This window comes from Chlorocebus sabaeus, chromosome 1 (genome assembly GCF_047675955.1).
Source record: "Chlorocebus sabaeus isolate Y175 chromosome 1, mChlSab1.0.hap1, whole genome shotgun sequence".
NCBI classification, from domain to species: domain Eukaryota; kingdom Metazoa; phylum Chordata; class Mammalia; order Primates; family Cercopithecidae; genus Chlorocebus; species Chlorocebus sabaeus.
The window spans coordinates 67,424,569-67,568,747 of NC_132904.1; the positions used below are offsets into that span (position 1 = coordinate 67,424,569).

Here is a 144,179-nt window from a genome sequence, read left to right on the forward strand (position 1 = left end):
TTCATTTGAGGGCATATTAGTTAATGTCTGCATATTACTGGAAGAGTTAATAATACAGACCAAGGGCTAAGAACAATGGAAAGCAATGAAAAAGCCTACACAGCACAAATAAGTGTCTTTCTACTGACAGGTGTCCTGTCAATGTCCTTCTATCTGCTCAGATTGAAGAGCTCACATCTCTCCAGAGCCCTCAGCTGCCTCCCTAGGATGCTCCCTTCCCAGTCCTATGTCAACATCTCCTTCTTCCAACCACCTGCTTTTCTCATGATTGGCATCCCAGGGCTGGAGGCCATTCATGGCTGGCTCACCATCCCCTTCTCCTCCATGTACACTGTGGCCCCCCTGGGAACTGCCTGATTCTCCGGGCTGTGAAGAGGACCCCCAGCCTGCACCAGCCCATGTACTACTTCCTGTCCATGCTGGTGCTCACCGATGTGGCCACACCTTGTCCACAATGCCTACCGCCTTGGCTGTGCTCTTGTTTGACTACTGGCTCATTGGTTTCAATGCCTGCCTGGTCCAGATGTTCTTCCTGCACTCCATCTCTGTGGTGGAGTCCTCAGTGCTCCTGGCCATGTCCTTTGACTGCTTTGTGGCCATCTCCACCCCCCTGCGCTATGCAGCTGTCCTCACAAACAATATCCTCATCAGGATTTGGCTGGCCATTGTGGCTCGAGCTACCTTGTGCCTCTTCCCTGTGCCATTTCTGGTTAAGCATCTAAATTTCTGCCCTGGTGGTAACATCTTATCCAACTCGTTCTGTTTCTACTCTGATGTAATGAGGTGGGCCTGTGCTGACATCAGGATCAATATATGCTATGAGCTGTATGTGGTTGTATCTATAGGGGGCATAGACTCCCTGCTCATCATCCTGTCCTATACCTTCATCCTGCACACAGTCATGGGTCTGGCCACTCCCAGGGAGTGCATCAGGGCCCTCAGCACCTGTGTTTTCCACATTCTGGCTGTCTTTGTCTTCTTCTTCCAGGTATCACCATGTCCATGATCCACCATTTTGGGAGGCACCTGCCCCACATTGTACATGCTCTTGTTGCCTATGTGTACCTAGGTTGCTCAATCCCATCATTTACAGTATGAAGCCCAAGCCCATCAGGGAGGCCATGCTCAGGATGCTGAGGGGGAGAAGCCAAGGTTGATGAAATTACAAAATATTATAGGGCCTGGATAGCATTAAAGAGACTGCTATAGCCTTACAGAAACCTGTTAGACCCAGCAAGCACTGAAAATCCCTAATCTGTGCTAAGACTGTGGGAAATCCATAAGGTTTGTTTATGTTACAAATTTGTGTTCAGCATTTACTCTGTAAGAAAGTAGTGATGAGAATGAAAGACTGATAAATAGATGAAATGTGTTCCCTTGTCTCCGAAAGCTCACAGCCTTGTGCCAGGAAAAAGGCTAGTAAAGACACAACCAGAGTATAAACCAATAAGTGCCATAATAAAGTTCCTTTCAAAAGATTACTAGAGATTACAAATTGGTCATTGACAGAACATGCCTGGGAAAGTGTGGCAAGCTTCCACAAAGAAGATAGTAATTTTTATTTCACCTTGAAAAATTTAGAATTTTTCTATGCAAAGTAGGAATTAAATAAGGAAGAGAAAAATCTAGAAAAAAAAGAGCAACATGAAAAGGACTCCATGTTTTGAACAAAGAAGAGTGTTTGTGAAAAGGTTTGCATTCCTGTACTTCTTTATGTCTCTACCGCTTATGTCTTTATAGACATGGCTATGGCACAGGGTAAGAAAAGGGAGTGGTAGGGGATGAAGAAGTAGGTGACCAAATTATATAGGACTGTACATATTATGTTAAGTTGTTTGGTTTGTATCTAGTACCTAAAAATCATTATTTTTTTACTATAAGTTAGTAGTATAAATTGCAGATTAGAAGTGCATTGGACATATGAACAAAACTGGAGCCAGAAGACTCATCAGTTTAACCTCTTACCTGACCTCAGAGATTTCCCAGATACCTTTTATGCTGCCTGGAACATTCTCATTCCCCCCATGCCTGTGTCTCATTTCAAATAAAGTATAAACCTAATTTCTCAGAAAATCCTGTCTTATTAATTCTCCTTTCCAGATTATTCAAGGTACTGTGTTTGCTTCCTGCATGTATACAATAGTCTGTCATTCAACTAGATAGATGGTAAGCCCCAAGGGGGCCAACATATACTCAGTGCCTAGTGCTGTTGGTAGAACAGCAGATGCTCAATAATTATTTTGAATAATTATCTTGAAGATTTAATGATAAATTATTTTGAACAGGAGATGAAGCAATGGGTTGTTTAATTTAAGATGTAATTTGGAGATGTCTTCCTCTAGGGAGCGTTTGATCCTTCAAAGAAAAGAATACATAAAAGTAACTGTAAACATTGTGAGAAGGTTTTCAGCTATGTTGGGTAGATGAACTGAAGGTATGAGAGATGCAATACTACTGACTGGCTAAATTAAGTATTCTCTCTTAGTAAAGAAAAGTTCCCTAATTTCTCACCCTAGGGGGGGTCTCCTGGGCCTTTTTGCTGGAAGTGATGACCTTCACACCTCAGTGATATAAGTACTTTGACTCCATAAAGGGTTCTTGTTGAAAAAACGAAATGAAAAAGGGATTTAGGGGATACAATACTAAGATTTGTTTATGTGTGTCTGCTGGAATGCACCTTCTTACAAGGTGAAGTTGTAAGGATATGTGTGTCTTTCTCTTCACCTATGCCACTACCCCTCCTACTGCTGAAAAAGGAATTCATGAATTTTACAAGCACAAAGACAACCAAGAAATTTTTACGTTTTCCTTCAAAAGCTAAGTGCAGTGTAGCCCCCCCGTAGTCTAAGTTAGAGAAGAATACTAACTTCCTGTTTTTCCTTCTGTGCTCAGCGAGCCTTATCTGTACTCACCAGTTTCACTTTCCTTGAGGCTCAGCGAGTTCCTCCTTCACCTCCTCAGCGCAGCTGCAAAGTTACAAGGTTGATACAGAAACATGGTTTCCCAAGGATGTAGAACATGTACTATAGACAAATGTAAAAAACTGATCAACTGGCTTTGTTCTCGCTTCTGTAAGTATGCTTCCTGCATCACGTAGCTCCTGGCCACTGACTGCTTAGAAGGTAGCTGCTTTCTTTGTCCAGGGCTCAGACTTTCCTGGACACTAGTCCTACTGAGCCAGGTGATCACCTTTTAATAAATACCTTTCCTGAACTCACTCTGTTTGGTCTCTCCTATCTCTGATTGTCCCACAACACTATGTGTGAAGTCGATTTCACAAGATCTCAGTATGTAGTGCCTGCATTGGATAAGTAGGATTTTATGTTACAGTGTTTAAGAACACAAGCTTAAGAATCAGGAAAACAAAACTTACTCAAACTCTGTCACAACTGTCTCATTCATATCAGCAATCTGACTTGGAGCATTTTATTCTTCATGCATTAACAAATAGTTCTTTCATTTTTTCTTGAGTGACTCCTGTGAGCCAGACACTCTGTTACATGATGGACAGGAACACAACGCTACCAAAACCAGACTTGATCCTTGTGGAAGGAATACACATTAATTAAATGTTTACAAAGAAATATAAATTTGCAATAGCATTAAGCACTATCCATTTAGGCTTCTCTTCCCCCAGGGGACTGTACACTCCATGAGAGAAGTGTTTAAACCACCTTTGTTCTCCATTGCATTCTGAGTGCTGGGTTCACACTTATTTTAATAGCACTAAGAATGTATTTGATGACTGCATTAGTTTCCTATTGCTGCAGAGAAAAAAAAAAGAAGCAGCTTAAAACAATACCCATTTATTAGTTCATATTCTGAAGGTCAGAAGTATGGGTGAGCTTCTTAGCCTTATGAAAAGTATGGCTGGGTTCTCATAAGGCTAAAATAAAAGTTTCAGCAAACTGGGTTCTAATTTGGGAGCCTTGGGGAAGAAACTGCTTCCACCTTCATTTTGGTTATTAACAGAATCTAGTTCCTTGAAGCCATGCCACTGGGATCACTTTTCCATTGCTCTCCGTTGGCGTCCCTCAGCTCCCTAGGCTGCCTACATTCCTTCTCACGTGCTCCTCCATCATCAAGCCAGCAACAGCACATCACATCCTTCCCATGCTTTGAATATCTCTGACTTCTTCTGTCACCAGCTAGAGAAATGTCTTGTTATTAAGGTCTCACGTGATTAGACCAGGCCCACTGGGCTCTAATATCCCTATATGAAGATCCAGCTGTGCAATACAGCATATAACACAATCCCAGGAGTGACATCTCATAATATTCAAAGGTTCTGGAAACCAGAGCAGGATATTTCTGTAGGGCCATTTTAGAATTCTGCCTATGAAAATGACTAAATAAGTGAATTAAGAATAGATGGTTCTGGCCTGATGTGGTGGCTCACACCTGTAATCCCAGCACTTTGGGAAACTAAGGCAGATGGATCATGTGAGGTCAGGAGTTCAAGACTAGCCTGGCAAACATGGTGAAACCCTGTCTCTACTAAAAATAGTAAAAATTAGCTGGGCGTGGTGGTGGGCGCCCGTAATCCCAGCTACTGGGGAGCCTGAGGCAGGAGAATTGCTTGAATCCAGGAGGCGGAGGTTACAGTGAGCCGAGATCACACCATTGCACTCCAGATTGGGCGACAGAACAAGACTCCACCTCAAACAAACAAACAAACGAAAAAGAATAGATGGTTCTATAAACGTATACAATAAGGGTATCTGACCTGCCCTAAGGTGTAAGGAATGATTTTTCTCAAGAAACAGTAATTAAGGGGAGGTCCGAATGTTAAAAAATAATAATAATAACTGGGAAAGAATGTTTAGGAGAAGGAGTATTAGGCATAAAAAACCATGTCTCCAAAGAGCTTGTAGAAGGAGGTAGTATGGTGAAATCAAGGAATGAAATAAAAGACAGTGGGACTGGAAGTCAGTAAGCAAGGAGCCTGTGGTTGAAGAGAAGACTAAAAATAGAAATGGGTTCAACCAAAAAGATGGGAAATATTAACAGTATTTTAGACAGAGGAGAGAGTGGTTTTGACATGAGCACATTTGCCTTTGGAAAGATGGTTTTACACTGTGTTGCAGAGAATAGATTGAATTACAGCTATAATGCATGCAAATTTACCACTTACAAGGCTATCGAAATAGTCCAGATGAATTTATTGTGGCTTGAACTAGGGAAGTAGTGGTACAAATAAAGAAAAATATGGGATCAAAGTTATAAAAGCAGTAGAAATTATGTAACTTTATTTGGAATTAAATATGAAGGTTAAGAGAAGAAAAAGAAAAAGCCAAGATTCACTCCTAGGTTTGAGGTTTGCACATCAGAATAAGTGGTGGTGAGATTAACTGATATATGAAACATGAATGATGAATATAATTGCATAAAAATCATGAGTTTGATTTTTGGACACTGTGAGCTGGAAGCATCCAAACGTCTGGGTTACACAGGCCATTGGACCTATGTGCCTAGAGCTCTAGACTAGCCCAATAGTCTACTCTAAAGATACAAATTAAGTCACTGATATACAAATGGCAAAGTAAGTGGTGTGTGTGTGTGTGTGTGTGTGTGTGTGTGTGTGTGTATGTGTGATTGCATAGGAATTAGAGGTCACTAACTCAAATTTTATAGACCAGCAGCAAATACAAGTATTAATTGTGTAGGAATTAGAGGCCTGATTTGAGGCCTTTTTGCACCATATTCTCTCACCAGGCAGAGTAGAATGTATGTGCAAAGGAAACTGAGAAGTAAGCAGAGATATAAGAAGAAAACCATAAGTGTGATGCCACAAAGGGCAAAGGAAGAAAATGTATCAAGAAAGAGAGTGGTCAACTGTATTAAATGTTGTTGAGAAATGAGGGAAGATAAAAACTAAAACCTCAGACACAGAGAGGTTCCTGATGATGTATAGTAAAAGTTATTTGGTAGTTTCACCAAGGCCAAAACTAAACTGGAATAATGGAAGAGTTATATGAGAGATGTGTAAGCGAAAGTAAGTTATAGATAACTTCTCTAAGAAATTTGACTATTAATGGAAAGAGACAGAAGGAATATGAGTTTAGACAGATTTATACTGGTTGTTATCATTGTTGCTTTTAGTATGGAAAGGGACTTGAACATGATAAATGCTTGGAATGATTCATTTGAGAGAGCGAGGTTGAATATCCATGAGGGAGAAGAGACAATAATGTAAGTTTCCTAAGAAGTTGGGATGGAAGTGATCCAACAAATTAATAGAAACCTATATGAGACACAGCTTGATGTCATAATGATTAATAAGGACTTCGTGATACGCTAGTGTGAGGAAATACTTCCTTCTTTCATGAATTTATATGTCTTATGTAGGCATAATGGAAGAAGAGCAGTCTTTCCTGAGCCCTTCAGTTTTCAGTTATTATTTCCTTTAGTTTTTAATCTATTTATTCAACAACTATTAAATTCATGTTTTATTTACAAGGCTAGAATGTTTTAAGAACAACAAAATCATTTTCAGAGACTTGACACACTAATACTTTATTTTTCACTTATCCGACTGCCTGGAACAAATACAAGTGGGAGCTGCGAATGACAGGTTTGACTCTGCACAGTTTTTTCAGGAATCCAGGCTTCTGGTGATTTACTCTGTGTAACACATAGCTTCCCAAGTCACATTTAATGTCAACATGAAAGGCTGCACATGGGAGGGTTTTATGATCCAGGTATAGAAGTGGCACATGTCACTTCCACTCACATTGGAAGTAATGGCTAGAATTTAATAATACCCAACTCAAAGAAGTCTGAAAAATTGCCTGGCTATGTGTTCAGGATGGAAGGGATCAGGTTTGGTGAAAAGTAACCAGTACTGAATATAAGCACTATTATGTTCTAGGCACTCTGCTTGGGGATTCAATGATGACCAAAGAGCAGTCAATGATGAACAGAGATGATATTCAATAATAAACAGTGCCCTCATGGGCTTACAGTCCATCAGCAAATACAAGTATTAAATAGGCATTTCCAAACATGATATCCATTACAAAAGGGGATGAAAGCGTGTTATACGAATCCATATCAGGGAACCTGAGGCTTGAAAAAGAAAATGACTCTTACCACATATATGATCACATGTTTTAGTATTGGTTATTTGAGTTTCTTGGTTAAGAATCATATTGTTGTCATATCCTGTTGAAGATGAAACCTATTAACCCTTGGTAATAGCCCCTCAGAAGCAAAAATGCCCGATTCCCATGCCTAAATCAGATTGCTTTCCTGGTCTCAAAGTCCCTGTTCCCTACTACACAAAGCCCCAAATAAAGCATAGTCCTGAAGATTCCCTCACTTTCCAGCTACCAGTCACACTCAAAAGGCCAGTGTTATCTTCAACACCTGCCATTCCATACCTCCCATTGTAACTGCTGGCTCCCTAATCTCACTGCCTATCAGAATCACCTGTGGAACTTTTAAAAATAAATAGCTTGCTATAAGCCCTATGCCAGACTTTCTGAATAAGAATCTTCCATAATGGTGAACCTAGAAATTACTTCTCCTTCCAAGACACAGGTAAAGTGGCAATTGGACCAGGACAATAAGCTATAGCTAGTGGGATTAAAGCCATGAGTTCTGTTACCAGGAAATTCCTAAATACAACAATGGATGAGTGAGAAGAAATTAAATACCTCCTCTAGAAAATGTAAGACTCTGTAAGACATCTCTAACCCACTATCCTATTGGTCTCTCTAACAGTTCTTCCTCATAATATGAGATTGGGCATGAAGTCTTTTTTTTTTTTTTTAATTTTTATACCTGTATGACCCAATTTAATTCACTGATCCCTACTGAACATCAATTTTCCCATGGCTACAATGAGGGTACTAATATAGCTTTGCCTAATTAAAAGGTTGATAAGAAAATTAAATAGGAAAAACAGTGTCCATATGCTGTGAAAACTCTCAGAACAGAGTGTGTCAACTTTCATTAATGTCGGTAAATGTACTCTTTTCAAGGCTTTACTTCCAATCTTCCCCTTAAGTGTTAGTGTCCAGAGGAAAAATTATTTCTTCTCTATAGAAGTCATTTTGAAGACAGTCTTTTTCTGAGATCCAGTGCGGTTGGGAGTTCTGAAGAGGAAGTTACAGTTTCAAGCTAGATTATCTCATTTTATTATATTCTTGTGTTTATTTTCCTTTTGCCATGCTTAGACCTTTGGCAAATGTTCTCTAGATGTACCATTCTTACCTCAGAATGCTGTAAACCATCAGTAGAAGCAGTTTAGATTTGGACTGCATGGTAAAATGGAAAGTAATAACCCTCCAATCACAACCAAGTCAGGGTATTAATAATTATATACAGCGAGAAAACAAAGAAGAAAATAATATCGAAAAAATGGGATTCCCCAACCAGTTTCATATTTGAAGGATCTGAGTTATATTTTTATTAAGGAAATTTTTTTTTTCTGAATACTGTCTTCCAAAATGTTGACATTAAAATCTGAATCAGAGGACTTCGAATGGAAAAGAAGTTTGATCACTGACACCTAGGGCTCTGAAGCATGCGTGGCCATATGAAAAAGTCGAAGGATGCGCTGCCGAATCTCCTTTGTCTTCACTCCGTAGACAATTGGGTTGAGCACAGGAGGAACCAGCAGATAGATATTGGCCAAGATGACCGGCAGGAGAGAGTCACGCCGCTTGCTAAAGCGATGCACCATAGACAATCCAATGAAAGGTACATAGAATATGAACACAGCACACACGTGAGAGACACAAGTGCCAAACGCCTTGGCCTGGGCTTCACGTGTCAAGCCCAACACAGTCTTAAGAATAAGCAGATATGAGAAGGAGATGAGAAGTGAGTCCAGGCCAATGGCAGAGATGATGACAATAAGGCCATAGATGACATTGACCCGGATATCATCACAGGCCAGCTTCATGACATCTTGGTGTAGGCAGTAGGAATGGGAAAGGATATTGGAGCGGCAGAAGGGCAGCTGCTTGATGAAGACAGGAAGGGGTGCCATCAGTGCAGCCCCCCGCACCACAGCAGCCACACCAATTTTGGTGACACGAGGCAATGTAAGTACTGTGGCATGGCGCAGTGGGTGACAGATGGCCACATAGCGGTCAAAGGCCATGGCCAGCAGCACTGTGGATTCCATGCCAGACAAGGAGTGAATGGCAAACATCTGTAGCAGACAAGCATCAAACTGGATGGTAGTGGAATTGAACCAGAAGATGGCCAGCATTTTGGGCATGGATGAGGTGGAGATGAGGATGTCAATGCCTGAAAGCATGCAAAGAAATATATACATGGGCTCATGCAGGCTGTGCTCGGCCCGCACAACGTAGATGATTGTCAAGTTACCTAGCACAGCAATAAGGTAGAGGGAGCACAATGGGAAGGCCAACCAGAACTGAGCCTCTTCCAAACCAGGGAGGCCTATTAGGATGAAGTATGTGGCACTGGATTCATTGCCATTGGGACCCACCATCATGAAGAAGCTGAACTGTGACCAGCACCAGGCAGGTAGAGGCTGGAATGCAAACATAAGCCATTGTCAGATCCATAAGAATCCCAATACCACACCTCACTCTATCCTGACATCCTGTTCTCTAACTCAAACTCTAATTCCATTTCTTATGCAAATTCTAATCATATTCTAAATGCAGTCTCACATAATCTAACATAATTCAAGAACCAGACACAAATTCATCCAGTCCTACTTACTAACCCCATCTGTATTGTTAATCCTGGCAGCAAGTGAAAGACTAAGACAAAAAATTTAAGCATATTCCAAATCATTTAGTTCTCCAAAGAAAGGCTACTGGCTGAATATAAAAGAACCTTAGGTGATAAAAATATCTAATCATTTCCTCTATCCCAGCTTACTTTTATGCTTCCCTATGCTTAATACTAACTGCAATTCTAAGCGTATCATTAGACTATCTTTAAGAAAAAATTCCAGTCCAAGTGTAACAACACTAGTAGTAACAGGTTAATATTGAAACCTAATCCCATCATAAATCTAATGATCTCCCAAATTCTAGACTTAACCCTAACTTTAACATTAACTTAATATTTGACCTTTTAATAACCATTTCAATCTTAAAGATTGAATTGATGATATTCAACTCACAATTCATATTCTATTTTATTATGATAAACAGTAATCCAATAAAAAACTCACACTAAATTAACCCTGAACTCTAACTCTACATTACCTTCTTGTCCAAATGACCACCCAAAGTTTTACACTTGTCCAGACTACTCAGTTTATTTCAAAAAAAGAATGATGGCTATAGTGGATATCATTGGTGTCCCAGCCAGATCCCATTCACAAAGCCAGTGCAACCATCTCCCATCTACAATGAGCACTGAGTGCTAAGGGCTCACAGCTCCCCTTCTTTCCAGAGGATTGTCCTTGGTCAAATGGGAGGCACCTCACCCAGGAGGTTACACTGTGCCCCCATGATGCACATCTAGAGGCCAGTGGCTACCTGACATAAGGGGTACCAAAGGCCAGCCCCATTGCCTCTGGGTGCAGCAAACACTTTGATGCAATTTGTACCTCAGAGCTTCTCAAGGAACCAGCCAGAGGCTTGTCTCCAGTTGAGATGACAGCCCTGCTTAGCTTTCTTCCCCTGCCCTACCAGGATTCCCTCCTTCTTCTTCTCATGGCAACGTACTCCCTCAATATGTCATCTGGACAAGAACCCCCACCTCAGGTTCTGCTTCTAGAAGACCCACCCAATCCAAGAGAGTGAGAGTGATACAACTAGAATACAAACCCTGAGGGGTGATGGCATTAGAAGCACTGGAGGCATAATCAATCCTATAGCAGAATTCAGTCTGCAAACGAACTGAAACTGACTATAAAAATGATTTGATATTACTGAGGTGGGAAATGTGAGACTTGGGTCATCTCAGATTGTATGTCTCTGTTAAGAGTGAACTGATTCCCTCCCTCCCTCCCTTTCTTTCCTGCATCTACAAATATCCATGTGCTCCTACTCTACAGTAGCCCTTATCTGAAATGCTTGAAACCAGAAGTGTTTCCGATTTGGGATTTTTTTTTCTTTTTATTTTGGAATATTTGCATTATACATACCCAGATCAGCATCCCTAATGCAAAAATTGGAAATTTGAAATGCTACAGTGAGCATTCTCTTTGAGCATCATGTTGGTGCTCAAAAAGTTTCAGATTTTGGAGCATTTCAGATTTTGGATGTTTGGATTAGTGATATTCAACCTGTATTTATTAGATCATGTATATTGTAGTTTTTAAATTGATTTGGCCCTTGAAAGTTTGAGAGCTGGGGTAGGGTTTTCTGCATGGGTTACCAGAAAGCAGCTGAGTATAAGTCAGAGTTCATGGCCAGCATCAGGAGAGGTTCCGTGGGCTCAGGCTGTGTCACGAATCTTTGTACCAGCATCAAGCGGTCACCCAGAGGTTTCCTCAGACCAGACAGAAATTAGTGGGAAAACAATGGGAGCATGAATAGTAGAATAGAGGGTGACAGAGTTTAATTCAATCTGCTGGGAAGGGAAGGTTTAAGGCAGACAAACCATATTTAACCTAGAACTTCAGGCAAAGAGGTCAAAGTCATCAACGTCCCTTCTCACTACTGCAGCTTCTCTGCAGCATGTGGCACCGGGAGCAGTTTCCTCCTTCTTAGAGATTCTCCCCCTCCTTCCTGCTGCTCCTCGGCTTTCTCTAATCACTAATTATTGGTTTCATTTCTGGATCTTCACTCTCCTCTCCAAAATTGTATCTTCAGTGCTCTTCTTGTTCTATACTCTCTTCCTGGGCCATCTCATCCCCTTCAGTAAATCCATTTTTTTTTGTACAAACAATTGATCCCCAAACCTATTTAATGAATTCTGAATTCTCTTTGGTAATCCAGGTTCATAATTCTGAAGACTTACTAAAAGGGTTCACCTGATCGTCTTTCAAGCACATCAAACTCTCCATGTTCAAAAAAACAAACTCTCTCAGAGGCAGTATTATATAGCCATTGAGACTATGAGCTTTGAAATCAATCTTGCATTCTAAAACTAGTCGAAAACCTCTAAAGCTGTGTGATCTGGGGTAAATCATTTAACCTTTCTAAGCCTCAGCATCCTCATCATTAAAATGATTATAAGAGTCCCTGCCTAATAGGGGGTCAATGTGAACATTAAATCAGATGATAAATGTAAAGCACTTAACACAATACCTCACATATAGTAAGTATGCAAAAAATAATATTTGTTGCTGTTAACCATTTTCCTCCAGTGTTTCTTTTTTTCTGTTATGGGGGCCTGAACCATCATACAAACCAGGTTCTCTGATCCTGACTGCCACACCTCTAGGGTAACCTTCCTCATCCACAAAATCCCAACAATCTAACCAGATGAAACCAGTTCACTCCCTATTATTTTTAAAAATATCCTTGAAACTCCAAGTTGATTCTAGAATAAAGACTAAACTTCTTATGACATGGCTAAAGGTCTGTCTTTCATCACCCAGTCCTGGGTTCCTCCCTCACCACTCCTCACCATGATCCCTATGATCCAGCCACACTGGAGTTCATGCTATTTCACAAACATAGGGCCTTGATTCCCATGACTCTGTGTCTTTCTGTCTTTTTTACTTCTCATCCCTTTGTCAAGAAACACTGTTCCTCACAGATCTTCTCCCTGACTTCCCGCACTCATTTTTCACATCCTGGCTTACTGTCTCTCTCCTATACTACTTTTCCTAAGCCTCTTTTACCTAGGCATAATTAAATGTTTACTGTTCTGTGCTCAAAAAGAACATTATTTAGGTCTTTTGAAATATATACATGGGCTCTTGATTTACCTTCTTCATAATAGTAACTATAATTATTGCTATATTTTCCCCTGAACTATGAGCTCCTGAACACCAGGAACCTTATTATATTTATTAATTGTTTAGTTAATGTTTGTGGAAGATGAAAATGAGTTTTATCAACAGGAGAGTATCTTAGTATACATCTAGTGAGGGTAACACAGCCAAGGGCATAGATAAGACTGCCTGTTATCTGTACTAGAGAGACTTTTGAGAAGGATGAGATAATGTTTGGAAAGTCAGTGCAGAGTAATTTTAATTTTATAAAAATAATCTTTAGGGTCAAACAGAAAAGTCCTTTCTTACCCAAGGAGCCAGATGGCCAGAGAAATAAATATATATATATATATATATAATATATAATATAATAAATGTTTTACATATATATGTATGTGTATACACACACACACACACACACACACACGAGCAGCTGCAAGGTCCTGGTCCTAATAAATGCAAAGTGGACATGCAGCACAATTTGTCCTAAGAGCAGGATAGACCTAAGATCCCTCACCTGGAGACATTGGCAAGGCGGCTCTGGTACTCCAGAGGGTCAGATATCAATACCATCCATCAGTTTCACATCAACAGACATGGCAGAGCAGGTTGATACTCAGGATTTTAAAAACGTGCTGTCTTAGAAAACACACTGGGAAAGCATTCTGGCTGGGCATATGCAACACTATTGCCTCTGAAGGTAGAGTGATGTGGTGAGCACAATCCTGGGGCTTAGAACACAAGTCTTGGCGCTAAATGTAGTGAATAACAATAACTGCACAGTGCTGCCATGAAATTGTATGAGATAAGGCATGTCTAAAGGAATTATAAAAACTAAATCGGAGTACACGTAGTGCATTGTTTTCCACAGAAATGAGTGCCAAATTTGTCCCTTAATCACCACTCAGCCTCTATGTACACACTCATATATACATATATTTACTAGCAGTCAATTTCTCACAATAGCAAGACTGGGCACTGATATAAAGATACCAGAAACCAAAAAAAGGAAGATTCAGCTGTCCTGGGAGGGAGGTGCCTAGGCAGTATAAAATGGGCAGCTATCGCTGAGGCTGAAATATCAGGCTGGACCCCAGAAGACTACAGCAGGAGAGAAATGAAGCGATGGAGAAGGAGCCAGCCAGAGAGCTCAAGTGCCACCCTTCAGACTGACCAGCCCTGAAGCGTCCCAGTGTTCAACAGTCCCTCCACGAGACAGGCAGAGGGACCAGATGACTTCCAGATGGCCTTCCAGCTTGAGCAGCTGTTAGTAAATAAAACTCAGTGAGATGGTTTTGAGCTCTGGAGGAAGTTGGAACTAAATTATTTTGAAAGTAAGGCACAATCAAGAAAAAATAAAATAACAAAGCACTTTTTTTTTTTTTTTTTTTTTTTTAGAAAGCCCACACACTGCTCTAATCCCCAAGGAAATAGCCCTGTGCTGAGATTTTCTGTGAATAAGTTGAACTGTTTTAGTAAGTTCCAGGAATGCTTCCTGGGGAACTATGAAGGACATCTTAGCCTTTTCTCAGGAATAGGGGAACAGGAGCTCCCAGCTGTAAAGACTGGAAATCCACATGGAGGCCTTCAGTCCTCTTCCTTCCTTCCCCCCGGGCTTCAGAACTCTGTCTCCTAATGCCAGCCCAGTCCCCCTCACCAGCCCATCCTCACATTCTTCCCTAGAACTCCTTCTCATAGACCCATGGAAAAGCAGTCAGAGTGGTAGACCAGACAGCAGGAGAGAAATGAAGGGATGGAGAGGGAGCCAGCCAGAGAGCCCAAGTGCCACCCTTCAGACTGGCCAGCCCTGAAGCGTCCCAATGTTCCACAGTCCCTCCACGAGACAGGCAGAGGGACCAGCTGACTTCCAGATGGCCTTCCAGCTTGAGCAGCTGTTAGTAGTCAGAACTCAGTAAGATGGTTTTCCAGAGGGGCACCATTAGCCTATTAGCCCTATCTCTTCTGACCCAAGAGAACAATGAGGTCACCTTTAAACCTGATTTTTTTGTTTTTATAATATGAACATGGATTATTGAACACCTACAAAATGACAGAAATTATACAGTGTCATCTGTATAAATATTATCTCTAAGCTTGGGACAGCTCTGCAGAAGGTGAGGGTATTTAATTCAATCTGCTAGGAAGGGAAGGTTTAAGACAGAGAAACCATAATTAACCTAGAACTTCAGGCAAAGGGGCCAAAGTCATCAACATCCCTTCTCGCTGCACCATGGATCCTCTCTGTATTATGGGTGAGTACTGTGGATCCTTTCTATATTACGGGTGAGAAAACTGAGGCTCCAAGACATTATATAACATAACCAAAGTTTAACAGGTGACTGGCAATGCAGAAACTTAACGTAGATAGTCTCATACCAAGGCCTATCCACTTTCCCTCATTCTAGGCTGCCTTTAATTTTGCTACACCTTCTGAAAGCTAATAAAATCCACCCAAAGGGCGAGATATAAGAAGGGCTTGGTAAGTAGCACAGCTGCCCTGGGTATACTCTTAGAAGGGAAACCAAGAGGGCTGCAATGAGGACTCTTCTGCACTGGAACTTGGGGCACTCACCTCCTCTTTCAGTCCTAACTCCAAAGGCTGTGACATGGGTAGGCCCCACACTGGAGATTAAAAGGCTTGTCCTCTACCAAGTATTTCCTTGTTGTCTAATTAGAGCCTCTCATCAACCTGTCAAGCAGATATCATTAATCCCATTCGACAGATAAGGATGTTGAGGGTCAGTTAGAGCCCTTAGTGCTAAATTTATTGCTTTACAATATGCCAAGTACTGCCCTACCTCTCTCCATGTCTCCTTAAGAAGGGACTTTGCTTTGTAAGCACTATTTCAATATTAATCTCCCAGGAATCCAACACAGGACCCATGAGTTCAGGGCCCCCTCTTGGTCTCAGGACACATGACCAGCTCTCCCCACTAAGGTTCAGTGTGGAAGGAGAACAAGGAGGAGATTCATTGTCACTGTCATTATCTGAGCTAAACACACAGAATGTTTCATGCCCAGAGCAATGGAGTGGGGGCCTCTGGTGCTGCTGTCTGCCTCTGGGAATATTTAGAAAAGAATGTCCTTGGAGAGAAGCCCAGACATACCTGGGAGCCTCTGGCTCCTATTCCCAGGCACAGAGAGGGAAGGCAGACGTCAGGGGCAATGCTGTGGCTGGCAAGGACTGGAGGAGCTTGTCAATTGATACTTAAATAGAGTCCTTTCCCTAACATTTTGGAAGGTAGTAGCCCCAAAATTACTTCCACTCAAATTATCTGCATCCACTGCGCCCCACACCTTGCTTGTATTTAATAAAGCTTGCAAGGTGTGGGCTACTCTTCTTAAAATGGCCAAGATGAAAATGGAAAGATGAGAGAGAGCAATCTCTAACTCCCAGAAAGCAAAGTGAGCCCTTACCCCACCCTGCTCACTCAAGTCAGCCTGACCACCTAAATCACGTCTAGGCAGAGTTCCTAGGGTTCAGGTCTCTGCTCCTCCACTTCCTGAGTAGGACCAGGTAAGTGTTCTAAAGATCTACAAAGCTGCGCCTAGTTGCCAGTTCCCTTTAGAGCTACTCTGGCTGCAAGCAAATGTAAGGCAAGGGAAATGCCCAAAGTGGGATTTTGATCAGTGCACTCATTTTTTCAACAATCACTGATGGACTTCTGTGCCAGACTCCACTGAGTACTAGAGATATAGTTCCAGCCTTCCAAGGGTGGGGAGGAATTGAGACAAATATGCAGCCATCACAGCACATTATGATAAATTCTGGGAAAAGGGTAAGCAAAAGGGCCTCAGAAGCAAAGACAACAATAGTTCAGCGAGCTTTTTAGCCTCCAAGGGCTTCCCTGAGGAGGTGACATCTGATCCATGACTGCAGGACCTGCTGCAGGCAGGTAATGGGGCAACAGCACAGGCAGTTAATGGGGTGGGGGCACAGCAGCATTCAGTTAGACAACAAAAACATATTGAGTGTCAAAAACTGGAGAGAAACAGTCGACAAATCAGACAAGATGATGGCTTTTATGGAGCTCATATAACAAGAGGCCAATAACGAGAAGTAAACAAATAAAATTTCGGATGAAGATAAGGGCACGAAAGATAAGACAGACTAATAGGACAGAGAAAGATGGGTGCAGGACACTTATACTGGAGACAGGGGTCAGAAAAAACCTCTCTTAAGGATGTGACATGTGATGAGAAAACACCAGCCATTCTAAGATCCAGGGAAAGTGCATTCCAACCAGGGGAGACAGCAAGAGAAAAGGGTCCCCCAGTAAGAATGATATTGGAAAATTCATGGAACGAAAAGAAGGTCAAGGTGGCCAGAGCATCAAGAGCACAAGAGAGTTTGAGAAGGTGAGGTGAAAGGAGGGCAAGGACCTCATCAGGTAACAGGGTCTTGCAGGATATGGCAAGGAGCTTTGGTTTCATTCTGAGTGACGGGGGGAATTGCAGCAACAGACCTGATCTAGTTTGTTTTTAAAAGTACATCCTGGCTAATACAAAGAGTCAGAGAGAAAGAGAACAGATCTTGTTTGGAAAGCTGAAAGTGACTTAGTGTAGCTGGGGTAAAGAGTACAAGACAAGGAGTGCTGCCGTGTGGACAATAATCTACTTTTTAAATGGGCTGAAGACTGAATCCTGATCCTAGACACAGACCAAGCTGAGATCGGAGCCCCAGGAAGATTACTAAGTCCCAGTCTCAGCCACAGCCTGACTCCTGATGTACAGCATAGAATGAGCCCAGCCTCACTCAGAGCCCCACCTCCACCCCAGCTGCAGCCTGATCCCCAGTCATAGACTGAGCTTCAACCACATTCACCCTGTTCACACACCAAACCCCAACCCAACCCCAATGCAGCCCTAGTCTAATCCCAGCCCAGCCTGTCCTCTGTCCTCATTCACATCAGTCCCTGCCAGCCTCTAGATGGGCATACTAGTAAACTAATTGCTGAAAAACTGTTTGAAAACTACCCTTAGGCTACCTCCAACACCCACATGCTTCTGTTCATCGCACAAACATAGAGATTGCTAAGGCTGCCCATTCTTTGAGTCAGGGGCTTCCTACACATCTCCCACTTCTGGTTCTTCACAGCCTGGCTTCTCATGCACTCAGCAGGTCTAACAGGATACCCCTAGCTGCAAGTAACCCATGCACCTGGACATGCCCCTGGCCTCCTGCACTCACCTCAAGTGTATGGAAGGAACGTAGGACCCCCTTTGTCCAGTCTTCCTCCAGAAGAGGTCTGGCAGGCTGCACTGAAATACAGCCTCTCTGTCTCCGCCTACTTCCTTGGACCTCCCTGGTCAGGGTTATTTATTCTCTGCCTTACCTCCTCCTTCCTTCTGCTTCTTCCTGCAGGGTAGGACAGAATGCTGTCCAAACGGTACATCAGCAGGTACCCCTCACTAGCCCACTGTGGTTCTGGACTGCTTCTCAGCTTCTGTGCCCTGGGAGGATATGCCTGGGGGTATGGGGAGGAGGGGCAATGGGGAAAGGGATCTCTAGAGTCCTCCCCAATGGGCCGCTGGGATCCTCATGCCAACTCCCAATGTGAAGTTAGATAGGGAAAGTGAGTAGAAAAAAGCTAGAAGAAACTCATTAGTAGCCAGCGTCTTCGTGAGCGTCTTTCTCCAAGTCTCTTCTCAGATTTATCAAACTCAAACAGGAGAATGGCAAAGGAAGTTTGCAGAGACACTCCACGGTTAAGTGTCAGTCCATTTCCATCCTGAAGTGTTCTTTCTGTCCTGCCTTCTCTCCTTTGGTGGACCCTGTTTAGGTCCTTGCTGAGCGTGGAATCCACTGGGTCCATCCTCCTTTCCCCAAAGCCCTAGGGCCACATCTTTTTTTGTCTCCCAGGCTCTGATCCCTGGGTCTGGCTAACTTATAACCAAGGCCCCCAGGGACAGTGCCTCTGCCATCCACTCTCTGGCCTTGGATTACTGAACTTCTGGCTGAGGACAGAGGACATGGTTTCTTTAACCCTCCCTACCCCCAACACCAGGCATGAGGGACCAATGACATCTGGTTTCTCTCTTAAGGGCAAAAATAGTCAGAGAACATTTTAGAGAGTTAGAGAACAATTTGAATGTAAAACTAAATACTTCATATTTTGAAATAAGTAAAAACTACATCTATAAGTAGAACAACATGATTTTTAGTTGCTCTCTCATTTTTTACTGATTAGTTTCACAACTGTAAGTTTTAAATTCAGAACACAGGACATGCTAACTTAAGCTATGCTAAAATAGATAATGGCAAACCAGACCATGCTAACTCAGACCACATCAAAATTACTGGTGACAAGAGCTTCTGGTGCCTACAGAGCCTGTAGCCTGACACTTGCTATCAGAACTCCGGAGCCATCTCTGCTGCCTCCATTAACCTCATTAACTTAGACCTGGCGAAGACTTTAAAAAATACCAAAGGGACTTCTACTTCCATTCAATATGGAGTAACAGTGAGACATGTGGAAGGGCAGTGAGACATGAGACAAGATGAATAATGAGGTGAACGCTACAGTTTTTCAGCTTCCTGCCTTAAGGGAGTTTCCATGTGGCAACAGAAGGGAGACTGACTGGCTTCCCCTCCACCCTTGCTTTCGCAGAGGGATTAGGAGAAACTCCCTACAACCAAGGCTTTTTTTTTTTTTTCCTGAGACAGAGTCTCGCTCTGTCACCAGGCTGGAGTGCAGTGGCACGATCTCGGCTCACTGCAAACTCCGCCTCCCGGGTTCAAGTGATTCTCCTGCCTCAGCCTCCCAGCTAGCCGGGACTACAGGCACCTGCCACCACACCCAGCTAATTGTTGTATTTTTAGTACAGATGGGGAACCGAGGCCTTTTATACATGCTTGGCAGACCAGCCAAAACGGCAAGGGAGAGGTGAGGATACCACGACCTACTATTGAGGCAGGAGGGCAGGGTTTAGGGAGGCCAGTGCCTCAGATAGCAGAGGCAGGAAAGGTGGGAAGAGGTAACAAAAGCCCTTGAAATCTTTGTGTTCAGGATGAAGAAGGTGTGGTCTGGCCTGTGAAAACGTGGAGCGAGGAAGCACCATGTTTCCTTTCATTCCCACAAACTGAGCTATCACCCAGGCTGACCCCAGGCCGAGAAACTGGGCATCTTAGAGTCGTATCTCTCAACTTTGGAAATTATTTCTGCTGCTCACAGTCAGACTTCTTCAGTCTCCCTCTTCCATTCCAAGATACATACAGACACCACACATCAATCAATGCTCAGAAATACAGATGCTGTTCCCACTCTTGTATCACACAATACACACCCAACACACAAAGAAAGTTTGCCTTAAAACATATATACCAGACATATGCACTAAAATGCCATCAGTACCAACAATATGCGCACAGAATTCAGACACACATTTCACCAACTTACAACTAATAACACAGATACCGCACAAAATGGTTTTACATCACAAATATTATGCACAGTAGACATATGCCCAAACACTCTGAAAGATACATGCATCCCAATACTACACATTCCACACGCTCATGCAGTACATTCACATATTACAAATACGAAGAAAAGGTAGTGGCAGCATTTTTACCAGATACACATAAAGGTACTGCCCACCATACAGATACAGACACCAGCATTCTCACATAGACACATATATATACCAACTAACAGATACCACAGAAATACAAATGTTCAGTCAGAGACATGACTCATGAAACATACATGTGCCAGGACATAGCTACCACACTCACCAGGACACAGCCGGTATGTATTCCATGTGTGCACTCTCTCTCACATACACACACACTGAAAAGCACATGTATCCACAGAAACACACCCACAGATTCACACCCACAACCAGAATTCATGGCACCCTTATGGACAAATAGTCGTATAGAGTCACACAGATGCAAATTTGAGAAATCTGCCAACACACCCTCCTGCAGACAGAAACTTAAACATTGCATGTGAGCTGCCTCTTGTCTTGTTGCTGTCTCTCCAGTTACTATTCCCCAAACGCCTTCATTAACCCCTGATTATGGCTGGGTAACCACTTTAGGGTATTGGCAATAACTTTTATAGTCCATGCAAATTCACCAACACGGGCACATGGGGGCAAGAATATTAAAATCATACTTCAAGACTAGAATGAATCATGAGGTGTGATCTTTATAGCCTCCCCATGTCAAAACTAGATGTATTTTCTAGCTGAGAGAGAAGGAGAAGGCAAGACCACCATAGCAGAGGGACTAGGGCGATCATTCTCCAGGATGTCCAGACAGGGTCATAAGTTCAGTACTGACACATTCCTGGAGACAGAATACATGACCTACTTAAATTGCTGGAAGAAGACAGCACAATAGGTTTGATGCTTTATCACCAAGGCATTTGACAGGATCCTAATATTCCCATCTTCCGTAGTAGTAGTAGTAGAAGTGAAACACTAGGGTGTCTCACTTGCCACCTTGTGAGAACATACGGAGGACCCTTGAACGGATCTCTTTGGTCTTGGCTCCATAGACAAGGGGGTTGACTACAGGTGGTAGCAGCAAGTAGGTATTAGCCATAATTACATGGAGCAGGGAGGTGGGACCACCCAGCCTATGCACCACTGAGAGTCCAATCAGGGGTACATAGAAGACCAGAACAGCACAGAGGTGGGAGATGCAGGTGTTGAAAGCCTTGAGTGCCACCCTCCGAGGGGACAGCTCCAAAACAGCCCGCAGGATGAGGATGTATGAGAAGCCAATGAAGAGGGAGTCCACACCCATGACTGAAAGGATGATGAAGAGTCCATAAACTACATTGACCCTGGTGTCAGTACAGGACAGCTTCATAATATCTTGGTGCAGACAGAAGGAGTGTGTGACAGTATGTGTTCGGCAGTAGGGCAACCGCTTCAGGATGAAGGGCAGAGGGAAGAAGAATACAAACCCTCTGGTCAGGGCCGCTAGTCCAATCTTGGCCACAGTACAACCCGTCAGCACAGAAGCATGGCGCAATGGGTGGCAAATGGCCACAAAGCGGTCAAAAGCCATGGCCAGCAGGACAGCTGACTCCATGGCTGACAGAGCATGGATAAGGAACATCTGGGCCAGGCAAATGTTGAACTCGATCTCCTGGATGCCCATCAGGAAAAGGCTGGCCATCTTGGGCATGGTGATAGAGGAGAGGACTAGGTCAATGGTGGAAAGCATGGCCAGGAAGAGGTACATGGGCTCATGCAGACGCCTCTCCACGCGAATGATGAGGACAATGGTCAGGTTACCAAAGGTGGCCAAGGCATACATAAAACACAGTGGGAAAGCCAGCCAAAAGTGTATGGTAGGCCCCAGGCCAGGGATACCCACCAGAAGGAAGTATGCAGGGTGGACCAGAGTTCCATTTGAAGTGGCTATGACAGGGACCAAGAGCTGGGGCTTCTGCATCCCAAATCCAGGGTCTAGGAAAAGGAAAAGTAGAAACATCATTCAATTGTGGCTCAGAGGAGAGAAAGGACTGATGAGGAAAAAGCACTGGAGCGGTGACAGTAGCAAACAGGACTAAGTCATCCTAGTAATTCTGAACCCTAGTCTCTCTCTGCTCTGATTCTCCTTATGTACAACTTCCTTGACACCTTGAGCCTTACCCTGACCCTCCAAGGCCCCAGTGCTGCACAAGCAGATTCTATTACTGTCCAATGAATCTCAGTGTGTAAAACATGTAAGATAGTCCTACATCTTCAGAGCTGATGTTGCTGCCCAGGCCACTGCTCTTAGCCTCTTCCCATCAGAGTAGACTTGTAGGATTGCTTAGAATGGTCCACACTGACCAGCTCTTCTGATGTAGGCTGGGGTTAGGGTGGGTCTGGGGTCAGATTTAGAGGCTCAGTCTATAGCTGCCTTTAAGATCTATTATAATCTAATTTAAGATAGGGAGCAGAGGCTCAGTCTGGGATGAGATTTCAAGAGAGGTTTGTGTTTAGGCCTGAATACCATTTCTCAAACTTTCCTGATAGAATCATCTAAAGTAATTAAAAACACCAGCCCTCTAGGTCCTGCTCCAGGCCCAGAAAAGCAGAATTGCCAGGGCAGGGTTTTGGAAATCTTTTTAAAAAACAATAAGCCCCGCCAGATACAGTGGCTCACACCTGTAATCCCAGTACTTTGGGAGGCCGAGGCGGGCGGATCACGAGGTCAGGGGTTCGAGACCAGCCAGGCCAACATGGTGAAATCCCACCTCTACTAAAAATACAAAAGTTAGCTGGGCGTGGTGGAGCGTGCCTGTAATCCCAGCTACTCAGGAGGCTGAGGCAGGAGAATTGTTTGAACCTGGGCAGCAGAGGTTGCAGTGAGCCGAGATCACCCCACTGCATTCCAGCTTGGGTGACAGAGCAAGACTCTGAGTGACAGAGCAAGACTCTGACTCAAAAAAACAAAACAAATCAAACAAACAAAAAAATAAATAAATAAGCCCTTTCCCCTAGGAAATTTGTGCTTTAAATCAGAGAATTTTGGGGAAAGTTGTTCTGGTGTTCTTCGGGGCAGGGAGGTGAATGAAGAGGGACTATCATTTCCATTTCCAGCTCCCAAACGAACAGTAAACAGCATCTACCATCAGGATCTCTCAAGCCCCAGGTGACAGTCAGTCCCAACTTGTGCTCAGCAAGAAGAGCATGTCATGGAAATCAGATGCAGCTGAGACATGAAAAGAAACTCAGCCAGTGCTGCTGCTGTTACTCCAGTGTTCACATGCACACCCCTCCCTCCACCTACTCTCCCTGGTGATCACACAACGTCCCAGGCTCAACTTCTTTCTCTCCATAGACCACACTGTTCTAAGCCTGTGTCCTGAGATTCAGCCATATAACCTACCGCCTCCTTGATATTTCTACCTGGATAGCCTATGGGCCTCCCACTCTTCTTGCCTCTAACAGAGACCCCTTTCAAACCTGTTCCTGATCTTAGAGAATGCTACTGCCCAGGACCCAGGTCACCCAAGTCAGGGCAGCTGGTCTCATCTTGACCCCTCTCCTCTTTTGCCCCACACACAATTCAGCTTTTCCAATTAATCTCTTAGGGCCATTCCTCTTACTTAATACACCTCCTCCCAACTTCATTATATTATCCACTCTGCCCTGATTATAAAAAGAGCCTTCCAACTTACCTCCCTGCTTCAAAACCTAGTCTATTCCAAACCACCTTCCACACCACTGCCATCTAAACAGTAACACTGGACACATCGGGCTCCTGCTGAGCAAGTTACAAGTGATTCCCATAGCCTTCCAGAAAAGTGAGAACTAGAACTCCACAGTGTGCAGACAAGGCCCTTCACAGTGTTCCTCTAACTCAACTCTCCAGCCCAGCTTCAGTTTCCTTGTTCATTATCAATCACCACCAACGCCCCCACCACCACAACACACACGTGCACATACACACACAAATACACACTCACACATTTTTTTTCCCTGGTAAGGTAATTCCCCTTGGCTTGCTTAAGTGAAGAGTAGGAGGTAGGAACTGAGGAGTCCTGTCCTGGGACAAAGGATAGGCAAAGCTTGGAATGGGTCTCACAGGCTTGAAGAAATTCCTCTGTGTAGGAACAAGGTCCAGGAACCCGGCTACTGTAAGCTGGAAAAGGTGTACGCTGGAAGTCCTGGCCAAGCAGCCAAGCTGACTGATCAAGGCCCGGCTTCCTTACGCAATGAGCCCTCTGTGGCTGTGTCTGCGGACCTTCCCGTTGCGTCCACTCCCTGGGCGCACTCACCATTAATGCTTCCCCAGCGCATGGAGGCCGCCCAAATATAGCTTCCCTGGGGCCCCTCGGGAGTGTGAGGAGTGCTGGAGAGTGAACGAGTAGTGTCTCCCTGGCACTGACGCTCCGCTCAGACGCCCAAGGAAAGCTGAGCCTTGACTCCTGCCCAAAGGGACTGAGCTCCGTCACTATCCCTCTGAGCCCAGCTCAGGAGACTAGAGGGAGGCTGTGTCGCGGGGCGGAAAGGAGAAGAGGAATAACGGGGCTGGAAGAGAGCTGCTGCTGGAATGGAGGGGTGGGCACTCAGCAGAAAGCACACAGACGGGGATACCAGCGCTCTGAACACACTAACTACCCCAGGGGATGGGAGCTGTGTCAGGGACTCTCGCTTCTTCATGCTGCCACCTTGTGATCGCATAGGGGATCTGCAGCCTCGTGGCCGTCCCTGGGCAATGGCTCTGAGGATGATGCCTTTAAGGACCAAGGACCCAACTGACTCTAGCATCTGAGCTCCTTCCAGTCACTACTCGACGCTGCCCCTTAGTTCTCCCTCTCACCCTCTCAAGCCCACCCTTTCTTCCCCTTGGGTCACTAATCATAGATGTCCCTCCAGAAATGAGTCTGTGTGGCATATTTGTTTGAACGTGGGGCTCTAGAAGGAAACAGACATGGGTCCACCCATTTATTACTAGTATGACTACTATAAGCATTTAACATGAAAGTATTTAATGTGAAAAGCAAAATGAGATACTAGCAAGTCTCCAGTGAATGTTTGTGCTCATTATTATTAGTCAAAACAAATGGAAGAGCCAATGATGTAGGAAATCCAGTAGACAGTGCCACAAAAGACAGAGGAAAAATATATTGAGAAGGAAGATTGGTCAGCAGTTCAGAAAGCTGCTGAGAGATCAAGTAGTGAAAAGACTGAAATCAAAGGTCACTGGCTACCTGGATAACAGGGTGGAGGGTGGAATCTTGAATGCAGCAGTGTCAGGAATGTGTTAGGAAGATATGAAGAGAGTAGATGTAGACAACCCTTTTAAGATATTTGTATGTGAACAGAGGAGTGAAATGAACCATACTGGGAGGATTTATAGCTCCATAGAGATTTTAAAATGTGTATTTTGGAACTAGAAGAGACTAAATGTCAGCAGGATGGAGTTGGTAGAGAGGCTCCTTGTCCTTTACTCCTCACATTACTGGTAGCTATGGCCCAAGAAGACAATCTGTCTTCCTCCTCTATATAGTAACCATGAGTAATCTTACTTTGTCCAATAGCTTTCATCACCCAAGCAGGCCGGACCAATCTCCTAAACTCCAAATATGGTGAAGTCTATTGGACATAGGTGTCCTTCAGACACCTCAAACTCAACACCTAACTCATTATTTCTAAGCTCATTGATTTCATTATCAACTAAGCTCATCATCTCTGGTCTTCAGTCTGGACCCCGCTCCCTGTCTGTTTTATGTTCCCTGTCATATAAATCACTCCTTTGGCCATGTCAAAAATTTAGAAGTCATCATCCCTGCCTTCTCCCCATCTCTCTCTCACCTTCCTCCCCAACCACATCCAGTCGCCAAGTTCTCTTTATTTTATCTATTAGATATCTATTTTGTGAATCTGATTATCTTTCTCCATCTTTTTCGCCTTTTCTTCATTCCAAGCCAAGACAATCTTTTGCCTAGATCATCAGAATAACTTGTTCACTGGTCAGACTCACTGAAGAACTTTCCTACCAATCTGTTGTCTGTGCTGTGGCCAGTGTGATCTTCCAAACACAAATCAGTTCATGGCGAGTCTCCATTGCCTTTAGAATGAACAGTTGAATTCCCCATTGCCTGTAGAATGAACACACTCCTGAACCCAGCTAATAGGAACTCCATAAACCATCTCAGTGCAATTCTCCATCCCCATCTCCAACCATTTTACCTCCCTTTTTGCATACATAAGTCCTATTGGACCCAAAATATTTCCACATCTTCAATGTGCCATGCTCTCTCTCACCCTTCAGCCTTCACATATATTTTTCCCCTGGTAAAAACATTCATCCCATTCCCAGTTTTAATTCTTAGCCTTTTCTGTTTAAACACCCTTGCTTAGAAAGACTTTTCTTGACCCCTAATCTTGGCAGGACCTCTTTACTCTTTTTTTCTTTGTTTTACTGATAGCATTTAATGTTGTGATAATATTTTTCATACTTATGAACGTATCTTCATATCTTTGTAGGGATGGTGGACAGTAATGTGTATGTATAAAAGGGAACATGTACAGAGTCCTCTTCTATCCACTCTTAAGGCAAAAATTATTGGTCTTGTCGATCTGCACTTATACCTCACAACTCTATTACTTCAATTGAGGCATTTTTAATGGGCAGTCCCCTTAAATTATTAGTAATATTAATAATATTATGTACCTAGTTGGCATAATATCCACAGGCACTTTTCAAGCATTCATTTTTTTTCTCTTTTTATGATATTAAGAATAGATCTTATTAGGGTGGCCCACGGTATGACTTTAAAAATAATAATTTTTCCTGTACTTATGTTTTAATATTTTTTGAAGGAAAGAAGGGAGGAAAAATCACTCAATGTAAATGGAATGCTAAAAGGGCCAATGGATAATGGAGAGCTTTGGCCAAACATATACTCACGGCTTAGGAGATCCTAAAAGATATGAACTTGCCTAATTCGACAGCCCCATCTCATAACACCTCAACTCTCCCTCAATATGGCCCCATGTTGGCATCCTCCTAGTTCCTTAAATAAAGTTCTCTATCTGTACACCTCCTTCCAAGCATTTGCTCAAATGCTTGTTTTATCTGGAACGGTCAACCTCTTTGTTTCCCTCCTCTGAAACCTAACATTTCTTTAGTTTCTGTTTTAGGTGCTATTTCTATAAGAAAGTCTTTCCTGTAAGATGTTTTCTTGTTTCTGTAGTATCCAAATTTCATTTTCAGATGACCAATGCCATCGTTTTTTGTTACGAGATAATGATATGTGTGTCACACACAAAGCCTTACTACCTCCCATGAATAAAAGAGTGTAATTGTACCTAAAGATAAAATGATTCCTTGTGTTAATAACCTGTTATAAGGCAAGAAAAAGAAACATGGTATGAGAGTTAGAAAATGAAATTAGTGGTTATTTGTAGATTAGTGATTGTATATGTAGAAAATCCAAAAGACTCTATTGATGTATAGAGTCTTTTATACATGAGTATGTAAAGATTGCTGAATACGTCAACTTACAAAATTCCACCATATTTGTTTATAAAATTTTTTAAGCATTTACAATAACAGAAAAATCAGATGTCTAAGAGTAAATCTAACAAAGAATGTAGAGGAATCTCTGCACAGTAAACCACAAAACATCCTTAAAAGAAACTGAAGAAGACCTAAATAAATGGAAGAAAACACTATTCTTTTTAATTGGAAAACTCGATAATGTGAAGAATTAGACCCCAAATTTTTCTATTGAATCAATACAATCCCAATAATATCCTAATTGGTGATTGTGTAAAATTTGGTAAGCTCGATTAAAATATACATAAAAATGTAAATTGCCAAAATTAGCCACAAAACTCTAGAAGAATGGGACAAAGGGAGATTTTATATACCAAATATCAAAAATTTAAAAACTATAGTAATTATGCATATGTGGTATTTGTTCAGGGATAGATAATTGAGCCAATGAATGGAAATAAAATTTCAGAAGCATACCCACTCATACACAGCCAGTTGTTAAATGACAAAGGTAATTCTGTGAGGCAATCAGAAAAGGAGAAATTTTTTTATTAAATGATACTACAATAACTGAATAGCCATATGGAAAAAATAAAATTTGAACTGTAAATTCACACTACTTATAAGAATTAATTCTTCATGGTTTGCATATATAAGTACAAGAGGCAAACCAAGTAGCCTTCCTGAAGTAATATAAAAGAATATTTTCATGACCTCAAGGAAAGATTGACTTCTTAATGCCGTTAATTCATCCATGAATATTTATTGAGTGCCTAATATATGACAGGTACTCTTCTAAGTGATGGAAACACTTTAATGAACAGAACAGAAAAAACTCCTGCTTTTGTAGAGCTTACATGCCAGCCAGTATGATTTAGTTTCCTGTGTAGGTATATCTGTCTAGATGCATGCCAGATAGTTTTTTCTACTTGCAGTTTATAAATTTCACCAGGAATTATCTAGAAATAGATATTTTATTTTATAAATAAGTAAGCATGGCATATCTTAAGTCTTAAGACTTGGGTCTTTAGCTTATTAACCTTTTCTCTCCTTTTTTTTTTTTTTTTTTTTTTTTTTGAGACAGGGTCTCGCTCTGTCCCCCAGGCTGGGGTACAGTAGCGTGATCATACTCCACTGCAGCCTCAAACTCCTGGACTCAAACTTATGGACCTTTTCTGCCAGTTATTTTCTTGACTGTTGATTTTATTCCATCTTCCCCATCCCCGCTTTCCTTCCTTCTAGAATATGTGTATTTGCCCTCTGTGTCTTTTATCTATTCTCTCCGTTCTATATATTTGTTGAAAAACAAAGAACTAAGCATGATCAATTTGAGAGATTCTTTCAGAATGTTGTGCAGAAAGACAATGCCCACTTGGCTTCTATTCAGCTTCTATTCAGTGGTTTTTGTTGTTGTTGTTGTTGTTGTTTTTAATGTACACATTGAAGTTTTAGATATTCAAGAAGATATTTTACCTCTTCCCTCTTTTGGCCCAGAATCAATTGACACAGGAGTCAGACAGATAAAGATAAAAATGTAGGTGTGATAACTGAAAAAAAATACTGATTTGGAGGGTTAGAGTTTTCATATGTGACCCATTGACTTTCAGTTCTTCATATCCAAATTAACCTACCCAGCTAGTCATAATCAGAGTACAACATCACAAGGACTCCCCCACCCTCACAGAGGTGAGTTCCTCCTGAAATGGCAGGGAACAGACCTGAATGTATACCGTCTATAACCAGGTAGATTCAACAGAAGGACCTGGAGGGGGCTGAGCCACAATGGCTATTTCCTTCTCCAAAACTCACTTATATATGTCACTCAGTGCCAGAGGGAATGGAAAGAAGCCAAGAGCTCTACTCTAATGGAAATTCTTCTACATGGGAAAGAGGCCAGGGAGAAAGTTTTCCCCATATAATTTGCACACTCTGTTTTATTGTTATCGTCACATTCGCCACCCTCCATCCCATATCCACGGGTTTCATATCAGCAGATTCAACTGATTGCAGATCAAAAACATTTCTAAAAAATAAGAAAAACAACTTCCATCAATTTACTTCCCAATTTATTATAATTCATATGTATTAGCATGAATTATGAAACTTATATCTCCAAAAATTTTGCCTAATCTTTCTTTTTCTCTGTATCTTTCCCTCTTCCCCTGCTTAGTCCTCCCTCTCACATTCTTTTTCAAACACATACTCATTGCCAGCAGCACTGTGCTAGTTCATGGCAAACTTAAACCATCCCTGTCTTACTGGTGTTGGGATTCCATGGAAATTGAATTCAAAAGAAATGGCAATTCAGTGGAGGAAAGACAGTCCATTCCTCCATTGAATTGCCATTTCCATTGAATTTCCCATGGACTTTGGAACAGAAATGGGAAATTTCAGCTAATAGTGCTGGAGGATTGGGCATCTTAGACAAAACAAACAAACAAAAACAAGCTCCACCTGAATCTCACACGTTAAGTAAGAATTAACTCAAATGGATTACGATTTAAATATAAAATGTAAAAGTGTGTAATTGTTACAAGAAAACAGAAAATCTTTGAGATATAAGACTAGGTGAAGAGTTTCTTAGACTTAACACCAAAAATATAATCCAGAAAAGAAAAAACCTGATGAATTTGACTTCCTCAAAATTAAACACTTTTGTTCTGTGACAGACCCTGTTAATAGGATGAAAAGATAAGCCACAGACTGGGAGAAAGAGTTTGCAAATTTTATATCTGGCAAAGAACTTGTACCTAGAATAAAGAATTCTCAAAAATTAACAATGAAAACTTGGAATTAGAAAATAGACGAAAGACATAAAGAGTTTTTTTTATCAAAGAGGATATATGGATGGCATATAAACATATGAAAAGGCCGGGTTTGGTGGCTCAGTGCTGTAATCTCAGCACTTTGGGAGGCTGAGGTGGGCGGATCACTTGAGGTCAGGAGTTCAAGACCAGCCTGGCCAACATGATGAAACCCCGTCTCTACTAAAAATACAAAAATTAGCCAGGCGTGGTGGCGGGCGCATGTAATCACAGCTATTTGGGAGACTGAGGCAGGAGAATCGTTTGAAACTGGGAGGTGGATGTTGCAGTGAGCCAAGATCATGCCACTGCCCTCCGACCTGGATGACACAGCAAGGTTCCATCACAAAAAAAAAAAAAAAAAAAAAAAAAAAAAAAAAAGAAGAAAAAACAGGCAGCATTTCTAGCCATTAGATAAATGCAAATTAAGACCATGATAACTGGCCAGATGTGGTGGCTCACGCCTGTAATCCCAGCACTTCCGCAGGCTGAGACGGGTGGATCACCTGAGGTCCAGAGTTTGAGACCAGCCTGACTAACATGATGAAACCCCGTCTCTACTAAAAATTCAAAATTAGCCGGGCATGGTGGCACATGCCTGTAATCCCAGCTACTCTGGAGGCTGAGGCAGGAGAATGGCTTGAACCAGGGAGGCGGAGGTTGCTGTGAGCCCAGATTGAGCCATTGCGCTCCAGCCTAGGCAACAAGAGTGAAACTCAGTCTCAAAAAAAAAGAAGACTATAGCTATGCACCAATTAGTACAGCTAAAGTAAGAAATAGAGACACCTCCAAATGCTAGTGAAGATGCAGATAAACAACCTCTAATGCATTGCTGGCAAGATTGTAAAATGGCACACCTATTCTGGAAAATAGTTTGGTAGTTTTTTGCTTTATTAAACTTTAAGTTCTGGGATACACGTGCAGAACATGCAGGTTTGTTACATACGTATACATGTGCCATGGTGGCTTGCTGCATCCATCAAGCATCATCTAGATTTTAAGCTCCACATGTATTAGGTATTACTAATGTTTTCCTTCTCCTTGCCCCGCGCACACTGACACACCCGGGTAAGTGATGTTCTACTCCCTGTGTCCATGTGTTCCCATTGTCCAACTCCCACTTATGAGTGAGAATATGCAGTGTTTGGTTTTCTGTTCCTGTGCAAGTTTAATGAGAATGATGGTTTCTACCTTCATCCATGTCCCTGCAAAGGACATGAACTCATTCTTTCTTAGGGCTGCATAGTATTCCATGGTGTACATGTGCCACATTTTCTTTATCCAGTCTATCATTGATGGGCATTTGGGTTGGTTCCAAGTGTTTACTATTGTGAACAGCACTGCAATAAACATACAGGTGCATGTGTCTTTATAGTAGAATGATGTATAATCCTTTGGGTATATACCCAGTAATGAGATTGCTGGGTCAAATAGTATTTCTGGTTCTAGATCCCTAAGGAATTGCTCACTGTCTTCCACAATGGTTAAACTAATTTTCCACAATGGTTAAACCATTACACAATGGTTAAACTACCATCAACAATGTAAAAGTGTTCCACATCCTCTCCAGTATCTGTTGTTTCCTGACTTTTTCATGATCACCCTTCTAACTGGTGTGAGATGGTATCTCATTGTGGTTTTGATTTGCATTTCTCTAATGACCAGAGATGATGAGCTTTTTTCCATATGTCTATTGGCCACATAAATGCCTTCTTTTGAAACGTGTCTGTTCATATCCTTTGTCCACTTTGTGGTGGGGTTGTTTTTTCTTATAAATTTGTTTAAGTTCCTTGTAGATTCTGGATATTAGACTTTGTCAAATTGATAGATTGCAAAAATTTTCTCTTATTCTGCAGGTTGCCTGTTCACTCTAATAATAGTTTCTTTTGCTGTGCAGAAGTTCTTTAGTTTAATTAGATGCCATTTGTCAATGTTGGCTTTTGTTGCAATTGCCTTTGGTGTTTTAGTTATGAAGTCTTTGCCCATGCCTATGTCTGGAATGGTATTGCCTAGGTTTTCTTCTAGGGTTTTTATGGTTTGGGGCTTTACATTTAAGTCTTTAATCCATCTTGAGTTAATGTTTGTATAAGGTGTAAGAAAGGGGTACAGTTTCAGTTTTCTGCATATGGCTAGCCAATTTTCCCAGCACCATTTACTAAGTAGGGAGTCATTTCCCCGTTGCTTGTTTTCATCAAGTTTGTCGACATTCAGTTGGTTGTAGATGTGTGGTGTTATTTCTATGGCCTCTATTCAGTTCCATTGGTCTAAATACCTGTTTTGGTACCAGTGCCATGCTGTTTTGGTTACTGTAGCCTTATAATATAGTTTGAAGTCAGGTAGCATGATACCTCCAGCTTTGTTCTTTTTGCTTAGGATTGCCTTGGCTATCCAGGCTCTTTTTTGGTTCCATATGAAATTTAAAGTCTTTTTTCTAGTTCTGTGAAGAAAGCCAAAGGTAGCTTGATGGGAATAGCATTGAATCTATAAATTCCTTTGGGCAGTATGACCATTTTCATGATATTGATTCTTCCTATCCATGAGCCTAGAATTTTTTTCCATTTGTTTCTATCCTCTCGTATTTCCTTGAGCAGTGGTTTGTAGCTCTCCTTGAATCAGTCCTTCAGGTTCCTTGTAAGTTGTATTCCTAGGTATTTTATTCTCCTTGTAGCAATCGTGAATGGGAGTTCACTCATGATTTGGCTCTCTGTTTGTCTATTATTGCTGCATAGGAATGCTAGTGATTTTTGCACATTGATTTTGTATCCTGAGACTTTGCTGAAGTTGCTTATTAGCTTAAGGAGTTTTGGGGCTGAGACGATGGGGTTTTCTAAATATACAATCGTGTCATCTGCAAACAGAGACAATTTGACTTCTTCTCTTCCTATTTGTATATCTTTTATTTCTTTTTCTTGCCTGATTGCCCCAGCCAGGACTTCCAATACGATGTTGCATATGAGTGGCGAGAGAGGGTATCCTTCTCGTGTACCAGTTTTCAAAGGGAATGCTTCCACCATTTGCCCATTCCATATGATATTGGCTATTGGTTTGTCATAAATAGCTCTTACTATTTTGAGATATGTCCCATCAATACCTAGTTTATTGAGAGATTTTAGCATGAAGGGATGTTGAATTTTATCAAAGGCCTTTTCTGCATCTATTGAGATCTATTTCTGCATCTATTGTTTTTGTCACTGGTTCTGTTTATGTGCTGGATTGCATTTATTGATTTGTGTATGTTGAGCCAGCCATTCTTTTTTTTTTTTTTTTTTTTTGAGACGGAGTCTTGCTCTGTAGCCCGGGCTGGACTGCAGTGGCCGGATCTCAGCTCACTGCAAGCTCCGCCTCCCGGGTTTACGCCATTCTCCTGCCTCAGCCTCCGGAGTAGCTGGGACTACAGGCGCCCGCCACCTCGCCCGGCTAGTTTTTTGTATTTTTAGTAGAGACGGGGTTTCACCGTGTTAGCCAGGATGGTCTCGATCTCCTGACCTCGTGATCCGCCCGTCTCGGCCTCCCAAAGTGCTGGGATTACAGGCTTGAGCCACCGCGCCCGGCCAAGCCAGCCATTCTTTTGCATTTGCTGAGGAGTGTTTTACTTCCACTTACGTGGTCGATTTTAGAATAAGTGCTATGTGGTGCTGAGAAGAATGTATATTCTGATTTGGGGTGGAGAGTTGTGTAGATGTCTATTAGGTCTGCTTGGTCCAGAGCTGAGTTAAAGTCCTGAATATCCTTGTTAATTTTCTGTCTCATTGATTTGTCCAATATTGACAGTGGGGTATTAAAGTTTCCCACTATTATTGTGCGGGAGTCTAAGTCTCTTTGTAGGTCTCTAAGAACTTGCTTTATGAATCTGGGTGCTCCTGTATTGGGTTCATATACATTTAGGATAGTTAGCTCTTCTTGTTGCATTGATCCCTTTACCATTATGTAATTCCTTTCTTTTTTTTTTTTTTTTTAATCTTTGTTGGTTTAAAGTCTGTTTTATCAGAGACTAGGATTGCAATCCCTGTTTGTTTGTTTGTTTTTTCTTTCCCTTTGCTTGGTAATATTCCTCCATCCCTTTATTTTGAACCTATGTGTGTCTTTGCACAGGAAACAGGTCTCCTGAATACAGCACACTGATGGGTTTATCCAATTTGCCAGTCTGTGTCATTTAATTGGGGCATTTAGCCCATTTACATTTAAGGTTCATATTGTTATGTGTGAATTTGATCCTGGCATCATGATGCTAGCTGCTTATCTTGCACATTAGTTGATGCAGTTTCTTCATAGTGTCATTGGTCTTTACATTTTGGTATTTTTTGCAGCTGGTACCAGTTTTTCCTTTCCATATTTGATGCTTCCTTCAGAAACTCTTTTAAGGCAGGCCAGGTTGTGACAAAACCCCTCAGCATTTGGTTGTCTGTAAAGCACAATGGAACAAAATAGAGATTCCAGAAATAAAACTGTAAAGCTACAACCATCAGATCTTTGACAAACCTGACAAAAACAAGAAATGCGGAAATGATTCCCTTTTTAATAAATGATGCTGGGACAACTAGCTAGCCATATGCACAAAATTGAAACTGGACCCCTTTGTTATTACTATGTACAAAAATCAACTCAAGGTGAATTAAAGACTTAAATGTGAAACTCAAAACTATAAAAACCTCAGAAGAAAACCAAGGTAATACCATTCATGAGACAGGCATGGGCAACGATTTCATGTAAATGCCAAAAGCATTGCAACAGCAAAAATTGACAAATGGGATCTAATTAAACTAAAGAGCTTCTGCACAGCAAAACAAATCATCAACAGAGTAAACAAATGACTTACAGAATGGGAGAAAACTTTTGCAAGCTATCCATCTGACAAAGGTCTAATATTGAGCATCCATAAGAAACTTAAACAAATTTACAAGAAAAAAACAAACAACCCCATCAAAACGTGGGCAAAGGACATGAACAGATACTTCTCAAAAGAAAACATACATGTGGCCAACAACATATGAAAAAAAGCTCAACATCACTGATCATTAGAGAAATGCAAATCAAAACCACAGTGAGATACTATCTCACACCAGTCAGAATGGCTATCAATAAAATATTAAAAAACAACAGATGCTGGCGAGGTTGTGAAGAAAAGGAACACTTTCATGCTGTTAGTGGGAGTGTAAATTAGTTCAACTATTGTGGAAGACAGTGTGGCAATTTCTCAAAGACCTACAGGCAGAAATGTCATTCAACCCAGCAATCTCATTACTGGGCATATACCCAAATACCCAAAAGAATAGAAATCATTCTATTATAAAGACACATGCACGCATATGTTCATTGCAGCACTATTCACAATAATAAAGACATGGATTCAACCTAAATGTCCATCAACAGTGGGTTGGATAAAGTAAATGTGGTACGTAGACACCATGGAATATGATATAGCCATAAAAAGGAATGAGATCATGTCCTTTGCAGGGACATGGATGGAACTGGAGGCCACTATCCTTAGCAAACTAATGCAGGAGTAGAAAACCTAATACCACATATTCTATCTTATAAGTAGGAGCTAAACGATGAGAACACATGGATATATGGGGGAAACAACACACACTGGGGCCTGTTGGAGGGTTTGGGGTGTGAGAAGGGAGAGGATCAGCATAAGCCTATCTGACTAGTAAACCTAAGCAAAGTTGTCTCAATTACTTTTAATACTGACAATTCTGAAGACATTCCTAAATAGGAATTTTAACAAAATTTAACAATAATTTTAAAACTAGCTTTATTTACTGTATGTTATCTTAAATCACATAGAAATATCATATAAACAGACAGAGGCACATTTTATAGCTTTCATTAAGATTTTTCATTTGTCAACTTCCAAACAGTTTTTATTTTCCCCATTCAGACTATCAGTCTTCCAGTGGCCTGTTTCGTTGCCCTAAGCAACTGTTACCTAGGCAGTCCTAAATCTGCACTTCTAAAGGGATAACTTATAGGTGAAACAAGGTGGGAAATTTTTATCTTAAAAGTATGGAGCTGAGACTTCAGACCTAAATATCCTACCATCATTTCCTCAAACCAAAGAAAAAGCATGTAGGCAAAAGCCCACTTAAGACAAGATAGCCAGGAAAAGCACCTTAAACAAAAGTAAGACTTGTTATGTAAATGAAAAACAATGGTAAGAATTTCTAGTGACTCAGTCCTTCCTCTCTTTGGTGTACAGAGGCAGACACCCTCACAAATGGACAGTTCCTTTAGAGATGTAAATTTCTTTTCAAAAGCATTTCAAAATAGCCACCCAAATGCCATAAAGGTATATTTTGGAGACTCATTTTGTTCCATAGGTGGTCATCTTAACTCAGCTTCTGTTTTTTACCTAAAATTACTGCATTTAGGGTGACGCCCATTAAGGAATAGAGAAAACCAAGCATTCTCTATGTGTAGACTCATGGATAGCTCTGAAAAGAAAAACAGGAAGCCTACTTTACCAGAGGGTCTACCTTTTACAAACACTTTATCCAGTTTTCTCTTCACCTTCAGGGCAGTGTAGTAACTAGACTAAAAGGTTAGAAGACTTAATTTTTCTTATCAATTAGTTGCTTAAACTTTTTGTCTTTTATAAAGAGCTTTCTTAAAGATAATAAAAACAATGAAATATTTTTAGAAGCATCAGCACATCAATAGGCATCCCTATACTATAGGTAGGTGTTGCTAGAAGATGGACTACTCAGTTCTTCAGTAATTAAGCAACCCATTTTTACATTTAATCTTCGCTTAATTCTCAGATCCCCTTGATCAACTTAGCCAATGATTTTTCCCTACCTAAGAGCACAAAAGAAACAGAAGATACAAATCCCTGCAAATTTTAGAAAGCCAGAGTTCACATCCCCTGCAGTACTGATGCAGGAGTTACGAAGGAATTACTTAGGCAGATAGCAAGGGCACCCCCAAATCATTTTCTAACAAAGAGCAGCCTGCAAGCTGGGAGCTTGCATGGGTGAATACCGCAGAAGCTGAGGACTAGACATTTTCAAACTGGTGGCTCCACTTTCCCTTCTCTGCCAGCCACGTGTATTGTAAGGAGCAGACAAGAGGAGGCCAATCAACTGAAAAGCCCATTTGCATAAGATTAGGGTAAGGTAACCGGCCTTCCCCTTGTGCCATGTAAATGTCATACCTAATTGAACCAATCTGTGAGCCCTACAAAAATCAGACACCTCCTTCTCATACGAGACTAAAACAATGGATGCGTTCGCTGCCAGCCAGTGTTTTTTTCTGCGCATCCTTTCCGCATGTTCTTTTCTGCTCAGAGAACCTTTCCCCTATGGAGGAAGCTGTTTCTCTTTCTCTTCTCTTCTACTTATTAAGCCTCTGCTCCTAAACTCCACGTGTGTCTGTGTCCTAAATTTTCTTGGCCTGCGACAAGGAACCATTGGCATTATTCAAAGGCTTCTGGACTGAACCCAGGCTCCGACAGTCCGTCCAGGTGTTGGTAAAGGATTTCCAGCTATCCCATCACAAAATTTTCCTTTCTTTTCTATCCATGGCCATTGTCTCCTATCCTCTCTGTATATGCAATGTGCAGGAATTTTTATAATTCAGGGAAACAGTTCTGTTAGGAAAGATCCGCAAACATGCAGTAACTCAATAAACGTCTTTGCCATTTGTCTGCTGAGTACATGGTATTTCTAGGCCAACAGCGCCACCTAGTGGAAACAGCAATCCTTTTCATGAGGCACATTGTGAGTCCTTTGCCATCAACTGCGGTTTCCCAATTCTTGCTTTTCGCACTGCTAGAAAAGTTTCGTCTGTGAATGGGAAAGCTCTGCCCTCAACGATTAGGAGTAAAATGTCCTCTGTAGCCAAATTTTAGTCTCAATACTGTCCCATCAGCAGACAAATGGCCATTCAGTCCCTATGTTCTCTTACGGCACATATTCTGCCTCCGATTAGAGTGGTACCTTACTAGTAAGGGGATTTTAAGTTCGAAAGTTAGCCAAAACCATTCTATAAAGGTAAATGCTTCAGCACCGGCCATAATAGCAAGATACAGACTTTAATCTAGCACGCCCCTCACCACCACCGCCCCCCCGCCCATTAAAGGTGCCTTGCCCAACTATTACATAGTTTTTCTTGAGATCCATTTTTCAGGGAGCCAGGTAGGTCACACAAGTCTAGGAAGTCAAAAGGAAATCGAAGGCAGAGGACTAGAGCCACTTGGGTGAGCATGACTAGCCCCAACCACTTAGTTCCTCTGGAGTGCATTCTGAAGCACAAGGACTCCTGTGACTCTGAAACTTTAACAAAAATGTGACTCATTTTATTTTGCACAAGGGCATGGCCTTTTTACTAGACCTCTGCAAGCATTGCAAAATCAACCCAGCTCTTTTAGCAATCATATCAGGCAGGCCCAAGGAGACTAAGTCCCCAAAATTAGAGAAGCAACTTCCAGGGGAACTATCTGAGGATCCCCTTTATTTGGGGTCACTTCAAGTTCCCTTCTCATTACAAGATCTTAGACAAATAAAGGGAGACTTAGGTCAATTTTCTAACAACGCTGACAGGTACATAGAATCTTTCCAAAATGTAACTTAGGTATTTGACCTCTCATGGAGGGACGTTATGCTGCTCCTAAGCCAAACCCTAACCACAGCTGAGAAGCAGGCAATTCTGTAGGCAGCAGAGAAACTTTGAGATGAGCAATATGTCTCCGATAGCAGGCCTAAAAGGAAAAGAGAAAATAGGAAAGGTGAAGAAATAGGGGAAATACCGTTCCCAATAGGAAGAGAGACAGTACCTCTTGACAACCCTCATCAGAACTCCTTGACTTTTCTATGGTGTTTTTCCTTCTTTCACAGTTTAAAATGGCTCTTTTATAATGTTCTTCCTACCTGGGAAAAGTTAATTTCCCCAAATCTTAAAATGCTTGGCTTAGAGTTGAGCTAGGAGGAAGGGAGCCTAGAAGCCTGACATGCCAGCAAAAGGGTAAAATATTTTTTATCCTTTGGCTTCTCTCCCCCTATGAAAACTGGCAAAAGGGATAATTGTTGTTTATATTCTCTGTAAAGTTTTAATTAATGAAAAAGAATTTGTGAGGTTAGTCTTAAGCTATAGCCAATCTGGTATGCTTTGTGTGTCCTTCTGTATGGTTCTGTCAAAAGAAAGGTACCTTAAATTAGAATGCAGGCCCAGGACCCCACAAGCCTGCTGTTCAAGCCAGCCCAACATAATAGTAACAAACTTGACTACAGACCTCCATCTTGTTTCATGTCCTTGGGAACATGACCTGTAACCACGTGGCAATACTTTGTTTTGGTCTCCACCATTTTACAATGGTGGCTGTCTTCTTGTGTTAAGTCAGTTCCTGGGTGAGGCCACATAATCAGATAAGCCAGTGTGTCGATCTAGGTGGTGCCAGCTGGTCCATTAAGAGCAGGGTTTACAAAATATCTTAAGAACTAATCTTGAGAGCAGTTAAGGGAGGGTCAGAATCTTGTAGCCTCAGCTCCTTGACCCCTAGGCCATGGTTTCTAATCTTATGGCTAGTTTCTTGGTCTGTTCCCCAGGCAAGAGGTAAGCATTTCTTAAGAAGGGGCTGTTACCATCTTTGTTTTAGACTGTAAACTATAAACCCAGCTCCTCCCAAAGTTGGTTTGGCCTATGCCCAAGGATGGGCAAGGACAGCTTGGGGGCTGGAAACAAAATGGAGTTGGTTGGGTCAGATCTCTTTCACTGTCTCAGTCACAATTTTGCAATGATAGTTTCAAAAGCTGCTGATCACCCCTTTGAAAACACCATGTACACTTGAGTTAAGTCATAACCTAATTAAGGTTTGTAAGTTTCACCTATGAGATTATCTGTTATAAAGTTCACAACCTGAAAATCTTAATTGCTTGGCATGGCTAAAGTCTAGTAACAAGAGATTTAAAAGGATTTTCTTAAAAAGCTCTCAGCTTAATTAAAAATGGATATTCAAGTTATAGGTATAGTTAAAAGGCCTTTATGTGTTTCCCTTCTTGGATCTTGTCTCTCTAGAAAAAGGTTTTTTTCCTTCTCAGTCGACTGAATTATCTTTCTCCACTTTTTGTCTTGCCACTTTTAATGCATGCATGAGAGGCCCTAAGATAATTTCTGGTAGCATGGGATGCTGAGGCACCACAGACTCCGTTTTGGGAAAAAACCTCTGTTTTCCTCATGAAACCCCAGGAATTAAAAGCAGATAGTTTAATATTTAACAGTAAAAATAGTCTTAAGGATTATTGGTAAAATGCAAGTATCATCAAAATGCAAATAGGTGGTCTAAATCATTCAACTACTAGGTTTGCTAAATAGTTCAAGGTTGTGTAACATCTGCTTTACAGTTAGGTAAGGCCCGTGGCGTTAGAAGCTGGAAAGAGACAAGCCTTATCTGCACTTCTGTCTGGATCCTAAGCTACACACATGGTACATAATTAAAATCACTTACTAACGAGGTTTTTCACCAAAAGTAAAAGTTGCTAAGAGTTAACAGTGCAACACGTATTGAGATCACTAAATCATTTTATATTAAAGGCATATAAAAACAGTAAAATGTGTTTTTAGTAAAAGATTATAGGAAAGCATGGAAATGTTAATTTTGCCCAGGGATGAAGGATTGTATTAAATTTGATAAGCTAGAGCTAGAGGTTTAAGCCAGTTATAGAAAGATTATAAAAATTAACCTTGCAAAAGTGTGTAAACATTAATTCAAAATGATCTTTTGAATATATGGTCTTTTCATAAACTGAGCATCGAAATAAAAGCACAGCAAGGTTGTCTTAAGATGCTTATCTGGCCTTTAGCAAAAGGGTTATAAAAAGTTTGTAAAGATTTCACCTCATAGTCAAATTGGTTAAGATTAGTTGGAATCATCTATAAGGTTTCATTTAAACAAATTGGGGCCGGTCACAGTGGCTCATGTCTGTGATCCCAGCACTTTGGTAGGCCAACACAGACAGATCACTTGAGGTCAGGAGTTCAAGGCCAGCCTGGCCAACATGGTGAAACCCCATCTCTACTAAAAATACAAAAATTAGCTGGGCGTGGTGGTGCACACCTGTACTCCCAGATACTCAGGAGGCTGAGGCAGGAGAATCATTTGAACCCAGGAGACAGAGGTTGCAGTGAGTTGAGATTGTGCCTCTGCACTTCAGCCTGGGTGACAGAGTGAGACTCTGCCTCAAAAAAATAAAAAATAAATAAAATTGGGTTAACATTAATAAACTAATGCAAGGGTAAAATATGGCTTTAAACAGAATTTTCATGTAATAGTAATGCTACTAAAAGGTTTTTGCCTTTTGAGTTATTGTTTTGGCAAAATAAACAATTTATAGCATTCTGGAATTCTACTTCATAACATCCAGTGTTTTAAACCTCTAACATTTAACAGACATCCCAAAATCAAACCTCAAGTTTCAAAATTGTCTTTCCTGCTGCCTGGCTTTCTGGATGGTTCCGAGGACCCCTGAAACATCCAGAGGAGAGGTAAACAAGATTATTTGACATGTTTAGTCACATGAGATTTCCAAAATGATGACCAATCTTCTTTAAGTCATATTTTGGTGAATAATACTAATGTATGTTCCAAAATTGTATGAGATTTCTAAAATTCTATCAGTCATAATTAAGGGTAAAGTTATCATAAGCCGTGGAGATAACTAAACTTCTTTGTCAGTCATGTTTTAACTGTAACTACCATGAAAATGTTGTCATTTGCAGACAATTGTTGTCTTGCTTTGTTCCTTCTGAAAAGGTGGGCTATAGTAAAGCTATAAGACTTTAACAGTTGTTCTCAAACCAGGTTTTTAATAGCTTTGAAGATTGTAACATTGGAATAGAGAAAGAATGTATCGGACTCATGAAGAACTGAAATGTTCATGAATGTCAAGCAAAACAAGAACTAAATGGACTGCACTCAGAAAGTTAAAGCAACCTTTTGAAATTTTGCTTGGAATATTTCTGGTCTTTTCTTCTGCTCAGTCCTTTCCACTTGCTTGTTTCTGCTCAGAGAACCCTTCCTCTATGGAGGAAGCTATTTCTCTTTTTCTTTTCTTCTACCTATTAAACCTCTGCTTTTAAACTCCTCATGAATGTCTCTGTTCTATATTTTCCTGGTGCGTGACAACGAACCCCAGGGTATATACGCCAGACGATATAGCCGCTTCAGTACTGCCATTTACTGCCAGTTTCTGTCTGATCCAGTCAGCTATTCGAGGCTTCTAACTAGATCCAATCCAGTTGATTATCAGACCCAGTCTGATCCTTCACCCAGTCCAGTTTCTGTCACAACTTCTGAGCCCAATTCAGATAAAAAATGTGCTCAAACTCATATAACTCAAAACACAAATTCATGGAGCTTTAGAATTGAAGCAAGAACATACCCATGACCCCCGCTTCCCCACTTACTGTGAGGGAGCAATGGACACGCGGGTCTGACGGGTACCTCGCTGGGTCAATCGATGCTTCTGGGGATCACCGAAAGCTCTAATTTTAATCCCACTTCTAACACCATCTGTTAGAAGATAAACTTAAGACAAATTTAATAGAGTTTAACTGGTGAAAGAATGATTTGTGAATTGTGCAGCTCTCAAAACCAGAACAGGTTCAGAGCAACTCCAGGGCTGCTACATGATCTAATATTTATGTAGAGGAAAAGGAAAGTGACATAGAAAAAAATGGAAGTGAGGTGCAGAAACAGCTAGATTAGTTACAGTTGAGCATTTCTTACTTGAACATGGTTTGAACAGTTGACTGCCTGATATTTGTAGAAAATAACATACATGTGGTGGTCCATTTTCAATTCTAAAGGCCTTAAAATAGGTTTAAGCAGGCCACAAAGAAACAAAGAAGCAGGATGTACTAAGCCATCCCCTCTTGCTTTCCCCTTTCACCCAACAGCTAGGCGCCTGTCGGTCGGGCCCCCCCCCCTTAACTCCCCTCTCCCACCCCACCAAAGAATTTGGTTTAGGCTAGTTTACAACCTAGATAACTATACCCTTTCTTATCACCTAAGCACAGCCACTAGGGCCATAAGTCAAATGTTTAAAGAGTCCTGAAATAGTCACAATGCGTTGTGGGCTGCAATAAAAAGCAGCAGGAAAATCCTAAAGAACACACTTGAAGCCTTAACCCAACTACCAATAGGGGACGTTTGGGAAGATTGTAACCTCATAGTATTCAGCCAGTGAGGAACTGGGGAGGGACTTAGTCACTAGGAAATAAATTGCTTGTTGTAACCATCCCAGGTGTGCCTGCATGCCAGACACCAATCTTGCAAGACTGCCATTAAAAGTCTTGCTTCTGCTATTCTCCGGGTCCCTGAGTCCATTCTTTGGGTTTGGATGGGTAAGGGTATTTTTCACAGATTGGCTACAACTTTCCTTGATACAAGAGTAGGTTATAGTCTTTACACATTTCTTTAGGTTACAGTTCACTACTAAAGAGAAACTTTTAGACTGAAAAAATATGGAAGGAGGCAGCTTTAGGCTAAACTTAACAGAAGTTAGCACGTTGAACCCTGAACGACTTTAATGGAAATGGGATGTTAATGCCTGACCACAGTGTCTTCATAAAAAGCTTTGCTATCACTGCAGAGACAAATGGCACAGTGAGGTAAGGAGCAGCATTTGTTGTTGTTGTTGTAGTTTATTTTGTTTTTATTTTTCCATAGGTTATTGGAGTACAGGTAATATTTGGTTACATGAATAAGTTCTTTGGTGGTGATTTGTGAGATCTTTGTGCACCCATCACCTCAGCAGTATACACTGCACCCTATTTGCAGTCTTTTTATCCCTTGGTCCCCTCCCACAAGTCCCCAAAGTCCATTGTATCAATCTTATGCCTTCACATCCTCGTAGCTTAGCTCCCATATATCAGTGAGAACGTATGATGTTCGGAGCAGCATTTTTAATGGAAAAAGAAAAAGAATTATAAGCTGAACTGAACAGGTAAAAATATTTTCTTGCTTTCATGCTCTACAAGCCACACTGGATCACACATGCTTATTATCAGATGAGTGATCATCTTATAATAAAGTTTGTGGCCAATAAATTTGTTAAAATTTGCAAGTACCTATTGTCTAGTACACATTCAGATCCCATCATGTCATTTCCTATCTTAAACATTCAAATGGCTTTTTCCTTTGGATAAAGTTCATACTCATACTGCTTAGCAGTGGGAATAGCCCTGCATGATCTAGTACCTGCTGTCTTCTCCAGGGACCTTCCTGTTGTGTGATGTTCTATTGTGCCTCTGTGTCTTTGCATTTGATGTACATTCTACCAGGAATGGTTTTTTGTTTTGTTTTGTTTTTTTAAAAAAAAAAAATCAAATCTGACTATGGCTATCTCTCCATAGAATTAGGACTGCATTAGTATTGTTTACACGGTGTGTCAATTGTACCCTTCATCTCACATCTTTGCAGACTGGGCAAGGTGGCGTAGGATAGAGTAGCCCACGTGCAACTCCAAAGATCATGTGTAGGCAGAGGGAAGCTTTAGAGAACATTTAATACCCACTTCTTTTTGGCTGTCGCTTTCCAGGAAGCCAAGGAGATTGCAGGAAAAACTCAGCCTCAGAAGGAAACTGCCCCCTGCCCCCTCCTTCTTTTCTCAGTACAGAGGGCCTACAAGAGTCTCTGCTCATCTCCAAATGGCTGGGATGGTCCTTGTTCCTGTTTTCGACTGACTACTCAAAAAGACATTTTCCCAGGGATAGGCAGAAAAGTCCTCAAAGCACATTTGGGTGCCAGGGTCTGGCCCCCAACAATTACTTATGGTTGGGCTGGCTTCTGTGAAGATTCAAAGTGGAAGCAAACACTTCTCTTCCCTTCCCTATGGCAGCATTTCCATTTTCTGTTGCTGTGAGATCAGATTGTAGGATGAGGTCCAGGCATTGAGTCCTTTCCTAGCAGGTCTTTTTAATACTCCACTCAGTTTCCACAGCAATTTGTTCTAGTCACTCAGCAGAAATGTATTCAGCATCTAATACATGTCAGGCACAATCCTGGTGCTGATGACACGGTGATGATCACTACCTGCCATCAAGTTTAAACTGAACAGGCGTAGTCATCACAAACTTTGAACCACTGCCAAATTTCCAGTGTGGGGAGGTGTTTTCAATCCTGTACCACAGAGCATCAAGTAGTTTTTCCTTCCTTTATAGTTGCCATGTGTAACTGCGAAACACTGTTAGACATGGTAGATACATTAGTAGGTGTGGTAGATACATCATTATTTAGTGGAAACACTAATTTTATGAAATAAGTATTATTAAACCTAGTTTAAAGACAGGAAACAGGCCTAAAGGGAGAAATTGGGTAACTTGCGTACAATCTGAAGCATGGCTGGTGATCTCTCCACTACTCAGGGTTGCCCAGTCTATGAACTTATGAATAAGCAAAGGATTGATAAAGACAAATTGGATGAAGTTGTTGTAAATAATAGCATGGTATATTTTAAATGTATACTTATATACATATATTTATGCATATGCAATATACTATGTGTATATGTACATATGCACACACAATATACTGTACCTGCATGAGTATGTGTATGTAAGAGTATGTGTGAGTGTGCATATGTATGTGTCTTCTCAACCAAAATATCACTACCCATATTATATGGTGTGATATGATTTGGATTTCTGTCCCCACCCAAATCTCATGTTGAATTGTCATCTCCAATCCAGTGTTGGACTTGGGGCCTGGTAGAAGTTGATTGGATCATGGAGTCAGATTTCCCCATTGGTGCTGCTCCCATGATAGTGAGTAAGTTCTCACATGAGATCTGGTTGTTTAAAAGTATGTAAAACCTTCCCCCCACATCCTCCTGTTTCAGCCATGTAAGATGCCTGCTCCCACCATGAGTCAAAGTTTCCTGAGGCTTCTCCAGAAGCCTCTTTTCTTTATAAATTACCCAGTCTCAGGTATTTCTTTATAGCAATGCGAGAATGGACTAATATGCCATGCCAAAGGTTCATAGTTCTGTGGGAGGGACACTCAGCCACAATATTCAAAAATAAAATGTTCCCAAAACTCAGGGATGCTACATCAATAGAGCTGAAGGAAAAAAGGATTTTCATGCACACCAGGGTTCAGATCTCAGCTTGGGCTCTTGGGTAGATAAATTAGAATCTTCATCTGTATGATGAATATGACAAATCCTCATAGAGATGTTACAAAAATTGAAATGCATATAAATTTACTAGCACAAAATCAATAATAATAGTGATCTTTCGAGTGTTGTTTACATATAATTCAAGGATTAGATATTCTATATGTTTTTAAAAAATCAAATTATGTTCCTGGATATATGTGATAATTATCCATGTCCAGAGGTGCATTGGTCATCTGGGTCTGTGTTTCATAACCATCCTTAATCCCAAATTACAGTTATAGTGTCAGGGAACAGGGAAGTACCAATTTAAGCTATTTATTAAGCTATTGGCAAAGGCCTCAAAACAAGTAACCCTCAATTACCAAAAAAAAAAAAAAAAAAGTAGACCTTCTGGTGTCTAAAAACTCAATAGTATGAAAGAGAGTAAAGTGGATGGAGAAGTTGTTTGAGAATTGACTTAGCAGGTAATCTGAGTTATCATAGGTTGGGAGCCCAGAAATACAACTGAAATGTTGATTTTAGTTCAAGTAGTTTATTTGGGGGATGATTGCAAGATGAAATAGATGGGGAATTAGGAAGAAGGAAAAGAAAGAAGGGGAAGGGAGGGGAAGGGAGGAGAGGGGAGGGGAGGGGAACAGAAGGGAAGGGAACCAATAAAGGGATCAGTTTATCCCCATGGGCAACTGGATCTCAATTCCTTTAAAGATCTCTTGGAGGAAGTAAAACACACCTGAGAGTTGTACTACATGAGGAGTAAGAATGCGAACATCTTCAAGTAGGTTACCACTATGGGCAACTAAAACTCAGTTCCATTAGAGATTTCTGGGAGGGAGTAGAACCACTCAGGGAGTAGAACCACCACTCAATTATACCACCCAAAGAGTAAGGAAGTTGGGTAATGATCCTCCAACTTCCATTTTCACTGGCTAAGAGATGCTCCAGGACAATTAACTCCCTGGCATTCCTGGTTTGCCACACAAGGGAAAACTTTCAGAGAAGAGACACAGGCTTGCAGTAAGACATGGCACCAACAACATCTGGTATACATCTTATTTATGGAGAAATCATCTAGAATCTTAGGTTTATAGATGATCCTTCCATCTATGAACATATCTACGCCCATTCTTGTCTCTTTTTCTGTATATAGAGTCAGGTATCTCTCCTGTCTAAGACAACTTCACTACCTGTTCTCTGAATACCACTCCCTCCCCTATCTTCTAGGACCCATCCTATCAATATACATCTCATTTGTATCTTTAGCCTCTTGTTCTTCACTAAATCTGTCCCCTTAGCAAAATCAGAGTACCTGTCTATCTGCTGCCTTTATCTCTATGACCTTTTACAACCACTCTGAACCAAATAATATACTTCCATTTTCTCAAGTTATTCTTGTTAAGATGACTAATGGTATGTTGCATAGTTAGCATATGAGGGAGAAACAAGACCAGGTTCAGTCATTGGCAAAGTACCGTGAGGAGCAGCTGAAGATGCTGAATTGGGGAAGGATCCCCTCTTATTTAGGCATCCAAGTACAAATGGCATTTCATACAAAATAACACGATCTTGACTTGTAGAGCCAGGGATTCACCTTACAGGGCAGGAAAGTTTTCTTCCTTCAGTCAAATGGTAAAAGTGGAATAATTCTACCTGGGCTAGAGTAAATTAAATTCAAAGTAAGTACAGATCTATAAAGAATATTTTAGGCCTTTGGGTTGTTACAGCCATGAATTAGTAAACTGTATTACATATGTTTCTCTGGATTTTTAAAATTCTGTTTTAAGTTGTGTCATAATAGAGAGATGACTAACTTTCAGGAAACTCCATGTCCCATCTATAGTCTTTCCCTGGGCACCAACTACATTTCACAAATTACCTCTGGTTCATTTATTGGTTAAACCTTGATCAACGTTGTAGATTGCAGAGCTCTGGGACATGGGTCCAAGCACAGCAAATAACATCATAAGCAGATAAAGAAGTAGTTTCATTTTCAACCATTGTGGGAGGCAGGGGGGCAGGAGGCGGGAATAAAATAATCACAAATCCTAAGGCCAATAAATAATGAAAGGAAACCTGTAACAAGAATGGCATTGCTTTCTTAATCAGATTGGCATGGAAATAGCAGCGTCAGATGCATCATTTTAGTCATCAGATAAAAGAATGACAGAGTGCCTTGATGAAGAGATACAGAGGTATCTATAAGACAGTTTTAGCTTTAGAAGTGGAAACAAAGTAAGAGTGTATCAGCAATCGAAGGAAAAAAATCCTTAGGAGTTGAGTAGAAAAAGAAAATGAGGGCGCATGGCAAGACATTCTGATCTAGGAAATATGTGACTCCTGTAAGTGGTAGAGAAAAATGGAGATAATACGTTTTTTAAAAAAAATGATGGACCTACTTGTACTGACAGGAAAAAAAGAGGGAAATAGAGTATTAAAGGAAATTAAAGTCATAGCTTACTACTTAGTAAAAGAGGTAACAACATTTATAGAAATTCTGGAGAATGTAAAGTCTAAGTGAGGAGAAGAAATAATCTCAGATGATGTATATATCCAAGAATAAGTCTCTGGTCTCTGAAGGCTTGGGCTCTGGAATAAAACAGAAGCTTATGTTCAGGAACCAGATGATCATGATTTTATAGCTCTCATGAAAGTGGCCAGCAATAGTAAACCTCCCGTGGACAGCCAGACTCACAGACCTAACGAATTCCAGTGCAGGAAGAAGGCACTTGGGTGAAGAGCTAAAGAGTCCTTGGAAATTTGTGATAGATGTCATGAAATACAAAGAAAAGAGGGGTAATAAGAACTGTGGAAAATGTCAGGACTTAAACTTTTTTTGAAATGTAGTTTTGCTCAATAGAATGCATCTCGTTTGACATGGTTTGAAAATATTTGTCCCTCTAAACTTTATATATTGGAACTTAAACCTTAATGTGATAGTATTAAGTAATAGAGCCTTTAGGAAATGATTAAGTCAGGAGGCCTCTGCTGTCATGAATATGATTAGCAACCTTATAAAAGGGCTGGAAGGGACGCATTAAGCCCTCTTGCCCTTCTGCATTTTCTGCCATGTGAGGACACAGCATTCACACTCTCTGTAGGGCACAAAGTCAAGGTCCCATCTTGGAAGCAGGGACCAGGCCCTCACCAGACCCTCACCAGACACCTAACCTGCCAGTGACTTGATCTTGGGCTTCCCAGTCTCCAGAACTGTGAGAAATACGTTTCTATTCTTTATCAATTATTCAGTCTCAGGTATTTTGTCATAAGAGCATAAACTGACTAAGCCACTGCTCAGAAGAATGTAGCTATTTCTCCCCAAAGGATACTCTCAATGCTGCACTAGGGTGCTTGGAACAAAATGGACAAAGAGGAGATGGAAAAGAAAGAGTGGAGGTTTTGTAACATGCATACTACTTAAGGGAAGAATGGCATATTGCAAATTTTAATTTGAGAAAACAGAAGTGTTTCATACACCACTTCCTTCAAATAAAAAATTATTTAAATAGGTGGATTTTTCTCACATTGTAAGAAAATCGTAGTGTCACTCTTAACTTCTTAATTGGAAATACTCTGAGTTAATTTCTGGGCTCTAGACACCAAATGATAGACACCAATTGACAAATAAAACAATTCTGAAAACCTGAAACCATCAATCCTGTTTTCTCCCCTTGTGTTTCCTTTCTGGTCTCTCCCCAGAGAGCATTATAATTCTCCTTAAGGACTGTGGCCAGTGATGGCAATGTGGATCTAAACTTCTCTTTGACTAGGGAATGAGCTATTATATTACACGGTAGCCACATTTTGTTCTGAGGACTTACTTGTGTTTTCTAAATTTTTGTGAATGTAGAGTTTGTGCTTGTGGTGCGTATTTGTCATTCACTGTAGCTGGCACTTGAATGATCTTCCTATGTTTGATCAATTTTCCTGTTCTTGGGGCGTCTACTTCTCCCCCAAGAAAAGCCATAAAAATCACCTTCCTACCTAATTAATCAGCTTTTATACCATGACAAAAACTCCAAAATCTCAGGGGCATACAACAAATGTTTCCACTCAGACATCATGCCCTTGGCTGCAGATAGGCTGCTAGGATCCCAGTCTACATGTCTTCTCATGCAGGACTCAAGCTGAAGCAGGAGCCTCTCTTTGTGATATGCCTTTATTGTGACAATGAGAAAACAACAAAAGGTGGTACAAACATGCAATGTCTCTTAGAGCTTCTGTATGGAACTGAAACACTTCCCTCCATTCCTATTTCAATAACCCAAGATGGTCATATAGCCAAGTCTCATAATGTCTTAGAAAGCATTTTCCAGCTGTTGGGAAGCACTGTGGGTCATGAGGCAATGGATGAGATTGTATGCTCTCCTCACAAAAAGGGAGAAAATAGATGGGAATAATCACCCACCATGGGAGAAGGCATTTTGTCTAAGTGCTGTCAATCATGTGCACCTGCAGGAAGACAATTCAGAAGCTAGGAATATAAAAGCAAATATGCCACTTTGAATCATTCTGTTGAAGAGTGCTGACAGAAGAGTAAATCCTCCAGAGGTATCAGAGGCAGAGATTCTAGTGTCAGTCTCTGCACCCAGGTTTAGAAGTGAGATCCGAGTTATCTATGCTCAATGGAGGCAGTAGTGATAGCTCCATCAGAGTGGATCTATGGGGTAATTTGATGATGTTCCTGCATACATCATACATCATCAGTGGACTACCAAATATTCTTTAATAAGTCCTTTTTGTGCTTAAAATAGGTTTCTGGTGTTTTCAACTCTTGTTTTTAGTAGGCATTTTGATTGACTGGCTCTTCCCTCGGTTGTCTGCTATTCACATGGCAATGAGTTAGGCCAAATCCCTACAAACACATTTTATACTCGATAAGAAGACTATATAATTTAGTATTTTCCACTATAGACAATATGCCTTCTTTTCCAGTACCTTCTGAACAATTATATAGCTGGCCACAAAACAGTTTCCCAAAGGATAAGTTACAATGGCATTTTTAAAACTCTTATTGCATCGTGGTTATAAAATGCTAACAAACCTAAATAAATTATATATAGAGAGAGAGAGAATTTCAATTAAATTAAGTAATTTCAGGAGAAAATCAAATTTAAAACTGTGCTTACATTTACTTAATAACAAATGATAATTAAAGCACCATGATGACTTATGGTATATAGCCTGACTTATATTTAGGGAAAACTTTACACTCCTCAGTCAGTGCAAGAAGAAAGAAAAATAAGATAATAAATATAAGTAAAATAAATCAAGAAAAAATAATACAGATAAAATCAGAAAAAAAATGAAATAACAAGTTAAGAGGTTCTTTGAAAGGAACAATCAACTAGACAGATCTTTGGAAAGAAAGATATGTCGCTCAGAAAAAAAATAATAAAGTAGTGGTAAATATAAAATATCAGGGATTAGAATCAAGGAAAAAACTCAGAAGTAGAGACAAATAAAAATAAAAATAATTATTTGTGTAATTGTTCATAACTATGAAGACACTGATACTTTGAGAATTGTAACTTACTGAAACAGATTTGACATTTAAAGAACTTGAATTGACATCAAATACAAGAACTTATAAAGCTACTTCTTGTTTTAATCTAATATAACTCTGATGTCAAAACCAATAACAGTATTTGGCTTGTTCTGCTTCCCACCGTACAAAGGTCTTGCTGTTAGTTGTGTGTAACTATTAACAATTGCTATTGTAATATACATCTATATTCTGATATATACCTTGTTATTTAGTTATTTTTATGTCTGTCTCAGGCACACACACACACACACATATATGTTGTCATTTTCCTGTCCATGGCATCTCACACTGAAACTGCCCCACCACATCCTTGCTAGATCTTCCTGTTACTGTTCCTTTCATCTGCTTCTGAAATTATTCTCTCTTTTCTACTTCCTGCTTCTCAATTTCTTGGAATACTTAAACCCTAATATACAATCTAGGTGACAGCCTCAACCCAGAAGCACTTTCAGAAAGGTTCTCCACCACCTCCAGACAGAATGCTGTGTTTTAATTTCTAGATTCATCACCCTTTCCAATCCCTGACCTCCTTCCTCTGCCAAAGTGAAAGTGGTAACAAAGTCCTGCAGATTTGCCCCTCTAGGCAGGAATTTCCTCTCTCTTAGCCAAGGCTAGCACTGAGCAGATAGGGAAGGGAGGCCCTAACTTCTCCTGCTTGGACTCCTGGGAGATGTCAGTTTTGCCTTCTGGAAACTGAAAACAATCTGGAATAGCAGAAACAGGAGGTATTAACTCCTTCATAAGAGGTCCAGTAGGAGACTTTCAAGGTGGAGTGGGGTATCTATCCATGGTCTAGGCTCCTACCCTCCTCCTTCCACCCCTAGCAGGTTCTCCTGATGACTGACATGCCACTAACACAGGCAGCTATTTCTTCCCCTTTAAAGCCTTCAAGCCTAAGATTATATTCTTCAAGCCTAAGATTGTACAGAACTAACTGAGGGTGTGGCTCATACTTCCTCAGAAAGAGTAAGAGAAGAAAATAAACTAGGGGTCTCTAAGCAAAAATGTTGCATGACATGCAATATAGTCAGTCTCTGGTCTCTTTCCAGAATATCAGACCTCAGATTTCTACTAACTCCCTAACTCTTCCTTAGTCCTATTTATTCAGTGCCTATATCTCTTTCCCTGTTCCCCAAACAGTTCTCAGTTCTTGCTTCTCCTGTGATGCTACTCCTCCCCTACAGCACAGATGGGCACCATCCTACAGTCAGCCACTCATCTTGTTGTCCTGTTCTATCTTGGATTCAGGGAAGAGGGTTGGGGTCTGCAGCTACAGCTGTGGAATTTGTCCAAGACAGAGCCTCACCTGGACACACCTGTCTCACAGCAAACAAACAAACAAACAAAACACTCTGAAGATATCTGTAAAGGAAAGCTTCTATGCCTTGGAAGTAAACTGATCTGTCTTCAAAAGCCCTCTCTCCAGCCTTCCCCACATGAATACAAGCCCCCGCCCCCAGTTACCCTGATTGCCAGGGTTCTTGACAATCGGTCATAGTTACAAATTTCACCTTACACATGAAAATGATCTTCCCATTAACTGTTTTAACTTCACAGAGATTCCAGAGCAGTACAACCAACTTGACCTTCAGCTTCTTAAAGGCAGAGACTATATGTACCATAGTTGTAATCCCAGCACCCAGTATAATATTGTCAAAAAATTGATGTTAAATAAATGTTTAAAATGGCTTATTTCAATTAATTAATTCATTTTTCTATTAGAGCAGCCATTTCTCCAAAACTGGGTGAGACAGACTGTCCAGCTCAGACCTAAGATACTTTTGTCTTTCCTCATAGTCCTATGTGTTGCAGGAAATTTCTGGGCCTCACCCTTCAGAATTTTAACCATGGCCTGCGCTCAGACACTGGCATGAGCATTCTGGAGTCTCTGTCCTAACAACTAAGATATTATATAATTTGGAACCGAGCTTCAATTGGAGGATTTCCTGGTTATTTTCTACGTAGATAGGAGGTGCCTTCACTTGCTTATTAAAACCTAAGTGTCAAGAGAAGGACAAGGCCCTGGGAGTACAAAGAAAAACCCAAATCACTGTCTTAAGTAACAATTTTTGTGTGTGCGTGCATGTGTCTATGTGTTTGGGTGAGGAAGGGATACCAGTTGTTTAATATTTTTTCTTCCTGTTTTAATGACAATTTTTGACCAGGGATTCAATTTCTCCATCAACTCCCGGTCTCTGTTGTCTGTTTTTACCTTTTAAAGTGTATGGCGGCAATAGTGATGACAAGCTGGTTACTTAAGTATTGAAGTGTAAGAGTATGCCAGGAAAAAAGAGAGGGTTTTGTTTGTTTAAGAACCCAGTACTTGCAGCCTGGAACCATGAGAGGTCGCGAATATTGCCAGGAACAGCAGAGTCCACACCATATGTGTGCCCAACCCTATGCTAAGCTGGGTCACAGAACGAGACGTGGCCAATCTCCGGCTTCTGAGTTTAACAAGACAAACTGGCAAATGAATAGCCACCTGAGTCTCTCAATGCACAGCCTGGGGGGTATCATTCGGGAGCCTCAATCCTTTGACCTATCCTGGAACTAACTTCTGGAACCCTCTACAGTTTAAGGGAATCTTGAGTGGGTGAAGGGACCAGAAAAACCCAGGAAGTAGAGAAAAAGCATTGACATGCCTAGAAGCGCCGGAACTCCCATCTCATCACCAATTGGCTAGGGTTACCCTGGTCACTGCCTGTGATTGGCTGCCCCCACAAACACACCGCCCCCTGGGCGAAGCCATCCTGGGCCCAGCCGGCCGCTCATTGGCTGCCGTCCTGCTACCGGGGCCTGGAGCCGGGTGTAGTATCCTAGGAGCTGCGGGCTACCGGGCCTGCACTGCCGGGCTTTGGGCTCTGGGCCTCCGGCGCTCTCTGGCCCTAAGTGCTGAGCTGCCGGGAGCGGCCGCTTCTGACGCTGGGCCACTGGACGCTGCGGAACCGGGCTTCTTCACTTTGAATTTCTGCCGCGAAGCGCCAGTCCGGGCCCAGGAGGGAGGTGGGTAGAGAACTCTGCCTTTTCTGAAGTCAGATCCTGCAAGCTCACTTTACCCCGACCCGCCCGCTGTCCTGGGGACCTGCCCAAAGCCCTGTGGCGAGGCCAGGAGCTTACTGTCCCCAGCTGCTCCCTGACTCCGGAGGTTACCGCCCGCCCCTCTACCCCCTTCCCACTGGGGTCCTCCCTGGAAGTCTTCCAGGCCCCGCCCCCTTCTCAAATGCCCGTCTCAGACTCTCACTGTACCCTACGGAAGGCACAGTCAAAGCAACCGAACGTTTAATTATTTGAATTTTCTCAAAGTAATTCATGTATAATAAAAAGTCAAACATTGAAGCTGGTCTTATTTTGAAGAGCAGTGCCTACCCATCCCCAGATCTTTGCAGAGGCTGCCACTTTTAATTTTTCCCCATTTAGATGTTTTTATCACCCTAAATCAAAATCATGTGCGTTCCTCTGTATTTCTGGATTTATCATTTTGATATTTCTTTGCCTTACTTTCCTACTGCCACAATCTTGTCAATTTTCTATCGCTATTTTAGGTCTTCCATTTGTAGCTTTAAATAATAGGTATCAATTTCCATCTATTGTTCTATTGACTTTAGCTGGTGTCTCTTAATGTCTCTACTGCCTTAGCTAAGGATATTAACACATCCTCCACTTAGTCAATCTATCAGTTGGAACTCAACATTTACATTTAGTTTTCACGTATTCAACAGGTATTTGAGGCACTGTTCTTGGCATTGGGGAAATAGAAATGAACAAAACAGACAATGACCCTATCTATCTGCATGAAAAAGTTCTAGTATGGGAAGTAAGACAATAGACAAATACATGGCAAATCACGTCAAAAGCAGGATCATGCAGAAGTTATTTTCAACTGGGAGAACAGCAGGAACCCAAGTCAGGTAGATTTAATGGACGAGGAGTTTGCAGGAGTGTGCGGAAGTTTATTCCTTTGCCTAACTGGACACAGGTGCTGTTTCAAGGAGAGATCTTGTTAACCGGGAGCCAGGATAGATTCTTTAGTAAGTTAGTGATTTACCAAAAGGAGGTTTTAGGATACTGGATCCCACAGTTTGGTAGTGATAGTGAGAGGAAGAAAAGCAGGAGGCAGGGAATCTAGTGAGAAGGCACACGCTGCCAGTGGCATATCAGAGTCCTGCAAAATTTACTGCCCTGCTTCCTGCTTCCTGCTACTGGACTGCCCTAAACCATAGTGATTTTTCTCTCTCCTTTTGAATTTGTATTATACCTTAAAGCTAAAGAGGTTAAGAAATTTGCCCAAGATAGATGGCAGAGCCCCAAGCCAAACATCTGTAAAATGAGAACAATAATGGTCTCTGCCTAGGGTTGTGAAATAAACCAACTTAATTCATGTAAAGTGCTCAGAACAGTGCTTGGCACATCATATAAGTGCTCAAAGAGTGCTTGCTTTTATTATTAATGTATGCTCTCAATTTACCTCACAAATTCTAAAAGGATTTTGGGTTTAGGAACTATTTTCTATGTCTAGCTGGTTTATTCATTCAACAAATATTTACTCAGCAATATCTGCATTGCAGGTGCTGTTTAGGTGCTGAGGGTACAACGGGAACTAGGACCAACATGGCCCTTCCTTGTATAGACTCTAGCTGGTAACACAAGCTAGCAAAGTGAGTGAATAAATATTGCCACCTGAGCCAAGAGCCTGCCATTGACCATGACCATTTTGTCATGCCCATACGTGGCCCTGACAAAAATCTCAGATTTCTTGCTGGAGTAGTGATTTAATCAATATGGGTGTGATGATCATCAAATGATCTTTGTTTTAATCTCCAAGGGATGTTATTTCGTCTCTGCTTGTAACATACCACTAAAAGCTCAGAAGAATGTCTTGGCATCTTGGTGAATAATAAGTACATTAGTGCTGGAGCAGTGGGCAGGGGTTTAAAAGGCACAGGAAAAGAACTGCTGTTTCCTTTACAGTTTTTACATTTTAGTGTGCAACACAAGAAAACAAATTGAGCGTGTAGGCAATGGGCTTCTGGCATACTACCTTTTGACACTTTGAATTGTATAAATGTAAATATAAAGATACCAGAGAGTGAGGCTGGAGGTATTTATGGCCTTACTTCAGATACTGAAATACCACATTTTATGTGAACTTACCCAAGTTTAAGAGAAATAATGCTGATTTGTAGAGCATAATTGGAATGGTAATGGTCTAGTAGAACGAACCCAGAGGAGAATCAGAGTTGGCCAAGTGAATGAAGACTGAGGACTCCCAATATTCACTCACTTAGGCATCCCCATTATCCCCTTCATGATGTGAGTAATGTGACCCATTCAGACCATGCACCCTTCAGTTGGAAAGGCGAATGCTTACTAAAGAAGGTCAGTAAAGGGTCAAAAGGAAGGTGGTTTTTCCCCAGAAATTAATTTTTCCTGTTACTGATCTCTCTGTTCCCCTGTTACCTTTTTCTCTTATTTGTCTTTCTTTTCTTCTTCTCAGCCTTTACCACTTCTCCCTGATTTCATTCATGTTCTGAGGAGGGTGTGAGAAGGAACCATGGATCCCACAGCCTTGGTGGAAGCCATTGTGGAAGAAGTGGCCTGTCCCATCTGTATGACCTTCCTGAGGGAGCCTGTGAGCATTGACTGTGGCCACAGCTTCTGCCACAGCTGCCTCTCCGGACTCTGGGAGATCCCAGGAGAATCCCAGAACTGGGGTTACACCTGTCCCCTCTGTCGAGCTCCTGTCCAGCCAAGGAACCTGCGGCCTAATTGGCAGCTGGCCAATGTTGTAGAAAAAGTCCGTCTGCTAAGGCTACATCCAGGAATGGGGCTGAAGGGTGATCTGTGTGAGTGCCATGGGGAAAAGCTGAAGATGTTCTGCAAAGAGGATGTCCTGATAATGTGTGAGGCCTGCAGCCAGTCCCCAGAGCATGAGGCCCACAGTGTTGTGCCAATGGAGGATGTTGCCTGGGAGTACAAGGTGAGAGATGGAAGCTGGCCACTCCAGTCTTCCCCCAGCGCCAACTTGGCTATTACTAGATCAAGGGCTTGACCACCAGCATCACAGACTGCGAGCTGATTCCTTTGGTTCCTGACACCCACAGATCCTGGAATCTGATACAGGGAGCTATACCTTTCCTTGTATTCATGACCTTCCTTGATTTCCTGCCCTCCCACTTCCTCTACACCCCATCCCATATCCTAACATGGCTCAATGCCTAACCCAAGGCTGATTTCAATACTGAGAATGTAAAGGAAATCAGTTTGGGTTTTAACTAGATTCTGAATGCCTTGGATGAGTTTAGGCATGAGGCTCTTGGTCAAGGCTACACCTGACCTGCAAACTCCTCCTGGCAATGCTGCAAGTAGTCATTTGGCATTGAATGGACCACTTACTGCTTCATTTTATAGACAAAAGTGAGGCTTAGAAAGTTGAAAACATGGTAATTTATTTTAGAGGTGGAAAGAACTATGGGTGAATCACAGGAGTGAGAGAGGTCATCTAATCTAATCTTCTCAGGTCCTTTATGAGTTCAAGTCCAGTTAGCGAAAGGAAGATCAGAGGCTGTGACTCAAGTCTTCTTGCTCTTTCTCCTCTCCCAAGTTTGTTTATTTGACAAGTCATCTCTGACAAACCTGGGACTCCTTTTTTGTACCTTACCTCATCAACTTCCAGCTTCTGGTCTTCTCTTTACTCTTCCTCAGATGCCCATAATGACACCTTTATCGGAACCATTATCTCAGTGATTCTGTGATCCAGTGATCCAGCATTGATCTTAATTCTGTTTTTTGGAGTTGAAATAGGAAGGTGAGAGTGTAAGACAAATACCCTGAATAGCTTTTTTCCTATATGGGAGGGATTTCTAAAATATGAAAAGTGTTTACTAACTCATTCTGTTTTTGAGAATATTAGAAAAGGGAGATAGTATAACACAGGGGTAAAGGGCTGGAGTAAATCCCAGCCCAACCATTTATTACCTGAATGACTTTGGGTAGGTCACCCTCTAAGCCTCAGTTTTCTTGTCTATAAAATGAGGTTAATACCAGGCTCAGGGGATTGTAAATATCACATCCATATTTAGAGCTTAAAATATACCTGGCATTTGATAAATTTTAACAAAATAATTGCTATTTTGTTAAAATAGCAGAATTAAATGGTGTGTCTGCATACTTTATGCTTTTCAGTAGAAATCCCTTGCATTACTATTCTAGGAAAGTGCTGCTTACCCTTAATATGCATATGAACCACCTGGGAGATCTGGCTAAAATTGAGATTCTCATTTGGTAGGTCTAAGGGGAGGCCAAGATTCTGCATTTCTAACAAGCTCCTAGGTGATGTGGATGCTGCTGATCCACTTGAACCACATTTGGAGTAACAAGGTTCTGGCAGACAGCAAGATAAAAATAAATAAGATAAGGATAAAAATTGACATGGAAATCTACTTTTCTGGAGAGGCTAGAAATGGACGTTTTCTTCCAGTTTACAGACATTTAGAGACTGTGGGAGTTGAAATTATTCTTGGCCCAGAGAGCTACCTTGGATGTCATCTGGGCAGAGTCTACTTCCTCTGTCGCACTCCTTTCCCCACAGCCTTCACTGTGGCCAGTTGCCTGAAGGACTCTGGTTCTCCCACAGCCTCCCAATGCTAGGAAGCCTAGGCTGCTGGAGGTGGCCTCATGAGGGTTTTGTCTCTTGCAGTGGGAACTTCATGAGGCCCTCGAACATCTGAAGAAAGAGCAAGAAGAGGCCTGGAAGCTGGAAGTTGGTGAAAGGAAACGAACTGCCACCTGGAAGGCAGGTTGCCTCGTGGGGAAGAGAGTTTGTGTCAGTCGTCCTGTGTGGTCCTGGAGCTGGCCTGGGGTAGCATTCTTATCTCTGTGAGGCAGAATGTAAGGCTTGAAATCACAGAGCCTGGGGTTCTAATCCCTGCTTTCTCTGTCCCAGGCCTTAGGTAGGCCATGTCACCTCTTAATTCCAATTTCTCCTTGGTGATGTAGGGATAACCTCTGGTCTTGTATCCTCATATATGAGAAAGGGAAAGCACGTGCTCACATGTGTCAGCTCACAACGGTGTGGCTTATATCATGCTTAGTAAAGCAGAATTTCTCTTTCACTTTCCCAAGTTAGAGCATATTTGCTAAGAGTCTGGTTATTAAAATATTGGAAAATCACCTCTGAAATAAATTTGAGGCCAATAAGTATCAAACTACTAGAACTTTTGATCAGCAGAAAGTAACACTGAACCAATCTAAAACAGCACATTGAACAGATATAATATCAACATGAAAATGAACCACCTAACAGTGTAGTTAAGTTACACTGCCTTACAGACTTAAATGTAACACATCTTGTCATTATTCTGAAAATGGAAAATAGTCTAGAGCTTGTAGCATTTAGATAATATCCTGGACCCTACTGGAGTCAGTAAGAGTGACAATAGAGACTTAGAAGCGTGTGGTGGAGCTGGAACAGGAAGCTAGGAAAAATAGTATCCTTTATCTTTGCCCCCACATAGCCTGTCACATGGTTGGTACCACTGCAGAGTATGTGTGTATGCATATGTCAGTATGCTCAATACTGGGTAACTGAAAGTATCAGTGCTGATTTCCATCTTGGCTCCACAGATACAGGTGGAAACCCGAAAACAGAGTATTGTATGGGAGTTTGAGAAATACCAGCGATTACTGGAGAAAAAGCAGCCACCACATCGGCAGCTGGAGGCAGAGGTAACAGCAGCTCTGGCCAGCCTACAGCAGGAGGCAGCGGAGACCATGCAGAAACTGGAGTTGAACCATAGTGAGCTCATCCAGCAGAGCCGGGTCCTGTGGAGGATGATTGCGGAGTTGAAAGAGAGGTCACAGAGGCCTGTCCGCTGGATGCTGCAGGTGAGTAGCAGGTTTTCCTGGTAACCCTGAGTGATAGCTGAAGATAGACTGAGACTCCAGGAAAGAGCATCCATTACTCTTCAGTAGGGACTGCCAGCACTCTGCCAGCTGATCATGGATCCTGTGTTTCCCCAGCGAATACCTGCTGTTTCCCTCTCCCTGGCTGGTGGATGACCTGGTCTGTTGTTGTGTCATAGGTGGGACAGTGCTCAGGCAGCTCTAGCATCATTCTAGGCCCTCTCCTCTAGCCTGAGAGTCTTGAGATGGAGCCTGAAGTTGGCCAGTTCAGCCAAAGCTCAGCCTGCTCTTCCATCCTTCCATACGCTTCTCCTTACCTCTGCATGGCATCTCTCCATTCTTGGTATCTGTCTCCCTTCCCGTAGAGAAACTCCCTGCCAGTTTGATGTCTGTTCCCTCCGAGGAATAGCACATACTCAGGTGTTGCATTTTTTTTCTCCTCCTAGGATATTCAGGAAGTGTTAAACAGGTATGTTCTCACCCTTGGAGCCTCTAAGCAGCCCTGTAGGGGATAGTGGGGCCTGGCTGGAGCCAGAAGTAGGGACAGAGCACAGACTCGATGCACACAGAAAAGCAGGTGCTGGTCCACAGTCTCGTCCCACTTACCTGGTAATGGCTAAGGAATCTTTGTTGATCTTTCCTTTTTCTTCTTTGTACTTTATCAAATGTATATCAAGTGAAGCTATAAAATATGTGGTTTCAAGTCGATTGCTCAAAGAGGAAAAAAGACTGCCCATGACTCCTTCGTGTCCAGCAGAAAATATGTGCACTTCCTCCTCTCCCAGAATCAGTTATACATCCAACCCTTCCCACAGCATGGGCATGCGGGTGTTCTCACCTCCGCACACAAACAGCTTGAGGCCCAGCCAAATAACCATAACCATCATGTCACTGCTTTGCTGGGGTGGGGCACTTCACTACGTCCCTGGCCAAGCCCCTCTTCTCTGTACTGAGATAAGGCCCATGTGGCAAAGCCAGGACTCCTGGCCCTGAGGTTCACCCTCCTCTACCAGGAGCAAATCTTGGAGCTTGCAGCGGCCAGAACCAATCTCCCTGGAGCTGAAGACAGATTGCCGTGTGCTGGGGCTAAGAGAGATCCTGAAGACCTATGCAGGTAATGGATCCTGGGGGAAACTGTAGTGGACAGTCGGAGGGACCCCTCCCAGGGAAAGAAAATGGTTCAGTGCCCTCTGGATGCTCCATCCAGCCTCACCCACTCATTATTGAGAAATCTGTGGCTGAATTTATCAGACAGCCCTCACCCATGCCCCCTGCCCCTATATCACTGTGACCAACCAGGACCTTTTTTTCTAGCTGATGTGCACCTGGATCCAGATACTGCTTACTCCCGTCTCATCGTGTCTGAAGACAGAAAACGTGTGCACTATGGAGACACCAACCAGAAACTGCCAGACAATCCTGAGAGATTTTACCGCTATAATATTGTCCTGGGAAGCCAATGCATCTCCTCAGGCCGGCACTACTGGGAGGTGGAGGTGGGAGACAGGTCTGAGTGGGGCCTGGGAGTATGTAAGCAAAATGTAGACCGGAAGGAGGTGGTCTACTTATCCCCCCACTATGGATTTTGGGTGATAAGGCTGAGGAAGGGAAATGAGTACCGAGCAGGCACTGATGAGTACCCCCTCCTGTCCTTGCCAGTCCCTCCTCGCCGGGTGGGAATTTTCGTGGATTATGAGGCCCATGACATTTCCTTCTACAATGTGACTGACTATGGCTCCCACATCTTCACTTTCCCCCGCTATCCCTTCCCTGGGCGCCTCCTGCCCTATTTTAGTCCTTGCTACAGCATTGGAACCAACAATACTGCTCCTCTGGCCATCTGCTCCCTGGATGGGGAGGACTAAGAGAGCTATCATCCTAACCAGAGAGCCCTTGGAATTGGGCCTGGCCCCCATGGGGCTTGGAGGACCCAGCCACTGACAGGTATCCCCTGAAACTGACGTGAGCTCAGAATCCAAGGATTCCTCTGTCTGATCCTTTGGTCATTGCTACCAGGCTAAAGTCTGTCATGAAACCACTTATTTTAAAAAGCAGAGGCCCAGTCAAATGAGCACTACACCCCATGAGGAAAGCGTGACAGGGCTGATGGTGAGGATCAGAGCAGTTCTAAGGTGACTTGTTGGGGTAAGGATCAGGACTTTGTCCGTGGAGTAGCCAACGCTCCTCTTCCCTGATTCCTGTCCGGTGTCACAGTTAAGTCAGTGAGGATGATGAAGTAGACACAATCTTCAGGACACCATTAGATAGGCTTTCCCAATAGGCCAAAAAAATGCTGCCCATACCCAGAGCTGGTTGTTGTGCTGAGGCCAGTCAGAGGATGCTTCCCCTGAGGTTTGCTACAACTAAGCAACCTTTATGTGACCCTCACTCTCTTACCACCTGGCAAGAGAAATTCAGTGCAGCAGGGGGACACTGACCCACCCAAGCCACCCCACTGCCGTTCCCTCTCTGAGCACAACCTGGGCAAATCACTGTCCCTTGGACTCCTGGGAGACCAGTGTCCTAGTCCTGCTTTTTTTCTCTAAGTGGCAGGATCAGAAAACCTGTGAGCCTTAGTTTGTATTTTCACTTTATGAATGAGGAAACTGAAATGACCTTAATGGAGCAAGTTATGTCTTTTTTTGTTGTTTTTTTTTTTTGAGATGGAGTCTCACTCTGTCACCCAGGCTGGAGTACAGTGGCACAATCTCAGTTCACTGCCAGCTCCACCCCCTGGGTTCACACCATTCTCCTGCCTCAGGCTCCCAAGTAGCTGGGACTACAGCAGGCACCCACTACCACACCTGGCTCATTGTTTTGTATTTTTAGTAAAGACGGGGTTTTACCATGTTAGCCAGGATAGTCTCGATCTCCCCTCGTGATCTGCCCACCTCGGCCTCCCAAAGTGCTGGGATTACAGGCATGAGCCACCATGCCTGGCCGCTGGAGCAAGTTATTTCTTACAAAGCTGCTGAAGATAAGATTATAAAAATTATAAAGCATTTTTCACACTCATATGAAACAAGGTTGACAAACTCACTTCACAGGTCACATGCCTGTACATCATTTATTATATTTGGGTCTGAAACTTCTCACGTGTTTGGAAGGTTTTATGTGTCCTCATTGGGAAAATGGGTGTAATTCAGCATAAAACCTCATATTATTGTCCTGCCTCATGGAACTGTTGTATAGATCCCAGATCCATCCCATGCATTTGTTCCGTCTGAGGCACAGAGGCAGGCAAGCCACAGATTTTGCACGTGGTGACCTTGCCACTGTGCCACGATACAGCCCGCATCTTATAGCAGTGTCTTTGTCTCAGGGCCTCTCCTGACAGTCTAGAGTCTTTCAGGCAGAAATGTGCTTCAAATGGCTGTGATAAGGAATACTAAAAATTGTGTTTCTACTTTAATTGTATTATATTGGCTGTTCACGTATGTAGGAGTTAAAACAGGCCAAACTTGGAGAAATAAACTCATTCTGCCCACCATGCTTCCAGGCTGCATCTTGAGAATTAGCAGTAGAAGGGGAGAAGTTTCCATCATCTGCTTGGAGGGGAATGAGCTGGTGAGTCACAGACCCTGGTGCTGGCAAAGGGTTGAGCCTGCCACCATTAGAGAAGCATCTTTGTCGGGGGATTCCCTGGGGATAATTGAGAAGTAGGTCCCTAGGAAGGACTTCAGTTAATGTCTGTGGACACTTGGCACAAAAGGGTTAAGGAAAAATCAATGTTGTTCTTTCGCTATTAGGACAAATCTTGGAAGTTTCCTAGAAACGGAGGATTGTTAGGTGATGAATTCATTCAAACTTAGAATGAAGGAAGGAATGAAATGGCGTCATTGGTAATGTACTCTTTTAGGTTAGTTTGATTGTTTTTTACATTTATAAGCCTGTTTGGGTACTCTGATTACTTGTTAGAAGAGTTGTAAGGTTAAATAATCCACATTATTACAGATTGTCTGATTTTTAAGACCAGACAAGAAGATTGAAGCTCTAAGTGCCTGAAAACCGTTTTCTACAGAGTAGTTGTTTACACTTCCCTCCTGAGAACCATATGAAAACAAGGACCTTATTTGTCTGTTCACCATTGTACCCCTAGTCTAGTACTGTGTGTATGTGCGTGTGTGTGTGTCTGTGTGTATTAAATATTTAAGTGAGGGAACTTTCATTCATAGACTAGAATCAAAACAAAAATAACCTGCTTTTATCTGAAAGGGGCAGTGAAAACTAGAGGATACCTAATTATGCTTCTGTTCAAATATGAATTTAATGGGTAATTTCTTTTACCGTACCTTTCATAAGTGGTCTAGTAGGGCAAGAGGCAGGTGTCACGTGGAGGTGGAGTCCCTGCACTGCTCCCTGCAATGCCTAGAGTGGCATCCCCAGTTTGGTGTAAGCCTTCACTGCAAGGCAGGGATGAGCTTTGCCTACCCTTGTTTTTCAGAGAAACTGGGAGAGGCAATACCTGAGCCTTAAGGGAGAAGGCTGCAAAGACGGTAAAATGCCAGGATACTGCAAAAAAAGAAAGAAAGGGAGACATGGGGCAAAGCCTTAGGTTCACAACTACCTACAGATAGGCAGTCTTCATTTGTTTCAATCAAGATTGGTTGTAATCTCTTAAAATCCAAACATGAAGGGTCTACTGTGCATCCCAGGCACTGGTTAAGAGAGCACACATTGCTTAATGTGATGGGCCAGGGGCAGTGTCTGAATGTATGGTAAGAAGCACAGGTGTTTCCATTTGGGGTAGCCATGGAAAGGAATCCGCACCCTTTGGGAAGTATGTGGTTCAGTAAATACTTGAGTACTAGCAGTGGGTTCCATCTGCTTTTAGAAAAAAAAAAAAAATGAGAATGAAACATAGACCTGGTAGGGCAAGCTTCCTGATGGAAATGCTGGGAAGAAATTAGTGTCTGGGGTGCAGGCTGGACTGTACCTTTGTTACTCTATATTAGGTTCTTTAATGCATCCAATATGCTTTCATTTCATGGACCTAGCCAATTTTTCAGGTTACTTATGGAGAAAGAATAATGTGACATTTCAAAATGAAAATCTTACCAAATGTGTTTAACAACCTTATAATCTTATAATCTTTTTTTTTTAGTGTTATAACCTTATAATCTTGTTTAGTTTTTATGGTAGGGGATTGTGAGGGAAAAAAGTTTCACTTTACTACCCTTTGGGACCTCAGTGCATCATTATCAGATTTTTAAGAGGTTGATTTCTACTCTGCTGGTATTCAAAAATTGAATACATTCTTGGCAGGTAAACAAGTCTAATATTAGCAAAAGGTATGGATGTTAAGTTACTAAGGAGCTTGTCTATTTGAAAGAATTGTCATATGAGTACTGGTCTGTATAGGACTACTCCCTTGAAATTATGGAATTAGAAATGTATTGGGCATATTTTTAAGTTCATACAATATGTCAGAGATTGTGTTATCTGCTTTCCATGTTTTATTTATTTAATTTTTAATACTCTGAATTAATGTTGTTTTCTCTATCAATAGACAGGAGTGTTAAGACTCAGGTATAGTAACTTGCCATCAACAGATTCTTCTCACATTGTGAATTTTAACACTAGTAGGAAATTATCTTTTTATTAAGATTTTCAAATGTACGTATCTCTTATATATGAGATCTTTTTCTTTTAACATATACTGATTACTCAGTTCAAGATTTTCTGAAAGGGAAAAAAGCCAAAAATCATGTAAGCATCCAGTAACCTAAAGAAGAGTGCTTACATTTCAACTTCTTTATATTGTTCTCTATTAACCTCTTCATCCCAGAGCACACCCCCTGAGAGGTGCCCACAAGAAGAAAGACCTGTGTATATTTGATCCCTCTCTTCTATGCCTTAAGGTTAAGTTATACAGATGGGGACTAGGAAGCAACAAGAAAGATTTCCAAAACCAAACTTGTATTAACTTACCTTCTGTTGCTTAAAAACAAAAAGCTGGTAATTGGTATACTAACTCCAACTAGCTTAACAATAGGATATACATTTAAAAGTTAAGTGGTATTTTATAGAACATAACAATATACCTGGGTGTCCAAAGTGATTTGGAATCAGAGAACCAAAGACTTTTTCTCCTCATCCATTCTTGGAGATTGGCCTTTGATGCATGGGCCAATCCCAATTTTCTCCTTCCAGTTTATGTGTTGTAGAATTACCACCATCTCTGATCCCAAGTTTATATCTCCCTAGATGAACAGTAAACCATATGGCTTGGGAAGGACCCTGGTCTAGGTGTGAACATAGAACCCAAATGGAGTGAGATCACTATTGGGCCAGAGGGCAGGGTCATATATTAATAGCTTCTTCCATGTAATCACTTGGAGAAAAGAACAGTTCTGAGAATATCAGTCAGTTTTCGGGGGAGATACCAAACACTTGGTTTCTTCAGCAGAGGGGATGGTAGGATAGTAGGTAGGAAATATGAGTCAGAAGCTGTAGAAGGAAAAATTCCAGAGCTGTATTCTATACCAAACTTACTCTGATTCAGACACTATTGTATTAACCCATTAAAAATGTCAGAAAATTAGAAACATTTCATTCATATTCTTGGTAGAAATTTAAAAGTGACACAAAGATATCCTTTACAGCTTCATCTTAGAATTCCTTATAGTACCAGGTAAACCAATCCCGCTCCACAAATCTCTAAGGCATCTTTGAAGGTGGCTGGAATGCTCCAGATCTGAACAGATATTGTGTTCATGAACCCAGGTTGGAGTGGTCAAAGAGGAAGTGCATCAGATAACTCCATATTCTCTCCTGCAGTTGTTTGGTCCTCATGCCATAGATGATGGGATTTAAGGTGGCAGGGGTGATCATGTACAGGTCAGCCAGCAGCACCTGGGTGTGCAAGGGCACTACATCCTGCCCCAGCCAGGCCGCATAGACAGATGCCATCCCAGGTAGATAGTACAAAGCCATTACCCCCACGTGGGAGCCACATGTGCTTAATGCTTTCAACTGAGCTTTGAGGAGAGACCAAATACTGCCCTGAGATTTAAGATATAGGAGGCAGCAATGAAGACCACATCAGAGCCCACCATAACAGAGGAACCAATCAGACTATAGAGACTGCTGGGCATGGGATCAGCACATGCTAACCTGGCCAAAGCTATGTGCTCACAGTAGGAGTGGAGAACCACATTGGAGCCACAGAAAGGTAGATGACTCACCATCCAACTCAGTGGAGTCATGAATGTGACAGCTCTAATGGTGATGGTCAGACTCATTCCCAGCATCACTTGAGGTGTGAGAATTCTCTTGTAGTGTAGAGGCTTGCAGATGGCTACATAGCGGTCAAAAGCCATGGTTAGCAGCAGACCTGTCTCCACAACTGTGGCTAAGTGGACAAAAAACATCTGCGTGAAACAAACATTAGAGCTGCTGGAACTGTCTACTGAGCAGAGACATCTTGCTCACCATCTTGGGTACCACCGAGGAGGCCATAACAATGTCCACAGCAGCCAGAACACACAGAAGGCAATGCATGGGCTCATGCAGAGTGGAATTCATCCAGATTGCAGTCACGATGAAGGTGTTTCTTAACAGGGCCATGATGTACATGGCACTCCGTGAGATAGCCAGCCAAAGATGTGAAGATCGCAGTCCTGGGATACCCACAAGGAGGAGGGAAGCAGGGGTTTCCATTGTGTGGTTTTAGGCTGGACCCAGCATTACAGGTGAGAGACTTCTTCCCTGTTAATGCATAGATGATGTAAAAGAACGATGCAGTCCTATAAGATTAGTTCCCATTTGTGATGTTGAGAAAACCTAGGGTTATTCTCAGCTTGGTATCGTAGGATCAGAAAAATGACTTCTAATACTGTGCTACTTTTCATCCTCCTTACAAGTTTCTATTCATTGTTGAAGGATCAGATTGTGAGTTCCTTCCTTTGGGATTTGTGTTCTGCTCTCTTCCTCACTCAACCTTATGCCCAGGTTAAGTTAATTACCACTTTTGCAGTTTCCTGAAATCTCCAATAGGGACTTAATCGACAATTCCAGCGCTATATGAGTTTGTGGTATGCACTCAAGTGCATGTCTATTATTCATGGCCTTATATTAAGATTGTGATCCATAGCTGTGGTCACAAGTCAACTTGAATGAAGATATATCACTTGAATGGAGATATATATACTTATACAGTAAACAATTTCCACAGAAAGAATGATTAACAGAGGAAAGAATGTCTTTTTATCTCGGTGTGCTAATTTACTGTTGAAACCAGAACTTGAGAACAAACATCACATTTTATATGCTCAGTAAATTGCATAGACAAAACATAAATTCAGCATTCTTGTGATTGATGAAATACATTAATAAGTTCAGTAAAATAAAACCATTAGAGAATAACATCACATTTTACAGGAGATTATAAATTGTCTATAAATATATATAATCCTTACCTTCTCTAAATTTACCCTGGATCCTATTCACTTTGGTTCCGTTAATAGATTAAATTACTACAAGGAAAATCTTAGGGTTACCTTATAGATGACCCCCCTCTCCAATAAGTTATGGTTCTATAATGCAACTAACTCCCTCTTCCTGATAACCAAGATATTCCAAACAAGAAAGCTTTATCCTTTAGAAAGTTAAGCACTTTATTATGAACATAGTATATGCGAGTACTATGTTAAAACAGTATAGTATTCATAATCTACGTGTATTTTTCCATTTGTAAAATAAGACAAATATCCATTCCATATAACACAGTTTGCATAATTTAGATTAAATATTCTAGCCACGATCATGTAGTCAGTGTGTGACTGTGGTAAGTTTTAGGTTTAAGCTGTGACTCCCAGGTGTCCACCCCAACATGGATAGTCAACAAGACAACTATGGATAAAACAAGGTTAGGGGCTTCACTTGGCCAGGTTTGATGAGACAAAGATAGCAGCTGAGGTACGCCACTTGTTGATCTCTGTTTATTGATGTATTCACCATCTATTGCCTCATTCACGTGTTACCATATCATATAATATGTAACAATCTAAGTGGAGAAACCTGAATATAAAGGAGTCAGCATTAACAACCATTCCATTCGTGTATGATAGCTGTTTAGTTACTCTCTCCTGAGGATGATTGGTTTCCATGATTTCATATGGTGTGTGGTCATATGCACATTTTCCCCACCATATGAGAAGACTCCTTAAAAGGGGAAGCTTCTTCCTCTAGTGATGTCACCCACTTTGGGAGACATTGGTTGATCTTCTTCATGGAACCCCTAGATTCTATTTCATCAGAATATAGCATACAAATCCTGCATACTTTCATGTACCCTAGTCAGAATACGTTACTGGTCCCACATCATCAAGGGGCAGGATAGCAAAGTGGCAAAAAGCATTGGTTCTAGATTCAAACTCCTAGACTGAAAACCCTACTCTATCGCTTGCTAGCCATTTTGCATCAGTCAAATTATGTAACTCTCCAAGCCTCAAATTCTTCACCCATTAAACAGAGTTGATAATCCTTACTTCACAGAGATATTTTGAGATTTAAGTGATAAGCTATGTAAAAGTGCTTAGCATGATGCTTGGTACATAGGTGTTCAATAAAATATAGCTATAATATAGGAAAACAAAACACTGCTTTTCCTGCTGAATTCGATACTTGTAGATTGCTCCAAATAGCATCCTTAAATGGGTGTGTGTGACTTGAAGACCACATTTATAAAGTAAAAAGCTGCTCATCCTTCATTGCCTGAAGAATTTCTCTTGTCCTCCCATGAGCTACCACTGACGATACCTCACCCGGTGGCTATACACAGCAAGTTTCTCCTCATTGGACTGTGATAGGAGCCCACTATCTGTTCCATTATAGGTCCATTCTCAAGTTTAGGATTTTTTGGGTTTTTTTGCTTTGTTGCTATTTTTTTTTCTTCATCACACTTGTGAAAAAGTTTTCCTTAGTTTTTCCTACAACCCATCTCTAATAAGAAAGCCTTAGCATAGCTCACATTTCTGCTACCATACAACATCTCTTGCCAAACTGAATTCAGATTAATGATAGAGTGGAGGTGAGTATGAAAAATATTTTTCCAGGCTAAATTAGTGCTTCAAATCTTTTTTCTATTGTTTTCAGATAATTTTCTTTCCTTAGGACATGGACATATGCCTTTGTTTCAGACCTGGATTTAGAATCTCAAGTGTAGACCAGACCATATTAAATACAGTTGATCTCCTTCCTAAAACCCTCATCACCCTAATATTGTATCTCGAGGGCTCAGCCTAACGAATCACCACAGCAACTGTGTGATTTGTATTGACATAACAGTAGTCATATATCACTCAAGAACTGTTTCTTAGGTGTTCAGGCAATCTTAAATGAAAGGTGCTATTTGCCAAGCCTCGAGACTAGCCTGCTTTAACTGTTGCCTCCTGTGCCTCTCCTGAAAAAAAGGACTTTCATCATGAGAAGTTACCATATCCCTACCCTTGGATACTGTCTCAAGCTACTTCTTTTTCATGTCAGGGTCTGGCTCCTCTCTGAGTAATGGAATAAATCAGATTCATGGAATTCTGTGCCTCGATCCCATCTGCTGCGGTACACATTTTCTCTCTTAGCCAAGCATTAGATTAACATTTATCAAGTTCTCAGTCCTAATCCTGGGACATACATTTGCCCCTTGAATTCACCTCCTGCAGAGCCTAGCACTGATGGGTTCCATAGCTAGGTACCACCAGCAGCTGTGGTAAAGTCCTCAGGAGTTTTATTTAAAAAATCAAGTTTTGAGGACATGATTACAGACTGTGATCTGTATGAAACAAACCAAAAAGAAAATCCCTGAGCTTAAGATATGCTATATCGCAGTACAGATGAATAAATTAGTGAGATCCACATCACAATCAGATTGTAAGAACCTTGCTGTGTAGCTACTGGGTGAGACATCTTCAGTGATAGATCACGAGAAGACAAGGGAAAGCTTTCGAAGTAGAATGGTAGTGAAGGGTGAAAGAAAAATTCAGGGTATGCTTGAGACTGCCGCATGTGTTCGGGATGCCACAAACTCAGGCTTGTGTATTATTGCATAAAGGGCTCCATAAAGCTTGAGAATTCAAACAGCCTCTTCCCCACTCACCTCTGATCCAGAATGTTCCTCCCCTGGCTGCCCTGTGTAAATTCACCTTTCTTCAAGAGGCAGCCTCAGCTTATGCTGAGGCCTCAGCCCTGGAAGCTCTAACTGGGCATACCTTTCATGTCCTTGAGAGTGTTTTTCTTTTTAATCTCCATTTACTTTTCTTCTCAATTAGCATTGCTGGAGATTGACATTGTCCATATTTGCAAAGAACAGTACACTTGGTTTGGTTAGTTGTTTCTTTCTACAAGTATTTATTTCAGTCAACCTATTGATAGTGAACATTGTTTGGCTAAGATTAACAGTGATCTTCATCAAGCATCTGTTGCCAGTCCAGTAACTCCTTTTGTTTCTTTGTTTTACTTGACATCTCCAAAACATTTAACACAACTGCCTGCTCCCTAATTTTTCATTAACTTTTTAAAACACTATGAATATAACGGAAAATGCACAAATCTCAGATATATAGCCGGATAAATATTTATTATATGAACACGTGAACACACCTATATAGGCACTATTGAGGTTAAGGTATAGACACCAGTACCATCTGGTTGTTAGTGTTTACTGTTTTCAGAAAGCTCTGGTAAGTTATCCTAAGATCTATTTTTAGCCCTGCACCTGCCTTTGCCTTCAGTACTGTGGGGACATTCACATGCAGGCCTGGAGAGCCAATTACTTAAAACTAGCACAGAAAAGTCCTTTAATTTCAGTAACTCATGATTCACAAATCATAAGATATGGGAGGATTTTTCATTTCTGTTAAAAGAGTGGGAATTCAAATTGAAAATGGTAAAAGAAGTTAAATTAGTGCTTCAGATCTTTTTTTAAAGGTAAAAGAAATAAGGCATATGCATTTGAATCAAGCCTTTCTGTTTATGATAACCCTTTCTTCCTACCTGGGTACTTCCCCTCTTCAACCAAACATGCACCCAATCAGCCCTACTGCTCGGTTTCTTTTCTCATAACTGTTCTTAGTCCCATAAAACTGTCTCTCCACCATGCCAATATTATACCTACCCCTTCTTCTGTGCTTTCAATTATATGTCCCATTCTCTCTCCCACCTTTCCTATACAAATACCATTTTCATACATTCTTGGTATCAGCAATACCCAGCACACCTAGACAGCCCTGTATAGTAAGAGTAAAGGCTTATATTTTCTATTCTGGGGTGATCTGGCCTTCAGACTCCATCAGCCCAACACTAATGCCCAAGTCAGTTACCCACAGTCTGAGAGTTTTCTCTGTTTAACTTTCTCCAAGTCTATGCCTGATAGTCCACATTTCTTTCACGCAAAAGAAGAGGGGTTAATATAGGATACCTTGGGAGGAGCAGGAAGTGCAAACAAAATCAAATATGAACAAACAATGGAGACTCATATTTTCCTTTCCAAAGACTTCTCATTGGAGCCCTTTTTTCCTTCTGGATACTCAATCATCCTGCCTTGTCCCTGGACACCCACTTTCCCTTGGCCTCTACCCAGCAACCAAACATTGCAACTCCTCAAGAGACTGGTTTATCTTTGTGCTCTGGCCCCTGGGGATTTCCAGATTGCAGGAGGAGGCAGATGCTTGCTGGCCGAAGAGTCTTTGTTTCTTCAAGTTTTCAGAGGATACCTAAAAGTTAGGTATATAGAGTATAAAGTGCATCCTGAAAGGAAAACAAACAAACAAAAACCATGATGGGTAGGATTTGTGAAAGCTCACTATGTGCCAGGCATCATAATAAATGCTCTTTTCAAAGATTATCTCAGTCAGTTTTCAGAACCTCCTGAAGTAACTGCCATCATCACATCGACGTCTTATAGATGAAAGCTGAGGCTCATAAAAGTCACAAAGCAAGTAAGCCAGAGAGTCAGGAGCTAATTTCTAATAACCATATTTCACTTCACTTTATGGTAGAACTATTCACACTGAGAGTGTACTTAATATCTCAAAGTCGAGTTCACATTTCCTCAGTTCTTCCTGGGGACTCGGGCCAGGCTTCACTAATTAAATGTTTCCCATGACACTGTTGTAATGTCCTGTTGAACAGAGAAGGGAAAGAGGATGTAGGAGAGAGCAAGGAAGGTGAGTTTTTCAACTGGAGATAGGACATGCACCTGAGCACAAAAGTATGAGAAGGGACATATTCTCCAAATAGAGAATAAACCAGAGGCAGTAGTGTCAGGGGACTTGAAAGGCATTGAAAATACAAGAGGCTCGAGGGGTGCATGGGGCCATGTTTTAAAGTTCATGCCTTCTGCCTGAGCATCATCTGTGGAAAGGAATAAAGTTGGCAGAAAAGAGTTAACAGGCACAAGCTATAAAGTTTCTAGTGTTTTTCTTTTTAATGGCAAAGGGTACATAACTATTTGGAAATATGAAAAACTAAGAAATACAGTTGCATGTTCTCAGTTCCCCCAGATCCTTAGTGGACACATAGCTGTTCATGAAGAGAATGGTGAGTGGTCTTTGTTGTCTTTCATTTTGAGAGTTGATGAGGCAGGAGCAGGAAGAGGCTTTGTGCCTTCTTCAGCCTAACCTAGCACGTTCCTAAAGACCAGGGAAACGTAAGTTCAATCAAATGTGTATTCTCTACCGAAACTTATCTCTGATTCAGATACAAGTTCATTGAATTCACTGAGAAAGCCATCAGAAAATCAGAAACATTTCATTCACATTCCTGCTAGTAATTGAAAAGTTATGCAAGGATATCCTTTAAACCTTCATCTTGGAATTCCTGTAGCACCAGGTAAACCAGTCCAGCTCTACAGATCTCTAAGGCATCTTTGAAGTTGGCTGGATCTGAACAGATACTGTGTTCATGAACCCAGGTTGGTGTGGTCAAAGAGGAAGTGCATCAGATAACTCCATATTCTCTCCTGCAGTTGTTTGGTCCTCATGCCATAGATGATGGGATTTAAGGTGGCAGGGGTGATCATGTACAGGTCAGCCAGCAGCACCTGCGTGTGCAAGGGCACTACATCCTGCCCCAGCCAGGGGCACGTGGGAGCCACATGTGCTTAATGCTTTCAACTGAGCTGTCTTTGAGGAGAGACCAAATACTGCCCTGAGATTTAAGATATAGGAGGCAGCAATGAAGACCACATCAGAGCCCACCATAATAGAGGAACCAATCAGACTATAGAGACTGCTGGGCATGGGGTCAGCACATGCTAACCTGGCCAAAGCTATGTGCTCACAGTAGGAGTGGAGAACCACATTGGAGCCACAGAAAGGTAGATGACTCACCATCCAACTCAGTGGAGTCATGAATGTGACAGCTCTAATGGTGATGGTCAGACTCATTCCCAGCATCACTTGAGGTGTGAGAATTCTCTTGTAGTGTAGAGGCTTGCAGATGGCTACATAGCGGTCAAAAGCCATGGTTAGCAGCAGACCTGTCTCCACAGCTGTGGCTAAGTGAACAAAAAACATCTGCGTGAAACAAGCATTAAAGCTGATGGAGCTGTCTCCTGAGCAGAAGATGCTCACCATCTTGGGTACCACCAAGGAGGCCATAACAATGTCCACAGCAGCCAGAACACACAGAAGGCAATGCATGGGCTCATGCGGAGTGGAATTCATCCAGATTGCAGTCACAATGAGGGTGTTTCCTAACAGGGCTATGATGTACATGGCACTCAGTGAGATAGCCAGCCAAAGATGTGAAGATTGCAGTCCTGGGATACCCACAAGGAGAAAGGAAGCAGGGTTTCCATTGTGTGGTTTTAGGCTGGACCCAGCATCACAAGTGAGACTTTTTTCCCGTTAATGCACAAATGATGTATGAGAAGAAAGCAATCCTGTAAGATTTGTTGACACGTGTGGTGCTGGGAAAACCTAGGGATATTCTCAGCTTGGTGGTAATCTCAGGATCAAAAATGTGGCATCTGACAAAATTATCCTGTTGCCACTTTTATCCTCCTTAATATTCTTCCCTTACAAATTTATATTCATTGTTCGTGGATCAGCTCATGGCTTACCTCCATTGGAAAGCCTTTTCTGCTTTCTTCCTTCCCCAGTCCATACCCTTTCATCTGAGCTTTCATGCAGTCTCCCATCATGACCTCAGAGAGACTAAATTGATCATTGTAATGCTCTCCCTAGACTTTATTGTGTGCATTTAGGTGTATGTCTCTTGTTTATGATCTTATACAAAGGGTGTAATCCATAACTGAGGTCACAAGTCTATTAAAATAAGTCTATTAATATATATTTATTATGGTAAAGTTTCCACGAAATGGAGGATAAACAGAGAAATGAATCTGTCTTTCATCTCTGTATGCTCAGTTACTCATTGTTGTATGAACAGAAGCTTCCTGAGGTCAAACATATCATATTTTTTATCCTTAGCGCAGTGCCTATAAAAAAATATGAAAGAAGTATCCTTGTGGTGAAAGAAATACATGAATGACTTGGGAAAAATAAGATCATTAGAGAACAACAAAATCACCTTCCATAGGAGATAATAAAGTACCTGGAAATATTTATAATCCTTACCTTCTCTAAACTTTGCCCTGAATATCCTATTTACTTAGGTTCAATTAACAGATTAAATTAGTACAAACAAAACCTTGGGACTACCTTATAGATGAACCTTCCCCAATAAGCTTTTATGATTTTTCAGTGCAGCTAACTCTTTTTTCATGATAAACTACCAAGTCATTCCAGGCAACAAGAAAAGTTAAGCACTTTATTATGAACATAGTATGTGACAGTACTGTGTTAAAAAGCATAGTATTCATAATGTGAGTGTATTCCTCCATTTTTAAAATAGATCAAACATTCATTCCATACAACACAGTTTGTATAACTTAAATGAGATTAAATATTCTAGCCAAGATCATGTAGTGTGTGATAAGTTTGGGGTTTAAGCTATAACTCCCAGGTGTCCATCCAGCCCAACGTGGATAGTCAAGAAGACAACTGTGGATAAAACGAGGTTAGGGGTTTCACTTGGCCAGGTTTGATGAGACAAAGATAGCTACTGCTATGCACAGCTGAGGTACACCACTTGTTGATCTCTGTTTATTGCTGCATTCACCATCCATTGCCTCTGCCAGGCGTTACCATATCATACAGTGTGTAATAATCTGGCTGGAGAACCTAAAATAGAAGTAGTCAGCCTAAACTGCCATTACAGTCCTATGTGGTAGCCCTTTAGTTACTTTCTCCATAGGATGATTGGTTTCCATGATTTCATATGGTGTTTGGTCATGGACACATTTTCCCAGCCATGTGAGAATATTCTTTGCAAGGGTTGCTTCTTCTTCTGGTGGTAAAATTCAGCTTTGGGAGACAGTGGCTGATCTTCTTTATGGAACCCCTAGGATTTTTTCTTCAGAATACAGCCTACAAATCCTGCATAGTTTCATGTACCACACTCAAAATGTGGTACTGTTCCTACATCATCAAGAGGCAAAAAGCACTGGTTCTAGATTCATACCTCTAGACTTAAAAATCCACTCTGTCACTTGCTAGCCACTTTGCCTTAGTCAAATTATGTAAACACACCCAGCCCCAGTTTCTTCATCCATAAAATGGAGGTAACAGTACTTACATCATAGAGATATTTTGAGACTTAAGTGATAAGCTTTGTAAAAGTGCTCAGCGTGATGCTTGGTGCTTTGGTGCTCAATAAAATGTAGCTAATATAAAATGAAACTGTTTTCCCTGCATAAATCCCATACTTTTAGATTGCTCCAAGTAGCATCCTTAAATGAGAGTGTGTGACTTGAAGACCACTATTAAAAAGTAAAAAGCCACTCAACCCACATTGCCTGAAGCTTTTCTCCTGTCCTCCCGTAATTCACCGCTGAAGATGTCTCACCCACAGGCTACACACAGCAAGATTCTTCTAATTGGACTATGATGAGGAGCTCACTGTCTGTCCCGTTATAGATCAGGTCTCAAGTTTAGAATTTTTTTTGTTTGCTAGTTTGCTAATTTTTTTTTCTTTCTTCATCACACCTGTGACAACATCTTCCTTACTTTTGCCTACAACCCCTCTTTAATAAGAAAGCCTAAGAATGGCTCCACTTCTGCTGTCATATAACAAGTCTTGCCAAACTGAATTCAGATTAAGGATGGAGCAGAGGCAGGTATGACAAATATTTCTTTTTCAGTCTAAATTGCTACTTCAACTCTTTTTCCTATTGCCATTAGATCATGTTGCTTCCAGAGAAATGGACATGTAGGTTGGTCACAGACCTGAACTCTGGATGCCAAGAATGGACTAGAATATGTTAAGGACATGTGATCTCTTTTCTCAGACCCTCATGGTTCTAATTTATATATCTCAAGGCCTCAGCCTAGTAGTTCAGCACATCAATTGTGTGATTTGTGTTGACATAACAGTAGTCCTATATAGCCCAAGAACTGTCTTAGGTGTTCAGGCACTCTTAAATGATGTGTGCTTATTTGCCAAACCTCAAGACTAGCTTGCTTTATCTATTACTTCCTGTGCCTCTCCTGAATCAAGGGTTTCCATAGTAGGAAGCTGCCATTGTATACTGTCTCTAGTTTCCCCTTTTTATACAAGCTACCCTTGTATACTGTCTCTAGTTTCCCCTTTTTAAGTTCTCATCAGGGGCATCAGTTTTGCCGGAGTGATGAGGTAGATCAGATTAATGGAATTCTATGCTCAGAATCCCATCTTCTGCAGTAGACATTTTCCCTGTTAGCCGAGCACTAGAGGAACGTTTACCAGGTTCTCAATCCTAACCAAAAGACATATGCTTGCTCCTTCAATTAACCTTCTAGAAAGCCTAGCACTGATTGACTCCACACCCAGGTGCCAACAATAGCTGTGATGGGAGTCCTCAGTTGTTTTCTAAAAAGCCAAATTTCTGGGACATGATTACACTCTGTGGTCTGTATAAAAGAAATAAACCTACAACAAGAAGAAAATCCCTGAGTTTAAGAAATGCTATTTCATGGAACAGATTGAATAGAGTAGTGAGCTCCACATCACAGTCAGTTTATAGGGGCTTACTGTAAACTGCTGGGACACTGGGTGAGACATCTTAAGTGATGGGTCACAAGAAGATTAGGGAAAGCTTTTGAAGTAGAATGATAGTAAAGAGTGAAAGAAAATTTAGGATATGCTTGAAACTACCGCATGTGTTCTGGATGCCACAAACTCAGGCTTATGCATTATTGCATAAAGGGCTGCAGAAAGCTTGGGGATCCAAACGGCCTCTTCCCCACTCACCTTTGATGCAGGATATTCCTCCCCTGGCTGCCCTGTGTAAATTCACCTTTCTTCAGGAGGCAGCCTCAGCTGATGCTTGCCTCAGTCCTCCAGCCCTGGAAACTAACTGGGCATACCTTTCATGCCCTCGAGAGTGTTTTGTTGTTTTTTTTTTAATTTTTCATTTACTTTTCTTCTTAATTAGCACTGCTGGAGATTTAATTGTTGGTAATCTTTTCAAAGAAAAGGATATTTGATTTTGTTGGCTGTTTCTTTTTAAAATGTTCATTTTACTCAATGTATTGATACTGAAAATTTCTTGGCGAAGATCAAATGTCATCTCCATTAAGGATCTGTTGCCAGTCCAGTGACTCTTTTTCTTTCTGTTTTACCAAAACATCTCACACAACTGCTGTTCCTTAATTTTTTGGTTTTCTTTTTGAACCATTATGGACATACTGGAAAATGCACAAATCTCAAGTGTTCAGTTAGATGAGTAATTACAATGTGAACACATGAACACACCTATGTAGAAATAAACCAAGATATACATACTGTTGCTCTCAGGCTGGTAAGGCATACTGTTTTCAGAACGCTGTGTCCAAGCTCTTCTAAGACATTTTTCTAGCCCCGCACCTGCCTTTGTTTTTAACCCTGTGGAAACATTCACATGCAGATCTAGAGGCCCAGTCACTGAAACGTAGCTTTAAAAAGTTCGACCGGGCATGGTGGCTCAGCCTGTAATCCTAGCACTTTGGGAGGCTGAGGTGGGAGGATTGTTTGAGCCTGGACAATATGGCAAAACCACGTCTCTACAAAAAATACAAAAAATTAGCTGGGCCTGGTGGCAAGCACCTGTAGTCCTAGCTACTCAGGAGGCTGAGGCACGAGAATCACTTGAATCTGGAAGGTGGAGGTTGCAGTAAGCCAAGATCATGCCACTGCACTCCAACCTGGATGACAGAATGGAGACGCCATCTCAAATAAAAATAAAAAATAAATAAATATAAAAATAAAAAGTCTCTTAATGTCAATAACTCATGATTCACAAAGCACAAGACCTGTGAGGATTTTTCATTTCTATTAAAAGAGAGGGAAGTACATAATTCAAGTTGAAACTGTCTTACAGGTAAAAGAACTAATGCGTAACTCATTTGAATAGAGCCTTTCCCTTTATGACAACCCTGTGCCTCTTCCTGAGTACCTCCACTGTCCAACCAAGCATACTCACAGTCACCCCTATTGCTTTGATCTTTTCTTATAACTTCTCTTGGTCCCTGAAAACTGTTACTCCACCAACTCAAAATTGGACTTACCTTTCCTCTCTCTGCTTTGAATCAAAGTAATCATATTTCCATTCCCTCTCCACCTCCCTCATCCAGACATCATTTCCATAAGATCTTGATATCAGCAGATATACCACCAGACCTAGACAGCCCTATATGGGAGGCATGAGGGCTTGTAACTTTCATTCTGGGGTGACCCAGGCTTGACGTCAGGTCATCAGCCCAACATTTGATCTCTTATCAGCCCAACACCTGATTCCCAGGTCAGTTACCTACATCCTTGGAGTTTTCTCTGTTCAACTTTCCCTGATGGGTTGATGCCTGGTAGTCCACATTTCTTTTACTCAAAAGAAGAGGGTTTGTACGAGAGGGTTTGTTCAAAAGGAGCCGGAAAAAATGACACAAAATCAATAAACAGTGGAAAGTCATGGGGAGGAGTATTTTCTTTTCCAAAGAATTCCCACTGGGAGCCCTCTTTTCCTTCTGGATACTCTATCATCCTGCCTTGTCCCTGGACACCCACCTTACTTTGGCCTCTGCCCAGCAGCCAAACACTGCACCTCCTTCAGAGACTGGTTTTTCTTTGTGCTCTGGCACTTGGGGCTTTCCAGATTGCAGGAAGAGACAGAGGCTTAGTGGCTGGAGAGTCCTTGTTTCTTCAAGTCCTCAGAGGATACCTAAAAGTTAGACCAAGAGTATAAAGTACAAACTGAAAGAAAAAAGAAGATCAAATATTGGTAGGATTTGTGAAAGGTTACTATGTGCCAGGCATCCTAATAAATGCTTTTCAAAAATTAGTCAGTTTTCAGAACCTCCTGAAGTAACTGTCATCATCTCATTGACATCTTATAGATGAAGCCAAGGTTCATAAAGGTCACAAAGTTAGTAAGCGAGAGAGTTAAGATCTAAATTCTGATAACTATAAGTCACTTTATTTTATTGTAGAACTGTTCACACTAATAGTGTACTTAGTATCTTAAAGTCCAGTTCACTCTTCCTCGTTCTGCCTGGGTTCTCAAGGTAGGCTTTGCTAGTTAAATGTCTCCCATGACACTACTATAATGGCCTGTTGAGTGCAGAAGGGAAATAGGATGTTAGGGAGAGCAAGAAAGATGAGCTTTTCAAATTGGAGATAGAAAATGTGCCTGAGCACAAAGGTATGAGAAGGGAAATGTTCTCCAAATAGATAATAAACCAGAGGTGGTAGAGTCAGGGGACTTCAAAAGGAATGAAAATACAAGAGCCTAGAGGGGTGCGTGGGGCTATGTTTTCAAGGTCATGACTTCTGCCTGGGCATCATCTTTGGGAAGAAGTAAACTTGAGAGAAAGAAATCAACAGGCAGAAGATATAAAGTTGATTGTATTTTTAATGGCAAATATATAAATATTTGGAAATACAAAAAATCAGGAGACAATGCTGCATATTCCCAGCTCTCCCAATCCTCAATGGAGGTATGAAGAGAATGATGAGAGGCCATTTGTTGTCTTATTTTGAGGGGTGATGAGAAAGGAGTGGGAATAGGCTTTGTGCCTTCTTCAGCCTAAACTAGCACATTCTTAAAGACCAGGTGGACTTCAGTTTAACTTAACATCTGATAGAAGACCTATTCTTCAAGCGTGCAAAATGACTAGTCCTCCCAACACCTGCTTAGTATCTTAAACTCCAAAACCTGATTCCCTGTAGAGTCATTCAGTGAGCAGGCCATAACATAAACATCAGCAAGCATATTGAACATTGATAAGTGAACAATCAAATGCAGAAGATAATTGAGATATGATTTAAGTAACCCCAGCATGAGATGAGTCAGCTAAACTGTGATACTCTTTGCTAAGATTCAACCTGTTCCTACTGAAGCATTCAGAGCAGTATTAGATCCTCACAAACAGATGGTGGCCTTAAACTCACTTTTTCATTCCCAATCCCATGGGGGAAGACTTCCAAATAGAAATATTCCAAAAATGACAAAGACCAAAGATAACAGAATAATGACACAAGAAGGTATTCTATATGGAAGCAAGAGCTTTCAACATCTTTGATTGTGCCTCCTTTATCATTATTTGCTTATAGTCCTTGCCATTCAACCTTTATAACCTACATCATATAGAAGAATGCTTAGGATGACATAAAACCAATCATTGAACAAAGTTGCCATAGCCTATAAGAGAACAGAAAAAGCAGACAAAAATAGGCAAGAGTTGTATATCTCAAAAATTGAGCAGAAATGTTTGATTTTGTGTCCAGCTAAAGTTGCCTTCTTGTGTTCAAGATAATATGGCTAAAGAAACCTAAGAAGTATTGACATAGGTCTTCAAACTTCAGAAAACAGTTCAGTTCCTTCATCTCTCCCTTTTCAAATCTCCACACTGTACTCCAACACAATAGAGGCATTTAGAAATACATAAAGATCTATCCTCAGGAACACACATGTCATCTAAGTCTATTAACTTGGCTATTTACATTAGTTGATGCAGAATCTTGAGGTCCTGAAAGTCCCCCGCCCCAAATATTACTAAGACTCCCCAGGAGGTACCTGTAGTAGTTATCACAAATGAAACCCAGTGTTCCATTTCTAGCATTTGTGCCCCAGTGTAACCCCCTCTTCCTGAGTGGTGCTGGACCTAATGGTTTACTTCTAATGAATAGAATTCTGCAAAAGCTATGAGATTTCACTGTCCAAATTAGTTATAAAGACACAGTGCTTTCCATGTTACCCTGTTTTACTGCCTTTCTCACCCTTTAAGAGGTAACACGGTATTGATGGTTAGTGTTGATGACTGAACTTGGCAAACAGTGTGCAAAAAAGAAAAACTAAAGACTAATATTATAAGAACTGACCCAAAAATACTAAATAAAATATTAGCAAATATTGGAGTGTTTTAGAATAGGGACTTCTCAAATGTTAATATGTTGTATAGTTTTTACATCAGTGTTGTAGGCATCAGGGATATGTTAGGCTCCAGAGTGAAGCCAAGAAAGAGAATTTAGATGCTGAAGTTCTAGCTGATAAAGTGACATATACGTCTGAATTCAGTAACTCTAATGACTCCAACCTGTTTGGATCCATTTTGTAGTCTTTTTTTATAAAGGAAATTTGCACTTAAAATGGACTAGGACAGACATTAGACAGCTGAAGAAAGTATAGCATAAAAGGAAGAGATGATATAGTTGACAAGTGGCTGGATTTTAGGGTATAGTGGAAATCTTTGACTGCCTGAAGACATTATAATCTCAGAAGTTATCCTGAGGGTAACTAGGGATTAAGTCTGCAATTCACTAGGCCAAAGCTTTGTTCATATTTGCCACCTCGGCATAAAGGCAAGTGTCAGACTTGTGTGTGTATGTGTGTTTGTGTGTGCATACATGCATGCGTCCAAGTATTGATACACAAGTCCCATTTCAATCACACAGCCCCTTTTGCTTGAGCTAATTTTCACTAGGAAGAACCCTGTCATATTTTCCAAGGGAATAAATTCATTTTGGGCCATCAAGAGCCAGCCATAATACCACCTAATGGAAAAATCTACAAGATTCTGGTTATTTCTTCACAAAAGTATCTCTTTATTACAGAAAATGCAGCAGAATCATTCAAACAGCAGAATATCCTTAGAGATGGATGAGCTTAATGAGTCTCTTGAGATTGAGGTTCAGGTCAAGACACATCAATTACTTAAGGTCTTTGGCCTCCTGCCAGGAGAATCTATCACTTCCGGCTCTCTATGTGTGTCCTTCTCTACAGTTTCCATTGCTAAAAAGCCAGTCAATAAATACAAGCACATTTTAAGCAAGCTTTAAATGTATTTTCCAAATTTGTCTCTGTTATTTTAGTTCTGTTATTTTATGCCTGGATCTTTTAAAAATCGAAATTGAGAAGGTGAATATATTTTTATGTTGGCTTATATTGGTTCTTATTGACTTTTGTTTATTTTTTGGTCCTCATTATATTTTTAAATTATGTTTAATTTTATTCTACCTGTTTCATAATTTCTTAACAAACAGGAACTATGATAAGAAGCATGGGAGCAACAATGGGAGAGTCCATTCTATCATCAGGAAAAGTCTGACCATTTATTCCCTTTACCCATTGTAAGGTATATGGATGTGTTTTAGTCAAGGAATAAGCCAAGGCAGATATCCAGGCCTGCATGATTCCGGGAGTTTGTTGGACAGGTGCACACTTCTACTTGTTATATAGATTGTTTGTGTAACTTCATACTTGACTCTGAGCCACTAGTGTCTGTAAAAGGTATAATCACCCTGCTAACACTGTACAGGGGCTTTTGGGGCTTGGCTTAACTCAACATGGTGCTGGGGCCCAGAGAAAGACAGGCAAAGCTGTCCATCTTGCAGATGGACAGAGGGGCCCCACAACATGACTCACGCTGGTGCCCAGAGAAAGAGGTCAGCTGCTGACCCTGAAGGCAAGGGAGAGCCAGCCATGCAGCTGCAGGCATGGGGGTGGGAGGAGCCACAGAGCCAGAGCAGACAGTTGCGTTAAGGTGGACAGTGTGAGAAAGTTGTTAATAAGAACTGCTGCTGAATGAAATCATCTTTCACCTGCCTACGGACCGCCGAGTGTTCTGTTCATCCATCCATTCCCCTCAGACTTCAGCGTGGGCTGGACCCAAACCCTGGGATCTGACACCCATCTCAAGTCCTCTCAGAAGACTAATCAGATATGACTTTCCCCAGTTGTATACTGTGTAGCTCCACACAGATCCCCCATGAAGCACTCATTACCTCATAAGCTGGGAGTGTCAGCTGCTGATAGTTCACACCTACATTTCTTTCCAGGAATTATCTTCAGCCAAAGGGAGCTATATTACCCTAAATTAGCCACCCTCCATTTGCAATGATTGTATTTAATGACTAGTTGATGGTGAGTTTAAAGCCCTGACTCCCTTGCCTAACTCAGGACAAGTTTCTCGTAAATCAGCTGGGAAGTCTGATGAAACTGCGTTGTAATTCCCCTTCTCCCTCTGCAAAATTCTGCCTCCTTTGCACGTATTGAGACATTGTTTCTGAGCTTACTTTCTGATAAACTTTCAGCATGGAAAAGTCTCAAAGTCAGTTTCTAAGGAACCCAACTTAAGACAGTTGATAGCAGGAATGGTCCCAGAAAATGGACTCTCAAGTGTGATTATAAGTTGACAGGCTGGAAATGAGGACCCAGAAGACTGTTTTCTAAGTTGTCCTGAACACAATTAGGGCAGGAGAGTCCTTACCATGCTAAACCATATGCTTCCCTTTTCTTCCTCTTTTGCTAGTTTAAAAGATAGTTTTTGATAGAGAGGAAAAATTAATGGAAAGTTAACTAATATTGGTTATGTGTCTTTATTCTGAGTTGGTTCTAGATCTGATCTAGAATCTAGGGAGTGATGTATATTTCACAATGTACAGAGTTCATTATTTTACTGTCAAGTTTAAGATTCTAGCCCATGTCTGGCAATTGCAACTTTTTTTTTCTTGTGAACCCTGATGTTAAATGTTGGAAGGTGAATTATGATACCGTAGTTACAGGTGGACACACTCAGGAGTCTCCCAATTTAAAAAATCAACACCAGCTCTCAGCTGCCACTTTGCTTCTGGTTTAGTGGGTTCAGGAGACTCCGTGACTCCAGCTAATCCAGGCTTCAAGAACTCTGACCAATGGCACTCTCTCACCTTCTACTTAAGTTAAACTTCAACTGTCTGTAGGCTCTGTAAGCCACTGACTGAAATGAGGTGGGTGGGGTCTGAGTAGTTTGGGTAGAGATTGGGAGACTTCTTAGGTTTTTCCTTTCTGTCTGTGTCTTTCAGCTTTTTCTGTTTCTGCTTCCTTTAGGAGGTAAGCAATTCTCTGCTGATTGTCTGTGAGGGAGACAAAATGAATAAGGGACCTAGGTTTAGTCCCATTTCCTTCCATCTCTCTCATAATCCCACGACTTGCCCAGGAAGTGAAGACTGGAACAAGCTCAACATTCCTCACTTTCACTAACGAAATAGTGAAAATCGGCACTGAACTGAGATGCTTTGGGCTGGTGAAATACTAGAAAATACTTCTTAGTTCTGGTAAAGCTCATCCTTTCTCTCACTACTTTCTTCCTGTGGTTATTGTGGGGCCATTGGAATAACCCCAGACTGGGAACAGTTTCTAAAGAAGGGCCTCACTAAGAAGCTGGGATGGGAGCATTAACCCTGCTTTCACTAGGAAGGCTATTTCTAATTCGTAGGCTTAACGTCCCTTACAACAGAAGGCTAGAAGAAGGACCTTCTCAGCTGGGCGCGGTGGCTCATGCCTGTAATCCCAGCACTTTGGGAGGCCAAGGCAGGCGGATTACCTGAGGTCAGGAGTTCGAGGCCAGCCTGACCAACATGGAGAAAACCCATCTCGGCTAAAAATACAAAATTAGCCGGCCATGGTGGTGCATGCCTGTAATCCCAGCTACTCAGGAGGCTGAGGCAGGAGAATTGCTTGAACCTGGGAGGAGGAGGTTGCAGTGAGCAGAGATTGCACTCCAGCCTGGGCAACAAGAGTGAAACTGTTTGTTTGTTTTTAAAAAAAAAAAAAAAAAAAAAACCTCTGGTTGGCTCAAGCTTCACTTATGACTCAGGCACAAACTGGCCTTACCATTATTGATAGGGAAGGTTGTGAGCTACTTTCCAACCAACTCAAAATATTCCCCATCAGAGGGAAGTTGCTTATACATACATACCCCATCCTCTTGATGCCTTTATTTATTTTATAGCTTTCTTTTCTGAAGCCATTCAAATATTCTCTCAGGAAGGACTAAATGTTAATTTCACTTTCTAGGATGCTTGCCTTGGCTAAGGCTTTTTTCCCTAACAAAGCCTTTTTTCAGAACGTGAGAGTTCCATTATTCTGACTTAAGTTTTCTTCTCTCCCTTCTCTCTCAATTGACCTTTCTGGTGGATTAAGACTTAGAAGACCGTTTGGTATTCATTTAGGTTGATTCCCCTTGTCTTGATGGAAATTGGGAGACCACAAGGCTAGGGAGTGACTTACTGGGAAATGGACATATCCCTAGTGTGCTCATAGCCACTGTTTATTGCTTCCTCTTCCTTTGCCATTCAAGCTTACAAATCCAGTCTGGGCATGGTGGCTCACGTGTTTAATCCCAGCACTTTGGGAGGCCAAGGCGGGTAGATCACGAGGTCAAGAGATCGAGACCATCCTGGCCAACATGGTGAAACCTCATCTCTACTAAAAATACAAAAAATCTAGCTGGGCATGGTGGTACATGTCTGTAGTCCCAGCTATTCAGGAGGCTGAAGCAAGAGAATCCCTTGAACCTGGGAGGCAGAGATTGCAGTGAGCCAAGATTGCACCGCTGCACTTCAGCCTGGCAACAGAGCAAGACTCCATCTCAAAAAAAAAAAAAAAAAAAAAAAAGCCAGGTCTGGTAGTGGGAGCTTGTAATCCCAGCTACTCAGGATACTGAGGCAGGAGAATCACTTGAATCTAGGAGCAGAGGTTGCAGTGAGCCGAGATCGTGCCATTACACTCCAGCCTGGGTGACGAGCAAAACTGTCGCAAAACAAAACGAAGTTTACAACTCATTTCATAGAAGTATACATGGTCCCTCTTACTACATACTTTCTTGGGTTCCTAGGTGTTTTCAAGAAAGGGTTCCTAGATGTTTTAGTCCTTGAGATTACTCTTTCTTAGTTGTTTGTTCAGGATCCCTTATGATCCCAAAATTCTAGACTAGAATTGATCATCACACTGTTATCTTGCTTTTCTTATGGGACCCTAGACTCACAAGTTCTTTTCCATACTTCATGTAGAACCTACAGATTTCTTGACCTCACTTTCTAATAGGGATCTCTGCTTTGATGTTCCTCAGCCTACAGTTTGAGGGGTCTCCACTTAACTTCAATGTTCTCTGCTCTAAGCAACAATACCTCTGAAATGTACTTGCCTAGGGGATGGAATTGGACCAGTAAATGGGATTGTGATGCTGATCCTAAAAGTTATCTTCCTTCCCTCAATCTCCAAGACATTTCTGCCCTCAGAATGGAAGAACCCTGATAGAGGCAGAAGTCATGAAGTACATTGAGACCCTTGTTGACGGGTAAAACCTAAGTGTACACAGCTATATAGGGTAGAATGACAGACACTAGAGACCGAGAAGGGTGGGGAAAAGATGGATGATAAATTAATGGTAAAAATGTATGTCATTCAGGTGATGACTACTAAAGACCCAGACCTCACCACTATCCATGTAACAAAACTGTATAACCGTTAAACTTGTTTTAAAAAAATCTAAGTGCCCGTCCTGTAAAGGACTCGTAGTTGCCTATTGCTTTAAAGGGCTTTCAAAGCATTTTCCTAGGGGTTGCAATGAATAGCTACTTCTGCCTGACTGAGGGCAGAGCTATGCCTTTAATTCAGGAGCTCACAGATGCCTTTCATCATATACTGAGACTGTCAAACGAGCAAAGCTAGCCATCGTCACCTGTGGCTGCTTTTCTTTTGAAGAGCTTATCTTGATTCAGGGTAAAATAAAGACTCCTGTGTTTCAGATTGTGATGGCTCATGATAGGAAACATAATCCAAAAATATCCTTATAAACTTCTACAGAGCCTTTAACTTAGATGAGGATGTGTTCATACACCAGGCCAACCACCCACTAACAGTGCTGTCTAGTGTGATGATGGGTAATAATGACCACTCCTTGGCAGAAGGTGATAAAAGACCTTGCTTTAGGGTACTGTAGGTGTCTGGCCTCAAGGGATGCCCTTCAAGGAATGCAGCAGTGCCCTCGGAGTAAGAAAGTACTGCCCAACCTAACATGCACTTTCAGTAGCTGCGGTCCAAATATAACAGTGACCAGGGGTCTCTCTGGTACCCTTTTATAAAGGCACTAATTCCATTTACAAGAATTCTACCAATTACCTCCTGAAGGCCCTAACACTTACCTGGTCTCAACTTATGAATCTTGAGGGTGTACACACATTCAAACCATAGCAGCATATAAAAAGCATAAGCTTAACGAACACTACCTAATAAATTACATAAATTGTTAGTGTCTCAGTTTTTTCACCCCACTTAAAAGGCAAAGTTCCAAGTTGGATTAAACAAGACCCCATACATATGACATCTGTAAACTCAAAGAATTGTAAAAAATCATACGGGTGGGAAAAAGGTCACTTTTATGTCAGATAAAGCAGACATTAAATGAACAATAAAGGGAATTACATAATAAAGGGTTCCATTCTACAAGACTTAACTATCATAAGTATGTATGCACCCAACATTGCAGCATCCAGATCCATAAAACAAGTACTTCTAGATCTATGAGAAGACTTTGCCACTCAATAGTGAGGGACTTTAACACCCCACTGGCAGTGTTAGGTCAAGGCAGAAAACAAATCCTGGACTTAAATTTGACATTTAACAATTCGACCTAGTAGACATTTACAGAATACTCCACTCATCAACCACAAAACATACGTTCATCTCATCAGCAAAGGGGGAAATAATCTAAGATCAACAACATGCTCAGCCATAAAGCAAGTCTTAATTCAGAAAATATCAACTATACACTCTAGGACTACAATGGAATAAAAATAGAAATTGATGCCAAGATCTCTTCAACCACAATTACATGGAAGTTAGACAACTGGCTTCTGAATAACTTTTAGGTAAACAAAAATTATGGTAGAAATTACTTGAAATAAGTAAGCAAATGCAATATGCAAGTCTCTGGGATGCAAAAACAGTTGAAAGTTATGGTATTTAATGCCTACAATAAATCTAGAAAGATTTCAGACTAATTATCTAACATCACATCTACAACTAGAAAAACAGGAACAAGCTAAATCCCAAAGCTAGCAAAAAAAAAAAAAAAAACTAAAATCAGCTGAATGAAATTGAGACACAAAAATCCATAAGAAGAATCGACCACGAGTTGGCTTTTGAAAGGATAAACAAGATATCTAGACTGCTCATTAGACTAACAAAGGAACAAAAAGATTCAAGTAAGTGCAATCAGGTGAGAGGTGACATTACCACTGATCCCACAGAAATACAAAATATTATCAGACTATAATGAACACCTCCATGCATACAAACTAGAAAAACTTAGAAGAAACATAAGTTTTTGGGAACACAACCTCCCAAGATTGAATCAGAAATTAAAACCCTAAAAAGACAAATATTTAGTCCTAAAAGTGAATCAGTAATAGACCTATCAAAAACCTGGACCAGATGGATTCACAGACAAATTCTACCAGGCATATAAAGAGCTAGTACCAATTTTACTGAAGCTACCTCAGGATATTGAGGAGGGACTTGCCTCCTAACTCATTCTATGAAGACAACATTACCCTAACACCAAAACCTGGCAAAGACAACAAAACTACCAGTCAATATCCCTGAGAATGTACACAAAAATCTTCAAAATACTAGCAGGCCAAATCCAACAGCACATAAAGTCAAATCATCATAATCATATACTTTATTCCAGGGATACAAGGCTGGTACAATATAGCAAATCAATAAAAGTGATTCATCACAAACAGAACTTAAACAACCTACGTGATCATTGCAATAGACATAGAAAATACTTTTGATAAAATTCGACATTGCTTTGTAACAAACTCTCAACAAATTAGGCATTGAAGGAACATACTTCAAAATGAGCCATCTATGACAAACCCACAGGTGAAAAGGACACAAGCACATACTGAAAGGACAAAAGCTGGAAGCATTCCCCTTGATCTAGAACAGGGCAAGTGTATTAGTTCCACATGGCTAGGGAGGCCTCACAATCATGGTGGAAGGTGAAAGTCATGTCTCACATGGCAATAGATGAGAGTTTGTGCAGGGAAACTCCTTTTGAAAATCATCAGATCTCATGAGACTTCCTCACTGTCATAACAGCATGGGAAAGACCTGCCACCATTATTCAATTACCCCCACCAGGTTCTTCCCATAACACATGGGAATTCAAGATGATATTTGGGTGGGTAGACAGCCAAACCATATCAGCAAGGATGCCCATTCTCACCACTCCTGTTCAACGTAGTACTGGGAGTTCTTGCCAGAGCAACTGAACAAGAGAAGGGCATCCAAATAGGAAAAGTAAAATTGTCTGATACAATCATGGACCCAGAAGACCTAAAGACTGTCAAAAGCCTCCTCGAACTGAAATAATTTCGGCAAAGTTCCACATAGAAAACCAATGTACAAAAATCAGTAGCATTTCTTATACACCAATAACATTCAAACTGAGAGCCAAATCAAGAAGGCAATCCCACTTACAATAGACACACACACACACACACACACCCCTAGGAATACATCTAACCAGGGAGGTGAAAGATCTCCACAAGGAGACTAAAACACTGCTGAAATCAGATGACATTAATGAGAAAATATACATGCTTTTGGCCTGGCAGAATCAATATCACTAAAATGGTCATACTATCTAAGGTAGTCTGTAGATTCAATGCTACTTCAAACTAATGTCATTTTTCAAAGAACTAGAAGCTATTCTAAAACTCATAGAACCAAAAAACTTGAATAGCCAAAGCAATTCTAAGCAAAAAAAGCCAGAGGCATAACATTGCCCAACTTCAAACTATACTGTAAGGCTACAGTAACCAAAACATCATGCACTGCTACAAAAACATTTAGCCCAACAGCCCAGAACAGAGAACACAGAAATAAAGCCACATACTGACAGTCATCTGATTGTTGACAAAGTTGACAAAGATAAGCAATGGGGTAAAGACTCCCTATTCAATGGATGGCTCTGGAATAGCTGGCTAGCCATATGCAGAAGAATGAAACTGGACCCCTACCTTTCCCCATATACAAAAATAAACTTAAGATGGATTTAAAGATTTAAATGCAAGACCTCAAACTATAAGAATCCTAAAAAAAATCTAGGAAAGATCATTCTGGACATTGGCCTTGGGAAATAATTTATGACTAAGTCCCCAAAATCATTTGCAATAGAAACAAGAATAAACAAGTGAGACCTAACTAATAGAGCTTCTGCACAGCAAAAGAAACTATCAGAATAAACAGACCTACAGAACTGGAGAAAATATTTGCAAACTATGCATCTGACAAGGGCTAATACCCAGAATCTACAAGGAACTTAAACCACTTAACAAGCGAAAAAAAAAAAAAAAAAAACCATTAAAGTGACACTATGAATGCTTCTCAAAAGACATACAAGCAGCCAGTAGACAAATGCTCAATATTACTAATCAGAGAAATGCAACTCAACCACAATGAGACACCATCTCACACCAGTCAGAATGGTGATTATTAAATCAGATGCTGATAAGGCTGTGGAGAAAAGGAAATGCTTACCAACACTTGGTAGGAATACAAATTAATTCAGCCACTGTAGAAAGCAATTTGGACATTCTCAAAGAACTTAGAACTACCATTTGACTGGATATATACCCAAAGAAAAATCATTCTTCCAAAACACATGCACTTCTATGTTCATTGCAGTGCCATTCACAATGGCAAAGACATGAAATCGATCTAGGCTCCCATAAAAGGTAGATTTGATTGGGGAGGGGAATGGGAGATGTAGTACATATGTAGTACACCATGGAATACCATGCAGCCATAAAAAAAAACTCATGACCCTTGCAGCAACATAGAGCTTGAGGCCATTATCCCAAATGAATTAACACAGGAATAATAAAACTAAATACCACATGTTGTAAGTGGGAGGTAAACATTGGGTGCTCATGGACATAAAGAGGGCAACCGTAGACTCTGGAGTATACTATGAGAGAGAGGGCAAGGGTTAAATTATTGGGTACTATGCTCATTACTTTGGTAATGGGGATCATTTTTATCCCAAACCTCGGCATTACACAATACATTCATATAAAAACCTGCATGCATACCCCGAACCTAAAATAAGTTAATTTTAAAACTTCTCTCTTTTCCACCAAGTAAGTGATCCTTGCTGATAAAAACATGTTACTGTGCCTACAAAAAGACCATAAGTGGTTGGGGGTGGTTAGTGGATTTTGGGGCTGGGGTTCAGGGGTTAATCCAGAGAAAGGACATGGAAAACAAGAAGGATTTTCCAGATTTAAAAAGATTCTTTAGATAAAACCAATAAAATGTGTGTACACACAGAACCACAAGGAATTGGCAAGCTAGAAACCCAGGAGAGCTGATGGCATAGTTCCAGTTTAAGTGTGAAGACCTGAAGACCAAGAAAGCTGATTGTGTAAGTTCCAGTCCAAAAACTAGGCTCGAGATGAGAGCCAACATTTGACTTTGACTTTGGAAGGTAGGAAAAGACGAATGTCCTAGCTCAAGGCAGTCAGGCAGAAGGGTGCTGTCAATTACTCTGCCATTGTGTTCTTCTACAGAGGCCCTCAGCTGATAGGATGAGTCCCACCCACATTAGGGAGGGTAGCCAGCTTTAATCTAAAAATTCAAATACTAATCTCATCTAGAAACCCTTCAGACACACCTAGAATGTTTGCCCATGTGTCTAGGCACCCCATGGCCCTGTCAAGTTGATAACATAAAATTAACCATCACATAATATGTCAGGATTTGGAATCAAGAGGAAGATAGTAAGAGGCGCCAAAGACCAAGTGACTGACAGAAGTAGCTAAGATACTGGTATTGGGATGCAGAGAAGACCTAGTTCAGGAACTGAGCTGGGAAGTGAGGTGCTAGCTTCCCCTTGTCTGCTCAGGGGAAGGGGTCTAGAATAAAAGCTAATAGAAGGAAATATGGGACATTTCTATATTTATAATGTGGGATAATACAAATAAATAATACAAAGTTCAATATGAAAGTGATATACCTTGAAATACTGTCCTGAAGTTTTAGGACAATGCTTACTGCAGCTCCCGTGTGCAAACCCTAGCTGGAGTCTTAGTCAAGAGTCTTTAGACTCAGAGTGGACATTAAGACAATGGCTCTCCTGAATGACATGCCTCCGAATAATGCCACCCCGCACCCCACCTCAAGTTGTGTCAAACCTCAAGGTCAAGAAGCCTTAAATGCTCTATCATTACCTTGATAGCTGGAAAAAAAGGATACTATGTGGCATGTCAAGATTTAAAATGTCAACCTTGTTGTCCTTCTCAGGAGGTATTAGAGTTAAATTGAGGGGACAGGTTTCAACAAGGCATCTTCCATCTGATATTGGCACATCTGAATCTTTAATCTTGGGGTTAGGTGCTGAAAACTTCAAAACTGCCAGGATGGGCAGAAGTGGAAGAAGCCAAGACGTTTTGGTGAATGGTAAATTGAATTTCTGTAACAGTTATCTTCCTTTATGTGCCGCCTCCTAGAGCTCTTTCATTTCAACATCGCTTCTCTTGCCCTTCAAAGACCTTGCTATCTGGAACATGTTTCCAGTAGAGTCTCAATTTCCTGGATCTCAGCCCATCTACCTGTGGGAGCAATGAAACACCAGCTTCTATGTTACTTAATGGATCTTATCATGCTCTTTCTGGTTAGCAGGTCAGGTTTAGGCCATGTCTTTTTCATGTCTGTGGGGAATGTCTTACCCTGTGGTTTCTAGCTGGATCTCCTAGAGACTTCTTGGTGCCCCAGCCATTAACGGGCACAACAATGCCATAGAATTTGAATGGTTTTAGAGCTACTTTGGTAACAGTAATCATCTTTCCCCTTCTGGTCACATTGTTTTTTGGTCTCTTGTGGTGTGAAACGAAGTGGGTACTTCAAAATTTCAAAATATTTCTGGGATCTTCCCAGCATCTACTCAATTTTGATGCTTCTCTTCTGTAGACATGCTCATGCACTACTCCAATCCATGTGCCTCTGTTGCATTCCAACTTGTTACAGGTCTTCAGTTATTTTCTCCTTTCCTGCCATTGACCAGCAGTAAAGCAATTTGCCACTGAACATTAGTATATGTGTGTAGCTTCACCATGAAATGAAGGGCTTTTTCACAATGAACAACCAGACTCCACCTGAATATGTCCATTGGAAATATTTCCCTCCATTGTCATTCAAGGTATGCTTAAATGGAGGTATGCAGCAGCCATCCATCTCTTTTTTTTTTTTTTTTTTTTTTTGGCTCGTACTCTATCTGTGATCCATCTATGAAACAAACTTGGGCATTTTCTTAGTGTTTGTTCTTCATGCTCTGTAGTGTATGAGCCTTAAAGCTACCAACATGCAAAACTGCAAGTATTCAATAGCCACATGGGACTGGCCATTGAATTGGACTGCACTGATTACAAAACACTTCCATCAGAACATTCTGTCCTAGCACTGCTCCAAGTCTTTGTAGGGCAAAACTGTGTGTATGGATCATGTTTTACTTCATGTGGATGTGAACTGTTTGAAGTCCCTGCCCTGATGTAGAAAAATATTTGCCAAATCAATGACTGCAGTATGGTGATCATTAAATCAGATGCTGATTCAGGTGTTACTGTGCTGTGGCAGATACTGTATCTGGCAGAGCAGTTTAATTGGGGCTAACATTTGGTTGAATTTGAGGTACTCTTTCTGTAGGATCTTTGTGTTTTGGGTGCTATACTGGTGAACTATATAGGGATATGATGAGGGCCATTAACTCTGCATCCTTGAGACCATTTTAAGTGTCACTAACGTTCTGTATCCCTTCCATTACATAACACTGTTTACTGTCTTGTGCAGAGAAAGGGAAGTTTCAAAGGCTTCCATCTAGCTTTCCCCACTGAGAACACTTGCCTTATAGGCCAAAGTTATAAGTAGACATATCTCTTCTGAGTATACGTTTGAGGAAAATGATCACCAGGTGCATTCGAATATCGGGGATCCACTACGAGCTGGCTCTCCATTATACTCCACTATGAACTAAAATCTACTACCTGGCTTCCTATTCCTCCACTGCCTGGGGAGCCATAATGAATTTTGGGTTGCTGGGTATCAATGCTCTCTAAAGCTTAGGTCACACATTCTATAAATGGTTGGTTATTCTTTTCTCCAGTGTAAAGTTACCTGCATGAATAACCATAGGTCCCCCTAGGGGAGGGATTAGGGGAATCACTATCAAACTCATAGCAAGCTGTTGACACCTTCCTTGAAGGAAGACACATGCAATCAATGTGTCCTAAGCCTAAACACAGGGGAAAGGGTTATAAATATCATAATGTAATAGACTATAAAATGGTCATGGCCTAGCTCTTTTTTTAAATACAGTTACTCACAGATCTTATGTTACTCAGTAGTTACCTTCCACAAAGTCTAGAAAGCCCAGGAATCTAGTGGTCAATATTCCCCTTATATATCCAACCCCCCTACCACCCCCAGAAATCCACAAATCTCATTGCATGAGAATTTCAAAGGTCTGTATTCCTACCAGAGAAGTGCTGCTATCTAAGCATCCTTTGCATTTAATAAATAAGATGTTTGAGAATTGCATCATTGGAACTGCCTGACCTAGGATTACTATTTTCAAAGTCTACTGGCAAATGCTTTCTTTCAAAGCCTAAGTACTTTTCAGCCAAGTGATCTGTTTCTACATTTTCTAATAAGATTAAGTTTGCTGCTGATAAGGAAACAATTTTACCTGACAACCAAGGTTAGCAGTTGATGATGGAATAAGAGATAAACCGAATTCCTAGCATAAGGAAAGTCTGTATGAACTCCAAGCCTCCATGTTAGGTATCTCCCCCAACACCCTTATAACATGCTTGTGGATGTTTTCCAACTAGACTATTGAGTAGACCCTCCAATAACTCATATTACTGAGTTAAGACACACGCAAAATGTATAAAGGAGCCGATTTACTTGAAACTGCAATGGGAAAGTTCCCTAAGCCCCCTCTCACAGGATGTGTGACAGGGGTGTGGCTCATATGTTTGACTGAGAGAGACCCATTACACACTGAGGGGTGTACACAGAGACTCCTTACAGGAGGGGAAGCACGCAGATGGGCAGATGCAGGAGCCGGTGTGAGCGCCCCTGGGCTCTGGCCCCATGGTAGCGTCCAGGGGTCGGTGCCTGTGACTCCCAAAGCCAAAGTGGGCATGTGTTACAGTGTGCTCTTCTAGCTTTGCCATCCCCAGACAGCTTAAGTGTTAAACAGCTCAGCTGACCCTCTGCGTTTTCACAAGGGCAGAGGGCCAATGTGACAGCTTTCTGTATTCCAAGCTCTTGTCTGGTATCCAGGAAAAATCAGGTCACACACAGACTCAAAAGATGAACTCGGGTTTTATTCAGTGGTGGTGGAGGTGGCTCTCAGAGGGATGGGTGGGGAGCTGAGAAGTGGACAGAGTGGGAAGATGATCTTCCCCTGGAGTTTAGCCATCCAGTGGCCAATCTCCTCTCCAACTGTCCCCAGTTGAACTTCTCTTAGACATTGTCGTCCTCCCGCTGTTTAAGGTTTACAAGGGTACAGGGTCCTGCCCTCCTCCTGCCGCCCTCCTCGCCTTGGGTTTAGGGTTTACAAGGGTACAGGATAGGTAGGTATGGTGGACGAAATGGCAACTTTTGGGCACAAAACCAGGAATACCTGTTGCCATTTAGGGCTGTGGGTTTCCAGGCTTGAGGGTGGGGCTTTGCCAGGGAACCACCCTCTTCTACCCAGTATTTCTGTCTCCTGTCCGTATCAAAACTGGTCTGAGATCGATCATATCTGGACTCAGGAGCCTATGACACACATCTTGGACTTATATAACTGAGATAAACTGGAATACCAGTGCAGTGATCCATGTCAAGGTGTCACATATACATTTTTGTCTCATCCTTGTCAACCATTCACATCCCTGCAGGGGTGAAGGATCTGAGGACTAAACTGACTTTTTTTAATCTTGCCCAAGTTCCTGTCTAAGGGGTCTGGGGACTCATGCCCTACAAACCATACATTCTCATCAGATGGGTTTTATTTAACTCTTATATATTGTGACTTTCCAATCTGTCTCTGGCATAACATTACGTGACAAAGAAAATCAAAATACTTCACCCCAAAAACGTGTTTCTTTGGCATACTTTGAAAGGCCTTGCAAAGCCGCCATTTGTTGGGGGTAAATCTGCATCTGTAAAGAATCTAACAAAGCTAGATCCTTTTTCTTGCAGGCTTTCCAAATCCTAAAGAGATTAACTGAGTCTAGCACCTTTTAAAGATCTGAATAGGAAACACTTGTCATCTATTGTCTAAGGGCAGCCACTATGAGACTTCAAAAGAACCTTGGTCTCTACAATCTTTAATCTGACATTTCCTTTATTGATTCCAGGTCTTTTAGATAAACCAGAAGTTTTTTCAACCAGAAAATGTAAGTTGACCTATAGCCTGGAAGCACCCCCCACCCACCTCCCCCCCCATGTACTACTTAAATGTATTTGATGTCTCATGTCTCACAAATGTATAAAACCAAGTTCACCCTAACCACCTTGGGCACATATTTTCAGGACCTCCTGAGGGATGTGTCATGGGCCATGGTCACTCATTTTTGGCTCAGAATAAGTATCTTTACAGTTTGACTCTTCTCGACAGACAGTTGTATGGCTTCTCATTGAGATCGAGGATAGTGGACTGCTCAGCTTCCTGTCCTCTCTAGAAAACTGAGTATAAACTTCATGCCAGGTTAAGGCCTTACTGGGTCTTATGGACATACTAATTCAAACTTGTGAACACTGCTGATAATGGCTTAGCTGTTCTAATGATTTTTCTGATGGACTCAATTCAGCTGCTTTTGAAGTACTTGTTTCTCAAATGTCTTTGTTTTGTCCTACTGCGTTTAGGATAGAACAACACATAATCAGGTAATGCACGTGCACCACAGACTTCCCAGCGCCAATGAGAGGGTAAATGAATGCTAGGATGAAAAGGCCAAGACACCAAAAATGAACAGCAAACGTGGCCGGGTGCAGTGGCTCATGCCTGTAGTCCCAGCACTTTAAAAGGTCAAGAGTTCGAGACCACCCTGACCAACAGAGAAACCCCATCTCTACTAAAAATACAAAATTAGCCGGGTTTGGTGGCGCATGCCTATAATCCCAGCTACTCAGGAGGCCGAAGCAGGAGAATCACTTGAACCTGGGAGGCAGAGTTTGCAGTGAGCCAAGATTGGGCCATTGCACTCCAGCCTGGGCAACAAGAGCAAAACTATCTCAAAAAAATAAAATAAAAATGAATAGCAAAACTTCCCTCCCCACAAAATGAAACCTATCGCCCTTAGGGAGAAGCAGATCTAAGAATTCTTCATGAATAAGTAACCAGTGCTAAGAATATGAAAAAATGATGGAAACACTATTGCCTAAAGTCACTCTCTACCTGCTTTTCATGGCTTTCATGAGCACAGGGCTTCCCTGCTGCCCTGAATGTATTTCTGGGGACATATGAACCAGGGCTCTGAGTTGATGCAAGTGTTAACTAGACACTGTTTGTTCCAAGGCAATGCAGGGAACTAACAAGGCCCAAACTCTGTTTGCTTTCTATTGCATCTTCCCACAGCTGTGCTTGAATATCTCCTGTCTCTGGCTAAGGCTACCCCTCACAAACCTACCATCATTCTTCAGTCCAGCCTTCTTCAAAGTCTAATTTGTGTTTTTGTATATGTGGTACATCTCAGACTGACCTTGGTAGAAAAGGAGCTAGCAGTTATGCTAGTTTGCCACAAAACCTCACACCTAGAAAGTTTTGGGAATGCTCAGGACTCAGTCTTTAAAAGTTGGTCTTAACCCTGTTTGTTCAACTTTGTGATTCTAATAGGCCCTTCTAAGATTTGTCTATGTTTGTGACATTTGTATAATGGATTCTGTATTACAGAAGAATACTGATTTTTTTTTTTTTAACTTATGAGGTAAATGAATCCACCTGTAAAACCCTAAGCTTTTAGCCAAAGTTATTCAACAGCATTCAAGGCATAGAGGTTGCAGTCTGAGTAGAAAGCTATGTTTCACTGGAGAAGAAACTTATTTTCTCAACCCTGGTAAGGTTGTAGTTGGCACAGACTCCTGCAACAGTGAAGAGATTATCAAGAAAACAAGTTTATTAATGTGTCCTGTCGTGCATATCACAAGGCCAAAACTTCAACAGATAAGCCTAAGGTCTAAGCCTAGGGTTATGTAGCATCTCCAGCACACCCGGCCCCCTCCCCACCCCGCCCCCACACCGCAAAGAAAACAAAACAAGACAAAAAAAAACTTGTAGAGAAACAAAACAAAGTGACCTTTAGGCTTCCAAAGGCAGGAAACTGGGAGGGTAAATACCTGAGAAGAAACTATAATGGAGTAAGGTTTGTAAGCTGATAGCCTGTTTTTAGGCAGAAAGTGAGGAGGATAGAGCTCTCCTGTTTGCTGCTTAATCGCTTTAGTACAAACTTCTATGTTGAGGCGTATTTTGGGCTAACATATTCTGGTTTCCTTCAATCTCATGTATGAATTAGAAGTTCAACACTGTCACTAAGGATGGGAAAAGACCATTAGCTATAACTGTCCTAATCTCGAAGCTTTAGTTTTGGGCTGACACTTTCCTTTTAGGTAAGAGCCATAAAATAACCCACATCTGCCGAGAGTGGCTCTGGAGTAGAGAGGGTAAAGTAGTCTTAGTGAACACAGTGGGGCCTCCACTTGGGAAGTATCCACACAACTAAAAATTCAGCTGAGTGACTGAAAGACTGAATTTCCTGAGTTAAGATAAATGTGAAAACTTAAGAGTATTTCTCAGTCGGCTTAGGATATTTCTCAGTCTGCTTGCTCTAAGAACCCAGAACTGTCCAGTTTTGTCCTAGCAAAGGTCAAGCACTTATTCATATTTCTTTTATCCTCCCACTTGTTCTGAGTCCAAGAATTGGGAAGGGGAGAAAGGAGCAGTTCAGAATAAAAACCTTAAAGCAGGAGTATTGAGTTCTGTATCCATAACTAGGATTAACATAAAAATAAGCTCCTAATGGAGAAAATCAAGCTGGATTGTAATTGTCAATCTGCTAGTGCAGAGAAGTTAACAGCTTATTCCTATAGCTGTGCTTTCATGCCCTTTAGGTGTATTAACTGCATGTAATGCCTATAAACTTCAAGGGACCTGCTCTGCATTTAGGCTGTACCTTGAACTCAAAATGCTGTAGGAGATGACTAACACCAAGTCATTCAGATTTATGTCTGAACTAGAGCTGATCTCCCTAGAGAGAAAAAGGAAAAGCACTGTGAAATTGCGTATTGAGTGTTTTTAGTGTCTCTATCTACTTCAGTTCTGCTCTGATCTTGGTTATTTGTCTTCTGCTAGCATTTGAATTTGTTTGCTCTTGCTTCTCAAGTTCTTTTAATTTTGATGTTAGGATCTCAATTTCAGATCTTTCCAGCTTTCTGATGTAGGTATTTAGTGCTATAAATTTCCCTCTTAACCCTGCTTTAGCTGTGTCCCACAGATCTGGTATGTTGTCTGTTTGTTCTCATTGGTTTCAAAAAAACTTTATTTCTGCCTTAATTTCATTATTTACCCAGTAGTCATTCAGGAACAGGTTGTTCAATTTCCATGTAGTTGTGTGGCTTTGAGTGAGTTGTTAAATCCTGAGTTCTAATTTGATTCCACTGTGGTCTGAGCAACGGTTATGATTTCCATTATTTTGTATTTGTTGGAGTGCTTCCAATTATGTGGTCAATTTCAGAATAAGTGCTATGCGTTGCTAAGAATAATGTATATTGTTGACTTGTGGCAGAGAATTCTGTAGATGTCTCTTAGGTCCACTTGTTCCAGAGCTGAGTTCAGGTCCTGAATATCTTTATTTTCTGTCTCGTTGATCTGTCTAATATTGACAGTGGGATGTTAAAGTCTGCCATTGTGTGGGAGTCTGTCACTTTGTAGGTCTCTAAGAACTTGTTTTATGAATCCTGGATGCTCCTGAATTGGGTGCATGTATATTTAGGAGAGTTAGCTGCTCTTGTTGGATTGATAACATAAAGGTAAACTTTATGTAATGCCCTTCGTTGTCTTTTTTGATCTTTGTTGGTTTAAAGTCTGTTTTATCAGAGACTAGGATTGCAACCCCTGCTTTTTTTGTTTTCCATTTGCTTGGTAAATATTCCTCCATCCCTTTCTTTTGAACCAATGTGTGTCTTTGCATATGAACTGGGTCTCCTGAATACAACACACCAATGGGTCTTGACTCTTTATCTGATTTGCCAGTCTGTGTCTTTTAATTGGGGCATTTAGCCCATTTAAATTCAAGGTTAATATTGTTCTGTGTGAATTTGATCCTGTCATCGTAATGCTACCTGGTTATTTTGCATATTAGTTGCAGTTTCTTTATAGTGTCATTTATATTTTGGTGTGTTTTTGCAGTGACTGATACTGGTTTTTCCTTTCCATATTTAGTGCTTCCTCCAGGAGCTCTCGTAAGGCAGGCCTGGTGGTGACCAAATTCTTCATTTGCTTGTCTCTAAAGGATTTTATTTCTCCTTAGCTTATGAAGCTTAGTTTGATTGGATATGAAATTCTGGGTTGAAAATTCTTTTAAGAGTGTTGAATATTGGGCCCCACTCTTCTGGCTTGTAGAGTTTCTGCAGAGAGATCTGCTGTTAGTCCTATTGGCTTCCCTTTGTAGATAACCTGATCTTTCTCTCTGGCTGCCCTTAACAGTTTTTCTTTCATTTCAACCTTGGAGAATCTGATGCTTATGTATCTTGGGGTTGTTCTTCTCGAGTATCTTAGTGGTGCCCTCTATTTTCTGAATTTCAATGTTGGCCTGCCTTGCTAGGTTGGGGAAATTCTCCTGGATAATATCCTGAAGTGTGTTTTCCAACTTGGTTCCATTCTCCCTGTCACTTTCATGTACCCCAATCAAACATAGGTTTGGTCTTTTCACATAGTCCCATATTTCTTGGAGGCTTTGTTCATTCCTTTTTATTTTTTCCCTAATCTTGTCTTCACACCTTATTTCAGTAAGGTGTGATCTTCAGTCTCATATCCTTTCTTCTGCTTCATTTGATTTGGTTACTGATATTTGTGTATGCTTCACAAAGTTCTCATGCTGTGTTTTTTCAGCTCCCCCAGGCCATTTATGTTCTTCTCTAAACTGGTTATTCTAGTTAGCAGTTCCTGTAACCATTTATCAAGATTCTTAGCCTCCTTGCACTGGGTTAGAACATGCTCCTTTAGCTCAGAGGAGTTTATTACCCACCTTCTGACACCTACTTCTGTCAATTTGTCAATCTCATTCTCTGTCCAGTGTGGTGCCCTTGCTGGAGAGGAGTTGTGATCATTTGGAGAAACATTCTGGTTTTTGGAATTTTCAACATTTTTGTGCTCGTTTTTCCTTATCTTCATGGATTTATCTACCTTTTGATCTTTGAGGCTGATGACTTTTGGATGGAGTTTTTGTGTGAGGGTCTTTCTTGATGTTGATGTTATTGCTTTGTTAGTTTTTCTTCTAACAGGCCCTTCTGCACGTCTGCTGCAGTTTGCTGGAGGTCCACTCCAGACCCTGTTTGCCTGTGTATTACCAGTGGAGGCTGCAGAATAGCAAAGATTGCTGTCTGCTGCTTCCTCTGGAAGCTTCATGCCAGAGGGGCACTGGCCTAATGCCAGCCAGAGCTCTCCTGTATGAGGTGTCTGTCAACCCTTGTTGGGAGGCCTCTCCTAGTCAGGAGGCACGGCGGTCAGGGACCCACCTGAGGAGGCAGTCTGTCCCTTAACAGATCTGGTGTGCTGTGCTGGGAGAATCCCCCTCCTCAGAATCAGCTGCTCTCTTCAGAGCTGGCACGTAGGAAAGATTAGGTCCACTGATCCGCACCCACAGCTGCCCCTCCCTCCAGGTGCTCTGTCCCAGGGAGATGAGAGTTTTATCTGTAAGCCCCTGACTGGGGCTCTTTTCCTTCAGAGATGCCCTGCCCAGTGAGGGGGAATCTAGAGAAGTAGTCTAGCCACAGCAGCTTTGCCACGCAGTGATGAATTCTGCCCAACCCAAACCTCCCAGTCTCCTTAGTACTCGGGGAAAAACTGCCTACTAAAGCCTCAGTAATAGTGGATGCCCCTCCCCCTACCAAGCTCTATCATCCCAGGCCAACTCCACACTGCTGTGCTGGCAGTAAGAATTTCAAGCCAGTGGTTCTTAGCTTGCTGGGCTATGTGGGAGTGGGACCTGCTGAACAAGACCACTTGGCTTCCTGGCTTCAGCCCCCTTTCCAGGAGAGTGAATGATTGTCTCACTGGGGTTCCAGGCAGCGCTGGGGCACGAAACAAACTTCTGCAGAGCTAGCTCAGTGTCTGCCCAAACAGTCGCCAAGTTTCATGCTTGAAACCCAGGGCCCTGGTGGTGTAGGCACACGAGGGAATCTCCTGATCTTTGCATTGCAAAAACTGGAAAAACCGTAGTACCCAGGCCAGGTAGCAGAGTCCCTCACAGCTTCCCTTGGCTGGGGGAGGCAGGTCCCCCAACTCCTTGCCCTTCCCAGGTGAAGTGATGCCCCATGCTGCTGCTTCTCAACTCTCAGTGGGTTGCACCCACTATCTAACCAGTCCCAGTGGGATGAACTGGGTTACCTCAGTTGGAAATGCAGAAATCACCTGCCTTCTGCATTGGTCTTGCTGGGAGCTACAGACCAGAGCTGTTTCTATTTGGCCATCTTGGCCCCTCCCTCCTTCATTCCTGCCTAAATGGCTTTGAAAGAAGCTTTTCAAAAGAGATCTCAAAGGACTCTACCCATAACAGGTATTCTTCCCAAAGACAGACTGCTGTGGCCTTAAAGTTGAAGACTTTCCTGTGGGACTTGCATAATTGTGTTAGAATGGGTCTTCCCAAGAACAGATAAAGATGGAATTAGATAGCTCAGATTTATTGAAGGAGGCTGGAGGGGAAAATGGCCATAAAGGAAGATGGAAAGAGGGATCTCAAGAGGCTAGAAGAGCCATGAGGTCACAATCCAAGTATCACCTTTGGGAGGGCGGAAGGAAAATAAAGAGGGTCTTAGGTTTCTGTGCATCTCTAAGAAAGTTTTGGCAAGGTTAATGAAGACCTTGAACCGGAGGCACCTATAAGGAATACAGCATCTCACAGGATTAGAACTGTCTTAATAGCTCTGTGCTCATTTTTTGGTCAGAAACAACCAAAGGGAAGTGAAGCCTAGACAATGCCATGTATTTCTAGAGCACAGTGACTGAGGCCATCAAATACGTTCTCTGCGTTCAAATCTGAAAGACATGTTTTCATGGCCACCACAGTCCATTCTTGTATTGCATGGATCTCCTTCAAACAGATGTGGGGAGCATCTTCATAGCTCCAGTGGGCCTCTCCCTTGCTGAATGGGAAACTTAGAGGAAGGTTAGTAGAACAAACTACAGCCCTTGTTTCTGAAGTTTTAGGCCACAACTTTTCCCCCATTCCTTCGCTGCTCAATTCTTCTCACCCTCCACTATTGCCATTGCAAATCATGGTAGCTTACCTAGTGGGGTGACCTCAATCCTTTATTCCTGAGGGGACTGACACATTAATCATACCCTTATCTGAGGAATGATCCCCAGATATGTATGCCCATAGTCACAATGGGTCAAGGAAGCACCAGAAAATGTCCAAATGGATCACCTGGCTTCACATATTTTACATATCTCTTCTTTCATACATTGTATAAAGGCATCCCTCTCTTCCCACTAATCAAGATTAATTACTTTTGCCAGTATGGCAACTCCTCCTCACCTGTTGGTCCCAGGTCATAGTAGTCCAAGGTATCCTAATGGCAGGTGTAAGTTGTAGCTCAATGGGACCTTGAGTCCCTTGCCCAGAGTGAACCTATTTTGGGAATCAGAATCTCCAACCCTGCAGAGCCAAGACTTCCAGAGATGGGAAGTAAGTCTCCTAGTGGACTATTAGAAATGACTACATAAGGATATTCCTGCTTTTACCCCCTTGGCTTCTGGTATATGGTACTTCTCCTATTGGAGACCCAGAACCATATTGATCTCTAATTAAAGACACACAATGTATTCTGAAGGCTAACATTCTGCTTCTGTGAAGAGTTTTCTGAGATGCTGCTTTAGTTGGGTTCTTAGAAGGCACCCTCAATATTCTGAGGCCAGCTGCTTCTGGTAGTCGAGATAATGTCATACTACTAGTGAATCCCATGGTCAGCAGCCCTATTCTATCCTGCATATCTTTTGCTGTGAAACATGTCTACGTTGATCTTGTGCCATGTGGGGTCCCTTGCCTGTAGATAAGGGATTTTGGAAGCCTTTAAAGTAGTACTAATAGCCAAGGCTCTGTGGACAAGAAAGGGAAACCCATGCCCAAAACAGACATAACTGGAAGTAGAAACCACTGGCCCTTCCAGAATAAAGAGGCTCAATGTAGTTCTGAACTGCCACTAAGTGGCTTCCTTGAGGAGCAATAAATCAACACTGGCTTCAGTGTTGATCTGACAGATTGGATATCCAGAGGTGGGTGGCAGCAGCTAGTCAAAGTTGGCCAATGGGAGCTCGCATGGTTGGAACCATATGTAGGATCTTCTGCTGCCACTGATGCCAATTCTGTAACCCATAATTCCAGTTCTGAGCTGAACAATGAAAGCTAGATAACTTCAACTGGCAGAATCACTTCACCTACTTGATTGTTCAGTGTCTCTTCTGGTTGATGTCTTTTAAAGACACAATCTTCACAATTTGTGCCTAACTCCCATATACTCACATTTATGCCCCTCTCCCAGTCCTTCTTGCTTCTAAACATCTGGTATCTAAGCCCCTGACCAGACAGAAGGCCATTGGCCACTACCCAGGGATTTAGAGAAATTCTCATCTTGGGCCACTTTTTCTTCCACAGGAAGTGGATTACCAAGTGTAACAAGTTTCACTAATTGAAGACTACTTCTCCACTCTCTTGAAACTGCCCCTGGATATGCCGGTAATGCACGTGCCATGCACGACCATAGCTTGCCAACCCATCTGTAAACAGGCTCTTTTTTCCTTCAGTTGGTCATATGGCACTACTCCATAGGGTCACTGATGGGATGTGAGGAAGGAGGACTGGAACAAATATTGTGGGTGTCATGAGTCTGGGCTACCTGCTCATGCAACTTACTTATGCTCTCTGGTTCTGTCAGGCATGCTCCCAGATTAACCACTTCCATCTCATAGACCTGGACAGGTCCAGTGGAAGTCTATGGTGTAGTAAGTCAGACAAACCCAATTCACAAGAGGCTGTTTTGAATACGTGATCACTTGGTACCCCATGACCACAGCCCAGTAAAATACCAGGAACTTTTTCTCAAAAGATCTACAATTGTTTTGCTCTAGATAAGACTAATTTCAAAATACCAGGGATCTCTATAGTGATAATTCCATAAGCTTTATCCTGCATCTCTTCTACACTGGTACCTCCAACATTAGTCTGTCAGTTCCTAAGGCTTAAGTGGCAGTGATGCTTGCACCAAAGCCTGGACCTGCTATAGCACTCACTCCTGCTTTGGGCCCTCTTAAATTTGGAAGCCTTCTATGGCTTTTTATATATGGGCCAGGGCAGGATTCCTAGGTGACAAATGTTATCTCCAGAATCCAAAGAGGCCTGCCATTCATTGTGCTGTCTTTGGGATAGAGAATGCAAGATGAAGGCTGCTTCTTTACTCTGGAGACGTTCAATGTAACTCTGATCATTGGACCTACTTAAATACTATTGACATGATGGGTCCTAAAAATTCTTTGGATTTGTCTCTACCCTCTGGAGCATGTGTCTTACTAAGGCCTTTACTGTACAAAGAACCTTGTGTGTGTTTGGCACAATCAACATGCCATTGGATCGCTGCAATGTTCTCTGGGATGTTCAGGCAGTCCCTGTCTCTTAGGACTATGTTATGACACATGACAGTAGAGTTAATGTGCCCCTGAGGCAAACTGTATGAGTCCTATTTTCTATCCCATATGAAAAGGAACTTTCTGATCCTCTTATAACTGGAATAGAAAGCAATACAACTGCCAAGTTCTCTATCATGCATTTAAAAAGCTTTCTATTTTAGTGGGGAGGGCAGTTTCAGAACAAAGTCTATATGGTAGTTATTCAAAAAACCTGGTATAGTAATGTAACTTTAAGTGACTAGAAAAATAACCAGTGAGTGGGTCTGTGGAACCAGGATACATGGAGACTGTTTAAAGTAGGGGCTCTATTCTAGATATTAGTCTATGCAGTAAATACAGGAACAACGACTATGCTTCCAATTTCTGGATGTCAATGTCAACTCAAACTGTTCAGTAATCCTCAATGTCTAGTTGTTCTTTCCCCAAAGTACAATTGCCTGAGTAAATTATCATAGGTAACTTTGAGAAGGAACTGTGATAATCATGATATATAGTCAGGGCTTTTTCAGGGCTTTTCTACTTAAGAATTCAGGTACCTCTTCAATGAGTTCTAGATCTAGAAACTGACACAAGTTTGGGAACTAGGCAGAAACTGTGACTTCATTAGTGACCATCTGAGCCTTCTGATCCTCCATTTTTGCCTTGTTCATAAGTGGTGAGCAGAGCCTTGCTGGCTGCATATCTAATTTGGTCCTTGGAGGACAATGCTTAACAATCTCCAACTCTCTCTGGGTCAAGCCCCCTCAGTGTCTCCTCTGACCTTGCCAGCTCTTAGAGAACTGCGGCCTTCTGACTTCTCAGGGTTAAATGTTACCACCTGGCCTCACTATAGCCCCCTTATCCCCATAGGTATTGATGAGCCTATGTCTGACTACCTCTGCTCCCATGTGTTCTGGCCTGAAGAAAGTCATCACTGCACTAGTGTTGGTGTCCATGTCATCAGATCATTTATGATGGCCTTGGTGTGAATATTGTCCTCTGGATTCTCTCATTGGACATAATCCTCTGAATCTTCTGCCCTTATATATATATATTATAAAATGTTCCTGTCCCTCTTCTTCCTCTACCTTCTTCCAGGGCAATCTAAGTATTTTTGCTTTGCTGAGCACTGGTCATCACTACTTCTCAGGCTTACAAGAGCCACTCTAGTGAAACAGAGTTCCCCCAGCCCCCATTGCAGGATGTGTGACAGGGGCATGGCTCGTCTGTTCAACCACCATGCACACTTAACACCTTACAGGAGGGGGAGCAGGCAGATGGGCAGGTGCAGGACCCGGTGCTCCAGCCCCACAGCAGCATGCAGGGGCAGGAACCTGCGACTCCCAAAGCCCAAGTGGATGTGTAACAGTATGTTATTTTATCCTTACCATCTGCGGATGGCTTAAGCATTAAACAGCTCAGTGAACTGTCTGCCTTTTCATAAGGGCAAAGGGCCAATGTGACAGCTTTCTGTATCCTGAACTCTTGTCGGGGTCCAGGAAAAATCAAGTTGTACATGAACTTGAAGGACAAATGTGGTGGTTTTGAATGGTGGATGTGGCTCTCAGCCAGATGGGTGGGGAACTGGAAAGGGGATGGGGTGGGAAGATAATCTTCCCCTGGAGTTTGGCCATCCAGTGGTCAATCTCCTCTCTGACCACTCCCAGCCAAACTGAGTTCATATGTTCCTTTTCTCTTTGCCACGCTGTTCTGTTCTTTTCTTCTGTTCATTTCCTTGTCTGCTCATCTGCTCATCTGTTTGTGGAGCCTAGGGTCTGGGGCTTATATGGGTACAGGATGGGGGGGCATGGCGGGACAAAAGGCAACTTTGGGGCATGAAAATGGGAACACCTGTTCCCATTTAGGACCACAGGTTTCCAGGCTTAAGAATGGGGCCTTTGCTGAGGAACTGCCCTCTTTTTTGTCTATTTCCCTGTCTCTTGTCTGTATCATTTCCCCCTCTGAAGAGGCACATCTAACTGCCATTAGAATATGGATAACAATGTTAGCTACTTCCTGCTGATGGGTGGTGGTTAAGGGAAAACAGCAGTCAGATTCCTCCCAGAGTTTTATCTAAGGGTCCTCGGCAAAGGAAAGCCATCGTCTGAGGCTCCAGTTGCCTGACCATTTGGAATTTGGTCACCAGGCAAGAGAAATAGTTTTATAAGGTTAAGTGTGCATGGGTTAAACGTGTATTATACAAGGCAAGAATCTAGTGCCAAAGATTATGAAAATAAAAAGTGAAATATACTAACAACATTGTACCCTGAGCTGTTTCACCCTGGTGAAAAGAAATTAAACCTTATACAGGAGTGGCTAAACTTTAGAAGAGGTAACTGTTCTTGCCACATCTGTAGCAATAAATAGGTGCACCTTGGAAATTCTGGGGTTTGTGGGCTTGCTTGGTGGCCATAGAAGCTGCTTCTGCTTTTGTGTCTCCCCATCTTTATTGTAAAAGACTGAGGTAGCCACTTTCCAGAGGTCCTCTAAAGTACCGTCTGGTCCCAGGGCCCATTTCTACAATGTCTTCCTGATATCAGGGGCTGCCTGAGTAATAAACTTATCCTTCATAATTAGTTGTTCCTTGACTGGATCAGGAGATAGAGAGGTGTGCTCTACCAAGGGCCCTTTTAGCCTTCCCAGGAAGGTGGTGAGTTTTTTATTAAATCCCTGGTCTATCAAAGATAGCTTTCTATAAATGAGGCTTGGTCCTAGTTCTACATAAGCCCCCCATTATACACACCTGAAAGTGTCTCCTCTTCCAGTCTCCCATCTCGTCATTGGAATACCATCCAGGGTCATTTGCTGATATCGCCTTTCTTCCAGTTGGATAGAGTTTATCCCACTCCTTGATGTTATATATGATACAAAGCTGTGTATCAAAGTGTGTGAGAGATTGGGGAGACGCGAGGGGGGGCGTGTGTGTGTGAGAGATTGGGGAGACGCGAGGGGGGGCGTGTGTGTGTGAGAGATTGGGGAGATGCGGGGGGGGAGTGTGTGTGTGAGAGATTGGGGAGATGCGGGGGGGGAGTGTGTGTGTGAGAGATTGGGGAGATGCGGGGGGGGAGTGTGTGTGTGAGAGATTAGGGAGATGCGGAGGGGGAGTGTGTGTGTGAGAGATTGGGGAGACACGAGGGGGGGTGTGTGTGTGTGTGAGAGATTGGGGAGACACGAGGGGGGGTGTGTGTGTGTGAGAGAGATTGGGGAGACACGAGGGGGGTGTGTGTGTGTGTGAGAGAGATTGGGGAGACGCGAGGGGGTGTGTGTGTGTGTGAGAGATTGGGGAGACGTGAGGGGGGACGTGTGTGAGAGATTGGGGAGACGCGAGGGGGGGCGTGTGTGTGTGAGATTGGGGAGACGCGAGGGGGGGCGTGTGTGTGTGTGAGAGACTGGGGAGACGCGAGGGGGGGGCGTGTGTAGGGGGGAGACGTGAGGGGAGGTGTGTGGGGGGGAGATATGAGTGGGGTGTGTGTTGGGGGGGAGATATGAGTGGTGTGTGTGTGTGTGTGTGTGAGGCAGGGAGACGTGAGGCGGGTGTGTAAGAAATTGGGGAGACGTGAGGGGTGTGTGTGGGGGGGGGAGACGTGAGGCGGGTGTGTGAGAGATTGGGGAGACGTGAGGGTTGTGTGTGTGTGTGATGGAGACGTGAGAGGTGTGTGTGTGTGTGTGTGTGTGAGGGGGGAGACATGAGGGATATGTGCGGGGGGGAGATGTGAGGGATGTGTGTGTGAGAGACAGATTGGGGAGACGTGGGGGGGGTGTGTGTCTGTGTGTGAGGGGGAGACTTGAGGTAGGTGTGTGTGTGTGTGAGAGAGGGAGGAGATGTGAGAGGTGTGTGTGTGAGGGGGGAGATGTGAGAGGTGTGTGTGGAGGGGGAGACATGAGAGGTGTGTGTGTGAGAGAGGGGGGAAACGTGAGAAGGGTGTATGTGTGTGAGAGAGGTTGTGTGTGGGGGGGGAGATGTGAGGGGTGTGTGGGGGCGGGATGTGAGTGTGTGTATGAGAGAGGTGAGGGGGATGTGAGTGTGTGTGTGGCAGGCGGGAGATGTGAGTGTGTGTGTGGGGGGGGGGGGGCAGTCCTATGTGATGACTAGACCTCTATGAAGGGAAATAGAGCCAATATTCTCTTTACCTCCAGGAAAGAGTTGACAGGGTCTTGGAAAAGAGACATTTTTTTAAAGTTCTGCATTTTAACTTGCTCTTTTTTGTATCCCAGACAAGCCCCCAGATGAAAGAGTTCTCTGACCCCCATCACAGGACATGTGACAAGGGTGTGGCTCATCTGTTTGACTGCTCTGTGTGCTCAAACTCCTTATGGGAAGGAGAACACACAGACGGGCAGGTGCAAGACAGCCCGGGGCAAGCACCGTGGGTTCCAACCCCACAGCAGTGTCCGAAATGGGAGCCTGTGACTCCCAAACCCCAAGTGAGCATGTGTTGTGTGCTCAGTGGGCTGGGTGGGGAGCTGGAAAAGGGATGGAATGGGAAGATGATCTTCTCCTAGAGTTTGACAATTCAGTGGCTGATCTCTTCTCTGACCACCCCCAGCCAAACTCCTTTCAGTATTCAGATGCTGCTTCTCTTCTCTCTGCTGTTCTGCTATTCTTCTGTTCATCTCATCTGCTTGTGGGATCTGGGGTTTATATAAGGGTACAGGATGGGGGGTATGGCAGGCCAAAAGGCAACTTTTGGGTGCAAATATAGGAATGCATGTTCCCATTTAGGGCCGTGGGTTTCCAGGCTTGAGGGTGGGGCCTTTGCCAGGGAACATAGTTAACTCTAAAAACCATTCTGTTATACAGTTACTTCCTCTTCTATCTGGCCCTGCCTATTCTCAGCAGAATATGCTGTCTTTACCCCTATGTATCATCCTGGCAGCCTGAAGAGGTGAGAGCAGCTCCTGAGAGAATACCTGTTGCTGCACCAAAGTGTTACCTTTTACTAGAGAAAAGTAGGTCACCTCTGAAAGCCCAAAGCATTTAGGTTATCTGCAGTTTCAACATCCTCAAGAGCATCCCTTCCCATGCCATGTTTCAATGTCTCGTGTTGGCCTAACTTTAGAATAACACTATTTGCTGAGCTCTCAAACATTTCTGGAGCTCTGTACTTGTAACAATTGTCTTTAGTTGGCTTCTCAGTTGTGTATCATTGCAGGGGGCTTTCTCTGGTTGCTTACAAAGAGACCCTTAAGTTCTCACGCCTAGCCATGAACTGTTTAGCCCTCAATTTCATTATTCTGCAGGGGCATCAATACAACTTAGAAGAAACCAATAAACTCTACTTATCTTAGGTCTAATCCCATCTTAGTATCTTACTGCAGGATATGCTTGTGAAGGAGAATGTGGTAGGGAGCTGGAGGAAGTTGAGAAAAACTAATGGAAAATGCCAGCCTGACATCTATAAAGGATTGAGAGAGTACGCTAAGGAAAGATCTATAAACTTTGGCCTTGCTGAAACTTTTAGAAGTTCCATGTGAGAGTCCTGGAGTCATAGTTCCCTGTCAGAAGTGTGCAGTTCCAAATGGGTCTATTCTATGTCCCTGTCATCCTGGATCACTGGGAACAGCTTCTGGGAAATGTGGCCTCGGTAGGAGCATGGTGATAGTAGATGGCAGCAGTTAAAGCTGTTAGTCAACTGCATTCATTGTTGAAGATCTGGAAGGTACCCTTAAAGGTTGCCACAATAATTTTCATGGCTTCTTGTATGTTTCATAAGTTGTTTCACCTTTTATGCTTAGGTGGCCAACTTAATGTCCCTTGGCTACATTTAGATTTCACAACTTTAATATTATAATACATGAAAGCTAGAATTGTAAGAACATGCTATTCTATAACTAATCTGACAGACTGCACAACTTGTGGAGAACGAAGACAAGATTCATTAATATGATAGGCTGAATTCCAAGAAATTCCATAGATTGGGTCCCAACTCATGTCTCATTTCTTCCAGTATACTTTCCTCCAGAAAAATGTTCTGTGGGAGAACAGCAAGGTTTCTATCTCTCTCCTGAGGTTAACCTTATTCGATGACATTTTAAAATCACATCAGAGGTAATTCTGGGTCATTATGCTTTGCCCTTTCACCCCTGCTCCATAGAGAGCTGGTGAGCACATACTTTGCACTGATTCGAAATATCTTCCTCTAGTTGCCAACCATGGTGGGATATGTAAAGCAGAAGACTTACCTTATGATTGCTTTTCCATTCACAGGAAGAACACTCAATTCCTCTAAACTCGGATGTAAGTTTAGGGAAAGCTAGGAAAGCTACTCATTATGGTGTGATAGGATGGAAGCTAGAGATGCATGTAATTGGATCCCCAAATGGTCACACATTCCAGATGTCCCATTAGTGGAGTGGTTTCCATTCTCTGGACTGGACTAGCCAAAGAGTTTTGGCTAGAAAGCAGTTTCTCTGGTTTCATGCGGTGCTCTTTCCTTTGCACTTGACTACTCCTTTGGTCAGTTTGGTGTTTACCTAAAGCCTAGCATATTCAACGTTTTCCTAACTTTATGGAGTTGTAGAATTAGTGAGCAGACCTTGATTTACATTTTGTCCTTCCTCTGGAAACAGCACTGTAAAAGAGACTACTGGCCGGGCATGGTGGCTCATGCCTGTAATCCCAGCACTTTGGGAGGCTGAGCCAGGTGGATCAGGAGATCAGGAGATCGAGACCATCCTGGCTAACACGGTGAAACCCTGTCTTTACTAAAAACACAAAAATTACCCTGGCATGGTGGTGGGTACCTGTAGTCCCAGCTACTCGGGAGGCTGAGGCAGGAGAATGGCGTGAACCCAGGAGTCGGAGCTTGCAGTGAGCCAAGATCGCGCCACTGCACTCCAGCCTGGGCGACAGAGCAAGACTCCATCTCAAAAAAAAAAAAAAAAAAAAAAAAAAAAAAAAAAAAAAAAAAAAAGACTGCTTTTTGATCTGTACACTTCTGACTTCTGACTTTAGAAATAATGGGTGTAGCTAACGACTAAGTGCATGACAACCCAGACCTCCAGGAAAGACCTTTCAGCACCCTTCCTCAGTTAAGCAAAATGTGGATCAGAGGCTGGAAGCTTTTGAGCTTTGAAAACAAACTTGGCTAAATTCCTGGTTTCACTGTTGCTCTCTAAGTGACCTTGGGCAATTCTATCACTTCTGGGAACCTCAATTTCTTCGTCTGCAAAATGGAGTAATTCTTACCTTACAATGTAGTTGGAAGGACTATGTCAGTAATTCTATCAATAGTAACTAAATGCTTTGTTCATATTAACTATGTTCTAGTCATTGAGCTAACATTTAATCTGGAGGATAAAGTCACTGTCTTTATAAACTATATAACTTGCAACTTGAAGCTGATTCATTTTAAGGATGTAGCACACTATCAGCAGGAATCCTACAGATGGATTAGGGTTTGGGGAGTGTTTCTGGGGGAAAGGGAAGGCTTATTTCCAGAGTCCTCATATGCATCAAGCCTGCAGAGAGAATACAACAAAGGCAATGTTGAGACATGGTAACCTTGTCTCATTTTCCTTCATTGACCTGACAATTTTTTTCAGGCCACATTCTGTTTCATAAGTATCCCCAAATCTTCTGGGCATATACAAAGTGAGCCTTCTAGAACACATTATTATAGGCAGCTTGAACAGCATCTCAATTATGAGAGGCTTAACTCAGGAAGTCTCATCTTGCAGCTAAGGAAACTTCAATTAAAATGACTTAGTTTTTAGAATTTACCTTAAAAGATATACAGAAAACAAAGAATGGAAAGTATTAATACATAACTTTACAATGTATTACAAACTCCAACCAAACGTGGAGCTAGGCAGCTTAAGTAACTGGACGTAGTTCATAAAGCAAGGGTGTTCTGTCCTATTTTCTCATAAAATATAAATGATACCTCATGTCAGGATATTTTCAAGAATTACATGATACAATGCTAAATATTAGCAGCTTGTTGCTGTCATTGTTGGTTTACCTTCTTTGCAGCTCAAATATCCTTTAGTCATAAGTTTTATATTTTCCACCTTTAGGACTTAGAGTTGTACACTTTCTTAGAATTCCTTTGGAACTACAAAAGTTGAAGACCACAGTGCCTACTATCTCAAACTGCTTGTAAAGTTCCCAACGGAAAGCAGTCTACCATATTTAAACACCTTACCCCTGAGCTTATTTGAGAGAGAAGAAAATAGTAATCATCTAATCTTCATTTTTATCCTCGGGATTTGGAGAAGCCTCTCTCGGATCTGCTTGGTACGAATAGCATAGACAATGGGATTGAGGATTGGAGGAATGAGGAGACAGAAGTTGGCCAGTAGAGTGTGGACTGGAAGAGGCACACAGTGACCAAATCGGTGAATCAGGGAAGAAACAGCAATGGGAACATAAAAGATTAGGATGGCACAGATGTGAGAAGTGCATGTCCCCAGGGTTTTAAGCCTGGCCTCGGGAGTGGCTAGCCCCATCACAGCCCTGAAAATAATCACATAGGATGCAGCAATAGCCACTGAGTCCAGGATCAACACCAGAAAGCCAATGATCAGCCCATAGACATTATTGACCCTGTTGTCCCCACATGTCAGGGCAACTACAGCCATGTGCTCACAGTAGGAGTGGGAGATAACATGGGCTTTATAAAGGGGCAGCCACAGGCGGATCATCAGAGGCAGAGGTCCAATGTAGAGAATGCCCCGGAGGAGGGAAGCAAGGCCCAAACGACCCACCACTGTATGAGTGAGCACCATGCGGTGACGTAGAGGGTTGCAGATGGCCACGTAGCGATCAAAAGCCATGGCAAGGAAGATGCCTGACTCAACAGTGGCAAAGCAGTGGATAAGGAACATTTGGCCCAAGCAGGCATCCAGGCCAATGTCACCAGCACCAAACCAGAAGATTCCCAGAAGTTTGGGCATAGTGGAAGTAGACAGAACCAGGTCAACGGCAGCTAACATGCACAGGAAAAAGTACATGGGCTGGTGCAGGCTGCGCTCTACCCTTACCACAGCCAGGATGGTCACATTCCCCACCACAGCCACCAGGTACATGGAGCCAAAGGGAATGGAGAGCCAGATGTGTAGGGACTCCAGTCCTGGGATGCCAGTGAGCCGGAAGGAGCTGGGTACTGAGCAGACATTATGAAAAGTGAGCATGGTTATTTATATGAGAACCTTCTCACTTGTACCACTAAATGTAGCAGGATGTTTTTCCTAGAAATAAAAGACAATATTTTACTCTAAGGTCCTGTAATAGGGTCACTGACTAGATGTTAGATAATAAGTCATCCTTAGAAGAAATTCTAGAATATCAGTGTCACATTATACAAAATGTTCACAACATCTTATGAAGCACAAGCCAAACACTCATTTGGAATGAAATATGTCTTTTTGCAGTATGACCTTCAAGGAGTTATATTCTTGCATCAGTGAATGAAATGACCTAAAGCAAATAACTATTTGGTCCTTTACCACTGCAGGTAGGCTATGAGGCGGTGCTTGAGATCATATTGGAAGGCTTTAGAGTGTACAGCTCCTTGAAAGAAAAGGAGATGCACTGAAGTGTCAGAGGGTCAGACACCTGGGACTATCTAGGCTCTATGGTAAACCAAAGCTTAAGCCTGGGATCAGAATTGACTACTGGATGAGCTGAAATGTCTAATTTGCAGGCCAAAGTCACAAGGCAGAGACTTGGTATGGTAAAGATGAGACCTTCCAGAGGGTGGAAACAAAGTGATTTCTGAAAGATGAAAGCTGACCAAAACTCAGTTTATGCGTATTTGATGCCCAAAGGCAAAGACTGGCAAGGGTCTCCTCCCTTCATGAAGGCTGAATATGAACATAAGGCTCCAGAAACAGGGTTATCAGCAGGGAGGAAAAAGACATTCAGTGCAGAATGGCATGAAGCCTAAGACAAATGTTTGGCCATGAAACACCCTTACTTGGAGTCCAGAGCAACTCACTAAAAAGATGTCAATTTCAAGAAAATACATGAAAACAATTTGTTTTGTCTCTGGTTTTTTGTTTTTTGTTTTTTGTTTTTTAATCTTTGTCTAAAAGATCATACCAGAATGTGTTCCTTATATATCAGGAATGTGAAAGAAAGTGAGGAGCACATAAGAAGTTTCATACTCCACATCTTGAGCCTAGTTAGGTTGACTACAGAATAGTCAGTAATCTGGGCTTAGGACGTTTCTAGATCTGTCTTCAGATCTTGGCAGTGAGAGCTTAGGCAAACTGCTTTATCCCATTAGTGAAATACAACTAACCACACTTTGCAACAAACTTAAAGCCGTGACCTAGAGAAGTTGTCATAACTAAATGAAAATGCAGGGTCTGACAGTAACACTAAGCATTAGCTCCTTATTCTGTTGAGACTAACATGCAAAGCCAAAAATGTTGAAACTTCAAAAGACTCTGGAATGTCTGTCTCCAGGAAGCTGTGGTGCTTGGGGAGATGACTGCTGTAAGTCTGATGTTATCCCATAAAACCTCTCCATAAGCTGGGTTCATCTTAAGGTTCTCAAAGATTATGACAAGTGGACATAGTGTTGGCAATAACTGCAAATAGGGAAGATAAAAAGGCTGAGTCATTGGGCCTGGGAAGGAAAGGAGTACACAGGAACTGGCCTGTGAATGTGAATTGTTCTTCATTTGCACAGATCCCTGTTCTATGTCCCAGATGCTGTATTTTACTCATGGGCTGTATCACCCAGACTACCTTGGCCTCTATTTTCCAGGTGGGCTCAATCAATGTGAGGCACTAACAAGAGATACCAGGGTTAAAACCTACTCTCTAGTTCTCTTCCTGCCAGCTGTGTTTGGCAGTGTCTTGGTCTTCTACCAAAGGCCCCAGCTCCTGAAGTGATCCTTCCTGTGTTCTGGCAACCATGCCCTGCTTTACCCAGTCAGTTCTGGGCTAAGTAGTGCTGCTTACTGTTAGTCCCCGTGCCCCCCCATCCCTTGTCAAGTTCCTTAACTCTTCTCATGCCTCTGCAGATAGTCCCTTCAACTGCCCCTTTGACTATGCCACTTCTTATTTCATGAATATATCAGACCAGATCCAGCAGTATATAATTTTTACCCAGTATTATCTCTTGACAAGACTGCTTCCTCAGTAGGACAAGAATCTGAAACTTGACGAGTCACAGAATTAATCCTAAAGGCAAAAGAGCTATAAACTCATGGCAATCAGGGGCTAGATAATCTTTTCCCTGATATTTAGATTTACAATAAAGGGGGACTTTTCTATTTTACTTCTATGTCTAATCAAATGGCTTTTATAGCTTGAATATGTCCTACTAAAAAAGCTGTAATGTGGAAAAGTTTTGTTCTACTCCAGAAATGTAGAGTTCTTGAATGGAAAAATTAGTAGGACTCAACCACGTGGATTTTTCTGTTGCCATGATTCCTAAGTACAGCTATTACTCCTCCTATATTAGTGAGAAAGCTGTTTCAGGGTCCATCTTTCCTTCTAATGCAATTTGAATCCCTTCACTTCTTCCCTGGCAAATGACTCCCTTTTAGATTTGTGCAGAGATCATGTTGTAGGAGGAACTTACAGGCACAAATCACAGATGAGACCAAGTGTGAATTGGTCTCATCTGTGATTTGAATTTCTTGGTGAATTGTGGACACAAGAGGAAGTGACTTTTCATGAAATCCAATAAGCTTCTGGTATCACAGACCTTGTTCCAGCCACGTCAGATGTCCTCTGGACCTGACTTGAAACTCTGGAGAAGGTGGAGTTTATCTTCTCTCACTTTCCTTCCTCATACCTGACAACATACAGGGCTGTTCCCTGTTGGATACCTCAATTTCATCTCTTCCTATTCATTTCTGGGAACATGCCATGAAACTGAAGTGCATATCCTTGACTAGAGAGATGCACTTCAGCTGCTACATGGGGAGGATCGACTCTTGGAATAAGTTTTTGTCCCCTGTCTCTTCCCCTAAGATCCTAACACTGAGAGTAGCTCTTTAATTCATATCTCATTTGTCAGGAGCAGTTCTCATACCTTAAATACAGTAGTCTACTGCAGCTTCTGTACAGGGATGGTATGAGCATAAGGATTCTGCAAAGCAACCTCTCGTCTGAGTGGTCCATCCAAACACATTCACCATAACCTGCCATGGCTTTTACCATTCCTCACCCTGCTTACTACCTTCCAATGAGACTGCATTTTTGTTTCCCAACTGCAATGTGTCCTTTTGCTTCTGAGAATAATACATGTTCTTTCCTGATATTGAAATGACATTCTTCCTTCCTCCCTCGCCTAGTGAATCCTTGCATGTTCACCTTGCTATACCTTAGATATCAACTTTAGTGAGCCTTGCCTTGATTTCTTGGTTCAGCACCCTATTTCTGTACTGCCTGAATAGTTCTGAATTGTCTTCTGATGTATCTTTCCCCAAACAGAGTAAGTTCTAAAAGAGTGGTGATCTTACCTGTATTTTACTAGAAGTCATGTGCTAGCACAGTACTTGGCTCTGTTGAATAAGAATAAAATATTGCATCTAAAGAACATGGTGATATATTAAAGGGTCTTGTATTGGCATTAGTGAACTAGAGGCTTCATCAGACTCCTTGTTTGTGGCTCTGTGGAAACTCTACCCATTTGAAATCCCCTTCCAAGGGAATCCCTTTCCTGAGTCTTGCCTTAGACTTATAGGAGTATGAGCTAAGTTGATTACCCAAGGTCTATTCATCCTTATAAACTGGGAACTCCTCCCTATGACCCCTATTCTTTTTCTATATCATTCTTTATAAGATGTTCTTACCTGGGCTGGGTCATGTCAGTAAGAGCCTGGGGCTCTACAAATGCCTCAGAGACCTTACACTTAAAAGTATTCTGCTCAGGTGTCTAGGGAATTCCATCTGGGATCTCAGCCCTCCCCACTTTCCTCAATATAGAAAGCTAATAGCAGGCTTTGTCCCAGAAGGATGAGCACAGAATCTAAACTTAAAGTACAGCTGTTCCTGGCATGCCAGGGTTGGTCCAGAGAGAAGAAACAGACCCATTAACTGAGTCATAATCCCTTGAGTCTATCCAAGTCGTCTTGTTTCTTGCATCTGGCCTTCCTGGTATCTGCAGCTATTCTACAGACACCAAGTAGAAATCAAAGACCTTCCCGGGGTGGGGATGAGTTTCCTGGAGCTCATGCTGAACTCCAATCCCCTCGCTGTCTAAAGTCTAATCTCTTTACAGTATTAGGGGGTGATGGTAGGATCCTAAATTGTTTAAGACAACTGAATAGCAACTCTTCAAAATTAGATACTGAAGAGATTTTTCCCCCACTCTGGTTTATATTGTGGAAAGGACTCTACCTTGTGGACGGAATGGTAGATCTTCTTTATATCTTTTTGAATGAAACCATCTCTATCATTCTAACATCCCTTTTCTCAAAGTGAAAAACTGAAGAATCAGTTTTTTCCTTCAAGCGTTCCAATGGGATGTTCATGGGTTGGAGTGTCACACTTCAGGATGTGTAACAAGGCATGGCCTCTGAAGCTTCAAAGGCTTGAGTTTGCAAAGCCAGCCCAGTTACATACTCACTATGTGACCTCAAGCAAGTTACATCATTTCCAGTTCTTCAAGCATAAATTGAATAATCTCTTTGGGTAGTAGTTATATCTTGGATACTGTATATGAAGGGCCTAGTAAGACAAACATGACAAATGCTTAAACAGCATTATCACCATTACTGTGGTCCCCGTGTCTTCAGGAAGGGCTAGGTCTAAACCTGGGAGATACAACCTGACCTTCTCTTTCAGGCCAGGAGCTAATATAGTCAAGGAAGGGGCTAATGCAGTAGAATCATTATGGGAAGGATCTCATTTTCACTTCCACTCCCCTTTCAGGGGATTCTACCTCTATAGAAACTCGGGAGAAGCTGGGAACTTCCAGAAGCTTGCAACCTGTTTCCCAAACTTACGTTTTACATTCTGTGTGAAATTGCTGGTAGTGGCCAAAATATACAGGATCCTTCTATCCTGCATTTATGCTGTACCCTTAGCCAAGTAAAAATAGGACTATCAGTCTATACAGATTCATATCCAGATTTTGAAATTCATATCCAGCATTCACCACCATCAGCGGATAAACTCTGCTTTGATAAACTTAGTATCCCAGTCTATTCTGTATCTGGATGCCTGTACAACATTTGAAAACTAAAAGTATCCAATAAACCAATGTACTTGTTGAATTATCCTTAAGGTTGCAGTAAGGCCTCATCCCTTAATTTGATGTACTAACTTTCAAAACCTCATTCTTCCAACTTAGGGGAGATATGCATCAGATGTGCAGGAAAAAGTGTTACCTTTCACTGTAGGAAAATATCTTAAGGTAAACAGAGATGCGTATTCAGCCTTGGAAACAGATCTGAACCAGAAGCAAACATTGACATTCTAACACTGTCCCCATTCTAACACTGTCCAGGAGAGGGCGACCTGGCCCCAAAATGAGATGATGCCACTGGCTGATGGGGCTCCGCAACACAAAGGAAAACATCAAGCTCTTGGTGTCATTAAATATCTTAAATCTTCATTTGAATGCAACTACTCAGATTTTCCCATTCAATCCTATTTTATAGCTAGGTCAATCAAAGATGAGAAGTCAGAACAACACAATACCACCAACAACAAATTGAATATTGAATGTTGAACTCTTAGTTTATAACTTTATCAGTTCAGTGTTATAATTTCTCTGAAATAAGCATTTTTCATGTTCAATTGTAGAATAAAATTCTAAACTTGTTAGCCCAGATACTTAATTGGAGTACATGGAGGTAAATACCAACTGAGGGACTTATATACATCTCTGAAGCCTGAGAATTTCCCTCAAATGGGAATACTGATGCTATAACAGGGAAAGCATTTTTCTTAAAGCTACCTTCCTAACCTCACAAGGGGTACATCCAGGATTCAGGCTCTGAGATCAAACCCGAGCTTATTCTTGTCCATGACAGAAGTGGTATACCGCCATGGTTGAGTATAGACAACAGCCCCAGTGCCAGTTCTGACACTTACAAGATTTGTCTTTGACCAAGTTATGTCTAAATCTTTAGACTTCCTTATTTCACCCTTGACCTCCATTCCTAAGTCTCATTTCTTTTATTTCAGTAGTTTTTGGAAAACAGGTGGGTTTTAGTTACAAGGGTTAGTGGTGATTTCTGAGACTTGGTGCACCTGTCACCCAAGCAGTATATGCTGTACCCAGTATGTAGCCTTTTATTCCTCACCCCCTCCCATCCTTCCCCACGGAGTACCCAAAGTCCATTATATCATCCTTATGCCTTTGCATCCTCATGGCTTAGCTCCCACTTATAAGTGAGAACATACAATATTTGGTTTTTCGTTCCTGAGTTACTTTCACTGAGAATAAGGGTCTCCAATTTTATTTAGGTTGCTGCAAATGCCATTATTTCACTGCTCTTTATAGCTGAGTTGTATTCCATCCACTTGTTGTATTCTATCCACTTGTTGTCTGATGGACATCTAGGCTGGTCCCATATTTTTGCAATTGTGAATTGTGCTGCTATAAACGTGTATATAAGTGTCCTCTTTATGTAATGTTGTCTAATTTCTTTTGTGAGTTTACCTTTTGCCAGGAACAACCCTATGAGAGAATAACTTTTTTTGAAATGGGGCCTCGCCTTGTTGCCCAGACTGGAGTGCGACGGCACGAACACGGTCCACCACAGCCCCAACCTCCTGGGCTGAAGTTGATCCTCCCAAGCAGCTGGGACCACAGGAACATGCCACCACACCCAGCTAATTTTTTAATGAGATGTGAACTTCTTTAATCTCCACTTTTCAAATCAGAGACATGAAGTACAGACAAAGCAATTTGCCTAAGATTTCCACAGTGGTTAAAAGCAAAAGTTTTGGGTTGGTGTGCCCTAGGTTCAAATTCTACATCTTCCTTACATTGAGTGTACTGTGTTCTCAACTTTCTGGAACTCTTCCATAAATACTTCAAAAATGTCAAACATTCCAAAACTACAACAATGGGGGAAGGGAGAACTTTTTAATCAAGGACAGTACTTACCCTTATCCCTCAATGGTGGCCAATCACTTTATCACATGCACCTCAATACAAAACAGACAAGTTTGGGGTTACTTATTACTGTTTCCAGAGTTCTGTTCTTCCATCTTTTGTCAAAAGCTCATGAACATACGGCATAAGCTGCAAATGACACCCTTTTATTGTTCCTCCTTACTTAAAGACATGTTGAAACTTATGGAAAAACATCATTGAGGATTTTTCTACCTGGATAAACTTTCTACGTCATCCCAGTTTCTGGTATCCATGGAAGAGACTTTGACTCGATAGACAAGCCGTTCAACTCCATAACTGTCTGACTTCTGAACCTCCTCAGTCCCACTTTCATTTTTTCTTAATTGTACTTTAAGTTCTAGGGTACATGTGCACAACATGCAGGTTTGTTACATATGTATACATGTGCCATGTTGGTTTGCTGCACCCATTAACTCATCATTTACATTAGGTATTTCTCCTAATGCTATCCCTCCCCACTCCCCGCACCCCACAACAGGCCCTGGTATGTGATGTTTCCTGCCCTGTGTCCAAGTGTTCTCATTGTTCATCTCCCACCTGTGAGTGAGAACATGCGGTATGTGATTTTCTGTCCTTGCAATAGTTTGCTCAGAATGATGGTTTCCAGCTTCATCCATGTTGCTACAAAGGACATGAACTCATCCTTTTTTATGGCTGCATAGTATTCCATGGTGTATATGTGCCACATTTTCTTAATCCAGTCTATCATTGAGGGACACTTGGGTTCCTTCCAAGTCTTTGCTATTGTGAATAGTGCTGCAATAAGCGTATGTGTGCATGTGTCTTTATAGTAGCATGACTTATAATCCTTTGGGTTATACCCAATAATGGAATCCGTGGGTCAAATGATATTTCTAGTTCTAGATCCTTGAGGAATTGCCACACTGTCTTCCACAATGGTTGAACCAGTTTACAGTCCCACCAACTGTAAAAGCATTCCTGTTTCTCCACATCCTCTCCAACATCTGTTGTTTCCTGACTTTTTAATGATCGCCATTGTAATTGGTATGAGATGGTATCTCATTGTGGTTTTGATTTGCATTTCTCTGATGCACAGTGATGATGAGCATTTTTTCATGTGTCTGTTGGCTGCAGAAATGTCTTCTTTTGAGATGTGTCTGTTCATATCCTTTGCCCACTTTTTGATGGGGTTGTTTGATTCTTTTCTTGTAAATTTGTTTAAGTTCTTTGTAGATTCTAGATATTAGCCCTTTGTCAGATGAGTAGATTGCAAAAATGTTCTCCCATTCTGTAAGTTGCCTGTTCACTCTGATGGTAGTTTCTTTTGCTGTGCAGAAGCTCCATTTGTCAATTTTGGCTTTTGTTGCCATTGCTTTTGATGTTTTAGACTTGAAGTCCTTGCCCATGCCTATGTCTTGAATGGTATTACCTAGGTTTTCTTCTAGGGTTTTTATGGTATTAGGTCTAACATTTAAGTCTTTAATCCATCTTGAATTAATTTTTGTGTAAGGTGTAAGGAAGGATCCAGTTTCAGCTTTTTACATATGGCTAGCCAGTTTTCTTGGCACCATTTATTAAATAGGGAATCCTTTCCCCATATCTTGTTCTTGTCAGATTTGTCAAAGATCAGATGGTTGTAGATATGTGGTGTTATTTCTGAGGCCTCTGTTCTGTTCCATTGGTCTATATCTCTGTTTTGGTACCAGTACCATGCTGTTTTGTTTACTGTAGCCTTATTGTATAGCTTGAACTCAGGTAGCGTGATGCCTCCAGCTTTGTTCTTTTGGCTTAGGATCGTCTTGGCAATGCGGGCTCTTTTTTAGTTCCGTATGAAATTTAAAGTAGTTTTTTTCCAGTTCTGTAGAGAAAGTCATTGGTAGCTTGATGGGGGATGACATTGAATCTATAAATTACCTTGGGCAGTATGGCCATTTTCATGATATTGATTCTTCCTATCCATGAGCATGGAATGTCCTTCCATTTGTTTGTGTCCTCTTTTATTTCATTGAGCAGTGATTTGTAGTTCTCCTTGAAGAGGTCCTTCACATCCCTTGTAAGTTGGATTCCCAGGTGTTTTATTCTCTTTGTAGCAATCATGAATGGGAGTTCACTCATGATTTGGCTCTCTGTTTGTCTGTTATTGGTGTATAGGAATGCTTGTGATTTTTGCACATTGATTTTGTATCCCGAGACTTTGCTGAAGTTGCTGATCAGCTTAAGGAGATTTTGGGCTGAGATGATGGGCTTTTCTAAATATATAATCATGTCATCTGCTAACAGGGACAATTTGACTTCCTGTTTTCCTAATTGAATACGCTTTATTTCTTTCTCTTGCCTGATTGCCCTGGCCAGGACTTCCAACACTATGTTGAATAGGAGTGGTGAGAGAGGGCATCCTTGTCTTGTGCCAGTTTTCAAAAGGGAATTTTGCTTTTTTTTTTTTTTACATATTCTTTTTCATTATTATTATACTTTAAGTTCTAGGGTACATGTGCACAACGTGCAGGTTTGTTACATATGTATACATGTGCCATGTTGTGCCACACCCATCAACTCGTCAGCACCCTTCAACTCGTCATTTACATCAGGTATAACTCCCAGTGCCATCCCTCACCCCTCCCCCCTCCCCACAATAGGCCCCAGTGTGTGATGTTCCCTTCCCGTGTCCAAGTGATCTCAATGTTCAATTCCCACCTATGAGTGAGAACATGCGGTGTTTGGTTTTCTGTTCTTGTGATAGTTTGCTAAGAATGATGGTTTCCAGCTGCATCCATGTCCCTACAAAGGACACAAACTCATCCTTTTTTATGGCTGTATAGTATTCCATGGTGTATATGTGCCACATTTTCTTAATCCAGTCTGTCACTGATGGACATTTGGGTTGATTCCAAGTCTTTGCTATTGTGAATAGTGCCACAATAAACATACGTGTGCATGTGTCTTTATAGCAGCATGATTTATAATCCTTTGGGTATATACCCAGTAATGGGATGGCTGGGTCATATGGTACTTCTAGTTCTAGATCCTTGAGGAATCGCCATACTGTTTTCCATAATGGTTGAACTAGTTTACAATCCCACCAACAGTGTAAAAGTGTTCCTATTTTTCCACATCTTCTCCAGCACCTGTTGTTTCCTGATTTTTTAATGATTGCCATTCTAACTGGTGTGAGATGGTATCTCATTGTGGTTTCGATTTGCATTTCTCTGATGGCCAGTGATGATGAGCATTTTTTCATGTGTCTGTTGGCTGTATGCATGTCTTCTTTTGAGAAATGTCTGTTCATATCCTTTGCCCACTTTTTGATGGAGTTGTTTGTTTTTTTCTTGTAAATTTGTTTGAGTTCTTTGTAGGTTCTGGATATTAGCCCTTTGCCAGATGAGTAGATTGCAAAAATTATCTCCCATTCTGTAGGTTGCCTGTTCACTCTGATAGTAGTTTCTTTTGCTGTGCAGAAGCTCTTTAGTTTAATTAGATCCCATTTGTCAATTTTGGCTTTTGTTGCTATTGCATTTGGTGTTTTAGACATGAAGTCCTTGCCCATGCCTATGTCCTGAATGGTATTACCTAGGTTTTCTTCTAGGGGTTTTATGGTATTAAGTCTAACAGTTAAGTCTCTTATCCATCTTGAATTAATTTTCATATAAGGAGTAAGGAAAGGATCCAGTTTCAGCTTTCTGCTTATGGCTAGCCAATTTTCCCAGCACCATTTATTAAATAGGGAATCCTTTCCCCATTTCTTGAATTTTGCTTCCAGCTTTTGCCCATTCAGTATGATACTGGCTGTGAGTTTGTCATAAACAGCTCTTATTATTTTGAGATACATTCCATCAATACCTAATTTATTGAGAGTTTTTAGCATGAAGGGGTGTTGAATTTTATCAAAGGCCTTTTCTGCATCTGTTGAGATAATCATGTGGTTTTTGTCTTTGGTTCCCTTTATGTGATGGATTACGTTTATTGATTTGCATATGTTGAACCAGCCTTGCTTCCCAGGGATGAAGCAACTTGATCTTGGTGGATAAGCTTTTTGATGTGCTGCTGGATTCGGTTTGCCAAGATTTTATTGAGGATTTTTGCATCGATGTTCATCAGGGATATTAGTCTAAAATTCTTTTTGTTTCTGTCAGGCTTTGGTATCAGGATGATATTGGTCTCACAAAATGAGTTAGAGAGGTATTCCTTCTTTTTCTATTGATTGGAATAGTTTCAGAAGGAATGGTACCAGCTCTTCTTTGCACCTCTGGTAGAATTCGGCTGTGAATCTGTCTGGTCCTGGACTTTTTTTGGTTGATAGGCTATTAATTATTGCCTCAATTTCAGAGCCTGTTATTGGTCTATTCAGGGATTCAACTTTTTCTTGGTTTAGTCGTGGGAGGGTGTATGTGTCCAGGAATTTATCCATTTCTTCTAGATTTTCTAGCATTTGTGTAGAGGCATTTATAATATTCTCTAATGGTAGTTTGTATTTCTGTGGGATTGGTGGTGATATCCCCTTTATCATTTTTTATTGCATGTATTTGATTCTTCTTTTTCTCTTTTTTCTTTTTTTTTTTTTTAATGGAGTCTCGCTCTGTCACCCCGGCTGGAGTGCAATGGTGCCATCTCGGCTCACTGCAAGCTCCATCTCCCGGGTTCACACCATTCTCCTGCCTCAACCTCCTGAGTAGCTGGGATTACAGGTGCCCACCACCACGCCTGGCTAATTTTTTTGTATTTTTGTTAGAGACAGGGTTTTACTGTGTTAGCCAGGATGATCTCGATCTCCTGACCTCATGCTCCACCTGCCTCGGCCTCCCAAAGTGCTGGGATTACAAGCATGCTGGGATTAGAGGCACTGTGCCCAGCCTCTTTTTTTTCTTTTAGTCTTGCTAGTGGTCTATTAATTTTGTTCATCTTTTCTAAAAACCAGCTCCTGGATTCTTTTTTTTTTTTTTTTTTTTCTTTTTTTTTTTTTTTGAAGGGTTTTTTGTGTGTCTCTCCTTCAGTTCTGCTCTGATCTTAGCTATTTCTTGCCTTCTGCTAGCTTTTGGATTTGTTTGCTCTTGCTTCTCTAGTTCTTTTAATTGTGATGTTACAGTGTCTGTTTTAGATCTTCCCTGCTTTCTCTTATGGGCATTTAGTGCTATAAATTTCCCTCTGCACACTGCTTTAAATGTGTCCCAGAGATTCTGGTTCATCGTGTGTTCTTTCTCATTGATTTCAAAGAACATCTTTATTTCTGCCTTCATTTCCTTATGTACCCAGCAGTCATTCAGGAGCAGGTTGTTCAGTTTCCATGTAGTTGTGTGGTTTTGAGTGAGTTTTTTAATCTTGAGTTCTAATTTGATTGCCCTGTGGTCTGAGAGACAGTTTGTTGTGATTTCTGTTCTTGTATATTTGCTGAGGATTGCTTTACTTCCAACTATGTGGTCAATTTTGGAATAAGTGCGATGTGGTGCTGAGAAGAATGTATATTCTGTTGATTTGGGGTGGGAAGTTCTGTAGATGTCTGTTAGGTCTGCTTGGTGCAGAGCTGAGTTCAATTCCTAGATATCCTTGTTAACCTTCTGACTCATTGATCTATCTAATAATGACAGTGGGGTGTTAAATTCTCCCGTTATTATTGTGTGGGAGTCTAAGTCTCTTTGTAGTCTCTAAGGACTTGCTTTATGAATCTGGGTGTTCCTGTATTGGGGGGGGGGTGTGTGTATACATATATATATATATATGTATGTATGTATTTAAGATAGTTAGTTCTTCTTGTTGAATTGATCCCTTTACCATTATGTAATGGCCTCTTTGTGTCTTTTGATCTATGTTGGTTTAAAGTCTGTTTTATCAGAGACTAGGATTGTAACCCCTGCTTTTTTTTTTTTTTTTTTTTTTTTTTGCTTTTGCTTTTGCTTTCCATTTCCTTTATAGATCTTCCTCCATTCCTTTATTTTGAGCATGTGTATGTCTCTGCATATGAGATGAGTCTCCTGAATACAGCACACTGATGAGTCTTGACTCTAACCAATTTGCCAGTCTGTGTCTTTTAATTGGGGCATTTAGCCCATTTACATTTAAGGTTAATATTGTTATGTGTGAATTTGATCCTGTCACTATTATGTTAGCTGGTTATTTTGCCCATTAATTGATGCGGTTTCTTCCTAGCATCAATGGTCTTTACAATTTGACATGTTTTTGTAGTGGCTGTTACCGGTTGTTCCTTTCCATGTTCAGTGCTTCCTTCGGGAGCTCTCATAGGGCAGGCCTGGTGGTGACAAAATTCCTCAGCATTTTGCTTGTCTGTAAAGGACTGTATTTCTCCTTTACTTATGAAGCTTAGTTTGGCTGGATAGGAAATTCTGGGTTGAAAATTCTTTTCTTTAAGAATGTTGATATTGGCCCCCACTCTCTTCTGGCTTGTAGGGTTTCAGCCGAGAGATCCACTGTTAGTCTGATGGGCTTCCCTTTGTGAGTAACCTGACCTTTCTTTCTGGCTGTCCTTAGCATTTTTTCCTTCATTTCAACCTTGGTGAACCTGAAAACTATGTGTCTTGGAGTTGCTCTTCTCGAGGAGTATCTTTTGTGATGTTCTCTGTATTTCCTTAATTTAAATGTTGGCCTGCCTTGCTAGGTTGGGGAAGTTCTCCTGTATAATATCTTGAAGAGGGTTTTCCAGCTTGGTTCCCATTTCCCCGTCACTCTTGGTTACACCAATCAGACGTAGATTTGGTCTTTTCACATAGTCCCATATTTCTTTGGAGGCTTTGTTCCTTTCTTTTTACTCTTTTTTTCTCTAAACTTCTCCTTGCTTCATTTCATTCAGCTGATCTTCAATCACTGATACCCTTTCTTCCACTTGGTCAAATTGGCTACTGAAGCTTGTGAATGCATCACGTAGTTCTCGTGCCATGGTTTTCAGCTCCATCAGGTCATTTAAGGTCTTCCATACCCTGTTTATTCTAGTTAACCATCATCTAATCTTTTTTCAAGGTCTTTAGCTTCCTTGTGATGGGTTCAAACATCCTCCTTTAGCTCAGAGAAGTTTATTACCGACTTTCTGAAGCCCATTTCTGTCAACTCATCAAAGTCATTCTCCATCCTGCATTGATCCATTGCTGGCAAGGAGCAGCAACTCTTTGGAGGAGAAGGGCTGCTCTGGTTTTTAGAATTTTCAGCTTTTCTGCTCTGGTTTCTCTCCATGTTTGTGGTTTTATCTACCTTTGGTCTTTGATGATGGTGACCTACAGATGGGGTTTGGTGTGGATGTCCTTTTTTTGTCCTTTTTTTGTTGATGTTGATGCTATTTCTTTCTGTTTGTTAGTTTTCCTTCTAAGAGTCAGGTCCCTCAGCTGCAGGTCTATTGGAGTTTGCTGGAGGTCCCCTCCAGACCCTGTTTGCCTGGGTATCATCAGCGGAAGCTGCAGAACAGTGAATATTGCAGAACAGTGAATATTGCAGCACAGTGAATATTGCAGCCTGATGCTTCCTCTGGAAGCTTATTCTCAGAGGGGCACCCAGCTATATGAGGTGTCAGTCAGCCTCTACTGGGAGGCGTCTCCAAGTTAGGTTACCTAAGGGTCAGGGACCCACTTATGGAGGCAGTCTGTCCATTCTCAGAGCTCAAACACCATGCTTGGAGAACCACTGCTTTCTTCAGAGCTGTCAGACAGGGATGTTTAAGTCTGTGGAATTTTCTGCTGCCTTTTTGTTCAGCTATGCCCTGCCCCCAGAGGTGGAGTCTACAGAGGCAGGCTGGCCTCTTTGAGCTGCAGTGGGCTCCACCCAGTTCGAGTTTCCTGGCCACTTTACCTATTCAAGCCTCAGCAATGGTGGATGCACCTCCCCCAGCCAGGCTTGTGGCCTCATAGTTGGATCTCCGACTAGCAGTAAGCAAGGCTCCATGGGCGTGGGTCCTGCTGAGCCAGGAGTGGGATATAATCTCCTGGTCTGCCATTTGCTAAGACCATTGGAAAAGTGCAGTGTTTAGGTTGCAGTGTTCGGATTTTCCTAGTGCAATCTGTCATGACTTCCCTTGGCTAGGAAAGGAAAATCCCCCAACCCCTTGCACTTCCCAGGTGAGGCAATGCCCCACCCTGCTTCAGCTTGCCCTCCATGGGCTGTACCCACTTTCCAACCGGTCCCAGTGAGATGAACCAGGAACCTCAGTTGGAAATGCAGAAATCACCCGTCTTCTGCATCAATCACTCTGGGAGCTGCAGACTGGAGCTGTTCCTATTTGGCCATCTTGGAACGCTCCTCCCCACTTTCGTTTCCATTCTGGTTTAGTGATCCCTATAAAATTCAGGGTAAATATAAAATTTTACCACTGACCGGGAAGTTTTTAATCCATATTTTAAGTTATAAAACATGTTTTGTTATACATAATGAAATTATTACTGCAGCCAAATTAACAATATATCATTTCACAGAATTACCTGTCCTTGTGGTAAGAATGCCAAAAATCTACTCTTAGAAAATTAGTTAATATTTCATTATACAAATATAGTCTTCACGTTGTACAAAAGCTCTCTAGGCTTATTCATCCTTTAGAGCTGCAACTTTGTACCCTTGACCTATATCTCCCTGTTTCTTCTCCTTCACTGCCCTGGGTAACCAGTTCTACACTCCATTTCTGTCTTTGACATTTTCTAAATTTCACATATCTTTCTGTGTCTGACTTATTTCACTTAGATGAAGTTGAGGACATCATGCTATTGTCACAAATGGCAGTATCTAGTAATGCTACAACTTCTCTAGCCATTCATCTGTCAATTGACAAGTAGGTTGATTCCATATCTTGGCTATTGTGAATAACAATTTTATGAACATGGAAGTGTGCTTATTTCTGCAAGGTGCTGATTTCATGCCCTTTGAGTAAGTACCAAGTAGAAGGATTCCTGGGTCTCCCTTTGAGTAAGTACCAAGTGAGGGATTCCTGGGTCTTATGTTTTGTAAACTGCATGGAGATTCCTCAAGAGGTTTTCTATAATGGCTGATATGGTTTGGATTTGCCCAAATCTCATGTCAAATTGGAGAAGGGGCTGCTGGGAGGTGATTGCATCATGGGGTCGGATTTCCCCCTCGATGTTCTTGTGATAGTGAGTTCTCACGAGATTTGATGGCTTAAAAGTGTGTGGCACTTTTGCCTTCACACTCTCTCCTGCCATGTGAAGAAGTGCTTGTTTTCCCTTTGCCTTCTACCATGATTGTAACTTTCTTATGGCCTCCCAGTCATGCTTCCTGTTAAGTCTGTGGGACTGTGAGTCAAACCTCTTCTTAAATTACCCAGTCTCAGATAGCACCTTATAGCAGTGTAAGGACAGACTGATACAATGCTCATACCAATTTGCATTTCATCAACAGCATACAAGGGTTTTCCTTTCTCCTTTACTTGGCCTACAGAAAGACTTAGACAACCACAAAATAATAGTGGGAGATTTCAACACCCCACCAATAGCATGAGACAGATCATTGAGACAGAAACTAACAAACTCTGGACTTAAACTCAACACTCAGAAAACTGGACCTAATAGACATCTACAGAACACCCCATAACCATGGAATATGTTCTTCTCATCTACACATGGACCATATTCTGAATTAACCACATACTTGGTCATGAAGCAAGTCTCAAGTTAAAAAAAAATGAAATCATACCAAGCACACCCTTGGATCACAGGTCAATTAAAATGGAAACCAATATCAAAAAGCTCTCTCAACTACACAAATGCATGGAAACTAAACAACTTACTCCTAAATAACTTCTAAGCAAACATCTAAATTAAGGCAGAAACTTAAAATTCTTTGAAATTAACAAAGATGGAGATACAGCTAACCAAAATCTCTAAGATGCAGCCAAAGCAGTAAGAGAAAAGTTTATAGCCCTAAATACCTTCATCAAGAAGTTGCAAAGGGCTCAAATTAACAATCTAACTTTGTACCTAAAAAGGACTAGGGAAAAAATTTCCCAGTGCCAGCAGAAGAAAAACAGTAGAGAAAAATCTAATGAAATTAAGATACAAAAAATCCAAACAAAAGGTCAATAAACCCAAGAATTCTTTGGGGGGGAAAGAAACCACAACTAATAGACCCTTAACTAGATTGAGATCCAAATAAGCATAATGAAATAACAAAGATAATATTACAACTGATCCCAAAAAAATGCAGCAGATCACCCAGAGACTACTATGAATGTCTTTAGGCACACAAATTAGAAAATTCACAGTGAATCAAGAGATTGAAACCCTGAAAAGCTTCAGAAATTGAATCAGTAGTAAAGAAGTTGTTAATCAATGTTAATGTCCAAGATATGATTTACGGCCCAAAGTGTGGTCTACTTGGTGAATATTCTACTTGGTCTACTTAAAGAATGTATATTCTACTGTTTAAATATATTGTGTGCATTTCGATTGAATACTGTTGGTTAAAATATGTTCAGTGTTAACTGGCTTTTCTATTTTTTTTCCCCATACCCTTATCTGCTGGATGCATTACTGATGGAGAAAGGCATTAATCTCAACCTTTAATAATGGATTTACCTATTTCTTTCAGTTCAGTTTTTTGCCTCACATATCTTGATCTATTGTGGGTACATACACACTAAAAATTTGTCTTTTCATAGACTTGACATCATTATCATACATTCCCTTTTATGCATAATAATATTGCTTTCTCTGAGTTTGCTTTGACTGTAGTTGATATAGCTATTCCAGGTTAATTCTTTTAATTTTTAATTTTTATGGGTACATAGTAGGTACATTTTAATGAGGTAAATTAGATGTTTTGATATAGATATGCAATACGTAACACTCACATTATGGAGAATGGGGTATCCAATCCCTCAAGCATTTATCATTTGTGTTAAACAATTCAATTACTTAGTTACTTTAAAATGTGCTGTAACATTATTGTTAACTCGTCACCCTGTTGTGCTATTAAATAATAGATTTTATTCATTCTAATTTTTTACCCATTCGCCATCCCCACCTTCATCTTACCCCTCCTGTAACCTTCCCAATGCCACAGATAATTAAGAACATACAATATTTGTTTTTCTGTGCCTGTACTACTTCACTTAACATTTTCATTTCCATCTATGTTGTTGCAAATGACAGGATCTCATTCTTATACACAATGGACCACTATTCGTTTATATGTGCCACATTTATTTTATTCATCTGTTGATGGACACTTAGGTTGCTTCTAAATCTTTGCTATTGTGAACAGGGCTTCAAGAAAAATGCGAATAAAAAAATTTCTTCAATATACTGATATCATTTCTTTTGGATATTGTATTAGTCCATTTTCACACTACTATAAAGAATACCTGAGACTGAGTAATTTATAAAGGAAAGAAGTTTAATTGATTTAAAGTTCTGCGTGGCTGGGGAGGTCTCAGGAAACTTATGGCAGAAGGCAAGGGGGAAGCAGGCACCTTCTTCACAAAGCAGCAGCTGAACAGCAAGCAGGGGGAATTCCCAAATGCTTTTAAATCATCAGATTTCATGAGAACTCCCTCATTATCATGAGAACAGCATGAGGGAAACTGCCCTCATGATCCAACTGCCTCCCACTAGATTCTTCCCCAACATGTGGGGATTACAAATCAAGATGAGATTTGGGTGGAGACACAGCAAAATTACATCAGCTATATACCCAGCAGTGGATTGCTGGACCATATGGTAGCTCTATTTTTAGTTTTTTGAAGAACCTCCAAACTGTTCTCCAGAATGGCTGTACTAATTTACATTTCCATCAACAGTGAATGAGGGTTCTCTTTTCTTGACATCCTCGCCAGCATTTGTTAGTGCCTGTCTTTTTTATATAAGACATTTTAACTGGGGTGAGATGACATCCCATTATAGTTTTGATTTTCATTGCTCTGATCAGTAATGTTTAGTGCCTTATCATGCCTGTTTGCCATTTGTATGTCATCTTTTGAGAAATGTCTATTCAAATATTTTGCCCTTTTTTGGTTCAGATTACTAGGTTTTATTTCCTATAGAGTTTGAGCTCTTTATTCTGGCTATTAATCAGATACATCATTAGATTTTTTTTAAAGTTTTTCATCTTTTTTGATGTATGCAGTTACATCTATAAACTTCCCTCTTGCTGCTTTCACTATATCCTGTGAATTTTGGTATGTTGTTTCTATTTGTTTCAAGAAACTTTTCAATTTAATTTTTTCATTGACCACTGGTCATTCAGGGGTGTATTGTTTAATTTCCATGTAGTTGTATAGTTTCCAAAATTCTTATCATTAACTTCTAGTTTTAGTTCACTGCTGTCAGAGAAGATGCTTGACATTTGTACTGGTCAGGGTTCTCTAGAGAGACAGAACTAATAGGATAGGTGTCTATATGAAAGGGAGTCTTTTTTTTTTTTTTTTTTTTTTTTTTTTTTTTTTTTTTTGTTGTGGCGGAGTCTCGCTCTGTCCCCCTGGCTGGAGTGCAGTGGCGCGATCTCGGCTCACTGCAAGCTCCGCCTCCCGGGTTCCCGCCATTCTCCTGCCTCAGCCTCCCGAGTAGCTGGGACTACAGGTGCCCACCACCTCGCCCGGCTAATTTTTTGTATTTTTAGTAGAGACAGGGTTTCACCGTGGTCTCGATCTCCTGACCTTGTGATCCGCCCGCCTCCACCTCCCAAAGTGCTGGGATTACAGGCGTGAGCCACCACACCCGGCCGAAAGGGAGTCTATTAAGGAGTATTAACTCACATGATCACAAGGTGAAGTCCCACAATAGACTGTCTGCAAGCTGAGGATCAAGGAAACCAATCCAAGTCCCCAAACCTTAAAAGGAGGAAAACTGACAGTACAGTCTTCAGTCTGTGGCTGAAGGTCCCTAGTAAATCACTGGTGTAAGTCTAAGAGTCCAAAAGCTGAAGAAATTGGAGTCTGATGTTTGAGGGCAGGAAGAAGCACAGGAGAAAGATAATATCTGGAAGACTCAGCAAGTCAGCTTTATTCTAGCCACACTGGCAGTTGATTAGATGGTGCCCACTCACATTGAGAGTGGTTCTGCCTTTCCAAGTCCACTGACTCAAATGTTAATCTCCTTTAGCAACACCCTCACAGACACACCCAGGAACAATACTTTGCATCCTTCAGTACAATCAAGTTGACACTTGTTAACTATCACAACATTATTTCAACTTTTTGAATGTGTTAGCACCTGTTTTGTAACCTAACATATGGTCTATCCTTGAATAATCCATGTGCTGAGGAAAAGAATGTGTATTTTGTAGTAACTGCACAAAATGTTCTCTAAATGTTCTCTATTAGGTCCATTTGGTCTATAGTGCAGATCAAGTCCAGTATTTCTTTTTCTGTCTGGAAGATTTGTCCAATGCTGAAAGTGGGGTGAAGTCTCCAGCTATTATTGTATTGGGGCCTACCTTCTTTAGCTCTAATATTTGCTCTATGTATCTGAGTCCTTCAGTGTTGGGTGCATATATATTTAAAATTGTAACCTCTTGCACAACTTGACCTCCTTATCATTATATAGCAACCTTTGCCTCTTAGTTTTCGTCTTAATCTACTTTGTCTGATGTAACTATTCTCGTTCTTTTTTGGTATCTATTGGCATGGAATATTTCTCTTCATCTCTGTATTTTCAGTCTGTCTTTATAGATGAAATGTTTCTTCTAGGCGACAGATCACTAGGTCTTGTTTTTATCATCCATTCAGCCACTCTTTTGACTAGAGAGTTTAGTCCATTTATGTTTAATGCTACTGATAAGTAAGGACGTAACTCCATCTTGCTGTTTTCTTGTTGTACAGTCTTCTCTTCCTCCTTTCCTTCCTGTCTCACTTTAGTGAAGGTAATTTTTTTTTTTTTTTTGAGGTGGAGTCTCGCTCTGTTGTCCAGGCTGGAGTGCAGTGGCAGGATTTTGGCTCACTGCAAACTCTGCTTTCCAGGTTCAAGGAGTTCTCCCACCTCAGCCTCCCAAGTAGGTGGAATTACAGGTGCCTGCCACCATGCCTGGCTACTTTTGTATTTTTACTAGACACAGGGTTTCACCATGTTGGCCAGGCTGGTCTCAAATTCCTGACCTCAGGTGATCCACCCACCTTGGCCTCTCACAGTGCTAGGATTACATGAGCTACCATGCCTGGCTAGGAATTTTTTTTCCTCTGGTAATATGATTAATTTATTGTTTTTTGTGTGTCTATTGTAGGATTTTGGTTTGAGGGTACCATGAGGCTTCGAATACTATCTTTACAACCCATTTTTTATGCCAATGATATCTTAATCCTGTTCACATAAATAAGAAAAAACTAAAACTAAAACTTTGTTCCTGTGTTAGTCTGTTCTCACAGTGCTAATAAAGACATACCTAAGACTGGGTAACTTATAAGGAAAAAAAAGGTTTAATGGACTCACAGTTCCACATGGTTGTGGAAGTCTCACAATCATGATGGAAGGCAAAGAAGGAGCAAAGGCACATTGTACATGGCAGCAGGCAAGAGAGAATGTGCAGGAGAACTGCCCTTTATAAAACCATAAAATCTCATGAGACATTCACTATCACAAGAACAGCATGGGAAAAACCTACCCACCCCCATGATTTAATTACCTCCCACAACATATGGGGATTATGGTAGCTACAATTGAAGATGAGATTTGGGTGGAGACACAGCTAGACCATATCATCTCCTGACTTTTTAATGTTTTATTTCTATCTTATTGTACTATTTCTTAAAGATGTTATTTTTGATCATCTTTTAGTCCTTCTACTTAGCATAAGAGTAGTCTCCACATCAGTTAGTATAATTATAGTCTTTGTTTTTCTGTGTACTTATTATTACCAGTGAGTTTTGTAACTGCAGATAATTTCTTCTTGCTCATTAACATCTTTCCTTTCTGATTGAAGTATTATTCTAGCATTTCTTGTAAGACAAGTCTGGTGTTGATTAAATCCTTCAGCTTTTGTTTGGGAAAGTCTTATCTCTTCTTGACATTTGAAGGATATTTTTGTCAGGTATATTCTGGAATAAGTCTCTTTTCCTTCAGCTCTTTAAATATGTTATGCCACTCTTTTGGTCTGTATGGTTTCCACTAAAAAGTCTGCTGCCAGATGTATGAAAGCTCCATTGTATACTTTCTCAGGGACTAGAGTCAAAAACCTTAATCTACCCGGCATTCTAATTGTACTGCAACTGGGCTGGCACCAAAAACAGAAGATGCAGTCCTTCCCACCTTTCTCTCCCCTTTCCAAAGGCAGAGGAGCCTCACCTCATGGCTACCACCACCTTAGGCCCATGGAAAATGCTGTCAGACCACTACCAATGTTCCCTTTAGGACCCAGGGCTCTTAAGTGAGCTTGTGGTGAAAGCTGCCTGGCCTGGGACTCTCCCTTCAGGGCAGTGGGCTCCCCTCCGGCCCAGGACAGGTCCAGGAATGCCACCTCAGTCAAGTCCTGAAACTGGGGACCTCAACAGCCTGCTTCGTACTCTACCCCCTCCTACCATGCCTGAGCTGGCACACTTTACCCTCTGTTTTGCTCAAGTGGAAGTTTTGCCCCATAGCTACCACAACTGGTAATGGGCTGAGTCTTACCTGAAGCCAGCATGTCTCAGAGGTTCAAAGTCCCTTGACATAGTACCTGGGTATTGCTGCTGTTTATTCAGGGCCTAAAGGCGGGCTTCAGTTAGCAGGTGATAAATGCTGCCAGGACTGCTTCCTTTCCTTTAAGGTAGCAGGTTCCCTTCTGGCCCAGGGTGTATCTAAAAATGTCATCCAGGAGCTAAGACCTTATGACTCTGACCAGTACCCTATTCTACTGTGGCTGAGCTGGTATACAAAATGCATAACAGTCCTCCCCACCCTTTTTTCTTTCTTCTCCAAACAGAAAGAAGCAGACTCTTGTCGCTGTGAGCTGTGCAGCCTGGGAGAGTGGAGTGATGCAAGCACTGTTAGCAACCCTGGCTTGTGTCTGAGTAGGTCATGTGCTGCCCCCGTCTACTGTCTCTAGGCCCAGTTCCACATTAGGACTCATAGTTGCAGTTCTCGTGGCCTAAATTGCCTTTCAAGTTTACAGCCCCAGAGTACTTTAGCCCTCAGTGGCGAGGTTTGCATGAACTCATGTTCTAACTGTTGGGATGGTGATTCCCCTCTGTCTAGGGATGATTTAAGTGTTTCCTCTGTGGATGGGCAACAACTGAGTCTGGGATGATTCTCCTGTCTGCTCTAACAGGACAGCACTGAGTTCGTTGCCTCACAATTGCTGAGTTATCCCTCCCCCAGCACCTGGAGATGCTCACCACACTGCCACTGCCCAGGGATGTTGAGGGTGGTTTCAGCACTTCAAGACCTTTTTTTTCTACCTCTTCAGTCCCTCTTTTAGTGATACAAAGTTAAAACCAGGTACTATGAGTGCTCACCTGATTTCTTTGGTTATTATGAAGGTGCTTTTTGTGTGTGCAGATAGTTGTTAAATTGGTGTCCTTGTGGTAGGGACTATTGGTGGTGCCTTCTATTCCATTTTGCTCTTCCTCCTGGAAAGAACTCTCCCAGCTTGCTTTTCATTATTAGCAAAACGATGGAAAAGACATACTGTGCTTATAATCTGTGCCTTTATATTTAAAGTAGATTTCTTGTAGACAACATGGTTGGGTCTTGGTTTTTATTCTTTAATCTGCTCCAAACTTATTTTTAAAAATAAAAAGTCAAAACTTGAATACAAACAACATGGCTACAGATCACATACCCTTAAAGATAAAGACAGGACTGGTTAAACATTATTTTTTAATCCTAGCAAGACTCAGCTGACTTATTACTGTCCAGGTCCTGAGGCTGAAGAGGTATCCTGGAATGTCTAATTCCTCTGGATTCTGAACCTTCTTTCCTTGTTCATATTGATTTAGCCATCTTTGTACCCATCTTGCATTGGAAAATTGGAAGACATTAGAATTCTGGGGATTACTCTGCAAACGCAGGGAGAAGCGACAAGAAAGCACAGTTCACAGCTTTCTTGCCCAGGAATATCACACAGAAAAGCAACCTATGAGGTATCAGTAACCCTGTCCCCAAAGAACCTCAAAGTGGCCATTGTGACTAAAAACAAACACATCTCTCAATACCCTTGCATCCCCTCAAATTCTAGATTGCAAGTATATCTTGGGGGTGCTCTTTCATCCTTGCTGTTCAACTCCACTTTTGGCTTCACCCCAAGACTCACATTGTAGCATGAACATAGTATATTGGGAAAAGATAACAACTTTTCCACACATAGTATACCTAATGCCATTTGTTCTCTCATATTACAACTTGAGACAAACATATTTTGGGGAAGATAAGATGATGCCAGCTATCTCAATTTAAGTCAAATCTTAACTCTGGAATTCTCAATTGACGTGACTTCTCTAGGATATTTAACATAGAAGTACAAAAGCAATTAATGACAATAAATTATAATGCTTTAAAAGCCTGACATATAGTTATTTAAATCTCACAAAAATTAGTGAAATTGATTCCATCAGCAATGTTAAATAACTGAAGTTCATCGTACTAGTCAGGGTTCTGCAGAGAAACAGAACCAATAGGATGAGTATATATAAAAATATATAAAGAATTGGCTCACATAATTATAGAGGCTGACAAATCCTAAGTTCCACAGGATGAGTTGCCAAACTCAAGACCTAAGACTGTCAATGATTTAGTTCTAGACTGAAGACCAACAGGCTTGAGACCCATGAACAGTCAGTGTTTCAGTTTGAGTCCCAAGGAAAGAAAAAAGCTGATGTTCCAGTTCAAAGGCTGTCAGATAATAAGGGTTCTCTGATCAGGGAGGGTCAGCCTTTTTGTGTAGTTAGGCCTTCAGCTCATTGGATGAGGTCTACCCACATTAGAGAGCAATCTGCTTTACTCGTCTGCCAATACAAATGTTGGTGTTTCTGCGGGATGTTTTAAAAATTAAGAATGATAGACTGAATAAAGAAAATGTGGTACATGTACACCATGGAATACTATGCAGCCATAAAAGGAATGAGATCATGTCCTTGCAGGGACATGGATGAAGCTGGAAGCATCATCCTCAGCAAACTAACACAGGAACAGAAAAGTACCTCATGATCTACTCATAAGTAGGAGTTGAACAATGAGAACACATGGACACCGGGAGGGGAAGAACACACACCAGGACCAGTTGGAGGTTGGGGGGTGAGGAGAGGGAGACAACTAGGACAAACAGCTAATACGTGCAGGGCTGAAAACCTAGATGATGGGTGGATAGGGTGCAGCAAACCACCATGGCACATGTATACCTATGTAACAATCCTATACGTTTTGCACTTGTATCCTGGAACTTAAAGTAAAATTAAACAAAGTAGGCAAAGACATGAAGAGACAGTTTTAAAGTCAAGAGACAATAGCTGTTGACAAGGCTGTGGAGAAATAGGAACACTTTTACACTGTTAGTGGGAACGTAAATTAGCTCGACCATTGTGGATGACAGTGTGGCAATTCCTCAAGGATCTAGAACCAGAAATACCTTTTGACCCAGGAATCCCATTACTAGGTATATACCCAAAGGAATATAAATCTATTTGCAGCACTATCTAAAATAGCAAAGACATGAACCAACCCAAATGCCCATCAGTGATAGACTGGGAGGTGTAGGTAAAATAACCACAGAAATGGACATAAACTATTTCAACTTGTGATTATACAAATTTTTAAGCAAAAACAACTTGAAAAAAGTAGTAGAATGCAAATTTACAATGTGAACAACATTTGTATTTAAGTAATTTTCTTTGTATAGCCTAGATTTTTATATTAAGATTTTTTTTATAATAGCAATGATTAACCAAAGAAAAGTGTTTATATTGGTTAGGCCAATACCCAAGGGGTTTTTCGCACCCTTTTTTTGTAACCTCTCTTCAGTATCCCTCTTGGCATCCTTGAGTACCTCTGGCCCAGGGGAGGATTGTCAGAGACCTGGGGCCAGCCAAGAGCCCAGAAGCGGGGAGGTGGGAATAAGTCTGTATTCCGGTCCTTGGAGGTAGAATGTGATGGGTGTAGTGGAGACTGTTCCCAAGAGGGTAACTAAATGTCCAAATGGAAGTGTGCAGGCTTCTCTGTGCAACCCTTGGGAAGTAATTGGCTGTTTTCTAACCAAAAAAAAAAAAAAAAAGCAGAGAAGAAATTGAAGAGATCAGTGGCATTGCCTCCCCTTGACAGTCAAATTTGTTCCAGCATCCACACCAGAGATGACCACTGTTAAGAAACAGAACCCAGAGCTCTACAGACAATACCCCAGTAAGTAAGTACATTCCAGAGAAGGGGCCAAAGTTATTGGAAGCAATCTCAAAGTTTCAGAAACTATATTTGCTTTTTGGTCCATCTAGGTCCTTCCTCACAGATCTAGTCAAAAGTAGAGAAAATAAGTTGAGTATAAACTGCCTGAGATTGAATCAAAGGAGAAGAGGAGCCCCAAAGTGGAAGGCTTGGTTGCCTAGTATTTCTTCAGAACAGGAGAGAAAAGATTGGACTATTCCAGCCTGATCAGTCTTCTTGTCTTCTGCTTCACAGTAAGGCAGCCTTCTCTGCTGACTTTATTCTCACACTATTGGCAGGTCTCTTCAATTGATTATATCCACATTAAAGAGGCTAACCCCACACCATGGGAAAAAATAAAGTCAAAGGTCATATGAAATAGCACTCTGTCTGAATCCTGTGGAATGGGTCAAAGAACAGGGAGGAAGAGCAGGTAAAAAGAACACAGCACCCATTCAGAGGCCAGGCATCGTAAACCTTGGCTTTCTCT

General features: G+C 41.6%; 5 protein-coding genes, 1 long non-coding RNA gene and 2 pseudogenes across 7 annotated transcripts; 3 read left to right on the forward strand and 5 right to left on the reverse strand.

The window, feature by feature from the left end:
• The first annotated feature begins 207 nt into the window (after window positions 1-207).
• On the forward strand, window positions 208-1,157 carry LOC103247949 (olfactory receptor 51I2-like; annotated as a pseudogene).
• Window positions 1,158-6,489: 5,332 nt separating this feature from the next.
• LOC103247950 (olfactory receptor 51E1) lies at window positions 6,490-18,066 on the reverse strand. Its single transcript, XM_008019937.3, has 2 exons — window positions 18,018-18,066; window positions 6,490-9,511 (listed from the first exon to the last, which is right to left on the reverse strand). Exon 2 carries the CDS (start codon window positions 9,470-9,472, stop codon window positions 8,516-8,518), a length of 957 nt encoding a protein of 318 aa, XP_008018128.1. The 5' UTR covers window positions 9,473-9,511; window positions 18,018-18,066; the 3' UTR covers window positions 6,490-8,515.
• Window positions 18,067-21,266: 3,200 nt separating this feature from the next.
• On the reverse strand, window positions 21,267-22,297 carry OR51D1 (olfactory receptor family 51 subfamily D member 1). The gene has a single exon (XM_038004935.2). The coding sequence runs from the start codon at window positions 22,281-22,283 to the stop codon at window positions 21,267-21,269; it is 1,017 nt and encodes a 338-aa protein (XP_037860863.2). The 5' UTR covers window positions 22,284-22,297.
• Window positions 22,298-54,796: 32,499 nt separating this feature from the next.
• On the forward strand, window positions 54,797-64,642 carry TRIM68 (tripartite motif containing 68). Of its 2 annotated transcripts, XM_008019939.3 has the most exons (7): window positions 54,798-55,252; window positions 57,744-58,226; window positions 59,946-60,041; window positions 60,872-61,132; window positions 61,597-61,619; window positions 62,164-62,264; window positions 62,465-64,642. In XM_008019939.3, exons 2-7 carry the CDS (start codon window positions 57,801-57,803, stop codon window positions 63,013-63,015), a joined length of 1,458 nt encoding a protein of 485 aa, XP_008018130.1. In that variant the 5' UTR covers window positions 54,798-55,252; window positions 57,744-57,800; the 3' UTR covers window positions 63,016-64,642. The 2 variants fall into 2 exon arrangements, with proteins under 2 accessions (XP_037861452.1, XP_008018130.1); XM_038005524.2 differs by lacking the exon at window positions 57,744-58,226 and having other exon boundaries at window positions 54,797-55,252.
• A 3,165-nt stretch (window positions 64,643-67,807) lies between these two features.
• LOC119626619 (olfactory receptor 52I1-like) lies at window positions 67,808-68,839 on the reverse strand (annotated as a pseudogene).
• Window positions 68,840-74,467: 5,628 nt separating this feature from the next.
• On the reverse strand, window positions 74,468-76,081 carry OR52I2 (olfactory receptor family 52 subfamily I member 2). Its single transcript, XM_073018997.1, is given in 3 exon segments — window positions 74,468-75,228; window positions 75,230-75,941; window positions 75,944-76,081. Coding segments are annotated over 3 exon segments (924 nt in total). The 5' UTR covers window positions 75,975-76,081; the 3' UTR covers window positions 74,468-75,047.
• An 8,925-nt stretch (window positions 76,082-85,006) lies between these two features.
• Window positions 85,007-96,042, forward strand: LOC103247955 (putative uncharacterized protein C11orf40). The gene is made up of 4 exons (XR_012094020.1): window positions 85,007-85,105; window positions 89,260-89,420; window positions 95,046-95,182; window positions 95,833-96,042. It is a non-coding gene; the product is annotated as a putative uncharacterized protein C11orf40 (long non-coding RNA).
• A 20,559-nt stretch (window positions 96,043-116,601) lies between these two features.
• Window positions 116,602-117,642, reverse strand: OR52M1 (olfactory receptor family 52 subfamily M member 1). The gene has a single exon (XM_038004934.2). It carries the CDS (start codon window positions 117,553-117,555, stop codon window positions 116,602-116,604), a length of 954 nt encoding a protein of 317 aa, XP_037860862.2. The 5' UTR covers window positions 117,556-117,642.
• Window positions 117,643-144,179: the final 26,537 nt, after the last annotated feature.

Bases quoted from the DNA above. Each gene is read 5' to 3' on its own strand.
- LOC103247950 (XM_008019937.3), bottom strand. From the start codon at position 9,472: ATGATGGTGGGTCCCAATGGCAATGAATCCAGTGCCACATACTTCATC.
- TRIM68 (XM_008019939.3), top strand. From the start codon at position 57,801: ATGGATCCCACAGCCTTGGTGGAAGCCATTGTGGAAGAAGTGGCCTGT. The intron at 60,042-60,871 runs GCAGGTTGCCTC...TTGGCTCCACAG, and splicing joins AACGAACTGCCACCTGGAAG to ATACAGGTGGAAACCCGAAA. The intron at 61,133-61,596 runs GTGAGTAGCAGG...TTCTCCTCCTAG, and splicing joins CTGTCCGCTGGATGCTGCAG to GATATTCAGGAAGTGTTAAA.
- OR51D1 (XM_038004935.2), bottom strand. From the start codon at position 22,283: ATGATGTTTCTACTTTTCCTTTTCCTAGACCCTGGATTTGGGATGCAG.
- OR52M1 (XM_038004934.2), bottom strand. From the start codon at position 117,555: ATGCTCACTTTTCATAATGTCTGCTCAGTACCCAGCTCCTTCCGGCTC.